Genomic DNA, 104,680 nt, shown 5'->3' with positions numbered 1-104,680 from the left:
AAAATATATTACAAACTTAAAAAAAAGTTGGAGGGAACGCCGTGTTTTTCTTACCAATTCGATAGTTGTTATTTTCAGAGTAAAAAAACCCTAAAATTCAATACATCTATTTAATTCATTTTTATTTCCGAAGGCACTCATAGAAAGCTTATGGAGTAATCTTTCATTTTGATACCAATACTTGATTGGACTTTTATAGAAATAAAAAAAAGTTAGAATGGACGCCGTGTTTTCCTTCACTTTATTTGAGAAATAGGAGAGAGGCGACGGGTATTATACCTGTCCGTACATTTCCGTGATAGAAGATCGTAAATACTCAGAGAGAGGCGGGGCGTCATGCATGACTTAGAATCGTTTAAACTTTGTGAATCTACTTTTGTCATTTTAAACATGTAGACTGTGTAAACGTACTGTTGTAGTTTCTACGACTGGAACATGTTTTATTAAATTATATTTTCTGCATTCGAGTTTTACATTTCATTTGTGTTTTCAGGTACAGATATATATCTACAAGTGTGGTAAAACATGCTTATGTATTATTAAAATGCCAATGGTAAATACGAACTTGTAAAAGTTGTTGTGTTCCCCATGTTAGGTCGGTTGTTAAGATTTACATGTAAAACTTGTTATTTAAAAGCTGGTGCCTTCAATTAATAATATGGATTAAGAGGCATATCATTTGCCTGTGCACGAATGTAATAAAAAATGCTAGACATACAATGTTCGCATTTTCAAAAGTAGTTTTTTCAAAAAGGAACACATTACATGTCTGAATTTTGGCAAACGATCGCCCTCCATACAAATATGGTCAATTATGTATGAACTTTTTTTCATTAGTAAAATATTTATTTTATGCTCTTTATGAATATTTTTTTAGTTTAAACAATATCTTATTAATAATCCACACATTTACATAATAAATTACATAAAATAAAATTTACGGATTGAGTAGGAAGCTTGTAAAGCTTTTTTGAAAACTCTCTCCGTGAATATTTTTTTAAATCAACTTTACAGAAAAAAAAATTATGCGTTTAATATGTAAGGCATCAAAAATACTTTACTCATAAAATGACATTGTCGCAATATTAAACTTGCACTTCGCCAAAACCCGGTAACCTTGGCATTGTTTCAATATTGTAAACTATTTTGCACAAAGATAATTTATAATATTACATTACAAAATGTACAAGTAAATAAATGAAGGGAGATAATTCAATGTCGTATAGTTACCTCCTGTAAACAATGTAAAATTAAGACCGTATTAACATTTAGGTAAACGTGTTTTTGAGTGTCTTGGGGTAGTCTTGGCGTATCTTGGGGTAGTCTAGGGTAGTCTAGGCGTGTCTTGAGGTAAAAAGACCAACCGCTTAGTTATTGCAAAAAAATCCCAACAACAACAACAAAAAACGAACAAACACGACAAATTAGGTGTTCGTCTTCTATATGCTATGGTGGCTAATTTGTGCCATACGTATTTCCACCCGCGACCCCGCCAAGCGAAAAGTCGAGAATTAACAAATTAAAATGGCGGGGTCACAGAACGAAAACACGCGCGGGACGAAGTTTAATAAATAAAACTTCGCCCACGGGGTGGCGGGGTCAGATTTAAGAAATAAAATGGCGGGAGCGCGGAGCGAAAACACGAATGGCACAAATAAGCCACCATAATATGCCGTGTTTTATTGTGAGAACTTTCGCAAGCTCTGAAGCTCAACCAACGCCATAGTCACCTTTTGCCATTTTATCAGTCTTTAAGGGCACATTATGTAAAAAAATGAGTACTTTTTCATTCTACAGACAGAAAAAACCCGTATAATGTATGTAGAACATGCGAGCTGCTTATAGTTGAAGATGACATATATACACTGCGGTATACCGTACCCCGGATATTGCTCGATATTATGAGGACTTTCATCCCATTTCGCGACTTCGAACGAGGAAAGAAGGTATGTTTAGTGACGATATTTAGTCATTTTGAATTGGTTTGATATAAATTTTGTAGAAAAACAAATGCTTCGATAATTTCTCTAGTTACTGAACCCCAAAAATGTTGAGAAATAGCTTTGAAATGTAATTAGGAGAGGTAAAATTCGTCTCTTTGGCTCACGTGATAAATGAGCTCGGATCAGTCAAATTTGATGTTTTTGTGCATATACTTCCTTAAAAGAAAAAAACTTGAATCGAGTGAAATGTGATAATGATGATAATGTTTATGTTGTAAATGTTCAATCAACAATAGAACCGTCAGATGACAGTGCATTTTGAGAATAAATACACATTTCAGTGTACCGAGTATTGCTTTGGAGTTGCCCGCCGGTGTCACGAGTATTGCTTTTTAGTGTAACGAGTATTGGTTATCAATAAAGAGTAAAACACAAAGTATTTACCACATTTAATTTTAAATATTTCTTACTGTGTATACTTATTTACACTACTAGTATATGTTGCAGAATATGCAGAATTCGGAGTTACTTTACTGGAAACATCTGCGAAATAATCCAGATTTTCATTCCTGCTCGTGAAAAAATCTCAGTTTTCTGTGTTAAAATGTTCTCGTTGATATCGGAAGGATCAACCTTATCCAGAATTTGTTAATAATTAAATTGCATATCTTACTTTAAATAAGTAAAAAAATAATGCACCCAAAGTGCATTAATACTGCCTCAAGATTGTCAATATTAGAACGGTATTGAAGCAAGTGTACCCAAAATCTCATATCAACCGACTTCCCTACTATGCCAAAAAATTATCCATATATAAAGGTAACTTTTCGGACATTTTGCAACTGCACTCTAGATAGCAACGGCAGACCGTCTGCACGTGAAATTTTGTTACGCCTTAGCAATGAGTTACCGTATGACTGCCGAAGCGGGTACAGCTAAAAAACCGAAAATAATGGATTTTGATAAGAATTATGATAAAGGGCAGCAGCAGATGCAATAAAAAAATTTATAAAAAGGTTATGTTCCTTATAACCTTTTTACCTCATAAATGCCTGTTTTGAAGGCTTTACAACCCCACCCCTTTTGAGGGCCTCAAATTAGTGTAAAACATGGGCGCTATTTAGGCCCAAACACTGGTTTTTTTTCGTTTGAGAAATGTTGTTCAAAAAGAGTAATTACTTTGTATTTTATGAAGTGCGGCCTATATGCGTGTTCGATATGTTTCTTTAAGGCAAACTTGCCCTGTAAAAACCTATTAAATTAATGTCCATCTAAATATGTTTTTTTAAATTCTTGTCCTTTCAGAGAAAGGTCTCCTTGACAAAGTTTCTTTAAAGGGTTTTTTATCGTCGGCAATTTTGATGGTTGTACCCTGCTTCCGACCCTGCACACACTTTAATTTCATATCCATAGGTGATTTTCAATCAAATGGGAAATTAAATCTCTGTATTTTGACGGTAAAGGAAAAAACAGTAATAAACTGAAAATGCATTGTTGAATCTGAATATTTGAATAAATATCCATAATAAACAGTACAATTATCCAGAAAAAAATGAAATGAATCGATAAACAGACGTGAAAAAAATTAGAAAAAAAATATCGATTTTCCATACTAATGTGCTCATTCTGTTTTGCAATACTCCTGTACACTAAAGTTGGGCTATTTTGCAAATACTCTGTACAACTTAAAATCAATACTCGGTACACTTTCTTGTATCTTTTTTGGCCTGTATCTTTTTGTACTTTCACACTTTTTGCCTAAAATTTGGACAAGGCATACTTGGATTGTGAATAAAAAAAATTGCTCGATTCAATTTTTTTTTCAATATTGGTAATATAATAATTTCTAACGATTCTAACATATCGCGGTCAGTATTTTCTAGTGAGCAGCGGATCGTTTAGGGGTAGTTTAAATCAATTTTACAAATACCTGTAATACTTTTACGTCTTTTAGAGCTACAAAAATACCTCTAGATATATAAAACCCGTTGAGATAAATGAAATAGCCATTAGTTTGGAAAATATCGTCGCTGAACTTACCTTCGTTCCCCGTTCAAAGTCGCGAAATGGGATGAAAGTCCTCATAATATCATGCAATATCCGGGGTGCGGTATACCGCAGTGATATAGGAAACGAAATGGAAGTACAGTGGTATGTTTGACTGTCACGTAAAATCACTATTACTACACCAATTGCAAAACGCAAAAGAAGAAAAAGATGACTATGATGTAAAAAAACAATAAAAAAGAATTTGAGAAATAAAAATTATTGATTTTTTAGACTTAAAGGGCACTAAAACATTTTCTTTTTGGAATATAAAAAACTTTATACATATGTGTAAATTGTACTAACCACAGGCGATTGCCCCTTCTTGATTATGTAGAGGGAAACTTTTTCTACAAACCCTTTCTTGTGAAATTTTTTTCTGGGAAACCCCAGTTGAGGAAAATTTTTAATACCCAATTTATGAAACAATTAGGACTTGAAATGAAAGAAAAACAAAGGGGGGAAGCTAGCCGCTGGCGTCCTTTTTTTGTCTGCGTTCACAGTGTAGCGTCGTGAAATCACAAGAAATATATACATGTATATCTTTCGAATTGATGGCGTTTTTACAACAACCACACAGCGACCAAAGGCTTCACTACAGAGCTTGCATGATGTTCCATTGTGGCGACTACATAGATTTTGTTTGCAACTGTTTCTGCATAGAGCACTGCATTCTTTGCTCACACCGCGGCTTGTTCAGACCCGTAAACCAATATTTATATTACAGATGTTGGCTATTTTTAAAAGGGTTTGCACTTTGTGAGTAAAATCCAGCAATCAGTTGTTTCAGGGTATTTCAAAAAGAATTACACCGAGTTCTACAAAAGTGAAAAGTCGTGAAATAGTCCGGAAAATAACAAGTCGTTCGTTTAATCATGTGCCGTAAACATTCGTTTGACCTCGGCCATCTTCGGGCCTTTAGTTATCACAACGCTTATGACAAATACATGTATAACTATATATAATTTTATTGATAAATCGCGATTCTAAGCATATTTATAAATCACTGATTTAAAATGCACTTTCACAATGATCATGTTTGGTACAAACAAATATGACGGAATAACTCGGAACACTTCGCCGCTAGGTTGAGCACCATCAAATTATTTATATTGGTAAAAACTTTACTAAATATACTGAGAGAAAAAAGTTTAGCAAGTTCGGAAATATTTCACTGGTTTATTTAAACTATACCAATTTGAATTAAACCAAGTACATAATTGAATAAAGCATTTAGTTTTCAATTAGTTTGTAACAATAAATTGTTAAAACCCTGTTGCCTTAGCTCACTGTACAGCCTGAAAGACGTTAGGGGTAAGGCGTCAAAATTCACAAGGAGTTCAGTATCTAGTGTGCCTTGCCGCGCGAAGCCTATTTCTCACAGTTCTGAGGCACACCCTTGTCCCAGTAGTATTCATGAGATCTCGGGCTATCTTCCCACTGGACATAAACCGGTTACGTCGAGAAAGCGTCGTGATGTGACGGTCTTCGCGTGGCGTTGTTTTCCGTGGTCTGCCTGATCTGGGTCTGTCGTTGACTCGTCCTGTTTGTCTCAGACGGTTTCTAAGGCAACTAATTGTAGACTCATGGCGATTGAAATGCCGAGCGACAGCTCTTGCCGTCATACCAGCGTGGAGCATACCTACAGCTCTTTGACGTTCTTCTAACGTCATTCCTTGGCGACTCCCCATTGGAATTTCTTCGATTTTTAAACTGGTTATTTTGTTTGTGGTAACAGCTCAAAACAATAAGGTACATTACTCGACTCTACACGCTACCGAAATTGCCGTGCTTACGTTGCACGTGATTTTCGAGTTTCTTACGCTTCGCTGATAAAATACACGGTTTTCGAACAAACACAATAGATGTGTAAAGAGCATCGATAAGTACATCATTTACATATAAAAACGTATTCATTCGAAAGCTCAAAAAGAAAAAATAATAGGTGTGAAAAGCTTGCTAAACTTTTTTCTTTCAGTATACATGTACGTAGTGCATAAATTCATTTATGTTTATTTAACTAACTTAGTCCAAGAAAGTTCTGTTTCATATATATTGTAGATTTTGTGCTTTTAATTAAACCAGATTAGATGTTCGTGTCATAGATAACACCTAAGGTCATGTAAGAGAATATACATAAGGTGCTGTTGTGATACTGTAAGAATTGACATAAATCCTTACGCAATGAACTAGATCGCTACAAACAAACAGAAAATGAAATATGAAGCTGTTGTGTTTTCTTCTTTAGAATACATGTACAATTCTGTATAATGCATAATGGAAAATTTAAACAAAATCGGATGAACTATTCTTTGTCATTATTCCATATGAATAAACAACGATCATGTGTTTTGGAAAGAGTATAAAATGACAATTTAGAAAAAATATCGTCATGAATGGATGCTAAAATAATATATTTCGTAAAAATTAGTAACAATATTCAGACAATTTATTGAGTTAAAGGCTGCAAAAGTAGGTCACTTCTAGGTAGTAGTTGACTTCTAGTTCAAATTTCAATTTCACAATCATGTTGCTTAAAATTGTATACACAAATTTAAAGCCACAGATATACCCGTTACAAAGAACATGCTGATATTGAAAATGGCTGAAACTGCTGCGCATTGTTATGCAAGAGCATGACAAATATGCATTATAAATAGACATATACATGATGTGTCTCGCACATTTTAAACTGAATGCACGTCCTTGACTTAGATAATAAAGAGTTGAAATTATTTTTATGAGGTTTTCATCAATGGAAATGGTTTTCATTGTGTCAAAATATCACACTAAGAATGTTAACGCTATTTGGTATTTTGTAGCTCCTTCTTCTAGAATATTTTGTATAAAAGGACTGCCGCAAACATTAAAATTGAAGATAGTTTGATCACCGTGGATGCATTTACTTCCTCAAGAATAGGGCCATTACAGAAGTTGTTATTACATTTGGTTAAGCAGACGAGATGCAGGTTATCCCAGACGCACGCGGTCTCGTTGTCTGGCTTAAGATCATTAAAACGCTCATATGGGCTGGTTTTGTTTTGATGAAGATTTGCGAAGAAGGAGTAGTGTATATCGTCACTGCAGCCTCTTATGTGGGAAACGGTGGCCCCTGAAAACATATAGATTGTACAACAAGTTTCTACACAGTGGTCTCCCTTTACTTCTCTACATATGAACGTAGCCCATAATAATGATACATTTACATGAGGTTTTGACGCTGATAACCATTATAAATTTGTTTCAATCGTTTTTATTTGTTTGGGTCGTCAGACCAAACAAATAATTGTAGCGAAATTTCAGACTCTCATTGGCTTATCTGCAAATACCGAAAGTAGTCCAAACTCCTCGAAGCGGTTACTTCCCTTTATATGTACACTAACGCCGAAAAAATAAAGGGAGATCAGTGCGTAAAGTTTTTCAAATGACAGGCGCATTTATTTTCGTAAAGAAAAAATAGTTCCCGATTGGCTGAAGATTACTAATATTGTGTTATTCTTATACATGTATATATACATGTTTATATTAAGCTCCATGATTATTTACATCAGTGTTAAACAACAGGTTTACCAAGAACAAAATATATCGACATTAATAAGGGGTTATAAACCCTAAATGAGAATAATATGGGTTTCTTCAGACTGCTATTATAATTTCCCCGTAGTCGAGGGGTTTACACGCTCCCTTTGAAAGCGAGAGGTCTAGAATTCAAATCCCAGTTAATGCAACTCATCTCAATGCCATGTTTTTGTTTTGTTTTTTTTTAATTATTTAAGCCAAATAAACATTGAATTAAATATCAGTGTTGCAGTTAGTCTTATAGCCAATTTACTATAGTTATAACACTGGAAACAGCATTGGTGATACTATACATGTACAAACAAATTGGTTTAAAATCTTACAACCTTCACCTTTCTGACATTCTGAGACCCAAACAAATTCAGCGCTTTCTGTGCTTTGATTATTGTTTTTACTGAATTGGTTTAGTTCTAATGTGTAGGAAGCTACGCAAAATGTTTATAAGCTCGAATGCGTCCCTGGAACCAACCAGTAGGGCTAACCCTAACCCTAAACTTGTTCATCCAGGGTGAGTACTGAGAGCGTTGTCTCAAGCAACAACGGGTTGGCAGCCCCTGCTGGGTTTGAGGTTGTTGATAAAAAAGTGTATTACATAGACGGTAATAAGGGCCACGCAGTGATCTACCCTTACTGGATTATAACAAGTTTTATCGCATGGTTTGGAACTTTTCTTTTGTTGTTTCTAACCCATTATACTCAGTACACTTCAATGAGCATTTAAAAACTGTATTGATATATAGCAGTACAGTGTTTTCATTGATTCATCTAGGAAAAAACTCGACTGCTATATAGCGGTTGAGGTTTTTTCGCACCCTATATATATCAATGTAGTTTTTTTACAGAGGCTCCAATGGGGCAGTGGTAACGAAAAATCCCACTTGCAAAAAAATATTATAAATAAAATAAAATAAATACAAAGAAAAATATAAACAAAGATGATTAATGAAATGAAATTTACTCTCATTAAATCAAAAGGTACATCTGCTGAATGAATTATTTCCACTGAAAAAAAAACCCTTAAATCTTGAAGCAATGTTTGTAACAGTTTACAATACGCCTGTAACATTGAACATCATTTGTATATCTTTTTTTCGAGAGAAATATGTCCGAACAACGCCCTATACATATGTTAATCTAGTTACTTTATTGCATTTACATGGTTCCCTTTATTAAAGTACAACGTATAATTTCTAACTACCAGAATGAAGTTTTATGCTCAAGTCTTGTAAAATCTTACCATGAATCTCGTATGTTTCTATAAAACATGCAACGCTGTATTTTTCGCTACAATTTTTCTTTATTCTTTCGTTGCCTTTGCCTTCCATCGCTTTTTTGTATGTGTTGTAATCTTCACATTCGTTGTTTCCGCCTGTTGATGCGCATGCGTAACACCGGAGTCCGGTCTTATTTTTACTATGATGTTTGTGTGTCTTATTCGTACCATTGTGTACCGTTGTACCATTTTGTTTTGGTGTCATATTCGTACCATTGTGTACCGTTGTACCATTTTGTTTTGGTGTCATATTCGTACCATTGTGTACCGTTGTACCGTTTTGTTTTGGTGTCATATTCATACCATTGTGTACCGTTGTACCATTTGGTTTTGGTGTCATATTCGTACCATTGTGTACCGTTGTACCATTTGGTTGGCCTATTTGAGGCGTATTATTTTCAGCGGCTGAAATTGAAATACATACTTTAGATATATTTAATGGCACGGATCCAGAAGTTTTTGACTAGGATTGGGTTGTGAGGGGTGGGGGTGTAGTTTGAAATAACCAAACTAACTTTTCGTACAGGACAAACATTTTGAAATTCACACTTTAAATGATGGCTTCTTGTGCAATTTAGATGCACATTTTAAAGTGTCTTTATATTTTCAGATTTAAAAACATGCAAGCTGGGATTTTAAATTCAAGTCATTCTTTGCAAACAAAAAATATATGAAAATACAATGACATAGAGGTGTCTGATGCATTTTCATGTACACAATTTAAAGTCCTCGATGCTGCAATTAACCATGAATTTTCAGATTTTAACACATAGTTGTAAGCGTTAAATGCTATAGAGCTAGTCTTTGAATATTAGATGAGTTTGATATTTTTTCGGACGCAAATTTTATAATACCAATGTCCAAGTAAATTTCGCCCATGCAATCATGTTTTATACTAACCTTCTTACGGAACATTCACTTCAAAAGGTCCATTTCCTTACAGGTTTGTCACAGCGACACTTAGCATAAAATTTTTGTCTACACAATAACTTGAGAAGGAATAGGACTTGGTTTGTGAAACTTCTTAGGACTATTGTCTTTGGTCATTAAATGACTGTCAGTTGTCTTGGGATCAATGATGTAAAGGGTCAAGGTCGTAGTGACACTTAATGGGAGACCCTTGTCCAGAAGAAATTAATCTATATTTCCTGTGCATGTAACTTTTAAATCCTATTGCTTTCGATGCCACTAGTGCAAAGGTCAAGGTCACATTGACACAGTAGTGTACAATTCCCGCGTTATTAACCCATTACTTCATATACACGCCTTTTAACGCCTTTTTCACCCCCCCCCCCATTTTGTTGTCTCAAATGATGAAAAAATGCCTTATTTAGGCCCCCAACACTTGTTTTTGTTTGAGAAATGTTGTTAAAAAAAGTGACCTCTTTTTCGGCGCGGCCCCCAACCAAAAGAGATACATCAGGGGGTTGCCAGAAGGGGGATGTGCCCCCTTCTGTTTGGGGGGTTTGAAGGGGGGCGGAGTCCCCCTCATCGCCAAGAAAAATTTTGGACTTGTGAGAGGCTGTAAATGACCCCAGATTGATCATAAGGTAACGTGTAACCAACGCTGAAAAGCTTTTGACTCTATCTCAATCCATTGAGAAAGTGCAGCACTTCGAAATCAATTTTGATGGAAAAAATCAACGCAAAATAGTGATTTTTGGCAATTTTGAGATGTCCCCTCGTTGCCATGGTAACAGAAAATTTAAGCCTGAGCATGTTGTTGCAAGTGCAATGGTCCAGTCAACATTTGTGCCAAGTTTGATTAGTGTTGAAGCAGTTTTTATAGTATTATAGCAATTTGAACTTGTAACGGGAGACTTTTCAATGAAAACAGCCATTTTTCACAAAATGCTCATGAAGTAATGGGTTAAGACAGTAGTATAGATGTCCTTGTTTTAAGGTCTTGGTTAACAATATGGTGGAACACATGCATGAGGCCTATCATTATTCATAATGTTATCTTCATTTTGTGTACTTTGAAAATAAGTATCGCTTTGAAATATCAAATATTCTTCCTACTTTTTCTTTGTTAGATATATTATTAGTTTAAAAGATTTCAGAATGGCTTTAAAGGCGCGATTTTGCGTCCCTCCTATCCCCCAATATACTGTTTTCTGATAAGATTGTCTAAGTGGCGGCTAATCAACGTTTTTCAGTATAGTCCAAAATTTCTCACATTCATGTGAGCTATGGAAGAATACTTATTATGTTAATGTGCATTATTCAGTATGTCATACAAACTACCTTTTTCCAGTATGTCTGACAAATATCCATTATTCAGTATGCCCTAAATAAAACCATAATTCAGTATGTCTGATACAGACCCGTTATCTAGTATGTCTGACAAAAAAAACCAACAAAAAAACAACATTTATTTAGTATGTCCAACATAGAACCATTATTTAGTATGTCCGAAAAAGAATCATTATTCAGTATGTCCGACAAAGAATCATTATTCAGTATGTCCGAAAAAGAACCATTATTCAGCATGTCCGAAAAAGAACCATTATTCAGTATGTCCGAAAAAGAACCATTATTCAGTATTCTGGAGAAGAATCATTATTCAATATGTCTGACAAAGAATCATTATTCAGTATGTTTGATATAGAACCATTTTTCAGTATGTCTGACAAAGACCCATTATTCAGTATGTCCGACATAGAACCATTATTCAGTATGTCTGACAAAGACCCATTATTCAGTATGTTTGACATAGAACCATTATTCAGTATGCCCTACATAGAACCATTATTCAGTATGCCCGACATAGAACCATTATTCAGTATGCCCGACAAAGAACCATTATTCAATATGCCCGACAAAGAACCATTATTCAATATGCCCGACAAAGAACCATTATTCAGTATGCCCGACATAGAACCATTATTCAGTATGCCCGACAAAGAACCATTATTCAGTATGCCCGACAAAGAACCATTATTCAATATGCCCGACAAAGAACCATTATTCAGTATGCCCGACATAGAACCATTATTCAATATGCCCGACAAAGAACCATTATTCAGTATGCCAGACATAGAACCATTATTCAGTATGCCCGACATAGAACCATTATTCAATATGCCCGACATAGAACCATTTTTCAGTATGTCTGACAATGACCCATTATTCAGTATGCCCGACATAGAACCATTATTCAGTATGCCCGACAAAGAACCATTATTCAATATGCCCGACAAAGACCCATTATTCAATATGCCCGACAAAGACCCATTATTCAGTATGTCCGAGATAGACCCATTATTCAGTGTGTCCGACAAAGACCCATTATTCAGTATGTCCGACATTGAACCATTATTTAATATGTCTGGGATAGAACCATTATTTAGGATGATTGACAAAGAACCATTATTCAGTATGTCTGACAAGGAAGCATTATTTATCAAAGTTACCGTATTCAATGCAAACAGCCATGGTCAACAATGTTCTAGTATTCAGTATTTATGAACAGCCAGTATTATTTTCAGTATGACCAACCTAGTACTTCTTATTTTGACTCAGTTGATGTCAACACAGACACATAATTTGACAAGAAAAATTTACAAAAAGAAACATTTAAAACTTGATCAAATTTGGACTGATACAGTGCTAAAATATGTATAAACAACCAATTCTTTGACAAAAAAGAGACTATTTTCTTTCGGAAATAACCTTATTTCACTCAAAGAATCGAAAAACTGATTGAACAATAAAAATGAATTCATTAGTCTTAAATTAAAAAGATCTCCATCTTTTATTTTAAAAATTATGAAACACTTACATATCATACAGACAAAATATCCGCAAATGATCAAAATTAAAATCTCGATTCTCATTTTCACTTGTTTCTTTTGTGCTTACACAAATCTAATAAAAACACTTATCAATTTCCTCTTATCTTAATCAATATCAACAGATTAAGTTATCTTCGTTACATTACAAGCATTTTAACGTTCACATTTAATTCAGACACGCAAAGAAAACGACATGGGGACATACCTTTACTTGATATTTCATTTCTCTCAATTTTCAAAATATTTTTTTTTTTCAAAACAAAATAGAACAACAAAAACAGACTAAGAGCATCGTCCCCTATGAATAAAATGATTCAACTTTAATATGTAAAAGCAACATGCTACTTTTCTGGTGTAGCGGTCAATTTAAAACTAGAACTGCCACTGTCATGGCGTGAATAGAATACCCCGCCTACCACTTTGTCAGAATCAACAGTGGCCATTTAGAGCTCAAGGATAACCTCCCTTCCAAATTTGAGGTAACTAAGCCAGTGCATTGCTAATTTATGTATTCTACATGCTTCAAATGTGAAAATGTCAAAATCAATTCACGGCGGACAGGCATTCTAAAGCATTTGAGCAGACAAGCTTATTATAGTAAAAATCCCTGTGACCTTGACATTTGACACAGTCACCTAAAAATCAATAGGGGACATCCATTAGTCATAAACTACCTCAATAGTCAATACCAAATATGAAGACTGTTGACCAAAGCATTCTTAAGCAATTGAGCGGAAAAACCTTTTTAGTGACCTTGACCTTTGACCAAGTGACCTCAAAAACAATAAGGGTCACCTAATGGTCATGATCAACCTCAGTGCTAAATATCAAGACTGTGGGTCAAAGGTTTCTTAAGTTATTAGGCGGACACATTTTTTGAAGTCAAAGTCCCTGTGACCTTGACCTTTGACCTGGTGACCTTAAAATCAATAGGGGTCTTTTACTAATCATGACTAACCTCCATGAAAAATATGAAGACTGTGGGTCAAAGGAATCTTAAGTTAATGGGCGGAGAAGCTTTTTTAGTCAAAGCCCCTGTGACCTTGACCTTTTTTTACCTGGTGACCTTAAAATCAATAGGGGTCATCTACTAATCATGACTAACCTCCATGCAAAATATGAAGACTGTGGGTCAAAGGAATCTTAAGTTATTGGGCGGACAAGTTTTTTTTTAGTCAAAGTCCCTGTGACCTTGACCTTTGACCTGGTGACCTTAAAATCAATAGGGGTCATCTACTAATGATGACTTACCTCCATGCCAAATATGAACACTATGGTTCAAAGGAATCTTAACTTATTGGGAGGACAAGCTTTTTTAGTCAAAGTCCCTGTGACCTTGACCTTTAACCCAGTGACCTCAAAATCAATAGGGATCATCTTCTAATCATGACTAATATCCATGCCAAATATGAAGACTGTGGGTTAAAGGAATCTTAAGTTATTGGACGGACAAGCTTTTTATTAGTCAAGGCCCCTGTGACCTTGACCTTTGACCTGGTAATCTCAAAATCTATAGGGATCATTTACTAATCATGAACAATCTAGATATTAAATATGAAGACTGTGGGTTAAAGGAATCTTAAGTTATTGGGCGGACAAGCTTTTTTAGTCAAAGCCCCTGTGACTTTGACCTTTGACCCAGTGACCTCAAAATCAATAGTCAAATATATGAAAACTGAAGACTGTGGGTCAAAGGAATCTTAAGTTATTGCGCGGACAAGGAAAACCGACGGACGGCCGGCTGGGGGGGAGACGTCCTGACGGCCAGACAGACGGACAAGCTGATTCCAGTATATCCCCTTACAACTTTGTTGTGCGGGGGTATAAAAAGACTCTCTTAATCTTAATAAATTTTAGCCATGGGTCCAAAAGCATATGGAATATCGGTAATTTACCAGAACACTTGATGATTGAATGCCTGAAATTCATTTAAAATATAGGATAAGAATGATAAACAAATATAAAAATGAATATTAACATAGCTCGCTACTAAAGAAACAGAACAAATGTGCATACATTCGCAAAAATGTTGAATGACTAACAGCTTATATCAAAGTAATTTTTTTTTAATTTTAATTTTTCATCGTATAATAATCAAATGCTAACAGTTATTTTATATATGTTAAAATAAAGCTAGGTTAGTTTATTCATTATCATAAATTTTGACTGTAATTTAACTGTCTGGTTTAATATACCATATATCAGTACACTTACACTATATATACATGATATATTGATATAAGTACACATGTATGTAGCGCATATTGGTGAACGTATACCATATATTAATGTACCGGTATATGAACATGTATATGTATGTACACTGCTTAATGATATATGTACATCGGTAAAGAAGTAGCGATGTAACATTTATATCAGTGCAAATATGCCGGATGTTAGTCAACGTATACCATACATAGAGGATATTGAAAGAGTGTAAGTTCAATACTGAATTTATTGCACGAGTTGAATAAAATTATATTATGCGAGCCTCTGGCGAGCATTATATTATTTTATTCAACGAGTGCAATAAATTCTGTAATGAACTTACACGAATTTAATATTCTATTTATCACATACAAAAAATAAAGACCGTTTAAAATGAAATAAGAGTCATTTTACATTGACGCGCCTATAGTATAACGCTAACATTTAGCGCGTCTTTACATTATGTTTGTATAACGCTAAATCGGTACGAGTATGTGATAATTTTTTTTTTAATAATTATGTTTGCACACTGATAAAAGAAATATGTACAGATCTATAAATATGACCTAACACGCTAGCATATTAGGTTACACGTACACCTCATATCATTGTACACATATGTCACATATAAATAGTTATAAATATCATTTAGAGTGTACATTTACCAAATTTAAATGTGCATGTATTAATAATATATCATCGCACATATATCACATATCAACGTACATTACATACATTGCATATCGTACATATAATTATTCCACATAGGTGTACCTATAACCATATCTACTACATGTGGTTTAGACGAATCTGGGGTGCTTATTAGGGATAATAAAGTTTTACAAAATGGTATAAAATCATAACAATAATGAGAAAAACAAAGTATCTTGGTAATTATAATCAGTGAGTGTAATTTATAATGAGTTAAAGAAAATTTTACCCATGAAATATGATGCTATATCAGCCAAATATATATCATATTTGTGAAAAGCAAATATGAAAAATAAATATGAAAGTTGGCGAAATCATGACTCATATTTATTTTTGAGACTACTTTCTCAGATATTTCTTTTTTGCAATGAGTAGCTTCACGTTTTCATTTAATCAAGTTAGTAAGTTAGTTAGTTAGTTAGTTAGTTAATTAGTTAGTTAGTTAGTTAGTTAGTTAGTTAGTTAGTTAGTTAGTTAGTTAGTTAGTTAGTTAGTTAGTTAGTTAGTTAGTTAGTTAGTTAGTTAGTTAGTTAGTTAGTTAGTTCAGTTTCATTTATTGATCATTACAGTTTAGCTACCTGTTTGTTTTAGAGAGAAAAATGAATATACAATTGACAAAGTCAATCGAAACATCTCGGTTATTATAAATAATATTCGGAGACTGACGGAAACGGTCGAAAAGTTGGGATTGATTAGAAATATGTTTGAAGCATCTACAAAGACTTTGGTCAGTTTTAAAGATAATATTAAAAAAGAAATAATAAAAAAAAATAATAATAAAATGATTGGAGAAAAAAAAAACAAAAAAAAAAACCGTTTTTGCATGTTCATAAACATGGTGTCATCAAAGATAACTTATCGAATTATCATTATCAAAACTCATTGAAAAGAGCAATAACCAATAAAATGTAATAATAAAACGAACAAGGAAGTTACCAATGACGTATATATTTTTATCTATAACCTATTTCAATCGGACCCGTTAGATAACCAATCAAATTTAACTGAAATCGAATATTTACTTAAACCTGTTCTCTTATCTCTATTGATCGTGTTTTTTGTATGGTTTGCTGATAACATGTGCACATATATAGCAATCTAACAAAAATAACATAAGTGCTACATGTATAAAGAAATCGAAGTATATGCAGTCATAGATCGAACATTTGGTATGACAAAATCTAATCTATTAACGTACTCAAAAAGAAATTTTGGTGAATGTGACTGTTCATGAAGAAAAGCAAATGCATTTAACGAACCGATTTTCGTACTTACTTACAAAGGTTTAAAGACTGGTTAGGTTTTAATCATAACAACATTTTAAAAGAATTTTTTCGGGCACCTCTCCAAGCTTTTTTTCCCTTTACATTACATTCCATAGGCTTTCTGGATAGTTACTTCACAGGAGAGAGTTCAAACTCCCTGATGGGATTCGAACATATACTATAGGATAGGAACATAAGGGACAAGAAATGTAAAATAAGCTGCTCTAGACACATGGTCAGAGATGTTGATAAATGATGACTTAAAGACATAATGTAAAAATGACCACTACCGTTTATAAAGAACTTAAGGTCAACACAGTCAAGTCATAAACAACGAGACAAACTGAGGCGTTTCATTCTGCCTGTGCATAAAAGCAGTAAGTAGAAGCAAAATGGGGACGAGTTATTTATTAATCTAAATAAATGAAATAAATTGTAGCAGTCTGGCAAAATAACTATAAAAATGATCAAAATGACCAAGCTGAAAATAACAACAATAACAATTAGTTCAATGGTGAACATACTACATGTATTTATTATAATACAATTGTCACAGAGCTCGAGTAGAATAGAAAAGGGAAGACAACAAAAAACAACAAACAAATACATAAACAAACAAACAATGATGCATTTTTATACCAAAGTGATTTTTGTAAAGGATTGAAAGAATCGTGGAGAAAAAACGAAACTTTTCTGTATTATGTTTGGGGCTTTAGAATAATAAATAGCAATAAAATTGACCAAAGTCAACAGAAAACGTTTTTATCTTTGAATATAGACATGCAATATTATTTTAGATAATAGTCAACACATATTGAAAATTCGAACCATTAATTTCTTCATTGTATCATATAAAAAGATGAAACACTTAGGTAAATAGAGATATAGAAAGAATGTCTTTTGGCTAAATATGAAATGGAAAATATAAGACATATAACAATGCTTAACATATCTTATTTATAAATAAGTACAGTATTTTTATGGTTGATGCTATTGTTATTAGATTTACGTTTTTAAGTACTTAACATAAACTCTTAAATGTTTAAATGAAGTTTTACATCCCTATTTTTAAAATGCATACACTCATTTTATCTTGAATTTTTTCTTTTACTTTATATGGAAATCACTGATTTTCTCCTTTTTTACTTTCGGTGAAATATGTTGCTTGCTAAAACTATAACAAACATTAAAATTGAAGACAGGTTGATCACAGTGGCACTATTTATTACTTCCTTAAGTTGAGGGCCGTTACAAAAATTTGTATCACATTTGGTTAAGCAGACGAGATGTTGACCGTCCCATACGCACGCGGTCTCGTTGTTTATCTTGAGATCCTCCAGACGCTGGTATGCGCTTCTGTTATATGAAAGACTTGAAAGGAAGGAGAAGTGTTCATTGTCGCTGCAACCTCTGATATGTGACACGGTGTTCCCTGAAAATATAATGGACTGCATTTGATTATGTATAAATTCTTTGCTTACCAGTTTGAGCAGGTTCTATATTTTTGGCTACAAATCTACATTTAAATTTTCATATTGAAATCATTCATATGAATTGCTCAAAAATCAAAGGACGTCAGTCTATAGTCTGGTTCCCTGCCTACATTTACTATGGAAAGTAGTGTAAGGGGAAGGAACTCTAGACTAGTCAGTCTGAAATCAGCCATTTCCGTCAGTCTTCGAACACAAAAATAAGAATACACGGAACGAATACGGTATTTCTGTGTAACCTAGGCTAAGAAACTAAACATGTAAAGAAATCGTGATATAATACTTGCAGTTGTTGATTATGTTCATTCCAATATATCTAGTAAATGGCCACCTAAATTAGGTGAATTTATAGATATATAAGTATACACTACATTACCTATATACTGATTATTATGGTTGCAGAAACTGAAAGTACAAAATGTCTACCGGATGGCATAACATTCACGTTGTTGCTCCTGGTCAAACAGGACTTGTGAAGATAGTGACGTAATAACACGTTTTATTGTACCTTGTCATACAGGAGCTTATCAAGTAGCGGCGTTATAACACGTATTATTGTACCTTGTCATACAGAAGCTTATCAAATAGCGGCGTTAAACACGTATCATTGTACCTTGTCATACAGAAGCTTATCAAATAGCGGTGTTAAAACACGTATCATTGTACCTTGTCATACAGGAGCTTATCAAATAGCGGTGTTAAAACACGTATCATTGTACCTTGTCATACAGGAGCTTATCAAATAGCGGTGTTAAAACACGTATCATTGTACCTTGTCATACAGAAGCTTATCAAATAGCGCCTTATCAAATAGCGGCGTTAAAACACGTATCATTGTACCTTGTCATACAGGAGCTTATCAAATAGCGGCGTTAAAACACGTATCATTGTACCTTGTCATACAGAAGCTTATCAAATGGCGGTGTTAAAACACGTATCATTGTACCTTGTCATACAGGAGCTTATGAAATGGGCAGTATTAAAATACGTATCATTGTACCTTGTCATACAGGAGCGTATGAAATGGCGGTGTTAAAACACGTATCATTGTACCTTGTCATACAGGAGCTTATCAAATGGCGGCGTTTAAACACGTATCATTGTACTTTGTCATACAGAAGCTTATCAAATAGCGGCGTTTAAAACACGTATCATTGTACCTTGTCATACAGAAGCTTATCAAATAGCGGTGTTAAAAACACGTATCATTGTACCTTGTCATACAGGAGCTTATCAAATAGCGGCGTTTAAACACGTATCATTGTACCTTGTCATACAGGAGCTTATCAAATGGCGGCGTTTAAACACGTATCATTGTACCTTGTCATACAGGAGCTTATCAAATAGCGGCGTTTAAACACGTATCATTGTACCTTGTCATACAGAAGCTTATCAAATAGCGGCGTTTTAAACACGTATCATTGTACCTTGTCATACAGGAGCTTATCAAATGGCGGCGTTTAAACACGTATCATTGTACCTTGTCATACAGGAGCTTATCAAATAGCGGCGTTTAAACACGTATCATTGTACCTTGTCATACAGAAGCTTATCAAATAGCGGCGTTAAAAACACGTATCATTGTACCTTGTCATACAGAAGCTTATCAAATAGCGGGTGTTAAAACACGTATCATTGTACCTTGTCATACAGGAGCTTATCAAATAGCGGCGTTTAAAACACGTATCATTGTACCTTGTCATACAGGAGCTTATCAAATAGCGGCGTTTAAACACGTATCATTGTACCTTGTCATACAGAGCTTATCAAATAGCGGTGTTAAACACGATCATTGTACCTTGTCATACAGGAGCTTATCAAATGGCGGCGTTTAAACACGTATCATTGTACCTTGTCATACAGGAGCTTATCAAATGGCGGCGTTTAAACACGTATCATTGTACCTTGTCATACAGAAGCTTATCAAATAGCGGCGTTTAAACACGTATCATTGTAACTTGTCATACAGGAGCTTATGAAAAAGCGGCGTTATGACACGTATTATTGTATGTTGTCATACAGGAGCTTATGAAAAAAGGGCATTATAACACGTATTATTGTACCTTGTCATACAGGAGCTTATCAAATAGCGGCGTTATAACACGTATTATTGTACCTTGTCATACATGAGCTTATGAAAAAGCGGCGTTATAACACGTATTATTGTACCTTGTCATATAGGAGCTTATCAAATAGCGGCGTTTAAACACGTATCATTGTACCTTGTCATAAGAAGCTTATCAAATAGCGGCGTTAAAACACGTATCATTGTACCTTGTCATACAGGAGCTTATCAAATAGCGACGTTAAAATACGTATCATTGTACCTTGTCATACAGGAGCTTATCAAATAGCGGTGTTAAAACACGTATCATTGTACCTTGTAATACAGGAGCTTATCAAATGGCGGCGTTTAAACACGTATCATTGTACCTTGTCATACAGGAGCTTATCAAATAGCGGCGTTTAAACACGTATCATTGTACCTTGTCATTCAGGAGCTCATCAATTAGCGACGTTAAAAAACGTATCATTGTACCTTGTCATACAGGAGCTTATCAAATAGAGGCGTTTAAAACACGTATCATTGTACCTTAACATACAGGAGCTTATCAAATGGCGGTATTAAAATATGTATCATTGTACCTTGTCATACAGAAGATTATCAAATAGCGACGTTTAAACACGTATCATTGTACCTTGTCATACAGGAGCTTATCAAATAGCGGCGTTATAACACGTATCATTGTACCTTGTTATACAGAAGATTATCAAATAGCGGCGTTTAAACACGTATCATTGTACCTTGTCATACAGAAGCTTATCAAATAGCGGCGTTTAAACACGTATCATTGTACCTTGTCATACAGAAGCTTATCAAATAGCGGCGTTTAAACACGTATCATTGTACCTTGTCATACAGAAGCTTATCAAATAGCGGCGTTTAAACACGTATCATTGTACCTTGTCATACAGGAGCTTATCAAATAGCGGCGTTTTAAAACACGTATCATTGTACCTTGTCATACAGGAGCTTATCAAATAGCGACGTTAAAATATGTATCATTGTACCTTGTCATACAGGAGCTTATCAAATAGCGGTGTTTAAAACACGTATCATTGTACCTTGTCATACAGGAGCTTATCAAATAGCGGCGTTTAAACACGTATCATTGTACCTTGTCATACAGGAGCTTATCAAATAGCGGCGTTTAAACACGTATCATTGTACCTTGTCATACAGGAGCTTATCAAATAGCGGCGTTAAAACACGTATCATTGTACCTTGTCATACAGGAGCTTATCAAATAGCGGCGTTTAAACACGTATCATTGTACCTTGTCATACAGGAGCTTATCAAATGGCGGCGTTTAAACACGTATCATTGTACCTTGTCATTCAGGAGCTTATCAAATGGCGGCGTTTAAACACGTATAATTGCACCTTGTCATACAGGAGCTTATCAAATAGAAGGCGTGTAAACACGTATCATTGTACCTTGTTATACAGGAGCTTATCAAATAGAAGGCGTTTAAACACGTATCATTGTACCTTGTCATACAGGAGCTTATCAAATAGCGGCGTTTAAACACGTATCATTGTACAATACAGGAGCTTATCAAATGGCGGCGTTAAAACACGTATCATTGTACCTTGTCATACTATATCGGGATAGCGGCGTTAAAACACATTTTGTTGGAGACTATCAAGACAGCTGCGTTTTAACAGGTTTCGTTGCTCCTGGTCAAACAGACGCTCACGTTTACATTTCAATCTCAGAAAGCGACGAAATATACCGACTTCTCACGAATGGTATATGTATTTGTTACGTGGAAGCAAAAAGCGTCCAGCTTTATGTTAAATAATAATATACTTAATTTACAGACCTTTCATTGTATCAACTGTTATAGAAATATATCAAAATAAAACATATTTATGTCAACTTTGTAAACATTTTAGAAAATGAAGTGATTGAAACATTTTGCTAAAGAACCTTAGAATAGGGGCATATATTCAACTTACCAAGTATTTCATAAGTTTCCATTATGCATGTTTTATTGTATGGAGGTGTGCACGTTTTCTTCACTCTTTCGTTGCCTTTACCTTCCATCGCTTTTTTGTACGTATCAAAGTCTTCGCATTTGTTGTTCCCACCCGTTGATGCGCAATAGTAACATCGGAGCCCCTCTGTCTCATTTGTCCCATTTTGTGCGACTGTAATGTTCAGAAAATCGTTTATATGGTGTAAAAATAAATGACATTCATCTCTACCTACGTGCCTGGTGTAATAACGGCCAAGCCAAATCCGTTCAAGTAAAATACATTGTACACTTCAAGATCAAATGCATTTTTTGCAGTTTAAGAGTTATAGATGTACGGTTTAATTAGTTGTGTCATAGTTTAGCACGATTATTTCGTGCTCACTGAACTTGAAGTGCATATGTAATTGACAGGTGTCGAGGACTTTGCCTTGTATTGTACAGGTCGAATTGATCACCCACCCACCCCTTTAACCGTTGTTAGTCTGAAGCCTCTTTCACATCAGCCCTACGGTAGGCGTACGAACGAATTTTGACAAAGATCGCTGTGTTTCGTGCGGGATCCGCTAGACATTCGTACGAATTCTTTAAGGTCGCAATGTTGCCGCAACGTCGCAGACTGATTTCTCAACATGCACATTATTTTTGCGATTTTTTTACCTATTTTGGGCGTCTCAAGACTGTCGTAAGACAATCGTACGGCGGAGTCACGATTTCTAGAGGTTCTCTAGTAAAATGTTTGCGTACTTTGTCTTGCGAGGACCACAGGTTTTTCGCAAAAGCATATTGTGGCTACCGCGGACCGACATCAAATGATGTCACACGACAGATATACAAATCTGTCTAGATAGACTGCAAAATTTCCTGCGATTTTTCTACGGCACAGGTTTCTCTACAAATCTACAAGCCAAATTACGTGCGGCTGATGTGTTAGAGGCTTTAGACAATTTTTTCTGACTTAAAATAGCCATTATTTTATTTACTTACATAAAGATAAGCCAAATATTAGAGTATAACTGTAGTCAGTGAATTAGGAAAAGCTTTTTTAAAACTTTATAGATATCGACATGTTATTAATCAAGATAATGGTTTATTTTACAGACTGTGAGCTTTCAAAATTATTAGTTTAGAGATTCAGCTTCGGAAGACATATAGAGTTATTTTGTATTGATGCGTATTAAATGATTCCGTTTAAATGATATTGAAACAATGCGGTTGCCTTCATCCTTTTTCATTGTTGTTGTTCATTCTGTCACATGCTTTAAAGGTTTTATAAATCTTATTAATTGAAAAATGATTTATTTTCGTTAAAGGGAAGCGAATAAGAGAAAAAAAGTCTTTTTATAACTAAACGGTACTATACGCGGTCTGAATTTTAAGTTCCATGACGTGATCAATCGAACGCGCGTACAAACACTGGTTGACACCATTTTAAGTATTATTTTTATATATTTTTGTTTTGTTTTGGATTGTTTTTATCCCTATCTATCTATTATTTTTTGTTGGGTTTAAAGTCACATCGGCACTTGTATTGTGCCTTATTTCTAGGAAGACTCCAGACGTTATTTCAGACATGAGTAGACACTTCAATAATTAACTGGCTGCGTAGCTAAAATTGTTCCTCAATTAATAGCTTTATCATATCCAGAAACAACTTTTTTGGGGCTTGTTTTGAATGAATGTAATGAACAAAAACTCGTACCATTTTCAGAAATACAATTCCAATGTTTAATTTGTTTTTATTTTTTCAAAAAAGTCGTTAAAGATATACTCTGCTCAAACGTGATATAAGAAAATATTGATAATTGCTACACAGTCTCTTTGTAAATATAAAATAAGCATGTTTTTACTTAACACAAAGTAGATATGTTATGCTCAAATTCTACACACTAAAGGTGGTCATAATATAAGTATATAGTGGCGTTAAAAAACTGACAGTTTTTTTAAAGAAAAAAAAACCCAATTTTACTTGACCTGTATTGGGGAACGCAGCTTCCCATACATACATTATTCATTCTTTATTAAAGTTAGACATATTCAGTAAGAATTTCATAGATTTTAATAAATTTCTTTGACTAAAATATTTATTCAAGGGTGAGCAAAGAATGTCTTTAAATAACATTTACTTTACCATTCCTCACGACGATATTTCCGTGATTTGTTGTGTATTTTAACAAATATATGAAACTTCTGATAAATCTAAACATGAAAAACTCACATGTAAAATAGGCAAAATATCCATATATGATATAAACTATTACAAACACCCTCATTTTCATCGAACGTTTCGTTTACTTGTAAATGCGCACTTGAAAATGCAAACCAATAAATATAAAATGTCGTCTCAATTTATGGCACTCTCGAACACCCGTCTTTCCTTATTACATGTCAAGGCTGAATGGTAAAATGCACTGGTTTCTGAACATGGAGGTCTAGGTTTGGGTTTGGGGGCTCTATCCAGCTAACTTACGGAACGACGGTGACTTTATTCCGCTCGTGTCTGAAATTATGCATGAAAACACACCTCGGATCTTCCTCTATCATTAAAGCTAGAAAGTCGCCATATGTCCTCTTCTGTGTTTGTGCGACGTATAACCCAATCGAAAAAAGTTTTCTGAATCTGATCTAAGATATAGGCTGCTTAATCAGGAATATGAAATGATTTTTATAATGCGCTTGTTGTATAGCGTGTTATCAAATTTTAACAGAAATCTACCATCTACTGGAAGAAAACTGAAAGCAACAAGAATAAAATTGCCTAAATGAGCGCTTCCCTCACTCCTCATTCCTTTTAAAACATTGAGGAAGATGTTTCAGTTTGAAATTTTGAAAATTTTAGATACGACACACACAAAAAACAGTGCACTTAGACAAAGACTTGGACGGAGACGCGATGTCAGACGTAAAAGAGGATATTTTAGGCACATAGAGGACGTGTCCAGAGAGGGTGAATACGATAACCCGAAGAGGAGCCTTTTGAGATCAATCATTGGAGTTGAATTGTAGATGAAGCTTTTTTTAAAGTAGCAGTCGCATTAAGCATCGGTCTTAAGGAGAAACAATCCGGCATCATGAATAAGAAACTAAAGAAAAGGTTTTCAGGAATATGAAAAACACCTACAAGAACGCAGCGATGAACAGCTTTTGGCAATAAAATTGTGGGGTTTGATGTAATAAAAAGGAATCCTATATAATTATGTAAATCTTAAAGGAGGAGTCATTCGGCAGCTGCTCTATAGAGATATGATAATGAGTGTACTTTCAAATATGGCATACTCAAACGGACGTTTCTATTTGTTTGTTTGTTTCTGTTTTTTTTTTACACCAAGATTAACTCATGTAATGTCTCAACGGTCGATCCATCCAACCAGCTTCCTGGATAACTACAAATGAACCAGTAATGATCTATTTCTTAGCCTCTGACCGTATACTAATCTCACGTCTGCTTTTGAATTAGCGTTGAGAGACAATTGACCATTAGACTCAATGTCTGTCGCCCAAGGATTAAAGCAAAGACCCCTGCATTACTTATCCGATGCTCTCACTTTTGAACTAATCGGGCGGGCGGAGCTTTTGTCTGACAAAATTCTTATTACTTGCCAAGTTCCATAGGTTGTAAGGAAAGATCCCATGGAACGAGAAGAATAATCGGAATGCTGGTTTAAAACTTTGTACCGATGGTTACGGTTGCTATAGAACAACTGCGGGTAATTTGGGGTATAACCTTTTGAATGCGATAAGATAAAGGATTGTGAGTGTTCGTCAATTTTTTTAACATAAATCGAGACAGACGGGCATAAGTTGTAAATGTAAACGATCTAGAGTTATAACATTTTAAAATACGTGTAAAGATATGAAACTTTTCTATAAAATAAAGCGTTGGAGAATTTAACATGGCAATTATGATACTTTGTCTTACTTTTGAAACGTTTATGCATAATTACGTGCAACAAACGTTCCGGAGTTCTAGTGCAGTTTGGGTTTAAACAAGATTTGACATCTAGGAGCTTCCGAAAACCTATTGCGTCGTTCTTCAATCATTGGAACCAAGATTCCTGAAAAGTCTGCAACTGTGTAAATAAAACAGTCACATACCTGTGAAATGGACTGATAAGGGTCACTAGATGATAACACTATTCTTCGTTTAATCTATTACATCGTTCTTTGACATTGGTTTTAACATCTAGAAGCAGTCCGAAGCCCATTGCACCGATCTGCAGCTATTTGTTTTTACGCTCGGAGACTTCCAATTATTTTGGTTCCAATTGAGATAAGAATAATGTTGACATCTGGGGACCCTTACGAGAACATTTCACTAATATGTGATTGTTTTCCTTGCACAGTTTCAGACTCTCAAGGAAACTTAGTTAGAACCGAGATAATGACAGCTTTGCAGACCCTCCCAAGTCAATTGCTATTACTCATTTCAACAAGGGAACATTTCGATTAAGCCAGAGTACAATTTCTTTGAAATAAAATAAAGTGCTGAACATATTTGTCTTTTTTTACCATCTATTAATTTACTTCAATAGTTCAGAACATTTAATTAAATTTGCCTACATTGTAAATAGCATTATTATAAACTGGTATTAATATCGATTCAAAATTAAATCAAAGCGAATATTTACTTAAACTTGTTCTCTTTAGAAAATGCATTATAATCTAACGAAATTTAGGTGTAAACATGTATATAATAAAGATATGTGCAATCATAGCTCATAAATAAGTCTAATATTTTGTATGACAAAAAGATCTGTGAACGTACTAAAGTTAACTCTTAATGAATGTGTCAGTTAATAAAGGAAACAACACAAATGAATTCAACGATTATATTTTCATAGTTATAATAAATATTCTTTTACTATCAAAGGTTTAAAGACTGGTAATGTTTAAATTAACATTGGCATTGTCAAGATCATACTTGTATCTTTGATGGTATTGGAAGACCTCAGGATCCTGTTCACGCGCTGTTTCCCTTGAGGGCCTTTGCATTCCGTAAGCTAGTCGGATTGCTTCCGCACTTGAAATAATCCAAAGTCCCGGGCAGGATTCATACATAAGGGCCTAGTGGTTTCAAAACAATTTAACAACTGTAAACACTCGGCTACAAATGCCCAAAGTAAAATCTTAAAGGCATATAAATGATCTTGTTAAAATGACCGCTGCTATATATAGACATACACTGGTCGCACAGAAATCAAGTCGTGAACAAGAGATAAGCTAAAGCTTTGCAGTCGGTCAGAATGCAAAGGCATGTAGAAAGAAGAAGACAAGAACAAGAAAAGAAGAAACCACATGACCATGATGGCCGTAGATCACTCATCCGAGATACAATACTAGGAAAGATCACCATTTTCTATGCAGGAAAAAAACCATGTAAATAAAGGTCACATTGGGTTTGTCATTTTGAGCCAAATTGCATAACCTATAAAATATTTGTAGATGTCTGCTTGGAATATCTGTATCCCAAATATCTAAGATCATCACAAACAAAGCTTAATTTGTGTTTTACTACATGAGTTTATAAAAACTAAGTGACCCCGGGGATGACTAATTTTAACCCCTGAGACATATTTTATATAAGTTATGGAGACAGGGTGACACTAATTTTCAAATATCTAACATATGATAAACAAGATCAACAAGGAAAGGCGGCGTTCAATAAGTTTAAGACATGCTTACTACACAAGTCTAAAATACATTAAGTAACCCCAGGGTAGGACCAACTTTAACCCAGGGGAACGTTTTAGTTTGTAAATTTTATAGATGTTCACTAGGCAATTATATCTGCCACATATCTAAGCTATGGACAAAATTAATTTATATCTCCTACTCTTATATTTTAAGTCCATATGAACTAAGTGACCCGGGGTCTATAGTTGACCGCAGGGATATTACTTTTATTATTTTCGTGGAAATTTTGCGTTTATCTACTAGCTTATTTAAAATAACATTTTGATATATTACACCCTGATTTTTAAGAAAACCATTTAAAAAAATATATTCGATTTATTCCATGTTTTAAAAAAACAAACATTTGTTATTTATTTTAATGAATCTATTGCCCAAACTTATGTGTTTTCTTATTTACTAAAATATCAAATTTTGTTCTTCTTTTTGTCAATTGCGTGTGTTTATCCATATGTGTATAAGCTATTGATATAATTCAGTCACATCTGAGACTTTTTAAGGTGTCTGTGTTACAATAAAGTATTAAAATATGGAAGGCATTTTGGAGTAATTTTCCAGTTTGCTTCTGACGCATCAGTTAAAGCTTTTACTTTGTTTTTACTAAAGTTTTAAAGAAGTTATATATGATTCTAACATGCCTATTCCTCTTTGTAATTTATTGCCTACTAAAGTTGCACGTTTTACTTTTTCCTGTTTATTGCCCAATAAAAAATTGAATAGCATCATCTTGTTTCATGATCTCATTTGGCACAACTAAAGAATGAAACAGATAAGTAAATGTAGGTATCAATAAAGATTTTCTAACTTGAACTTTTCCATAAATCGTTAATTTAACTTTCAACCATTTTTTTTATTAGACCGTGACATTCAGTTATTTAAGATTACCATTTAAGATAAATGTATGACAAAATAGACTCATAGTGCTAAAATTGTTTTATTTGGCCATGTTATATTTCCTACTTTATCAGTTCGTGATTTACTACATCCAATCCACATAACTTCAGTTCGCTTGATATTGATTTGTAACCCCGTGTATTTCCCGAAGTGCTCTACCAGATTTATTGCTTCAGATTTCAAAAAAAAATGTAGTGTCATCAGGAAGTTGTGTTTTTTTAATTGGTTTATTACAATTAATTTCTTATATATTATTCGAGTTCCGGATTAGCAATTATTTCAGCAGCTAAGACTAATAATAGAGCAGATAATGGACATCCTTGTTTGATCCCTCGGTTTAAATTAAATATCTCTGATTTATGTCCATTGTTGAAGATACATGATTTAATATCATTATAAAATATTTCGACCCAGATTATAAAATTCGATTTAAAACCAAATTGTTTAAGTACATAAATTAAGAAATTCTATTCTACACAAATACCTTGACAAATCTAGAAACCTTATTGAAGTTTTTTCTGAATGATCTATTATGCTTTGTATTTAACGTATGTTATATACGTGGGCCATTTTTTAACCAGCGGGTCATGATTTATATAAAAATGTTACAAAGATCCGCTAGGGAATGCTACATGTCAATTATAATGTATAAGCGCTGGGCATTTCTAAAGAAGATTTTATTGTGTTTTCCAATAGACGTCTATGAAAAGTAAGAGATCCCCAAGGACGGGTAAGTTTTAGTGAAAAGTTCAATACCGAGACACCGTTTTAGAGGACAATCACAAGGTGATGTTACATACCAAATAACTAAGCCTTTATCATTATAGTTTTGGAGAAGGGGTCTTAAAAGGCACGTTTACAATACAAGTCTATGCCAACTAGTGATCGTCAGGAGGGGGGCTTTATGTCCAGGAGGCAATGCTTAACGCCAACAAGTCATCATGATTCAAGATGACTGTTACGTGTAGAGTGTTAACAAAAGTTTTCTTTGGTTTTATCTGTCGACGAAGTTCTGGACCTTAGATTACTCCATCCGAGAAACCACTTATACAATCATTCTGACTCAGTTTAATGAAAATCCGATCAAAATTATGACCTCCGAAAAGTTAACTGTTGACGGTGGAGGACGGACGTCAAAGCAAAAGACCTATGTTAATAGTACACTTGAGGTAAGGCTCAGGTGAGCTTTAAAGGGACTCCATTGAGGTTTTTTGACATGACGAACCTGGAAATAATTTTTCGATTTTAATTGATGTAGGTCTAGATCAGTAACTTGTGTGCAAAATTTTAGATCATTTGCTATTGCGATTTATCCAGGATTATTATTCATATTGTGAAAAATGACCTAAAATTGAAAAGCGTTTAAACACTTTTCACTCAAATCATATCAAAAATAGCACAAAAGTATGCTTTTCAATTCATTTCTGAGTATATTTCTGAATTATTTTTTGCATGTCTTCCTGCTTTACGTGCCCCAGCTGAAATGAGTAAAAATTCAATTTTAAGTTTTTCGGCTTTTGAATCTAGGTGGAGTTCCTAAGAAGACGAATTATTTATAAATCAAGATATATAAAGTAATGGCTAACAAGCTAATAACATGACTAACAATGATCACAATAAATGAATAAAAGATTTACATAAAAGTATTTCATTTAATAACAAACATACTATTAAATACATTAAATACAAAAATGTCACAAGAATCAGGTACAAAAATAGTGATACATGTATATATAGAACTGTAAAGATTAGTTTAAAACAAATGATTCATTTTGAAAGAATTTCATAGCGGGTGAAGATTGTATTGAAAATCTATTTTCGTTGCATTATGCATGCGAAATAACAAACAAAAACAATACAATGTAATGACTTAAGTTAACAGAAAACGTTTTCAATTTTGAATAACAGACCAATAATCGACCATTTCTTTGTATTAAGTTGTTATATACAAAGGGGAAACAATTATATTACATGTATTTTTACAGTGATTTAATCTTTATCCAAATATACAACTGAAAATGTAGGACATGTAACACGTGATTATAAAATAATATCTTTATATATTCCGACACACTATCTTTAAAAATTTATTATGATTAATCGCAAAACATGTTAAGAGCGGTGTATTATTAACAGCAAACGTAAATGATTTTATGCACCGTTTAGTGACATCTTGCATGTATTTTGTAAATGAATTCTTAACACTTTAGCAATTCTGTTTCAATATAAATGTACCTTGCACATCGGTTATATCTTTTTTTTTAATTTGTTGTCATTGCTTATATTGTTTTCTTTGCTTTTCCGAATGATCCCTAACTTTTTTAGAATTATAGATTTATCACATTTCTTTATATGCATAAATAATGTCTAACATGGTTTATTTTAAGAATAAATAGAATTAAATTAACTTGTTGTATAGCGTTTTGATCATGGTTCTTTTTTTCTTCTTCTATCACTGCCGTTCTATCATTTTATTTGCTAGAACTATAACAAACATTAAAATTGAAGACAGTTTGATCACAGTGGCCCCATTTATAACTTCCTTAAGATGAGGGCCGTTACAAAAGTTTGTATTACATTTGGTTAAGCAGACGAGATGTTGACCGTCCCAGACGCACGCGGTCTCGTTGTTCGGTTGGAGATCCTCCAAACGCTTGTATGCGCTTCTGTTTGATTGAAGACTTGAAGAGAAAGAAAAGTGTTCATTGTCACTGCAACCTCTGATATGTGACACGGTGTTCCCTGAAAATATGCCACGTGTAATATAATGTAACGAGAATCTACATGTATTTCAGTACTTATCGTCTATGTTTTCGAGTGTGAATTATACATGTATTTAAACTTATTAATCTTTTAATACGAAACTTAGCTTAGCCAGGCCTATTTGGCTAGTGGCTAGTTAATTGTACTATTTAATTATGGAAATCTCAATCAATGAAGCGTCCTTAAAAATGTTTCTTTTCCATGTCGAAACAGTATACATGTTTATATACAGAACAAAAAAAACAACACTTTTTTCAGCAAAAGTAAATATTTGCTATAAATTTCCACTGTGTACAGCAATTTTAGGGAACGGACAATAGCCCACTAGTCCTAGTGGGTTTTTCTCCAGTAAGAGATTGACCTAGCGGTCTATTGTTAGTGTGGGATTTGTCCATTGGGGGTATTGTCCTAGTGAGTTTGGTCCTAGTGGACTACTGTTCTACGCTTAGCAATACCAGTAAAAAAGAGAAATTTCCACCCATATAGCCAAAAATGCACCATATTTCATTCAGAAATGTACAAAAATTATGGATATGGAAAACATGCACGTTTGTTAATTTTGTTTGAAAAATAATAATTAATAAATAAATAAAACCTCTATCGGTATCGTTTTGACATATCTAAGGTTTTGAACAAGGTCTGCACTGCAGGAAACAAGGTTTTTTTAAAGACCATTTTTGTGACAATTTTAAAGGAAGGGAAAGGATTGGTAACAACTTTCAACATATCTAAATCGATATGCCGAAAGGCGCATACCATGCAATCTGTTTCAATAAATCACTGAGTAAACATGCGACTTATCTGATATCTACTGATAATACTTGAAAAAATTAGATTTTAACCATATGATATGTGACATGTCGGACTGATAATTTCCTATCTACAATGTATGACTGTCATGATTGTTATTTTATTTCAAAAAGCTCATTGAAGTAAACAACTTTGAGAACTCGGACAACTTCGTTGCTTTCCGTAACTACTTCTATCTATATCAAGAAAGCAGCGCTTTAACATGACTTTTTGTATTTATTAATCCCCAGTCACATTAGAGTTTACGACAAGTAAAGACCAGTTCACGATCACCATTGACCACTGGTCGCGGATAATCTTTAAAACGTTTTACGACGGTCATCGGTGATCTTCGATAGTCGCAGGTTATCTTATTTACGTCCTACGACCAAATTCAGTCGTAGAGAGGTTTTTGAGCTTGCACAAAAACCTCCCTGCGATCAAACAGGTTGCTAGTGATCTTATAAGGTCTTAGTCTGTCGCACGATCGTCGCTCGAAAGTGCGACAATCTTACGACAGTCTTTACAAATTGCCACTAGTCACTGATAATCCTGAGTAGTCTTTAGTAATCGTGTGATGGTCGTACGACAAGTTGTAGGTGATCGCATGACAGGTCACGGGTAGTCGTAAGTAATCCCAGGCAATCTTAAGACCATCGTACGTTTGCTGATGACCTGTCGTGCGATTGTCAATGATGATTGGTCGTACTATGATCGCAGAAGTACATTTACTTGATCAAAGAGGGCTTGGTCGCAAACAATCGCCGATGATCGTCGGTTTTACACGTCGCCGGTAGTCGCAAGTAATCGTAAGCTCTAGTGTGACTGGGGTTTAACGCATTACAGTGTTGGAGCAGTACCACTAGACGCTTGCAGGAAATCATGGTCACAAGATAGAAAAATATCATTTTTTCGCCGATTTTTTTCCATTCATTTCGTATATTAGTCTGACTCAATTTTGTTTTGTTACTTCTGGCTACATCCATGGGAGCTTATCAAGAAAGCTGCGTTATAAAACATATTGTTACACCTTCAGCGACACCCTACAGAGCTATCAAAGTTATTTCCCTTTGTTAGAAGCTATGTTATCTCGAAAATAGGTGATGATTATTTGAACATGTAAAGATAGTCAATTTTTATGTTGTATAAAATATCCCAAAAACGTGTGTTTTATTATCAAACAGATTAAAATTGTATGCATCCGTCTTCCGATACATTTTAATCGTGAAATCAATCGTTACAGTGGCCCATACTGGGCACAAAAGATTGAATTTGAAATCCGAATGTCTACGTCCCCGCGAGGGATCGCCTTTATAAAGAGATAGATAGAATCTGAACCCTCAAAATATCATTGGAGAATATGCAGTTGTAGTTTTCTTGTGAGCTTAAGAATAGCTACATTAAAGTATTCGTATTACCAAAATGCTAGGAATCGCCGTTCAGCCGGGGGTATTCGAAAATCTATTTTGTGTAATAAACTCTTCCCTGAACAATACAGCTTATGTTTCTTTTAAAGATATACTATGCTTATATTTTATATTAGAAAATATGGATAATTGCTACACAGTCTCTTTGTAAATATAAAACGAACATGTTTTAACTTCACACAAAGTAGATATGTTATGTTTAAAATTCTACCCATCATAGGTGGTCACAATATGAATATATTGTGTCAATAAAAAAACTGACAGACCAACTTTTCTTGACCTGTAATAGCTAACACGGCTTCCCATAAATAGTTTTTTTACTCTATTATTCAAATTAGACATATTCAGTAAGAATTTCATAGATTTCAATAAATTACTATGAAAAAGTGCTTTACTCAAGAATGGGCATAGTATATATTCAAGAGAAATATTCCGAATATTGTGTACCCCTTGGAATACCATGCACAGGTTTCGAGATTCGTACATGAAGATAGTATTTCAAATGTATATTCAAGTAACCCGACAAATGATGTTGGGCGGCGTGTCTCGCAGGCGCCAACTTTTCATATATTTTGTCGTCCATTTGTTGTCATGAGGTATTAAATTCTCCTCTCTGATTGGCTCAGGGCAGGCGACAATTAAACTTACCAAGTATTTCGTAAGTTTCCATTATGCATGTTTTATTGTATGGAGGTGTGCACGTTTTCTTCACTTTTTCGTTGCCTTTACCGTCCATTGCTATTTTATACGTATTAAAATCTTCGCATTTGTTGTTCCCACCTGTTGATGCGCATGCGTAACATCGGAGCCCCTCGGTTTCATTGGCATCATTTTGTGCGGCTGTAATAGAAAATTCGTCATGACTGAATAATGCAATGATATTTTTCCTTTTCTTTCGAATACCCACTATTAGAAATTTCATATATATTCAAAGCATAGTGACGTAGCCTAGCACAGAACGTTATATAATAAAACGGGTCATTGTTAATTTATCTTGATCTGGTATTTTTCTGTTTAATCTAAACGAATCGCACTTTTTAGAAAGTCTTGATAAGATAATATGCATGGTCTTATCTGGAAAACGACACATTAATAACTTAAAAGTGGTTAAGGTTACCAATATTCGAAGCAACTTGTAATTTATATATTATTTAAATAAATAAATGATCTTGTTAACACTTAACATCCATTATACAATTTCAATTTATGTTTCAATTTTATTTTACAACAAACTTACATGTGAAATAAGCAAAATATCCGGAAATGATATAAACTAAAGTAAAAGCCCTCATTTTTACTTAGTTTTTCTTCTACTTATGAATTAACTCTTGAAAATCAAAAACAATAAAGTTTAGAATAAATGTCATCATATTTTATGGTACTCATGTACACCCACCTATCTCTGTTGCAAGTTAAGGCTGAACGAATTCAATCGCTAGTTTCTAAACAAGGTTTCAAATAAAGGACCCTTAATCAGGATTAATAAGAAATAATGAAAAAAGTCAGTTCCGTTTCGGGACTCCCAACCTACCCCCTTTTTCAATTGTCGATATCAGAAAGTTTTCGCATTTCGATTTTATTTTGAAACAATTTTTTAACAAATATGTTTTTATTTTTGTATATAATATATATAATTCGATCTATAAAAAAGTGTGGTCTTTGTTAAAAAAGACGATACTTAATTGCCATTTAATTTTTAAAGATGCATGCCTCCAGATGAGTCAAACTGTTTCAATAAAATATAAAAAAATATGGGGTTAAAATGTTCTAAGATTTTAAGATCCGAGATTCAAGAAATTATTTACATGTTATGAGCGAGTGATGACTGATTGTGCAGTTTTTATCACTTATATCTAGATCTACTGTGTGACTAACGCAGTAAGGGCTATTTTGCATGTTTTGGCCTTTTTGGGGTAATTTACTTGATCTGTAAGTGCCATTTGCAATGTGTAAAAATACTCTCTTTGTTCAGTTCAAAACTTATCTAACTTTTAAATACATTGTCAAACTTTTCATGAATATAAGCATGAATCTGGAGGCATGCTGCTTTAATAAAATTGCCATGAAATGTTAATTGAAGCAAATATTTAGAGTACCTTGGCCTTAAAATGATGTTCATTACATTTTATCAGAGTAACCAACAAAGGGTGTGTACATAGGGTATGATTTAAGAGCACTTGACAATTTAAATAATTTGATACATCCAAGCTTTATTATCCAGTTTGGTATCGAACGCTAAGCTCTATCTTACTGCACGTGCCATATATCAACCGGTATACCTCGGTTATTATTAAAAATAATGTCCTTATAGGTAAGGACCGAGAAGATGCGATTAGCAATATATATTACAGTTGTCCATGACCACGCCTAAATAGCTTAGATGAAAAGAACAATAAGTTTGCGAATTATTTTTTGGATTATTAGTTCTAGTCCCGGAAATTATTTTTTTAAAATAAAACATCAATATTTTGCATCTGGACGCTTCCGTAAGAGACACACTTTTATGTGTCTCTTAATACTGTTTTTTGAAGACAAAAAAATATTTGTTCTCAGTCGCTTAATCTTAGAATTGAAACCTGTTAAAAGGCTACAATATAATATTTTAAATCCAAGATAACGTCTGGTTCATGGGGAGATGTTCTAATCGTGGTTGACATAAGTTCAAACACTGATATCCACCTTTCCATATTTTATTATTTCTTATCTAATAGTGTTTTTTATTCCGTTGCTTTTTTGTCTGCATTTGATATAAATTAACTTTATTTTTCCATTGTTTGAACAATACACTCTCGTTTCGGAACACCACACTATTATGAACAATTCTCTCTCGTTTCGGAACACCACACTCTTATGAACAATTCTCTCTCATTTCGGAAGATCACACTGTTACTAAACATTTCCTTCTCGTTCCAGAAAAACACACTGTTATGAACAGTTCCCTCTCGTTTTCTATGCACCACACTGTAATGAAGAATGCTTTTTAGTTTCAGTGCACCACTCAGTTATAAAGAATTCCCTCTCGTTTTTTGAACACCACGCCGTTTCGTACAATTCCTTTTCTTTTCGGCACACCACGCTATTATAGACAGTTCCCTCTCGTTTTCTAAACACCACACTGTTATGACTAGTTATGAACAATTCCCTTTCGTTTCCGTACGCCACGCAATTATGATGGTTATACCACAACGTTTCGAACAAATTCCTTTCGTTTCGTTACACCACACTGTTATGAACAATTCGCTCTCATTTCTAAACATCACTCTGTTATGACTTGTTATTAACAATTCCCTTTCGTTTCCGTACACCACGCTATTATTGTGGTTACCTTTCGTTTTATGAATACCACAGCGTTTCGAACAATTTCCTTTCGTTTCGTTACCCCACACTGTTATGAACAAATCCCTCTCGTTTTCTAACACCACTCTGTTATGACTAGTTATGAACAATTCCCTCTCGTTTTCTAAACACCACTTTGTTATGACTAGTTATGAACAAATCCCTCTCGTTTTCTAAACACCACTCTGTTATGACTAGTTATGAACAATTCCCTCTCGTTTTCTAACACCACTCTGTTATGACTAATTATGAACAAATCCCTCTCGTTTTCTAACACCACTCTGTTATGACTAGTTATGAACAAATCCCTCTCCCCTCTCGTTTTCTAACACCACTCTGTTATGACTAGTTATGAACAATTCCCTCTCGTTTTCTAAACACCACTTTGTTATGACTAGTTATGAACAATTCTCTTTCGTTTGATAACAATTCTTTGACACTTTAATTAATAGAAATTGTTTCTGATGTGTTACTGAATGAAACAAAGACCCACTAAAAATAAATATCGCCTGTTACTATTCATATAACAGACTCGCGTTTGATATAACATTGCCAGAATTAAATGGGTTACCTGCAAATGTAATAAATCCAAAACACAGCAGAACTGTTCGCAGCAAATCCATTTCTGACAACTAACTCCTACTATCCGGTTGCTATCAGAACATTCCAAATATGACATTTGATTAGCCGTTATCGCAATCAGAAAAAAAGTATGGAGTGCCGTCTGGACCAACATTTCTATAGATAGACCTGTTTTCAATTTTAAATTTACTACGATTTTCAAATAATAAAATAAAAAAAATTTACGATACGATATTTCCATAGAAACGGAAGTATCATTTCGCGCATGTAATTATTAAAGCACTGAACTCGTGAATGCGGATTATATGGTTAATAGTCTTTTCCTATTCTAATACTTTTATAGGCTTTTACGAACGTGATTTCAAGTTAAGTAACCCGGAAAACAATAATTTTGGCATGACTTAAAGTGGTTATTACGTTAAAGGTAATTTGATATTTGTAATTGATATCAGAAAATAGGCAGGACTAACGTATTCAATAATTCAATGATCCAAAAAGCGCACATAAAAGTCCTCTGTTTAAAGTATCATTAACCGATATTTTTACGCGAACAAGTTGATCATCTATGTACCACAATAGAAATTATCTTGAGAGTAATATCTTCGTAGCCGTATGCGGCTTTTCTTTTTTTCAGTCCGGTTAAATAAAAACTATAATGGCAAGTTTACTTACCGCGTTGGAAATCCTGTCCAGTATCCGCATTTTATTGCACAATTATGCGTTACTTGTTGCACGAATCGTGCGTTATTTTCACATTCCGGCGTTACTGGAATCAGAATCGTGCTGTATCCATTGCCAATCCAGCTAGTTCTAACAGAACACTCACATCATTTACTTCCGCCTTCCTCAAAGATGTATTAATAAAACATTTGTCAATATTTGTTCGAATGCATTTTCAAGTACGTTCTTATTTTCTATTGCTCCACTATGGACAACATGCAGAAAAAAAATCTTTAAAGTTCAAATTCTTACAAAGATCATATGAGCCGCGTCACGACAAAACCAACGTAATGTGTTCGACTCTATATAATGATAACATCGACATCCAGGTCACAATTACCTTATTATTAATGGATTGATTCCGATCATTCGGTCCATATTTTGACAAAACAATATTTTAGTATCTAGAGTTAAGTATTCTAAACTGTATTTACCACCACTCATCGACGCTGATGTTGTAAGATGATAGCTTCAAGTAAAATTATTAAACTTATGGTAATGTTGTTTCATTAACTATGTAAATTGTAAGCATTGTTGAATAAAGTAAGTTTTAACCAAATAATAAAATAGTGAATGACAGAGCTACATGTATATTCTGTATTAAAAGTCCCTACAATAGCAGCGATTTCCCCTGATCAGTAAATATGCCAAGGGAGGTAATCACTGTAAGGAGTTTGAAGACTGGTGTCACCTACCCCACGTCCAAATTTTATACTGGACAAAATATGGTAATTGATTAATATCCTCAAGATAAATCTACTATAACCTCTTGTCTGCAGGAATATATAAGCTTACAGACCTTTTGGGGCCTTTTTAAGTACATAATGAAGAATGAATTTATTAAGTACTTGTAGCTCAAAAAAAAGAAAGTCGGTATGATCTTTCCTGATAACATTGCAAATGGCGTAGGTTTCAAAGGGAGGTTTCTGTTGCGCTCATTATCGAGTCGGTTAGAGTTACCTCCCCTGAAAACATTACTAATGGGTAATGTCACCTCTCCTGATAACATTGCAAATGGTGTATGGGTTTAAAAGGGAGGTTAATTTTGCGCTCAAGTCCGAGTGAGTTAGAACGACTTCCCCTGATAAAATTGCAAATGGTGTAAGGGTTCAAAGGGACATAACTGTTGCGCTTAAAATAGAGTCGGTTAGAGTGACTTCCCCTAATAACACTGCAAACGACGTAAGGGTTCAAAAAAGGTTAGTGTTGCGCTCAAAAATGACTTCTAATAATGATTGCATCGGAGTATCAAAAGGTAATTCGTTCATACGCTCGTAACCGCCCATGGGCGGTAATCGCAAGCCTTGTTCGCCATGGCGGTCACCTCGGGGATATTCCGGTCCGAACCGCAACATATGACAGATATTATTATGCTGCGCTCAGAATCGAGTAGTCGGTAGGAGAGACCTCCCCTGATACATTGCAAATGGCGTACTGGTTGAAAGTGGGTTACTGTGTCGCTCAAAATAGAACCGGTTAGAGTGACCTCCCCTGATACATTGCAAATGGGGTATGGGTTCAAAAGGAGGTTACTGTTACGCTCAGAATCGACTCGGTTAGAGTGATCTTTCCTTATAGCTTTGCAAATGGCGTAAGGGTTCAAGACATCTTACTGTATCGCTAAAAATAGAGTCGGTTAGAGTGAAATCCCCTTATAACATTGCAAATTGAGCAAGAGTTCAAGGGAAGCTTTATGTTGCGCTCTAAATCGAGTAGATTAGAGTGACTTCCCCTGATATAAATTGCAAATGGAGTAATGGTTCAAAGGGAGATTAGTTTTCGAGACTGTTCGATACCAAAACACCTTATATTAGAAATGTTCGACCATGCGACCACATTCATGCATCGAGGACATATTTTATGGAAAGTGACCGTGCGACCACATACACGCATCATAGGATTCCCCTTCTCTTACGAGAAAGGGACAAAGAGTTGTCCGCCCTTTTATTGAAGGGCAGACTTAAAAAAATATGCCATTACCTTATTGATAAGGCGGCTAATTTTCACAGACATATCTTGAATTGGTTTATATACAACAATATTTATGCAAACCGAGCGGTTTATCAGTTAACGTCTTTTTAAGTCTGCTATGAAATTTTAAATGGATCATATATAACTTCTTGGAAAATTTTGACTTCAAAGTTTTTTTCTACTTTTCATTTTATGTATATAACAGAATTATATTAAATTTGCAAAACATGAACGTTTCAAAAACGTTTTATATGCGTTACATATTGGAGATATATATTTCACACTTTGTTTCAAATATTAACCTGGGGGCATTTTTGCCAGCGTACTGTCCCAGGACGATAACTTGAGCCTTTGTTCGCATAAAGCGAAGAATAGGTAAGGCAGACTGAAGCCTAAAGTAAAACATCATATTTTCATGTGCCTTGATAGCGCAGTACACAGTCCTGGTCAGTGTTGTTTCATGCCTTAAAAGGCTCGTAACATGTAAAGTACCATTGCATTTGAGTGTTTTATGTATCTTTTTCTTAATTTACCAGTTTTGTTTCAAATAGTTACAAATGCATGAGATAGAATGTTTTTGTACACAGTTTGATATGCAAGTGTGTTTAGTTTGGGGAAAACGTCAAACATCAGAAAAAAACATTATCAGAAATGTAAAAAAAAAAAAAAAAAATGAAATGAAGTGAGTTATATATTGATTTATACATTCAATTTTTAATATTTCGAAATCGTTGTGGGTTTGATTGTTAAAATGTTTTAAAATTAAAAAAAAATACACGACATGAAAAAAAAAATAGAAATAGAAATTTAGAAGAACAAAATATATTCAAATGATCATACAAAAGACGGACAAAGTAAAAATACTTTTCACTCTAAAAAATACATGGTGTATTTGGTGTATTTGAGTGTGAATGTCTTAAAAATCTGAGTAACGTCATCAACCGTTCGCCTCTATTTAATGATTACATCGACATCCACTCATCAGCAGGATTGAATAACGCTGAAAACCGTTCAACTGCTTTTTGTGCTATAGTATCTAGGAAAGAGTAAAACGTCTTTGTTCATTTAGAATATATATTAATTAATGGTACTTTCTTATGGACCTCACGCTTACGAAATCCATCGTAAAAGCATGCAAAGACTGTGTATGTCGTTGTTTAATATGCATTTCCGCTCTTCACGGTATAAACGGAAAAAAATAATTATTTTCATATGAATGTTTTAAAGATTCTATGTTTCAGATCACTCTCAGTGCTTACACGAGAAAAGCCTTGGTAACTGAATTTACATAAGTTTTTAATGGTTAACAATATATATCTAGAAATATCAATAAAAAGAAAAAAAAAGTCACTTTGATTTACTAAAACCTATACAATTTTGCAGCGCGATCTGATTGTAATACTTATTTAATTGTTAATTAGTGTCTATTTGATTTTCTAAGTGATAGAATAAACATCGAAACACAGTTATCTGATTTGCATATTTCCCGCGTATAAAAATCAAATAGTGGTTTGATGTCCGTTCTCTCTTCTACCATCATAGTCTGTATACCCCATAAAATGTAACAACTCTTCGGAAATGAAAACATGGCTCCGAATTATTTATTCATACACTTTCATATCTCGGGTAACAGAGTAATTCACTGCATTGGACATTATATGCTATTAATTATAATTAAACTGAATGGATGCCTTTATTTATAAGACTGAATATTAGTATTTAACGTTAAATCTTGCCTTACCCTTCACTGAATTTAAAAGAATTAATTAAGCATTTCAGAGAAATTATTTATAAATCCTTTTTATATTGAAAGACAGTGCGGTAAATGGAAAAAAGGTCTCTCAGCTAACATACAACAAATAATAGCCCGCTAACAGGACAGAAAAGGGTGCCATTAAATAATGTATACTTTGAATGCACAAATTTTGTCGACATTGATTTACTCGAACACAGTTGGGATATGTTAAAACTCGTCCGTCAATTGTGTGTGTTTTTACAGCGACAATCATGTATGTAGATACCAGTACGGCTGTCGACGGTTAAACTGTTGTCTGCACATTTGACTGTACGGTGTGAGTTACTGAATGGATGTGAATAGATGTTATTCAGGACCCGGCAAATGTGTATTTTTCCCCAAGCTTATCCCACCGTGTATATCCAGTAACGCAGTATTGTGCAAATAACACAAGAATTGTGCCAAATAGTTGCTAAAACGAGCACCGCGATAAGTAAATGGATTGTACCCCAAATTGGAAGAAATGAATTAGCGTATACGGTTGCTAAGACATTATACCTAAAACCTCATCAGAAATATTTCCATAAAAATGTTTATTTTTCAAGATCATTCTTGAAAATGACAACCTGACTAGCGTATTGATTGCGATTTTAGTTTCGTTGATATCTCCCATCAGAATAAAGTAAAAACTGTAACCAGGTTGCCTTTCTCACGAATGATCTAACAAAGTAAACATATTGCTGAAAATAATTGTAATGCTGGTTAAAGTATAATGTCGTAGCAGCCGTGTGCGCTAATTCATTTCTTTAAATTTTATTTAGAATAAAATATTTTGGTTCATTTACTTACTGTGTTACTGGTTTTGGCAAAAGCGTTGCACATATTCGGCGTTACTTTTACGCTACTTGCACATTCATGCGTTACTGGATATGCACGGTGAATCCCCTGTACAAACAAACTTTTACCGTACATTATAATGCTGTGTTCTTACCGCCGATCAGATCAACTCGATCAAGCACGATCAAGCGATCGGGTACCGGTCTAGCTCGGTCTGCATGCGTGATCGGGGGTGGTCGGAGCGGTCTACCTTGGTCGGCATGGCTCGGGCTTCCTACCCGATTTTTTTTAAATCCTAAAAAAGTTCGAGTAGCGATCGAGTAGATAAGCGGTTGAAAAGCGATCGTATAGTGATCCAGTAGAAGATCTAGTTGATCGAGAATAAATCGTGTAACGATCAAGTTTGGTCGGGTATACATCTCTTACCCGATCTGTACACGATCATCTCGACTTCTACTCGAGCATTATTCACGACTCGATTACGATCATTACGATCTGGTCGGGTGGAAATCTGGCAACGATCGAGCAGAGGTCCAGTTAGTCTAGTTGATATCGTGTATGGGTCTGGGTGATCGAGAAGAAGTCGGGATGTTGGTCGGGTTGTCGTCGAGAAGAAGTCGTTAAACATCGACCATAACTAGACTTACTGACTTCAGGTCGTGTAGGAGTCGTGAATGTGCATTTAATGCAGCTTGGTCGGGCTTCATCGGGGAATTAATGTGATCGGGACGATCGAGTTGATCTGATCGGCGGTGAGAACATAGCATTACCGGTCACAATAGATTAATTTATTTGTAAAAGTTTGTTAGTACCCGCGTATTAGCTGGGAAAACCCCAAAATATTCTTATTTCCGAAGTAAGTCTTTTGCCCAGTAAGTACACCATAAATTGCTTGTATAGTCGTTGTGTTTTCAGATTAGATAGAACACAATAAATGATAACTTTATCTCAAGAACGACGCATGGTACAAAGATAGTTCGTATGACAGGGTCCCGTCGTGCATGTTCACAAACTGCTTATTTGCATTGCAAAAATGATAAGATTCAACAACGCGTTGGTTATTTAGGAACTTCAAATAACTTTGTTAAATTTATTCATAAAAAAACTTTTCCTACCACAAGTTGAACTAAATTAAATGACAAATTATTTTCACAGGAATTTCAAAAGTCATTTAACAATTATGAATATAATGATGCAAAATTACATTTCATTCGTCGTTTAGTTCAAGAGTGCCAGAATCTTTAATGTTGTAGATTTAGATGTTTTGTCTAATAATGCACTCATGTACTTTGTTCCATTAAATGAAACGATAAAGGGTGACAACTCTGATTTCATTTCATGATTGAAAATAGGATGATACGAGTTATCTCCCTTAAACTATGAGGAAAGTTCTATGATAAATCATAACAAGGTTAGCTTTTAAAAAAGCTAGTAGCGACTCGCTTCGTAATTTCTTTCCAGGGGCGTGTTTAAAAGTAAAAATGACAGTTCTGTTAGCTGAAAAGACTTCAGCGAACATCAAAATAAAAGTGACATATAAAGTTAAGGAAGCCAGTTCTCTCAGTTTAACAAAGAGGAATATGAGTATATATGAAGATGTAAACAGATAGAATGAAGTCCCTGTGTCTATGCACATTTACTATATGGCCTGTTGACCTTGACCAGAAAAAAATAGATAAGTAGAATTCATAAAAATGTCTCTTTATACGAAGTTAAGTTGTAATATGTTATTTAGTATTGGAATAAGTGACAGATACAAGTCCTAAAGTAAACACAAGTTGTCTATCAATTCAGCCAGAAAAGCCGGGATCCTATTAAAAAAATAGGATCCCGGAAATTGACCAGTTCAAGAATATAGTTTTCAGAAAAGCCGGGATCATATTAAAAAATTAAGAGATCCAAGGAATTGGACAGTTCAAGAATATTGTTTTCAGAAAAGCTGGGATCGTATATAGGGATCCCGGGATTTGACCAATTCAAGAATATAGTCTTTGATTTTTCCAATTAATTAGGCATATAATTATAAGTATTGTGATTTTGTTAATAAATAGCTCTAAATATATCTATATCCTAAGTTAAATCAATTTAACTTTCATTACATACAATAAAAAAACTTAACGTTTAATGTCCTTTCATTACGACAATAATCAACACAAATATAGTTTATTAGTTTTTTCCCTTATTATCTTATACGATCCCGGATCCCGGCCAGTAAATACATACACTAAATATCGGAAAGGATAAAATGACCGGAAAAAATGAAAAAAAAAAGTGCACAGAACCAGATGTCGTTTATGTTAATTAACCAAACGAAAACTTACTACAGAGTAAACAGGACTGGTGAAATCGCTAAATCAAAAGTCAGTGTAAATATGATTTACTGAAAAGAATCCATGAAAACAAACATTTTAATCATCAATATATCTTTGCGCCCAAAACAATACTTGCTGCTTTTTAAAAATGGCGTGAAAATTGAAGGTTTTTTGACGCTATATAAGATCAAATTTGATTGGCTAAATGATTTTGGATCCTAGCCCTGATAGATAAATTTTGTAGAAAGCTGGAAGCTAAGCTTCGATTAAATTTTTGGATTGATTCGGGGTTTTAGGTTGTTTCTCAGTAAAATCCTATCGTAATACCGGCTCGCCGTGGCGAGCCGGCATCACGGGTTAAATAAAACATAACAAAACAAAATTGTCATAAACAAGATTTTCGAAAATACTGCCGTACTGGTACTTCCGTACTGCGGGCCGTTACAAAAGTCTGTCATATTTTCACTGTGCCCACATTTGCTGAGACAGACGGTGTTCTGGCCGTCGTACACACATGCGGTCTCGTTGTTGTCACGCAGACCAATTAGACGGGCATAGCTTGATTTATTGTTCGAAATCTCGTTAAAATCAAATGTTTTATCATCACTGCAATCTCGAATGTGTGCTACCTCGCCTGAAAATAGGAAGCAAAAAAGAACCATTGAATGTGCTTCAATCGGATCTTTTTGAACAGTCGTTTACGCGGACTTAAGCCTTTCTAACGATTAAATATGTTATTTGAAGATAAATCGTTTCATATAACGTTTCATATAATTGCGACTCGAGAGAATTACGGTTTTAAATGAAATTAGTCGCCGATAAAATACATAAACAATAAGAACGAGGCCTTATATTGATGGAAATATCTCCCTCCTCTTGCACAGAAAAGTAGTACATGTATATGTTTTTAATTATAAACAAAAATATTGAATTGACATTGGCCAGCTTTTTGATAACCTAAAACGTATTTCTTTTAATCAATACTCCCATCAACATAATGACTTTTTAAAACAACTGTTGTACATCTAAAATAAAAGTGTTTTTCAACTGAACAATTGCACAATTGCAGAATAAATGAAGCATGCAAAGACTGTGTACGTTATATAGATCAGCTGGGGCACTTGAAATAAAGATGAAAAATATCGTATGTTTCTGCTATTCTTATTCCGATATGAGTGGAAAGCGTTGTGTCATTTTTCACAATAAGATAAATTATTCCGGAAAAATGGAGTGAGCGAATAATCTGAAATTTTGCACACAAGTTATTGGTTTAGACTTACGTCAAATGGAACATTAATCTCGAAAAATTATTTCAATGTCCGTCATGTAAAAAAACCAACTCAGTGGAGTCCCTTATTCATTTGTTCCTAGAATTCTATTCTAGTGGGAAATCAGATAACATTATTATTGTTACACTAACCAATGTTGTTTATAAAGGTTTCAATCATGCATGAAACGTCAAACGGTGGCGAGCACGTCTTCAATGTGACCGGTCCGTCATGTTGACGGCCATCGTCGGCAGCCTCCCTGGCGTCAATGTACGGCTGGTAAAGCTCGCACTCATTTGTCGGACCCATTGCATGACAAAAATAACATCTTAATGGTTCTTCTTCATCAATCAGCAAATCTGCGCATGAAAAAGAGAAGTTCGAAAGGTAAAAAATACATATGCTAATGGTAACACCGACAACTCCATCCACAGGGAGATTTTGGGGCTTTTGACTCGAACATATGTTTTTTTTTACTTTTCTGATGCTAAAAAACAAAATCATTAAATGCATTGGCCCGACAGTATGAGGGGCAACGAGAATGTTAAAACTCGAATGATCTCCCACTAGCTCCCGCAATTGGAACGTCTCGGCTATTATTCATAATCCGAACATTAATTGACGGAAAAGGTCGAGAAGATGCAATTGGATTTGTATCACTAAAACACTTTCAATTTGACCGAATGCAGAACAGTTGAAACAGCGGAAGTTGTACGAAATGATGAACGTTTAAAATGAAATTATGATACACGCTGATCTATAATAACAGATTATAGATAATCTATCTGTACATGTATAGTGTATATCAAACTATATTGTATACCATTTATGATACCATTATTCTGTGGCCTGTTATTTAAGTCACATTTTACTATACCCAAATGAATATATTAAATCATTATCTTTCGCGGTAAAATTATTAAGCGCTTCAGAACATAAAAAATTATCAGGTAAGTTGACCAAATAAATATGAAAATTTCAATATTTTTTTTATCAGGTATAGTAAGGGATATTATGTTGATAACTAATACTGACCACTTTCCTCTTCAAACTCCTCAATTAATCCTCCGCATACGCGTACACTAAATAGTCCAAATAGAACCAACAAAAATCTTAAACCATGAGACATTTTGTGCGTTTTTTTATGTCACTTTTCTACTGTTTTTTTTAAAGTCATATTGATTTGATTATTTTCGAATAACACGTATATTAATACAAAACAATTATAATATTTTATCATTGATTATTGTTACTGTACCCTACAAAAGTTAGGTGTCTCGTTAAACCAACAGCCTGCTTGAACCGAGAGTGTATGTGTGTACGTACGCATGTATTCTACGCTTTATGAGGATCCATCCGCCCTTTCAGGCACTGAGAGTACGGACCCCGGACATGTTACCATTCATGTCCTTAAATGTTATTATCATGGTGACCTATTAATTTTGAATTCAGTAATTTACTGAATGATACTCGTACTTTAGATATATGTATGCAAGTCGATTTTTGTGATGATACTATTTTGATGCAAGGAAGGCCAATGAGACCATTTTATGCATGATGGAGAAAAATAAGGTGTTGCTGCCAAAATTGCTGTCATGTCTTTCGACTGATAAGATTATGCAACTCAGACTGATACCTGAACCGTTTGCCACTTATAATACAGAGTCATGCTGGACTGCACATCTCTCATAGCTCAATCGTTTAGAGCGCGAGACTTGTAATCTCGACATTGTGGGTTCGATTCCCAAATTACTAATCAGTCTTTCGGATGAGACTTTAAATGGAGGTCCCGTCTATGAGTCTTTGAACACTTGATTTTGGCTTGTTTGTTGTTGTTGAGAATGAATACCGTATGTAACGGACTAGGGCCTCATATGGGAAATTGAAGTCATTTATTTTGGCACAGATACTGACAAAATTCAAATTGAATTTGTAAGTGTACGTCATAAACAAAATCATCGGTAAAAGAAATACACTTCTCAATTGACCTTTAACTTGCTGAAATTCTGAAATGGAGTTGTCCAGCTTCCATTTTGGAATCGTCCATTTAAATTTTTGCAGATATCAAGACGAACATTTAAAATGTGGTCAGCCAACAATATACAGCCTGATCAGACTACACGCATGCGCAGACCGGCCTAAAATAAACAGGTAGCAAAGGGTTCCAGCGGGTAAGGGAGGGTCCATCATCGGTAATCAAGGCTTTTTACCGTATACCACTTATATATATTTATACGGTGGAAAAACAGTATATTTGTACGCCATTTAATTGCAGTTTGGTAAAACTGGATATTTACAGCTAAACTGTGAAATAAAACGAACTGGTTTAAAACCCTTTCGAAACCTCCAAACTGAAACCAAAACCAGTTTGTTGCCAATAAATTCGGCCTTAAATGTAGCATGTACGGAATGTGTACCGTGGGTTCCGACGATTGTAAGGGCCCTACATATAGGTCCTACATATTCAAATTGCCTGTGCTTGCCAAAGAGACATCCCGGGTCGTTAAGGTAGATGATATAACTATAAGATATTTGTACAAATCCTGCCATAACTAGTTTAACTGCCAAAACGCCAAATTAAACTTTGGTTAGATAGTTATTTATAAATCACGATCCCCTCTTTTAATATGTGAAGTATACAATAAGATATGCTGATTGTTAACAAGGTCAAATATGTGACTATTGTTTAGATAACCTCTGATATAAATCGTTATAGATATCATTTCATTTAATTTTAGTGCTATTTTGGTAGGATATCAGATGATACATTTCATTTATGATACACTTCCTACCTTTCACTTCCTGATACTTTTTACGCAATTTCATAACTATGCCCGGTGCCGAAAATAAGATTTTTGTGTCCTCCCCTATCGTCGTCGATAGCTTTAATTTAGACTAGATAGTGGGCGAAAAGTACTTAAACAAAATGAAAAAGCATTGCCATCCGTAGACAATAAAAATAACAAAATACATGAAAAGAGCAGGCTCGGTTGAATGGGACTTCTTGAAAACGATGAAAAGTGAAACGTCCCTCACACCCACTGGTATCGGCATAAGCAGCAGTATATGGGCTGGAATCAATGGTACCAAAAGACCGGAAAAAACTAGACTAAGATGAAGTATGGGGAAAGTTTTTAAGTGTATTCTGACTTAAGCCAAGCGCTTATGTCGCAACTTTTGCCGGTTTTAAAAACGTCGAATATGTTTCAAGGCAAAGCTGCCGGGAGAGTGTTTCTGAAATCGGGGACCAAATTTTTCATGCAAAATCATGAACGATATTTTAAGTAGATAATATACGTGTTAGGTTCAAGTTCGTGTTACGTCACCAGTACTTGTGATCTGGTAAGGCGACTTTCAAGCTTATTAATTAAATGATAATTAATTTTAATTAATCTTAGTTTGATAATATTTTATTACATATGTGTGATATTACATTAACACAATTTAACATCATTTTCTTCATTTTCTTAAGGATAAGTATAATGCACTTACAAAACAGGTTGGGCCAAACATTATGCCATCATTACCTAGGGTCCTTCCCTTAACGTATCTTGTTGTTTAAAAGGTAGTTCATAATACGTAAGTGTGGATTTTAGAAATTCTAAGATATTTATAAAATCGGCGATATGAGTTTCATATATTTTTATAAAAATTAAAAAAAATTCCTAACAATAACAATAAAAACAAAGAAAAGTACAAGAACATCAGTTATAAAAGATAAATAAGGTATTGTCTACTTGCCATTATTAATTGCCACCATAGAAGGACAATACCTGTAATCTTAAATATCAATTTAATAACTTAATTAATCTTCAAATAGAAACCACATTGATTTTAAATCACTTTTGTGAATTAAAAAAAATATTGGATAAATCCTTATTAACCCTTTCAATGAACCAATCTACAATAGATAAGGTATTTTAATAAAATCCTGGGGAGAAAACCAAGAAGAAAAAACGTTCACGTTCCATGACGGATACATAACGGTGAACAGACTTTATCCATGTTTGTTTAGAGTACTCTTCAAGCCAATAAAAATGGAGGTAATCAGATAATTGAGTCTGGATTGATGCTTTGTTTAATTTCATTTAATCGACGCATAATTGTGTCGCTTTAGGTATGTGTTTGCTTCGTTTCCAACGAATATTGTGAATAAATATGAATTGCAAAACCTTTACATGATAATAGACACATTTTATTAATCTTTTAGTGAAATATTGAGAAAAAATATTTTGCGTTTTTTGACCGACTTTTTTTTATAAAGATGGCGGCTGTGAGTAAAATTATTCAGTGATATTTGATGCTTTATCAATATCTCATTTGATTATAAATTGATAATTTTACAGATTGTTTAAAGGAATTCAAAAAGGAACTAGGTTACATGTGATGTGATATATTATACATGTATCAGACATGCACATGTTTATGAATTATGTGGTTATCATTGAACAAAGAAATTAAAATTATACAGTAGACTATTTATAACATTCATTTGCAATTTCCAAAAATAAGTATTATTTTATTGAAAAGCTTAGTATTTCATCACATAGACACATTTCTGGCATGATTCACGGACATTTAATAAAATTTTAACAGCATTATTAAATTTCTTGATGTGTCAGTCTGTGAATTTTTAGTAGTTCACAATTTATGCTGTCTGTCATCTACCTGTAATATGACATTAGGTAGGGATAACGATTCGAGATAACCCTTATGATGTTATAACAAATATAAACAATATATATCTTTTTTGGACTTTGTAAGGCCAAATAAAAAAATATGTCTGGTTCAGGAAACATTGGCCCAAAAATTAGGAGGGTAGGGATTTTCATTTTTTTTAATTTTTTTTTTTTTGAAACGTCTTATTTTCCATTTTCAGATGTGTTGCTTGCATAACATACTTAAACAGAGATTGTAGTCAATCAATGCAAACACCATTTTGTAACTTCCAGCATACTGCATAGTGTGTTTCACTGCAGTCTCAATATAAATGGTATTGGTAAAGAATAGGCCGGTAAAGAATTATATTAAAATGGTCACTGTTAACAAGTTAACAATGACACTAGCAAACAGTTTAGCATCTTTTCGCTTGAAGCAGCTTGTAAATGAATCACTTTTATTAAAAGAAACAAAATAATGCCCTAAAAAATGTAACTTCACCTTCCAAAATGTTGCCCCTTGGATGGCTGTTGACATCTCACACTTGACGTCGTATAATAATTATATGATAAGTTTTTTGAGATTGGCCAAACATTAAGTTGACTAAAATAATGCATGTGGTTCAAAGACGTGTGGTTTCTTTGAATTCTTCCTTTTTATCCAGTAAAATAATGCATGTACATAAAAGTATATTAAGTATCTCATATCAAATATTTGAAACAATGAACAGCAAAATTTATAGTTTTTTCACATTCAAAAATGTTGAAGCTTATTAAACTTTTTGAACCCCAAAAATTTTGTAGCGAAAATCAAAAAAAAAGTTTAGGGTTGGGGGTAAAAAATAGGGTAGGTCGGGTTTCCTGAACCAGACATATTTTTTTTTTTTGCCTAAATATTAATGAGTAAAATTTAAAATGCAGTTATGTCACTGTATTTTGTAGCGTTATTAGAGTCAAATGAATTGGTGGTGTTATACCGATCATCGAAGTGTTCCAAGTGCTTTGTCTGCCATTTTTGTTAGTCAGTAATCTGAAGTCTGCCATGCTCAGACTTTCCAAATATTAAGATTTTAACTGACATTTTGTAGTTGGTGTGAGGCATAGTATTAGAGTATGTCACCTACTTTGACTACGTTACTTTCTTCCTTGTAAAAAAATGTTAATCAATAGTATGGTACAATTCATTCAAGAAAGCTTAGGTAGCCTACAAGTAGTCTTATAGCTATGTAATATTAAAGAAGTTTTACTAGGTTTAAAATTGATGATTAAGAAAACAGGTTTGAAAAATCATTAAAATGTCTTTTTATCATTTATGTTGCAGGTCTGGTGGTTTGAAAATAAGTGCCACCAATGACTAAACTTCTAGTTTCAACACCAAGCATATATGTTTTGTTATAAGATTTACACCTGAGGATTATTAAGGATCACACATAGGCTGTAACCATGGCTACTGAACTTGATGTGTTGAAGGAGATTCCAGGATACAAGGCAATCCTGAAGTCAGTCCTCAAATCGCAAATACAGATGTTGGTAGGTTGAAATGTCATGCTGTCACATTGGTGTTTAAATATTCTTTCAAATTTTTAATCAAAATGAAATTCAGTCAGTACTTTCTAAATATAATTACCCTTTAGTTTAAATTACTGGTAGATATTTATGTAATGGATTTGAATTTACAACAGTCCATTCAAAGTTTATGAGATTTCAATACCTAAATACAAAAATTGAGCTACTAGCATGCATAGTTTTCAGTGCTTGCTGACTTTGCTCTCTCTATACTGATGACAAACACTAATCATTTTAGTCTCCCACTGGTTAAAGACTTTTTCTTAACATTATCAGCTTGATTTTTTTACATGGACAAAAAGTATTGAATGAATTTGAAAAAAAAGTTTACACAATGCATTAAAGGTAGTGCAATCTCAAAAGAACCATAATTCTACCTTATTTTAATTTTTGAATCATTGTTTAAAAATGTATTTGAAAAAGGAAGATTGACGTTATGTTTTTGACATAACTTTTTCAGATGGAACAATTGTCAAACCAGACTGGTGAAGAGTCCATCATTCTGACAGCAAGTGTACATGATGGTTCCCTGTCTCATTTGGGATCCAACACTGGCAAGGGGTTCCTGGAGGGGAGAGACGAAATAAAGGCACAATTCCTGGGATATTGCCTAAAAAGTATGATAAAAGTGTCCATAGAAGATTTGTGATGTTTAGGGGTCTTGTTTGCTTGAAACTATTAAGAGCCCAGTTAGGGCAAAGTGGTTTAGGTTCAAATACTGCCACAGACTTTTGATTCTTCATTGCAATGTAAAACCCAATTTTGTTTAAAAAAAAGACCTTGCGTTACTCAGTATCATTTCATGAAAAAAACACTTGTTATATGTAGAGAAGAGAAAATGATGGGTTATTGGCTTTCAGAAATGATAAAATTAATAAACCAGTCATAAAATCAGCTGGCAGTTATATTTAACATGTGAGAAATTGCTGCTGGTGCATAGAAACGTAATTGATCGCTAACAAACCGATGTATTCTGTAATAGATTTCAAAGCTATGTACATTTTGCAATTTACTCTGCCTAGAGGGTTAATTTTCAGAATTACAGCAAATATACATGATAGACCCTTTGATGAGTCATTGACCCTTGAGTTTCGGAGTATATTAAACACCCTGGAATTTGTAGAGTGATGTTTCCATTTAAATACTTTTCCAATTTCAGGTCAGCATACCAAAGAGTCACAAGAGGCAGAGTGTCCGCAGTATAATCGCAGTCGAACATTAATGCCCCCTGCCCGGCGTCAGCGACCTCGAATACGCCCAGCACCTTATTCCATCGGTTCGCCTGGAGCCAACAGCATCGTTACCTCTTCACCATCATTCCAAATGTCTTCACAACATGATATAAGTGAAATGAAAACCAGCAATAATTCAAGCGTAAAAACCGAAACTGCCGACGCTGCTGATAACTTTCTAGACTCGGTCACGTCAGACGGGGATGTCGAATTTCCAGCGGTGGACGATTCTAATTTGTCGAACCAGGCAACTAATCAAAATGAATCCTTTGATTCTAGTCAGTCTTCAAGCCAGGACAATATAGGCAACTCTGTTCAAACTGTGAAAACGGAGCCCCAGTCAGCCGACAATGACCTTGAGGTCACTGGCATCGAAATGGGAGACAACTCTTTGTCATCATCAGAAAATTGGGGTCAGGGTTACGGTTCCTCTGGACAAAATGACGGTGGTCAACCTGATCAGAATTCATACAGTAAGTAAATGCTTTAATCAAGGTGGAAGAGTAGAATAGATTTAGGTCTATAGCATAAACAATTGATTGTTTCCCATTTACAGAGTTACAAGCATGCCCAGTAGACAAGTGCCTGTTAACTTTCCATTTAATCCTCAGAAATGCTTTCAATTTCATTTCTCAAAAACTTCTTATTTTTGGTTCCTTGTTACAGTTTCCAAAAATATACTCATTTGCTATATACATGAACTATCTTTGCACTTTAAGCTGTTGGCAATTGGTATACATTTTGTAATTATAGTGAATTAATGTTTTGTACGGAAGTCAAAATACTAAGTACTTTGTTTACATTTTGCTACCTTTATGACACAATACTGTTCTTTGAACGCTACTTTCTTCAGTATTTAAACATGTAACATCCCCTAATTTCATTATGGAAACATTATTCAACACATGTTTGACATTTCACAAGAATTAAAAGATATGGATTTCTGATACATAATGTGCTTTTAAGAACAAAAAAAGTTATGTCAGAATCTGATGAAAAATAAAAATATATTTATCATGAAAACAGAAAAAAACTTTAAACATAGTTACAATACATATTGCAGTTACAACATTGTTTAAATATGGACTTAATATCACGGTTTTTAATATTACATACTTCAAAAAAAAAGGTTTAAAAAAAGTTTTATGAAAATATCTAAATACCTAATTTTATTTTTTTCAAAGCTATTATTAGAAACAAGTAATCCTATTGGCTTAATACAGCCATTTTAAATTCATGAAAATGCAACAAAAAAAGTCATTTTAATAGATACATTTAAAAATGTGATTTTTTTTCTTCTTCACAACTGGCAAAGAGAAAACATACTGTTAAATATGTCTTCTTTTTGAATAGGTCACCTTTATAAATGTAGAAAAGGCCCCTGCTTAAATTAAGTCAATTCATTGTATAAATACATTGTTCTTACACGAGTTTAGGAAAGGGTTTATAATATATATTGGATGCATCACTGAGGATTCGATTGAAGGTGTATGTGTAAATAATCATAAATTTGATTGGAATTGCACCCGAGTGCATACTGTGGATGTACACATAAGGCCTAATACAAAATAATGTTTGTTTCCCCTCCCTCTGCCTACCCACAAAAATCCCTGCTAAATGTACCAAAATTTTTATATTTCCAAAAACAAGTTCGGCTAAAATGACCAAATAAGACTTCTGTAATTGAACATTTCTGGACTTTCCCCAAATATTTCTACTCTAACCTTACTCTAACCATACTCAATCTTGTGAAAGTTCATGATGACATGGCAATTGTTGGTTGCTATAAACCTTTTTAATACTAATTTCGGATTAGAACCCAGAGGAGTAAGGCCTGTTGACATTGTTTCCTATACAATCATAACTATGGTCTGTATAAAAATAATGTGTGAAGAGTGACAGTTTTTTTGCTTTAACAAGAATTCTCTAATAAATTCATGCCGAGTTTATGCATCCTATAATTCACTACATTGTTGGTAAAATGGATCATCTTTCCTGGCAGTTTAAGGACAGTTTAAAATATCAAAATATCTCCGGGCATGCATTACAGTCAATAGTTGATTCCAGGGAGAAGAAACTCAAAGGAGGACCCTATCTACTTTCAGATGCACTGTGGTTGCAAAGCAGTCAAAATTGGCCTCAATCTGCAGTTGAATCCCTGTCCAGCAATTCCCATCCTGGAGGTAACTTCATGAGGCAGTTTCCTGTTAATAGAGGATTTCTTAGCCGACACATTCTGGATAATGTCACAGGGAGAACTATGGAAAGCCATAGAGAGATAAATGACGATACAACAGCAGTGTCACCAGCGGAGTCTAGTTCAAATCCAGTCCAGCCGGGAACAAACATGTACATAAACTGTTCGTACAGTTGCGCGTCCTGTAATCTTAAATTTGCCACGAAAGGTCAACATATGAATCATTTATACGATATACACAAAGTCCCACACTACGACTGCGATTTTTGTGGGCGGCGATTCCGTATGCGACAGCAAATGGAAACTCACAGGCGGATGCACACCGGGGAGAAACCGTACAAGTGTACAAGCTGTGACGCTGCTTATGCAAATGCTGCGTCGCTGCGTTATCACAAAATGAAAGTTCATACTGGACAACAGTGATCGGTCGTGTCAGCTCAAAAACTTTTTCAAAGCCATTTTTGATAAGAAATTTAATATTCTCAGGATAATGAGCTGAAGATTTCGAACTGAACCCAGCAAATTGTCTTCCATCTTGAAAAGTACAAAAGTTCGAAAAAATGTAATCTTTTATGTGATGATGTTTATCAAAAGTTTGAAAATGTGACGGTTTAAGTTTTGATGTTAGGAACATTCCTTTGAGACTTTTAATGTAAAATGTACAATTTATTGAAGTGGTCAGTGATTGATTTAGCATGACCACTGTGTACATAAACCAAAGACATTACTAAAAAGTATTTTACATTAGTCTGGACAAAGGAAAAACTTTGTGACAGTTTATTATAGGGCATTATGAATATAATACTCATAATTAATTTTGTGCAATAAACAGTTTTCCATTGCTAGTGTATTATAGAATGTCGTATGTGTTTTAAAAGCTGTACAAGACAGCTTAGTGAAAGTGTTGGTATTTTAATTTTAGCATTCATATTTAGTTGAAGAAACATTCGAAAAACAAGAAATATGAAAAGAACGTTAATTATGATAAATTTTATTAATAATAATTATCATTATAACATGAAATAAACTTGTTTTAAAAGTGGATAATACATACATATACAGGCTGATTTTTAAACACTTTTAACTAGGGATGGCAACGAATACCAAAATCAATACTCGAGTACTCGGTAAATTTTCCGATCGAGTACTCGGTTACTCGGATGATTGCCAGTGATCTTCAAAGTTTATCACTCAATATCAACACCGTCCGCATGCTACTTTCGTTTTCTATTTAAATTCATAGAATTCTGTAGATAGTAAATAGGACTGCAAGGGATACAAATTAATTATAATTAAATCAACAACATAATATTTTACAACGTTTTAATTAATGCAATATCAAGTTTTAAACATGTACAACAGTTCATAGATCTTTTTTCTTCTTTAAATAATTTAGACTGATCAGCGGCAACAAAAGTTTAACCTGGTCTAAATACTAGTTACCTTTATTCTAACATTCATGATAGCAATCGGCCATTTGTTGTTTTCAAAACAGTTACTTCGGCTACACAATTAAAGGTAATTAAATATCATAAGAGGCTGGATGACATAAGCGACACAGGTGCGCGTGTCAAACTGTTGATCGCCTCGTTAAATTTATGATATCATTTTCGCACCTCTGCAAGGATGTTTTGATTGCATTTAACGGGTATTTATGAAGATACATGCACTTCTCCGAATTTCTGAACTACTTGGATACACCAATCTTTCTTAATCGCAAAAAAAAAGAAAATATATATTTTTGCGAGTAATCAAATATCAATTTTGTTAACCGATATTCGGACGTTCGATCGAGTACTCGGTTAACCGGTTACTCGTTGCCATCCCTACTTTTAACTTAAAATCTGCTTGCTGTAACCGATTTTACTAATCGACAATCCATTTTTGATTGAAATACTGTTAACAACCATGTTTTAAACCAATCCAAATAAACCAACAAACTTTAAACTTTCTGGTAAATTTATAATATCAACTGTAGCCTAATAAACCTTGGTCAGGCTGGTAGCTCAGGTATCATTAGGTTCTATCAGTGCTGCTAGTGCAGACCAAGATCAGCCAGCACTTCCTGTACTGATTTGTATTTAGTCAATACTTAAATGTATCTTGAAATGTTCACTAAAATTGCTGAATGGTTTTGTCTAGATTTAAAGTTGGACAAGTCCATTTATGATTATTAGGGTAGTAAGGGTACTAATAGCAGTTGTGTGATGCTCTATCACATAAAGTTTGGTGTTGGGTATCATGATCATCAATCTCTTTAGCAAAAAACTGGGCAGATATAAGTTAGAATTTAGCATTGTAGCATTTTATATGCATGTGTCTACGTTTTTCTTTGTTAATGGACCTCAAAGAAAACTTCTGTTAATATATTGCTTCTGTTGAAAATTTATTCCCTGAACTTTTAGTTTAAACAATATTTTATTGATAATCCACACATTTACATAATAAATTACATAAAATAAAATTTACGGATTGAGTAGGAAGCTTGACAAGCTTTTTTGAAAACTCTCTCCCTGAACTTTTTGGACCCTTTAAAGTTTTGGATAATGGAATAATTAAGTACCTTATGTGTTCATGATGAAACTTGTACACTCTTATTTTTGTCTGAAAATATTTTGTGACCAAAAAATTCTTTGAACTATATTATATTGTAGCAAGACTTTCACAGTTGTTGATTGTCTTTAAATATCCTTTCTGCTTCAAGGGTCAGAGGTCAAGGTCATACTGGCTTTTCTTGTCTCATTCCTCCTATTTCTTGATTGGCTCCTCAGTTGGTTGTGGGGTTTATTGAGGTTCAAGTCTGTGCGGAACCGGAATAACAACCCTGACATCATTAAAGACCTGATTTGATAAAAACAATACTTTGGCAGGTCCAGGTCTGTGCATGAAGGACAGGATGTTATTGGCATTTGTAGGAAACTGCTAGAGGCCTTCTGGTGACAGTGCTAGAGTAGCCAGCCTCAAAATCAACTTGGTACACACCTTGAACAATATATGCCAAACAAGGAACTCCATGCCAGATCAAACTTCAAAAAATGGGTGCACACAGGGACATTGTTTGGAAAAAATGAACACATTTTAGTAATAAAGTGCCCAAACTTGATACCAGAAGGATTTTTTAAACTGGCTTACACCATGGCATTGTCTGGAAAATTGGAACAAATTTTAATAAATAAAGTGCAGAAACTCTGTACCAGATCAAGCTTCTAAACCATTTGTTGTATAAAAATCAACTGTGTACACACCAGTCTAGCACCATGAATGCCAAACCAGGAACTCTGAACCAGATCAAGCATAAAAACATTGGGCAATGTCTTGAACAGTTGAAGAAATTTTGGATCAGGGTATTGTTAATTAGGAGCTATTTTTAATCAGAATGTACACAAGTGAGGCATTCTATAGCAAAATACTCCATTCAGGACCTTGCAATAGTGAATTGTAACCAGAGTCTTGTCACTCCTAGGGAATAGCAGTGATTTTAAATTTTGGATCTTCAAACCCCTATTAAAGGCTATACCTTGGGGAGACTCCCAATGGTAAAACCCTGTCTAAAAGTACAGTTTGCGGTTTTGACACATCCCAGACCAAGACTAACCGGCTTTAATTGCCAGGCTCACATTAGCAGAAGCCAATGAGCAAATTGGTTCAAAAATAATAAAATTCACAATCGGCTAAAACTTACGAAAAGCATGACTTTCAGAATCTTCAGTCTAAATGAAGCATTTGCTATTTTAAGAATGGGACAGGACACATGTGGTTTTCTATCTTCAACTTCTGCTTTGCCTCAAAACACACTTGTAATACAGTCTACTTTTTGTGGTTCATTGACTGGTTTATACTTGTGACTTCCCTCTCTAATGAAAAATCTATATGTACAGTAACACAGTCTAATAAATTGAGCTACATGTTTATCAGCACTAATTGTAAATACACTGTCAAGATTTAATTTTTAAAAAAACAACAACAAATAAACAAATTTAAAAGATTAGAGGTGTCACATTAAAAAATAAAATGATTCAATTCAGTAAGATTGGTTAAATTTTAATTTTTAATAAAATAATGTGATGGCCTTTGTAAAGTATTTAAATGAGGATTAGTTCTAATAAACAGAAATTCTTAGCATGAAACTTTAAGCATCTTATTCCTCAGATATAGTATACAGTTAATATTTTATTCCACTTTATTTTGAATGGGTAATATATTTTAATATTTGAAAAGTTTTATGATATTTGCTATCTGTATAATTATATCTTGACCTATATTCATGATTGTCCTATATTAACTTTAATCTTTATTGGACCTATATTCAGTATTGACCTATATTCAGTATTGACTTGTTAGCTAAAGCTAAAAATTGAAATACCTTTAAAAGTCTGCTTCTACAGAACTAATTGATGGATGATCACCAAACTTTGTCCTTAGCATTCTTAGGTAGTCTTTTATCTTTTACTGAAAAGCAGTTGTATATGATGAGCGACTCTGGGCCATGATGGCCGTCTTGTATTCAGTATTGACCTATATTCAGTATTGACATATGTTTTCTTATGAAATATATTTTATGTGATGCTTTATTTTATCTTTCTGTGTCTTTTCAGATGGCTCTGAGCAGACACAGAAAGTGGGAGCGTCACATAACTTCAATTTTGGCGGTATTGCGTTTCCCGGTCTTGATAACGCGCATCATGACTTTTCATCAAGGACGTTACCGGAAATGTCGCCGGATGATCTGAAACAAGCACTGTATCCACAAGGTAACAATATTAATAATTCTTCGCTTGATATAGATCCGTTCTCGCCACCACAGAAGAGGGGAGCGTTGTACTGGTGTGTCGTTTGTAATAAATCGTTACAAAACAAAAACTTGTACGAGTATCACGTGAACGCACATGCGGGTGTTCGACCGTTTGAGTGTGAAATTTGTAATCGGAAATTTGGCAGCAAGCAGGTTTTACAGACTCATCAGAGATTGCACAGTGGCGAAAGACCGTTTAAGTGTACCAAAGAGGGTTGTGATCGGTCGTTTACGGCCAGAAGTGGACTGGTTTATCATATGAACAAACATCACAGTGAGTGAGCAGATTCTTGTAAAGATTTTATGGTGATAGGAAAAGACTTGTTGTAAGGGCTCGTGAAAATATTTGTTAGATTATATCTCATAAATGGATTCGAAAGTTGGAGGAAGTCGGAACCATGAAGTGTTGAAGCAGACCAAATGCAGTGTTGTGTCAAGATAGAACCAGTGTTCGAGCAGAGTAAGTTTAGAACAAGGACTGTTTACAGATGAATAACTGTATAATGGACATGTTTAACTTGTGCTAGCAATTTTAGGAAATGGTAGTTTAAATAGCTAGATAATTTTAATATAGTGGAGAGTGATAGAAAATAATTTCCTTGAGGGAAGAAGTCATTATAGTATGTGTTATATTGTAGGTTGACCATACAAGGAAATTTTCAAACAACAGGACTACCCTGCTCCTTTTCTTTGTTGCTGATGTTACAAACTTACGGTTTATCTTGTTAAAGTTTTTAAATGCAACATTGTATCCCATTTTACACAGATGTTGTTCTCATGAAAACTTCCCATATATATTCTGAGTCATGATTAAAAGTTACAGTCCAAGGCATGCAACGCTAGTATTGCCCTAGGTCATGAATGAATTATACCCTTTTGTGGACTTCAAAGGTTTTCTATGCAAGTTATATCTCCATAACCACAGACATATTCACAAATTCATTTAAAACTTTATAATTATGAATCCCTGATCAAGAATAGTAACTCTAGCCAGCATTTTCATTGAAGTATCCCACTTTGTCATGCATAATCCAGGCTCTTCTTCAACTATGAAGCACTGACTGTTGTCCAAAACGGAAGAAAAGGTTCAAAGATATGATATAGCAGTATGCATGACTTTTAAATAAAAAAAACCTGTTGGGTAATTCAGTTTGAGTGTCCTGAATTTTTTAAGTTATAACACACGTCTCCCAGAAGGTTTTATAATTCAATCATTTTCCTATTCATAAAAGGGTTGAATAAAAAAGTTATGTGACATATAGTGCAAAGTAAAGTAATCTTGATAAATGAAAATTGGATTCATTTTATGCACCATTAAATAAGCTTAGTCCCCTTAGTACATGCTGAACTTCTGATTTTCAAATCCTTTGGTTAAAGGTCTGCTCTGCAGGAACAGTAGCTGCAAATTTGACAGTATCCTGGCAATTTGGCACCAAATCAAAAACCAAGAAAATACAGAAGATTGCAAATTAGCTAATTCCCCCCTGGCCCCTCTGAAAGAGTTGTGAGAAGATGACTGGTAAACATGTATAACATAATGTTATAAAATAGGTCAGACTAATGAAAAATTGAGCTTTTGATTGATTGTGTACCTATACAAATGTGGATGCAATGTTGTGTATTATGTGAATTTTTTTTTACCCCATAGTCAATATATAATTAATGACTATTTTTGCCTTTTGGCTGTGTACATGTAGGCCCAATTGAGCATTTGTGCATTCCTGGCCAGTAGTGTTTTGTTTTGAAAACTAGTATGTACTTTATTTATTTGAAATGTTGTTCTAAGCTCAACTATTTGAAGAATTGGGAGAGCTATTAACTCACTGAGGCATCAACATCACACTTTTGCTAAATTTTTACGTCCGAGTTGATATCTCAAATACTAATGAAGTGAATGGGTTGAAACTTGAACCCCCTATATAATTGTTTCTTTTTAACCATTTTGATGCATTTATAAAATATACAGTTTGGCTATTGTCTTTATTTTGAATTGCATTTAATTTAACAAAATTTAATTTCTTATAGATACATTATTGTAATTTATTTTAATTTTTGAGAAAATTCAGTTGAACAGATCCGGGACTGAATTATTATATACATTATATATGCTACCATATTGATGATGTGTCTATGTCTGCATAACACTTCCATTAAATTATGAAATTCAACTTCTTGCACAACATCATTATCATTACCCATTCACCATTAGAGATACAGTGTAACTTCCGAATTCCGGAACTTCTGAAATCCGGAAACTTCTAAAAACCGAACAATTTTTTCGGTCCCGATTTTTTTCCTTCTATTTTCTATTAATATAATACTTCTGAATTCCGGAACTTCTAAATTCTGAATTCCGGAAGATATTTTCGTAAAATTAGAGTCAAATCAATGCAATTTTACCTCCAAAAACCGGAAATATCCAAAGGTGTGAAATACATTGTAAATCGAGAATGTTTACCCTGCAGGAAGATTTAATCTCCCTATCGATTGTTTACTAATTAGCGGTGATCGTCTAATTTGACACACGTTAATAAATCACAAACTGTGAGATGGTATGTTTGAAGTGATGGGGTTAATCAAAGTAATTTCAGACTTCCCGAAAGTTAAAAAAAACTGTCAGACATTCGGTCTGACAAACCATGAAAACCTGTCGGACCGAAACGAAATCTGTCAGACCAAATAAAATTGATCAAAATCAAAGAAAAGCTTGTGTTTGTATTTCTAAGACACTTTTTGTTTTTAATTTTTTCACCGTAAAAATCGGCACATTCCGTACAGTGCATTTTGGATTTTTCATCTCCTCCCTGTTATACACCAACGATTCATGGTCCTGCTTCCATTTTTCATTAAATTTTGTCTCAGGCCTATTCTTTTCATCCTTTTATTGCTGTTCTGCGCGCTCCTCTGACGTAGATTTTCGTTTTTCCCAGGTTTGGCAGCTTTAGCGACGCCATTTCCTATACATATGGCTTGGATAAAAGCCGGACATTCGGACCGATCCAGATCAAAAATTATCGGACATGTCCGTCGGACCGACGTATTTCGGGAAGTCTGTAATTTACGGCGGTCAGTTAATTTGAAGTGTTTATTAGCGGATTAAATGACAATTAATTGGACAATGTATGCATCAAACGTCTTTAGGGATTTTATTGCATTTGATCTGATAATTAATTAACTAGCATCGGACGATATGTAAGTTTATGCAATTAACAATAATTCTACCAACTGATAGAAATTCAAAAGCATTTGCAGGTAAGATAAAAATGTATTCTTTTCATTCACATCTTTATCTTGATTAAAAGACTATTATATATGATATTACAGTAATGGCCACATCTTCCTTGACATTTAGTGATATTAAGTGGCTTAGTCTTGTCCACATTATCATAAACCTCTGAATTCCGGAAACCTCTGAAATCCGAACTTTTTGACAAGTCCCATGGGTGTTCGGTTTTCGGAAGTTACACTGTATTTGCGTAACTTTTAAACTTCATGCACTCTTCAAAATAAGAGGCCACCGTCTGAGACCCATAACTCTTACATGGATTTTGGCTTAAAAAAGAGTCTTGGTTAAACCTTGAGCCTTCTGGTGGCAAAAGATACTACCCATGCAACCAGTGCAGACCATGATCAGCCAGCACATTATTGTTTGCATAGCACGCTATTTAGTCAGTACACATTTCTAAATTTCCCCTTAAATTGATGAAAGATTTTGTCCTAATTGAACAAAATCAAAAGTGGTCAAGTCCACCTAAGGTATTAAATGTGGTAAGCCTAATAAGCGTTAAATAATGTGTTGTGTTAACCATTAATTGATTATTTTGTATTTCCTCATAGATTTTCAAAGTAAGCTATATTTATAGTAAGATGTTGCTTGTATTTGATGTATTTACTCATAATCTTATAATACATTTGTTTAACCTAGAACTTCAGGATATTATTAACCATAATGTTATGTACAGATATTGTCAAAAGGTGACATTTTTAAAATTGCATGTCATTATACAATGGTTGTGCAGTTATTTTTGCTTCTTTTTTCAATATTTTTTTTTTATCATTCTTAAATTCATTTGTTTTAAAAATATCTTATTTTCATTGTCATTACAAATAAATTTTGAAAGTTTTTATTTGAAGAAGTTAACCAGTTAGCATAAGGAAGGTTGGCATTTACACAACTTATGGTTTACCTGAAATTACCACTTAACAGGTTACATAGAATGACAACTTACTATTTACATGAAATGATAACTTACTATTTACATGAAGTGACAACTGACCGTTTACATGAAGTGACAACTTACATGTTGACATGAAGAGACAACTTACAGTTTACATAAAGTGACAACTTACTGTTTACATGAAATTACAACTTACTATTAACATGAAGTGACAACTGACCGTTTACATGAAGTGACAACTGACCGTTTACATGAAGTGACAACTTACATGTTTACATGAAATGACAGCTTACAGGTTACATGAAATAATAACATAAAGTTTACATGAAATGACAACTTACTTTTTACATGAAGTGACAACTAACTGTTTACATGGAGTGACAACTTACAGTTTACATGAAATGACAACTGAACAGTTTACATGAAATGACAACTGAACAGTTTACATGAAATGACAACTAACATGTTGCATGAAATGACAAGTTACAGTTTACATAAAAGTAAACTTACATGTATGGTTTACACGAAGTCACAACTTCAAGTTAACATGTTTGCAAGATCATGTTATTATATTGATTTTGTCATTTTACATTAAAAACAATTTTTGTTTAAATTTATGTTCATAATTATTTATTTATTTCAAAGGGGCATACAATGTATTTATTATAGTCTCACATTGAGGCAGCAGCAATTGGTGTAGTGTTTACTTGGCAAGTTTATTATATGTCCATGATGTTTTTTGTTGTTGTTTGTATCAAAATCATGGTAGGAAATAAATACGCACTGTAAATAAAATGTATATAGTATTTGTTAGTAATGTACATGTAAATGAAAAAAAGTTGTTATTTAAAAATGAAATACATTTTCATGTTGGATATTTAACTTAAATTATTGATACATTTTGTTTCGTATTAGCTTTATTGCTTTAAAGATACATGTAATTAAAGCAGCTAGATAACTGCAACATCATTGATTGAAAAATAAGGGGTATTTTTCTTCTGCCTGTTCATCTGTCTGTCTGGACAACTCAGAACTTTAACTGCTCGGTCATGAAATTTTAATTTTGTTAGTTATAGCCTGCATACTTGGACGTAACAGCTCTAAACTCTGGAGAGAGTTTCATTTTGATATATTAAAATACGTCCTTGACCCATGAATGATATTTGACCTTCAAGGTCAAATTGTCAATTTATTCAAATTTTTGGAATGTTCACCTATACTGAGTGAGTATTATGAACAGATTTTTGTATTACAAAGATAGATTGTTTTATTATAAAGTAAATATATACAGCATAAAATTCAATTCATGTTCACAATAAAATTATGTCCATGCAAGAATCGGGCGACTGCAATAACTGAAAAGTATGAAGTCATTTAAGCCAATCCCGCAATTTCAGAACTATGTTGGTTCATACTTTAACCTGTTAGCTGCTCAAATTTGTCATAATTATGTAAATATCAAAAATTCTAATTTTGATATCCCATTAACTACTCAATAGACAGCTCCAAATCAAAAGTTGGTCAAGCTCATTATACTTATTTAGTAGGGTAAGTGGTGAAAATAGAACATCCTTCATCTTGGTAGAAAAAAAACACCCCAAAAAACACAAGTATGAGTTTCATAGAGGCCTTCAATTGTCAAGTGGTTTCAAATCACTTGATAATGACTTATTTAGCAGCTGAGGGTTCAAATCCTGTCGATGACATTGGACTCTTAAAGTGAGGGGCCTTGATATGGTCAAGTGGTTTCAAATTCCTTTCCCATGACTGCTGAGGGTTCAACTCTAGTCAGGGACTTTGGAATCTTCTTATTGAGGAAGTTATCTTAGAGGTCAGAGATTTTACTCAGGTACCCGCTTGTTCTTGATATAATGCATATTTTGCATCATGTTATTTACATTTTATCTTTTGGAAAAATGAACAGTTCACAAATTTAGGTACCCACGTAAATGTTCTTTGTGAAAAAACCATGAAATTTCATTTCCAAAAAATTTAGTGAATTCACATGTGTTCAGTGTATGTGTGACTAAATGTCCAAGAAAACAAACTAGTTATAAGTTTCATAACATATAATGATAATCTTTCAAAGCTTTTATGGTTTTAGAAACTGGTAATTTCTACACAGTTGTGTCATTATAGCATTTACACTGGTATTAAGAATTTCATGCATGTTTTTTGTATGCTAATTATAACTTTTACCCTGTAGAATTTGTGAAATTGATGTGTATTGCTTTAATTGAATCTGAAACAAATCATTATTTGTTATGAATTTTAAATATCATTCAAAATGCTGAATATAAGCAGTTGACATAATAGAGCTTAACCAGATTGCATGGATGTGCACCCTAGTTCTGGCGTGACTTTATGTTGTTGAAAAAATTTAGAGAATTAAGTTAGTGACCTTTTTTGCTGATTTAGCGATTTTTTATAGGCTTTTGTTCATGTATATACATTACCTTTTCAACCAGTATATATAATGTATGATAATAATAATACCATGCTTGTATGTAAAGTTATTTATTACATTGTTTTATTACCATGTAAATGGCCGGCAATAAATGTTCTGTCATGTATAAAAGTTTCTTTGTTGTATTTGTAATTATTGTTAAATCAGGTATACGAGGCTGGATGGGGAAAAGGTTAATGTATGGACAGATAAAAGTAATGTTTTTATTACTTAATAAGATATATGTGTATACAAGCTATTAGCAACACTGTTGTAATTTAATAGCCCTCGGTTTTTAATTCAGTCCTTTGACAGCTTTGTTCAACAAATTATTTTTTTGTGACTTACTATGAATATCATTATGGAAGATGTTATACCATTTGATAATGCTGTCAATTCTATAATTTATTTTCAATACATTAGTTAGATTAATTTGAAATAAAGTATAAAAAAAAATTAAGTTACAGCACCTTATATTAGATAAAAGTTTTTTCATTTTTCATGAAATTTAAGTCCTAAGATATTTAAATTTTCAATTTCAGTTGATTTTCTAAGTCATTTTAGTACATACTTTTCAACTAATGAAAAACCATATAGGAAAAAAATAAGGCTTATAAAGCTTGGTTAATAAACCCATCTCAGAATTGATCCTCCATGAGGCAAAATTTCTCTGTTACAATCAATCACAGACATTCAGTTTGGAGGCAAAATTTCTCTGTTACAATCAATCACAGACATTCAGTTTGGAGGCAAAATTTCTCTCACAGACATTGGGTCTAATGGTCATTTATCTCTAATGGCTGAGTCATAAATCATGTAGGATTTGTAGCCAAGTGGTTAAGGTCATTGATTTCAAACCACTTGCCCTTCACTGCTGTGGGTTCAAGCTGTGCCAGCATCTTCAAATTCTTTTATGTGAGAAAAGCTATCCAACAAGCATATGGAATGTTGGTGGTTCTACTCATTTGTCTGTGCCTGAAATAAAGCATAGAGTGGCACCTGATGTCTTCCTCCACTAGTAAAGCTGGAAGTCGCCATATGACCTATACTGTGTTGGTGTGACGTAAATAAGAAAAAAAACAATTTCTACTGCAGAGCCATTGCTGGACAGTTATCCAGAAAAGCTGGTTAGGTAGACTGACCATTGAGTTATGATCAAAATGTGCTAAAATTGGCATAAAAAACAGAACAAAAAATGTTGTCTTTTAATAGGCTTGTTCAGAAACAGAAATGAAAATGTTGTCTTTTAATAGGCTTGTTCAGAAAGAGAAATTTTAGAGAGGATGTGATGGCCTAGTGGTTCACTGGTCAGCCTCTAAAGCCAGGGAACATGAGTTCAAGCCATGTAATAGTCATGGACGTGTTTCCTCAACTGACACCAGTAGCAGTTCCAGGAAGCGGACTTAATGAAATAACAAGAAATTGTTTAAATGAGAATTAATAAATATGATTAAAATTAATTTCTACCCATATCTCTCTCACAGTGAAAATCTACCTTCTTAAAGTAGCAAAATGATTGCTGAATATTGGAAATGACTGTATTAGAATGACTATATTAGCAGTGTATAGACAGGTAAGAAAATTGATGTTGTCCGGAACTCTCAAATGTTTGGTTTTCCAAGCTATTCTCCCTGTATAAACAAACTTTTACCATTACAGCTTCATGGTGCGCTAACTGGTCACAATTAATAGATTTAAGTCAATATTATGTTGCGCTTACTTTCGGATCTGTAGAAGTTTGTACCCCTGGATAAGCTTGGGAAACCCCAAAATATTCTTAATTCCAGAGTAAATCTTTTTCAAATAAGATAGTAACAATAACTACATGTAACAGTGTTACTCAAATAATGTGAATATAAACTGAACTTTGATACTGAACAGTCTTGGCCAAATAGGACAATATATACAGTATTACTGTCATTTATATTACCCAGCACTATTTTTGCAATGTTAATTTCCCATAGGCCAATGGGAGTTATTCTTACTGTTAATTAAATTGTACCTAAAAATGATGAATTGATTTTGATGGACAAGACCGTTTAGATATTTAAGGGGGAAGGTTAAGTATTAAAAACTAGTTAATGGTAACCAGGGGAGATAATTCATTCCATTTGAGTTGCATCTACGACTTTAGAGGACAATAGATAATATTATAGTCTTGGGTTTGGACGGTGCCAGGTGCAGAACAGTTCGAGGATAGGTAAATGCACAGATCTGTCGGTGCCTTGCAGGACAGTTTCGGAATATGTAGGTAAACGCACAAATATTTCGATGCCTTGCAATAGGTAAATGCACAGATCGTCGGTGCCCTGCAGAATGGTTCGAGGATAGGTAAATGCACAAAATCGCAGAACGTTAACGAATTTAACAACCAGTACAACACTCTTTCTCTGTCACGGTTTACTGATTTATTTGTATTAAAGTGGATTGGTCTAAATGGGTATTTCAAAGACTGGTACAAAACAATGCAAATGTATCATTTTCTTATAAAATTCTTATAAAATATTTTGGAAAACAAACTGTGATAAAGTTTGAAAGTGATATGATGACTGATAATATTTTGTTCTAGAACACTTTAATATCCTATATACGTTCTATTGGATCATGTATCTTACACTTGCCAACACCATCCATGTATAATTCTTTATTGATTTGTTGTTATATCTGATGCTAAAACTATCAACATAAATATTTGTTGTATTAAAGATCTTCCATTATAGACCAATTCACTTTAAAACCATTGCTATATGTATGCAAGTATAAATTGTATGTTTATTTTAGTATGTAACATATAAGTCAATTTGTTATTTTCATTCAAGAAGATTGGCTTTTCATTTTTGTGTCGCCTCTACGGAGTAGTGGCGACAAATAGGGATCACTTCTCCGTCGTCTGTCCGTCTGTCTGTCCGTCACAAAACTTGTCCGGACTACTCCTCATAAACTACTGGTGCAATTTCATCCAAACTTTACAGGAATGATCAGTACCAAGTCTAGTTGTGCATATTGTCAGCATTTTCCGGTTCAATGATTTTTGGCAGAGTAATGGCCCTTGAATAATTTTTATGCCCCCATTTTGAAAAAAAGGGGGTATATTGCTTTGCACTTGTCGGTCCGTCGGTCCGTCGGTCCGTCGGTCCGTAGACCAAATGGTTTCCGAGTGATAACTAAAGAACCCTTAGGCCTAGGAACTTCAAACTTGGTATGGTGATTGGTCATGACCAGTAGATGACCCCTATTGATTTTGGGGTCAAGGGGTCAAAGGTCAAGGTCACATTGACCTTGAAAGCAAAAACGGTTTCCGATCAATAACTAAAGAACCTTAAGGCCTAGGAACTTCAAACTTGGTATGGTGATTGGTCATGACCAGTAGATGACCCCTATTGATTTTGGGGGTCAAAGGGGTCAAAGGTCAAGGTCACATTGACCTTGAAAGCAAAAACGGTTTCCGATCAATAACTAAAGAACCTTAAGGCCTAGGAACTTCAAACTTGGTATGGTGATTGGTCATGACCAGTAGATGACCCCTATTGATTTTGGGGTCAAGGGGTCAAAGGTCAAGGTCACATTGACCTTGAAAGCAAAAACGGTTTCCGATCAATAACTAAAGAACCTTAAGGCCTAGGAACTTCAAACTTGGTATGGTGATTGGACATGACCAGTAGATGACCCCTATTGATTTTGGGGTCAAGGGGTCAAAGGTCAAGGTCACATTGACCTTGAAAGCAAAAACGGTTTCCGATCAATAACTAAAGAACCTTAAGGCCTAGGAACTTCAAACTTGGTATGGTGATTGGTCATGACCAGTAGATGACCCCTATTGATTTTGGGGTCAAGGGGTCAAAGGTCAAGGTCACATTGACCTTGAAAGCAAAAACGGTTTCCGATCAATAACTAAAGAACCTTAAGGCCTAGGAACTTCAAACTTGGTATGGTGATTGGTCATGACCAGTAGATGACCCCTATTGATTTTGGGGTCAAGGGGTCAAAGGTCAAGGTCACATTGACCTTGAAAGCAAAAACGGTTTCCGATCAATAACTAAAGAACCTTAAGGCCTAGGAACTTCAAACTTGGTATGGTGATTGGTCATGACCAGTAGATGACCCCTATTGATTTTGGGGTCAAGGGGTCAAAGGTCAAGGTCACATTGACCTTGAAAGCAAAAACGGTTTCCGATCAATAACTAAAGAACCTTAAGGCCTAGGAACTTCAAACTTGGTATGGTGATTGGTCATGACCAGTAGATGACCCCTATTGATTTTGGAGTCAAGGGGTCAAAGGTCAAGGTCACATTGACCTTGAAAGCAAAAACGGTTTCCGATCAATAACTAAAGAACCTTAAGGCCTAGGAACTTCAAACTTGGTATGGTGATTAGTCATGACCAGTAGATGACCCCTATTGATTTTGGGGTCAAGGGGTCAAAGGTCAAGGTCACATTGACCTTAAAAGCAAAAACGGTTTCCGATCAATAACTAAAGAACCTTAAGGCCTAGGAACTTCAAACTTGGTATGGTGATTGGTCATGATCAGTAGATGACCCCTATTGATTTTGGGGTCAAGGGGTCAAAGGTCAAGGTCACATTGACCTTGTAGGTAAAAACGGTTTCCGATCAATACCTAAAGAACCTTAAGGCTTAGGAACATTAAACTTGGTATGGTGATTGGTCATGATCAGTAAATGACCCCTATTGATTTTGGGGTCAAAGGTCAAGGTCACATTGACCTTGTACATAAAAACGGTTTCCGATCAATAACTAAAGAACCTTAAGGCCTAGGAACTTCAAACTTGGTATGGTGATTGGTCATGATCAGTAGATGACCCGTATAGATTTTGGGGTCAAGGGGTCAAAGGTCAAGGTCACATTGACCTTTTAATTAAAAACGGTTTCTGATCAATAACAAAAGAACCCTTAGGCCTAGGAACTTCAAACTTGGTATGGTGATTGGTATGACCAATCAGATGACCCCTATTGATTTTGGCGTTAAGGGGTCAAAGGTCAAGGTCACATTGACCTTGTAGGTAAAAACGGTTTCCGATCAATAATGAAAGAACCCTTAGGCCTAGGGACTTCAAACTTGAGATGGTGATTGGTCATGATCAGTAGATGACGCCTATTGATTTTGGGGTCTAGGGGTCAAAGGTCAAGGTCACATTGACCTTGTAGGTAAAAATGCTTTCGGATCAATAACTTAAGAACCCTTATGCCTAGGAACTTCAAACTTGGTATGGTGATTGGTCATGACCAGCAGATGACCTATTGATTTTGGGGTCAAGGGGTCAAAGGTCAAGGTCACATTGACCTTGTAGGTAAAAACGGTTTCTGATCAATTAACTAAAAACGCTTAGGCCTAGGAACTTCAAACTTTGTGTGATGATTGGTCATGACCAGCAGATGACCCCTATTGAGTTTTAGGTGAAGGGGTCAAAGGTCAAGGTCACATTGACCTTTTAAGTAAAAACGGTTTCTGATCAATAACTCAAGAACGCTTAGGCCTAGGAACTTCAAACTTGGTATGGTGATTTGTCATGACCAGCAGATTACTCCTATTGATTTTGGGATCAAGGGGTCAAAGGTCAAGGTCACAATGACCTTGTAAGTAAAAACGGTTTCTGATCAATAACTCAAGAACGCTTAGGCCTAGGAACTTCAAACTTGGTATGGTGATTTGTCATGACCAGCAGATTACTCCTATTGATTTTGGGATCAAGGGGTCAAAGGTCAAGGTCACAATGACCTTGTAAGTAAAAACGGTTTCTGATCAATAACTAAAGAACGCTTCGGCCTAGAAACTTCAAACTTGGCATGGTGATTGGTCATGACCAGCAGATGACCCCTATTGATTTTGGGGTCAAAGGTCAAGGTCACATTGACCTTGTATGTTAAAACGGTTTCCGATCAATAATAAGAGAACCCTTAGGCCTAGGAACTTCAAACTTGGTATGGTGATTGGTCATGACCTATTGATTTTGGGTCAAGGGGTCAAAGGTCAAGGTCACATTGACCTTGTAGGTAAAAACGGTTTCTGATCAATTTACTAAAAACGCCTAGGCCTAGGAACTTCAAACTTTGTATGATGATTGGTCGTGACCAGCAGATGACCCCTATTGAGTTTTGGGTCAAGGGGTCAAAGGTCAAGGTCATGACCAGTAGATACTTTATAACCCTTATTAATTGTTTGATCACTGGGTCAGACGTCATGCATAATAACCTTATCACATGACTAATTGGCTGCTGATAGGGGGCATACATGTTTTACAAACATATCTTGTTAATTTTAAAGTTTGTCCGGACTACTTCTCTTATACCACTAAAGCAATTTCAATGAAACTTTACAGGATTGATCTGTAGCTCAAGTCCTTGCGCATATTGCAAGGGTTTTCCGGTTGAATGATTTTTGGCCGAGTTATGGCCCTTTGATAAAAAGGTGTTTTTTTTCTGTGTGTTGCCAGATACACAAAAGCTTGTCCGGACTACTCCTCATAAACTACTGGTGCAATTTTATCCAAACTTTACAGGAATGATCAGTACCAAGTCTAGTTGTGCACTGTCCGTCTGTCTGTCCGTCTGTCACAAACTTTGTCCCAACATGAAATTGGCCATCATGAGGCGACACATGTGATTACTGATCACTCTTGTTAAAACTTAAAATTACATTGAGAATAGAAACTTATTATTCAAATTGTCGCCCATATGGCAATGTATAATTCCGCTGGCAAGGTTAACACACTCAAGGCTTCTTTGAAAAACCTTACCATTTATATAACTTCAAAATCAAAGATAATAATGAAGTACATGTACATAATTATACATTGTTATTTAATTCAACTTGAACTACTTTTCAGGTTTGTTCAAGAATTCTGTCAACTCCAGTAGCCAAGAAGAAGATATACAGAGTAATCATAGCAACGTACAAGGCCAGTTTGATCCTTCGCCACGGAAACGTGGACGTCCACGCAAAGTTCCGTCACTACCACCGGTGAATTCTGCTTCCAGACAAATGGCAGAATCTAGCCCACCTAGTCAAAACAACCAAGAAAACGACATGCCAAACGATGGCTTGATTCGACGAAGGGGCCGTCCGAGGAAAGATCTTGATGAAACCCTCCCACCAGGTGTTGTTCGTCCAATGGGTATAAGTATCGGAAACGGGTATGTCAAATGTAACATTTGTGGTAAGATTCTTAAAGCCACGTCCATGTTCTCGCACAAACAGTCGCACCTTGGCATTCGGAATTACGGTTGCGAGTATTGCGGGAAAAGCTTCACGCAGAAGGGTCCCCTGATTACGCACAAGCGGGTTCACACTGGGGAGAAGCCATACTCGTGCCAGCGTTGCGGGAAAGCGTTTGCTGCCCATAGTGGGCTGTATCAACACAGTAGAAGGTGTGCCAGAAATGCTGCCATAGAGCATTTCAACCTTACTATGTAAACTGAAGAAAAAAAATTAATGAAGGAAAGATGGTTAAAAAATGATAAAATAAAAATTAGTTGGTTAGGTTTATTTCTCATGAAGATTGGCAATGCATTTTTTTTACAATGAAACTATGTTGTGAGTGTTCCTCCTTTACATATAACACTTTTTTTTGGTTTCTTTTTTTGCCAAAGAAATTAATAATGTTTTATTCAGGTAAAAATGTGACTTAATTACTTTATTTTTGAAAATTTTTATGTTGGTGTATTAACTGTTTGAAGTGTAACTTTTATGTACAATTTTTGTATAGAATTGTTTCGGATACTGACTGTGAAAGTGTTAAGAAATAAGAAATAATGTTGTTAATTTGGTTGCCCAGATAGCGTTAACTTAAAAAAAAAGGTTTTGCATGAACTCCAATCGTAAAAAAAGAATCACAATATTTTACAGTACATCAATACCATTCAATTTGCTTCTTACAAGTGATTTTTTGAAACCATTACTATATTTTATAGTGTTTACTTGCGTCATATTCATACAGCATGTTTCTAAATATAGAATAGCAAATTAATTGTCCATGCTAATTTCCCAGGTTGACCCACAGCCTTTACAGACAAGTGATTTTTTTTTTCAAGAATCTACTTTTAATTATAAATTCATTATGGACAGGTAAAATAATGATTAAGATAAAACAGAAAAATAAATCAAATTCAGATTTTGCTGGGCGTGTTAACGTGATTAGACTTTGCCAGTGGTACAAAGCAAGGTCAGTCAAGTGCGTTCCGGTGCAGTTGGACTAGGCTCGGCTCTTTACTGTTGACAGCTCAGATTTTATATATTTATATCCCTTTAAATTTGAATGAACTGTTCGATATTCAAAGCTGGGTTGATCCATTGCAAAGTTTTCAAGGGGTCAAGGGTTAATTAATTTTTCTATGGATGAGTCATAGCTTTATAACACAAATCAAACATTTTACTGTCATATATTTTATTATCCCCCGCCGAAAAGGCGGCAGGGGATATAGAAATAGTCTCCGTCCGTCCGTCCTTTCGTCCGTCAGAATTGAGTAATCAACTTGAAACTTCATAGGTGGATAGACCTCATTGAGGAGGAGTGCAGTGCACAAGAATGATAACTCTACCCTGCATAATTTTTGAGTTATTGCCCTTTGTTATTTTTCAAAATTGATTTTTATCCAGAGCATAACTCCAAAAGCCTATGAGATATCAACATGAAACTTCATAGGTGCATAGATCTCACTCAGGAGGTGTGCAGTGCACAAGAATGATAACTCTACCTTTCATAATTTTTGAGTTATTGCCCTTTGTTATTTTTCATACTTAATTTTTCACCTGAGTGGAGCATGACTCAAAAAGTGTTTGACATATCAACATGAAATGTCATAGGTGGATAGATCTTATTGAGGAGGAATGTTGTGCACAAGAATGATAACTCTTCCCTGTACAATATTTGAGTTATTGCCCTTTGTTCTTTTTCATGCTATTTTGTCCAGAGCTTATCTCAAAAAGTATTTGAGGTATCAACTTGAAACTTCATAGGTGGATGGATCTCATTGAGGAGGAGTGCATTGCACAAGAATGATAACTCTACCCTGCATAATTTTTGAGTTATTGCCCTTTGTTATTTTTCAAAATTAATTTTTGTCCAGAGCCTAACTCAAAAAGCCTTTGAGATATCAAAATGAAACTTCATAGGTGCATAGATCTCACTCAGGAGGTGTGCAGTGCACAAGAATGATAACTCTATTTTTCATAATTCTAGAGTTATTGCCCTTTGTTATTTTTCATACCTAATTTTTCACCCGAGTGGAGCATGACTCAAAAGTGTTGGAGATGTCAACATGAAATGTCATAGATTGATAGATTTTATTGAGGAGGAATGTTGTGCACAAGAATGATAACTCTTCCCGATACAATTTTTGAGTATTTGCCCTTTGTTCTTTTTCATACTATTTTGTCCGGAGCTTATCTCAAAAAGTATTTAAGGTATCAACTAGAAACTTCATAGGTGGATGGATCTCATTGAGGAAGAGTGCAGTGCACAAGAATGATAACTCTACCCTGCATAATTGTTTAGTTATTGCCTTTTTTTTATTTTTCAAAATTAATTTTTGTCCAGAGCATAACTCAAAAGGCCTTTGAGATATCATTATGAAACTTCATAGGTGCATAGATCTCACTCAGGAGGTGTGCAGTGCACAAGAATGTTAACTCTACCTTTTATAATTTTTGAGTTATTGCCCTTTGTTATTTTTCATACTTAATTTTTCAATTCAATTTTTTTCTCAAAAAAGTATTTGAGGTATCAACTTGAAACTTCATAGGTGAATAGATTTTACTGAGGAGGGATGCAGCACACAAGAATGATAACCTACCCTGCATTATTTTTAGCTCACCTGTCACAAAGTGACAGGGTGAGCTTTTGTGATCGCTTTTCGTCCGGCGTCGGTCCGGCGTCCGTCCGTAAACTTTAACTTTAAATGACATCTCCTCATAAACCACTATGCCAATTTCATCCAAACTTCACAGGAATGTTCCTTTGGTGGTCACCTTTAAAAATTGTTCAAAGAATTTAATTCCATGCAGAACTCTGGTTGCCATGGCAACCGAAAGAAAAAATCTTTAAATATCTTCTTTTAAACAACCCTAAGAGCTAGAGCTTAGATATTTGGCATGAAACATCTTCTAATGAGTGTCTACCAAGTTTGTTCAAATAAAAGCCCTGGGGTCAAAATTGGCCCCGCCCCGGGGGGTCATTGATTTTCCCTATATACATATAGTAAAAACTTAAAAAATCTTCTTTTAAAGAACTGTAAGAGCTAGAGCTAAGATATTTGGCATGGAACATCTTCTAGTGAGTGTCTACCAAGTTTGTTCAAATAAAAGCCCTGGGGTCAAAATTGGCCCCGCCCCGGGGGTCATTGATTTTCCCTATATGCATATAGTAAAAAACTTAAAAAAATCTTCTTTTAAAGAACTGTAAGAGCTAGAGCTTAGATATTTGGCATGAAACATCTTCTAGTGAATGTCTACCAAGTTTGTTCAAATAAAAGCCCTGGGGTCAAAATTGGCCCCGCCCCAGGGGGTCATTGATTTTCCCTATATGCATATAGTAAAAACTTAAAAAATCTTCTTTTAAAGAACCCAAAGAGCTAGAGCTAAGATATTTGGCATGAAACATCTTCTAGTGAGTGTCTACCAAGTTTGTTCAAATAAAAGCCCTGGGGTCAAAATTGGCCCCGCCCCGGGGGGTCATTGATTTTCCCTATATGCATATAGTAAAAACTTAAAAAATCTTCTTTTAAAGAACTGTAAGAGCTAGAGCTTAGATATTTGGCATGAAACATCTTCTAGTGAATGTCTACCAAGTTTGTTCAAATAAAAGCCCTGGGGTCAAAATTGGCCCCGCCCCAGGGGGTCATTGATTTTCCCTATATGCATATAGTAAAAACTTAAAAAATCTTCTTTTAAAGAACCCAAAGAGCTAGAGCTAAGATATTTGGCATGAAACATCTTCTAGTGAATGTCTACCAAGTTTGTTCAAATAAAAGCCCTGGGGTCAAAATTGGCCCCGCCCCAGGGGGTCATTGATTTTCCCTATATGCATATAGTAAAAACTTAAAAAATCTTCTTTTAAAGAACTGTAAGAGCTAGAGCTTAGATATTTGGCATGAAACATCTTCTAGTGAATGTCTACCAAGTTTGTTCAAATAAAAGCCCTGGGGTCAAAATTGGCCCCGCCCCAGGGGGTCATTGATTTTCCCTATATGCATAAAGTAAAAACTTAAAAAATCTTCTTTTAAAGAACCCAAAGAGCTAGAGCTAAGATATTTGGCATGAAACATCTTCTAGTGAGTGTCTACCAAGTTTGTTCAAATAAAAGCCCTGGGGTCAAAATTGGCCCCGCCCCGGGGGGTCATTGATTTTCCCTATATGCATATAGTAAAAACTTAAAAATTCTTCTTTAAAAGAACCGTAAGAGCTAGAGCTTAGATATTTGGCATGAAACATCTTCTAGTGAATGTCTACCAAGTTTGTTCAAATAAAAGCCCTGGGGTCAAAATTGGCCCCGCCCCAGGGGGTCATTGATTTTCCTTATATGCATATAGTAAAAACTTAAAAATTTTTCTTTTAAAGAACCCAAAGAGCTAGAGCTAAGATATTTAGCATGAGACATGTTTTAATGGGTGTCTACCAAGTATGTTCAAATAAAAGCCCTGGGGTCAAAACTGGCCCCGCCCCGGGGGTCATTGATTTTCTTTATATACGTAGCAAAAACTTGAAAATCTTCTTTGAAAAAAACCAAATAACTAGAGTTTAGATATTAAGCATGAAACATCTTTAAGTAAATATCTACAAAGTTTGTTCAAATAAAAGCCCAGGGGTCAAAACTGGCCCTGCCCGAGGGGTGTCATTGTTTTTAACTATATGTGTATAGTAAAAAATTAAAAAATCTTCTTTTAAAAAACCCAATGAGCTAGAACTTAGATGTTTTGCATGAAACATCTTCTTATGGGTGTCTACCAAGTCTGTTCAAATAAAAGCCCTTGGGTAAAAATTTGGCCGGGGGGGGGGGGCTATATACAGGTGAGCGACCTCAGGGCCATCATGGCCCTCTTGTTTAGTTATTGCCCTTTGTTATTTTCAGCCATCAGTATTCACATAGGTTTCAAATCTGTAATCACTATAGCCATCAGTTTTCATTACCAAAAGACCTCTTAAAATGGAATTATTCTGCTGTACTACATATACATTCTTCCAATGAGCAAACACATTCGGCGGGGGATGGCCATGCTGACATGGCTCTTGTATACAATAAAGTTACAGATCTCAATTAAACCTCTTTTTATGTCCCTAAACTACAAAATAATGTAACTCATATTTTTTGTATCATAATAGCATTGATTTTACAACATTATTTTTTACAAAACATGACAATTATGAGGGAATTTAAGTGTTCAGGGGAAGCTACTCTTACAAGCAAGTCTCAACATGAGTTGTCTCATCACAGTTATTGTTCCTTTACTGTAGAATCATCATGGTAATTTTACACTCATTACTTAGATTGTATATGTAAACATGTATATATAAATAGGTTTAGAATTAAAGTTATTAGTACTTATTTGATAGTAATGCAATAAATAAAGTGCCACACTTTACTAAAGTGGTACCTAATGCCTAGAAAAGCCTGCAAGAGTATGATGTACATGGTCAGTAAAGCTCAGGAAAGTAATTTTGCATGACAATACTGACCAAACTCAACCAAATAGAATGAGTTAAATTAAATTCATTTAAATGTATCTAAAGGGATTTTGTAAATTAATGAAAAATTTTTTTCTCAGATTGAAGAAAGATGATTATTATAATATATATATTTTAAATAATGTATCACCATTGACCGATTTATTTGTCAGTTCTTTTAATGAAAGAAGAATTCTGTGTTAAGATATTTGAAGATGATTTTTTTGTGTGTTTAATTGATATTACATTAATCATACTGCATTACAAAAAGAGGCATTAAATAAGGCCAAAAAATATAGAGTTCTGTTTTTGGTCTCCAGCTTCTGAAAATGGGTTAGGTAGGGTGGGAAATCTTTTTTGATATAATTATATTTTTTTATGTAACTTTATATATAATTTGTGAAAATATGATTTTGAAAGAGCAGTAATTCAAACAAAAATCTATAGTCGGTATTTTAAGTTTATAAAGGTATGTACATGTATCTGCTGCCTAGAGTTAGTACATAATTAGTTTGAATTTTGAAAAATACCTGTATGTAAGATATATATTTGTATGTTATTTTGTGCGCAATGGCACATGCACGAAAGAAAAACAGTGCTAAATGGAGGCATTCTAAGTTACATCTCTTTTGAGAATTGACAATTAGTTCATTGAAACAATACAATTTTACTGTTAACTTTATAAATTTATGAAAACAGTTTTCCTAAGGCTTAAACTTTCAACCTATTACAGAAAGATAGTCAGGGAGACAAGAAACAGAACTCTGGTTTTTTTTGGCCTTAAAAATTAATGGTATTATTTTCTTTATTGAGATCTGAATTGCAAATTTATCACAATAAACATATCATTTCTCCTCATGCGGCATTAATATGCTCTTTTATATAAGGTTACATATTAAGAACAATGATATTTAAATATATACTTGTATAATTTGAGCCGCGTCACAACAAAACCAACATAATGGGTTTGCGACCAACATGGATCCAGACCAGCCTGCGCATCCGCGCTGTCTGATCAGGATCCATGCTGTTCGCTATCAGTTTCTCTACTTGTTATAGAGTTTGTAAGCGAACAGCATGGATCCTGATCAGACTGTGCGGATGCGCAGGCTGGTCTGGATCCATGCTGGTTGCAAACCCATTACGTTGGTTTTGTCGTGACGCGGCTCATTTTAATATATACTTGTATAATTTATATTCTCCAAGTTTAATGTCTTATTTATTGTTATAAAATCTCAATACAATTTGACTGAGACATGAAAATCTTAATTTTAATACTAGCAATTATCACCATGGGGAAGCAACTTTGGTCACATTACCACAATTTGGCAGGGGAGGAAAGCCGTTCTTTATGCATTCAAACATTCTCTTATACATTTCAAAACGCGAAATTTTACTTAGCACTGACATGTGTATTGTTTATTAGCTCACCTGTCACAAAGTGACAGGGTGAGCTTTTGTGATCGCTTTTCGTCCGTCGTCCGTCTGTCGTCCGTCCGTCCGTAAACTTTTACTTTAAATGACATCTCCTCATAAACCACTAAGCCAAATTCATCCAAACTTCACAGGAATGTTCCTTTGGTGGTCACCTTTAAAAATTGTTCAAAGAATTTAATTCCATGCAGAACTCTGGTTGCCATGGCAACCGAAAGAAAAAACTTTAAATATCTTCTTTTAAAAAATCCTAAGAGCTAGAGCTTAGATATTTGGCATGAAACATCTTCTAGTGAGTGTCTACCAAGTTTGTTCAAATTAAATCCCTGGGGTCAAAATTGGCCCCGCCCCGGGGGGTCATTGTTTTTCCCTATATGCATATAGTAAAAACTGAAAAAATCTTCTTTTAAAGAACCCAAAGAGCTTGAGCTAAGATATTTAGCATGAAACATGTTCTAATGAGTGTCTACCAAGTTTGTTCAAATTAAAGCCCTGGGGTAAAAATTAGCCCCGCCCCGGGGGTCATTGATTTTCCTTATATGTGTATAGCAAAACTTAAAAAAAGCTTCTTTGAAAAAACCCAAATAGCTAGAGTTTAGATATGAGGCATGAAACATCTTCGAGTGAGTGTCTACAAAGTTTGTTCAAATAAAAGCCCTGGGGTCAAATTGGCCCTGCCCTGGGGGGGGGTCATTGATTTTCCCTATTTGCATATAGTAAAAATTTAAAAAATCTTCTTTGAAAAAACCCAAATAGCTAGAGTTTAGATATTAAGCATGAAACATCTTCTAGTAAGTGTCTACAAAGTTTGTTCGAATAAAAGCCCTGGGGTCAAAACTGGCCCCGCCCCAGGGGTGTCATTGTTTTTAACTATATGTGTATAGTAAAAACTTAAAAATCTTCTTTTAAAAAACCCAATGAGCTAGAGCTTAGATGATTAGCATGAAATATCTTCTTATGGATGTCTACCAAGTTTGTTCAAATAAAAGCCCTCGGGTGAAAATTGGCCCTGCCAGGGGAGGGGGGAGGAGAGATCATTGTTTTTCATTATATGTGTGTAGTAAAAACTTAACATTGTGAAATAAAAACTTAACATTGTGAAACATCTTCTAATGAGTGTCTTCCAAGTTTGTTCAAATAAAAGCCCTGGGGTTTAAACTGGCCCCGCTCCGGGGCCCTATATACAGGTGAGCGACCTCAGGGCCATCATGGCCCTCTTGTTAAGTTATTATCAACACTTTTATACAATAGTGTGTACATTGTCATCGACAAGTTTGTAAATATTGTTTGAATGATCTCATAAAATACAAAACATTAGACTACACCAAATGCATTTTTAGAAAGCATCGGAACTGCCGCAGTAGGCTATGCAGCATGATATAAATGATAGATAAATAGTCGCAAAAAATACTTACCTCAGCCAAGCTATTTTGTCTCATTTTGGCCAAGTAGGTTGACTTTTCTGGTGACATTGTGACATGACCAAAGTTGCTTCCCCACGGTGAATTATTTCAAGCTGTTGGCCTTGAACAAAGCTGGTAATATTTTCATTGCTTTGCTACCTAAATATTGAATAAAACTGTATGTGAATGAGGCATATACATTCAACTTTTTGGATTTTGCTTAGATACATCACAGTCATGGCTACCATGATTACTATACTCAGTTTTTAGCTCGACTATTCGAAGAATATGAGAGCTATTGTAGTCGCCCCGGCGTCGGCGTCGGCGTCAGCGTCTGCGTCGGCGTCTGCGTTGGTTAAAGTTTTTTGTAAAGTCAAATATCTCAATTATTACTTGAGATATTCAATTGAAACTTACAATACTTATTTATAGTAACAAGGTACATCAGATTGACAAGTTGGATAACTCTGCCTACAATATTGACAGAATTATGCCCCTTTTTAACTTAGAAATTTTGGTTAAAGTTTTTTGTAAAGTCAAATATCTCAATTACTGCTTGAGATTATCAATTGAAATTTAAAATACTCATTTATAGTAACAATGTACATCAGTTTGCAAAATTGCATAACTCTGTCTGCAATATTTGCAGAATTTTTTGCCCCTTTGAAACTTAGAAATTTTGGTTAAAGGTTAACGGTCTTCAAAGATATTTACTTGAAACTTTACACATGCACTTAGGGTCATAATTGGAGGGTCATAATTGTATGTCACTGACCAAGTTCCATGACTCTATCTTGCATTAAGGCTGATTCATATCCCCTTTTCTACTTAGTCTCTTGGTTAATGTTTACATGCAAGTTTTACATATCTCAATAACTATTAAAGATATTTATGTAAAACTTCACATATGCATTTAGGGTCATAATTGTAGGTCACTGACAAAGATCCATAATTCTATCTTGCATTTAGGCTGATTTGTCTCCCCTTTTTCAACTTAGAAATTCATGGTAAAGTTTTGCTTGTAAGCTGTTATCTCAATAACTACTGAAGGGTTTGTGCCTTTTTTGGGACAATTTTATGCATTCATAATAATAAAGTAGTGATTTACTTGATAAAACATCTTAATAACAAGCCTTTGTACCTTTTCTGTCAAATTTATGTATTCATAGGTAATTAGTATTATTATACTCAATAAAAATTTACTTGATAAAACATCTTAATAACAAGCCTTTATGTACCTTTTCTGTCAAATTTATGTATTCATAGGTAATTAGTATTATTATACTCAATAAAAAACCTTGTGACATTACCTTCCGAATAGTCAAGCCAATTCTGTATAATTAGACTCTCTCTAAGGCCTATAACATGAATTTATAAAAAAAAATTAGCCCTTTTGTGAACTTAAAAAATTAAACAATATAAAGGCTCTTTTACTATCAAGCACTTAGAATAGTCGAGCATGCTGTCCTACAGACAGCTCTTGTTTATGCACATTGTAATAAGAAAGAAAACTAACTGGTACTTTTGCTGTCACAATTTTCTGTGACAATTTAAACAAATGATAAATGCCAATATTGACATCTTGGTCAATCTGCAAATTTTGTACATTTTTCTCAAGTTTGATTTGGCTCTTCTGGAGGCATGTAACTTTAAGTCTTTAACTTAATAGATCTAGTATATTTGTGTATTGTGTGTATACATTTTTTAAAAGGCAGCATAACAAGAAAAATAACATATCTCTTTGTAAATGTTTCAGAAATATTTGCCATTTTTGTACTAAAAGTCTTAAGTGCTAGATTTAATACATATATACTTTCCTATGATGATTAGATATTAGATACAAATTTATATTGAAGTACATGTATGTAGTTTTAAACCATTTGTATAAGTATTGTTATGGACATATATTTTGATGTATGGTCAATACCTTTTTGTCGTTGATCAGTGATCAAAACACATTTGAAAAAAAAAATCAATAATTTTGACTTAATTAATTAGCTGTCTAGAAATTATGAAAATTCACCTTAAACATATACAGAAGCAGGTGTCCATATTTTACAAGTTTTATAGTTTATTAAGATTTTTCTACGTTTACTAGTGCCTAATTCAATTATTTTCGTAATTTTTTAATGAATCATATCCTTTAAACAAAAAGGCAGCCAAACTGAAAAAAATGCATAAATATACTGTCCACTTTCCCTTTGTGTATATTTTTTAATGAAATATGTGTTAGACTATGTATTAAAGTGTTGTTTTTGTGAATTATTTATAATGTACCAAAGATGTTGTGAAGACTGTATTTTGTTTTACAAGTATTCATTATAGTATAGAATACTGTACAATATATAAAAACATACTTTAACCCTGGACCTGCTGGAACTGAAGTGAATTTAGCTCTTGCCACTTTGCCACTGGATTTGGGTTTGTGTCTGGCCTGTGAGTCTGCATTTTTAATTTCCATGCATCCCGATCAGCCTATTTACTGGCTGTGTTGCTGGCTTTTGTGTTTTGATACTGAACTCGGACCCTTAGATCAGGCTCTTTACGAGCTGTTTGTAGCTTTTATGTTTTGATACTGAACTCCCTTAAACTCAGAATGGACAGTTCCAGTTTCAAAGCTAGACAAATTCATGTCACAGATTTGGTAGGTAAAGGGTTAAAAACTTAATTGTCCTGGTGAATATTTTGTATTAAATGTTGTTATTTTAATTGTCTTTAGAGCGAGAACCTAATATTTTCTTTAAAACAAGACAGAGATAAGGTAGTCTTGCTCTTACAGGAATGTTGTTCTTGATGTATTGAATTGTTTTAGATTTCTTTTTCTAGTCGCTATTGTTTGACCTACTTTTGATAAAACAGCAGATTCTATCAGTGTGATATAATTCATATCAATAACTGTATATCATTCATTGTGATAAATTATTATTGCATGTTTTTTTTTACCAATAATTTTTAAACATTAAGGCAAAGGAATGAAGAGTTATGTTTATTTTAAAGTTCTTAATTCTTCAAACTTTGATAAAAACAATTATTTTAGATACAAAATTAAAGATGATGAGTTCAGATGGCGTTTTAGTGGTTAGGAACCCAAGTCTTAAAGTTGACATTTAATTAAATTTAAATTTAGATCAATTTATGCAAAATGGTTGTTCATGTGATAAAGCATGTTTCATGTCAAGGTCAGATGAAAGGTCAAAGGTCAGGTCAGTCAATTTTTGTTGTTTATAATTATAGTTAGTAGATTATTTTTATTTCAATCAGCATTTTACAATTGAATTTTCAATATTTTTTTTTTTTCATATATACAAAATGTACACACAAAAACAATTGTCTCTTTCCCACCTTATTGTACTTTGATGTTTTTTTGTCCCTTGTATACTGACTGCAGTATAAGTATTGTAAGTATGTTAGATAGTTTTGTATCATACAATGTTGTATATTTTGTCTAGTGATTGGACAATTTTGTATCTTTTTTTCTGGACCAGGAAAGTGGTCATTAGTTAATGTGTATAAAATCTTTGATATCATCTTTCAATGATTACTATTATGTATAAACTATAATTATCATTTGTAAATGATAATTAGTCCCCTATCGGTTTAACTGGAGGGGACTTTAGGTTTACCCTCTGTCCGTCTGTCCGTCCGTCTGTCTGTCAGTCCGTCCACAAATCTGGATCCAGCGATAACGCAATATGTACTGAAAATATTTTTATGAAACTTGATATATGGATAGATGGCAGTATGGAGATTATGCACGTCTTTTTTTTTTCTTCCTATGTTGAAAATTCTGGTTGCTATGGCAACAAATAGTCTGAAAATATGGCAAATTTAACACATAAACTGGATCCAGTGATAACTCAAAAAGTACTGAAAATATTTTTATGAAACTTCAAATATGGGAAGATGGCAGTTTGGTGATTATGCACATCTTTTTCTTTTCTTCCTATGTTGAAAATTCTGGTTGCTATGACAACAAATAGGCTGAAAATATGGCAAATTTAACACATAAACTGGATCCAGTGATAACTCAAAAAGTACTGAAAATATTTTTATGAAACTGGAAATATGGGTAGATGGCAGTCTGGAGATTATGCACATCTTTTTCTTTTCTTCCTATGTTGAAAAATCTGGTTGCTATGGCAACAAATAGCCTGAATTTCAAGATTTCTGATTTAAATTTTTCTGCTTTTTCACTATAAGTTCTTTATTTCTTAAGGTGTTTACTTCAAACTTTAAATATAACTTTCTGGTCATCAACCACAACATATGTGACAAGGTTTACAACTCTAGCACAAAAATTAACAGTATTACCTCCCTTGAACTTAGAATTTTTATGAAAAAAAATGTTGTCTTTTTTAAATAACTTCTTTATTTCCTAATGTATCTACTTCAAACTTCATATATATGTTTCTTATTATCACTCAACATTTTTGAGAAGGTTAAATACTCTAGCAAGACTATTTCCAGAATTATGTCCCCCTTGAACTTAGATTTTTTCGAGAAATTGGTATTTTTCACTCCAACTTCTTCATTCCTTATAGGATTTACTTTAAAATCCCACATCGTAATAATATGACAATATGAAAATATCACTGGTAAAATTGAATGGCCAATGGCCCATCAGAATGTTGCTGGGGTTCTAACCGGTAGGGGACTTATGGATTGCTTGCAATACTATGATAATTGCTTGTTTTTTTTATGAAATTATAATAATTACTTTGCATAAACTAAAAATGATTATGTCAATGATAATTTTGCATAAATGATAATTATCATTGTATAAATGATAATTATTGTATACTAATGATAATTATCATGTATAAATGATAATAAGCATGTATAAATGATAATTATTGTGTACAAATGATAATTATCATGTATAAATGAAAGTTGTTGTGCACAAATGATAATTATAATGTAAAAAGATACCATATGTATAAATAATGAATATAATGTGTGAATGATAATTACTATCATGTATAAATGATGATATTTAATTATACAATATTATGTCACAATGTTTTTGAGATGGAAAATATTAAGAAAACTGAGAAAAAAGAAACTACATGTAAATGTGCAGAGCTTGATTTTATTCTTTTTGAAGAATTACACATTTAAAAGTGTTAACTGATTCTTGAATATAAGTAATGTGTTAATTTATGAATATAAAAACTGCCATTCGATTTTAAACAAAAATTTTAATGGTTAAGAATTTGTACATGTCTTAGATAATTTGTTCATTTTATGTAATACAATGTACTAAATGTCATATACACAAATTTCTACACATTCAGGCATATTACATAAATGTGTAAACATAATGTTATATGTAAACACATATATTTTGATTATTAAAACTGCTGTATTTTTATGCATATATGGTTGCAAATTTAAATGTTTATCATTTGAATTGATAAAACATATTTATTTAAAAAATGCAGTCAAAAACACCGTCCGAATTATGCAATAAAAAACTGTTACTTTTAAAAGATTTTTGTAAAGGGCTGATATTGTAATTTTTTTCCAACTTTGCAAACTTTTATATAGAAAATTTATATTCTATGTAGGTGATGATATTGTTTTATTTCTTATTAATTACTAGTTAGAAAATGTTGTGAGATAAAAAATGTTAATTGTGGGACATGTTAAGATCATTGTAAAAATTATTTAGGTCACAACTTGCATGTGACATGATTGGTTTGAGCATGTGGCATCATTATATTAGATGTGACATCATTGTATGAGGTATGACATCATTCTTATGGATGTGACATTGCTTATGTGGCATAACAGTATTACCTAAGATGCAACATTGTAAACATGGATATGACATTGTATATTGAGATGCTATGATGGTCTTAGATGTGACATTATGAAATGAGTTGTGACATGATGGTCTTAGATGTGACATTATGAAATGAGATGTGACATGATGGTCTGAGATGTGACATTATGAAATGAGATGTGACATGATGGTCTTAGATGTGACATTATGAAATGAGATGTGACATGATGGTAGATGTAACATTTTGTAATTAGATGTTACATGATGGCATTAGATATGACATGAAGGTTCTTATTTATACAATAACAATGTCTGACAAAGTGATATGACTTAAAGATGTTACATAATTGGTTGTGACATAACGATTTTTAAAATGTGACACAAAACTTTGAGATGTGACATCACTTTTTTAGATGTGACTAAGTGTTTGAGGGATGTTATTTCATTCTTGTGATGAAACAGAACTTTTGAAATGTTGCATAATGGAGTAAAAGCATTCAAAATTTGCAATGTGACATGATATTTTGGGGTGTGACATTATTATCTAAGAATGATGTAACATCTTTGTTTGAAATACTTTAAAAGTGTTTAGGGATACATTTTTTTAAGTTGAATTAAGTTGTTTTATAATTATTTAAGCCAGTGTTAGTGAAATAAAAATTAAAAAAACGTGATAACTGTTAGTAAACGTTACGTTCAGTATTTTCTTGGATGGCGTTAGCCGTTATACTTAAGTCATTTTTATTTAGAATTCATTATATACATGTATGATACACAAAATAAAACTTTACATTTCATTATTCCTATTCCATATTGTGGACCAATTATACTTTTTTTGCATATGTCTATGTATATTAAAATATGAATATGTTTATCATATCAAAATAACACTATGGATCAATTTGATTTTAATTTTGTTATAAAGCAATAATAATATATTTTATATTAAGGTTTGATTAATACAGCAATAATTAATGTTGTAAAATAAATGTGCTATATAAAGTTAGATTAATTATGTGTTTATATTTTTAGGTAAATAGTCGCTTATATTTTTATAAATTTTGTGATATGTTTGAAAATGTTGTTTTGCTTTTAGATATTGATTACAAATGGGGAGTTTAGAGCAAAGGGAAGTAATTATGTTGTTCACACATAACAAATAAATTAAAAAGGGAAGTAATGAAAACAGTAAAAACAAAGGGAGGTAATGAAAACTGTAAAATAAAGGGAGGTAATGAAAACTGTAAAATAAAGGAAGGTAATGAAAACAGTAAAACAAAGGGAGGTAATGAAAACTGAAGCAGAAGGAATTAATGTAAACTGTAAAACAAAAGGAGGTAATGAAAACTGTAATACAAAGGGAGGTAAAGAAGATTGTAAAACAAAGGGAGGTTTCTGAATTATTGAGATTTTTTTGTGCATAAACCAAATCATGTTTCTTTTTTCAGTCATTTATCATGCATAAGACAGACTCTGTCTCGGAAAATTTTGATTCTAGTGAAATATTGTCTTATTGTCTTACCCTTTCCCTCATGAGCATATTGTGAAAAATGGCTGTTTTCATTGAAAAGTCTACTGTTACAAGTTCAAACTGCTATGAAACTATGAAAAATGGTTCAATACTAATCAAACTTGGCACAAATGTTGCCTGGACCATTGCCTTTGTAACAACATGCTCAGTCTTAAATTTCTTGTTACCATGGCAACAAGGGGACATCTCAAAATTGCCAAAAATCACTATTTTGCCTTGTTTTTTTTTCCATCAAAATTTATTTCAAAGTGCTGCAACTTCTCAAGGGATTGAGATAGAGTCAAAGGCTTTTCAGCGTTGGTTACACGTTACCCTAAGATCTACCTGGGGTCATTTTTAGCCTCTCACAAGTCCAAAATTTTCTTCAAACCCCCCAAACAGAACAGGGCACATCCCGTTCTGGCAACCCCCTAATGTATCTTTTGGATGGGGGGCCGCCCCGAAAAAGTGCTCACATTTTTTAGCAACATTTCTCAAACGAAAACATGTCTTTAGGGCCCAAATAGGACATTTCACTATTTGAGGCCTAAAAGAGGAGGGGGGGGGATCGAAAGTGCGTTGTTTCGCGTATATATGAGGTAAAGGGTTAATAGGATGTTTAAGAAAAAGGTACCTTTCTAAATTGGTATAAAAAGTTGCAATAAAATTGTGTTTGTTTTTGTCATTTTGATGTTGGTGTTGAGAACTATACCCGTGTCAGTGCAGGCTTTATTTTGCCTTATCTCCACAAGTCAGCAACAACTTCTCCACAAAGATTATAAACCATGCTTATTTAAGCTAGAAAATAGTTATAGCTGATCAAATAATAGAATTTTTCTGAAAGATTAAAAAATTTAAAAACATTTTTTTGCCGATTTTCTATAAAAGAAATTGTCGTATATCTTCCAACCAACATTTTTCTAAGCATGGCCTAATATGGTTAGTGATTTTGTCTGTAAATAAGTATTTGTTATTGTTATATCTACAGTAAATTTGTGATGTTTAGCGGTGCCATTATTATTGTTTAATTATATGCTAGTATTATTTTATATTGTCCAAATCTGACATTTTGCCTGATTTAATGATTATGTCACCATTTATATGAATATGCCCAGTCTTTGACACAAAGTGAGGACATTTATAAAAGTGGGGACGTGGGGACTTTATGAACTGATTATGTCCCCACAGTGAAGATTTTAAAAACAATCAAAGTCCTGACTGTTTCCTAGGGATGGGGGGAGGGGGTAGGGGCATCATGGTTAAAATTGATACATGCATAATGTTTACACAGCATAAACTTTATCTGATACTCTGAATTACTTAAGGGTTTTTATTTGCAGAAAATCCAATCGATTTTTATCATTGATTTAATACATGGGTACACTTTTTCAGACAGTTTTACAAAAACAATATAAATCACTCTAAATTCAGGATTTTCAGCTTTTGTGACATTTTGAACTTGCACCCATACTATTGTTTATTTATATCAACCTCCACACACCCAGTCAGAGAAAAAACAAATAGAAAAAAATAGATAAAGGTAATAAAGCAAACAAATTAACCCAAAGAAATTTAATAAAAACGTCTCATCTTGCCATAATGTCAGATTTTGACCAGTTGATTTATTATATTATACATGTATCAAAAATTATTTGAGTTTTTTTTTAATTGATTAATATTATGATCTGGACCAAAGTAGTTGTATTTTTACATTTTTTATCATTCATGTATATACATTCTTTTTTATCATCTTTTCTCATGTTTTTAGTGTTAATCATTTAAATATCATAGGTTGCCATAGTTACAACATTGTAGCATTATTTTTTTTTGTTTTTTCGGTTTATTATTTAGTAATCTCAGTCATGTATTTCAGCTAGAAAACCAAAATAAATAATAAAAATCAGCTTTAGATGGAAAAAGTGTTTTATATTGATTTACCCCCCCCCCCCCACTGTGAGCCTCATAGTCTATGACTGTCATAGTCCTTCTACCTGTCCCCCTGTGAGCCCCATAATCTTTGACTGCCATACATTAATTTAGTCCGCAAACCTGTCCCCCACCCCCCTCCTTCCATGCATAAATATAGAAAAAAAACCATAAAGTTTTGCCTATAGTACTTTTAGAATGTGTATTTACAAGTAGTAGAAAAGATACTTAGCTGTGTTATATGACCCAATATCAATGGTAGTTTATATAACCTGTGTGGCATTTTGAGGGTTATAAATTTAGTAGAAAACATCCTATTTGATAAAAGGCCAATCATATATCAAAACTCTTTATTTCAAATTTACACTACAGTTCTTTGTGTAATTCGAAGATTTATAGTGACCTGAACATAGTTAAATATACACATCACAATGAAAATTGATTATTATCCAATGAAAATTGTTCTTACAAAGGTGCAGTATTTCTATGGTTGATGTCTATGCAATGCATAGTTGTGTTAGATGGTGATTAGTGTCAACATGAAAACAGTGACATTGTTGTGCTCGCCTTCAATGTAATTTATCGTTACACTACGCTCTTGTATAAAGGGAGAGAAAAGCTAACATTCTAACAGCGTTATTGACGCAGTATTACTCGCCCTTTAAATCTTAAATCCGAGAAATTGCTGTTTGTTAAAAAAAAATTAAAAAATGACATTTGCTCAAGACCTGAGTTACTGCACCACTTTGTCAGCTTGTATTGTGTGGTTTGTCATGTTTTACTACCATGGTCTCATTTTCTTTCAAAAATATTTATAGTTTACACCCCGACTCCATAATCTATTTAGACAAAACTATACTGAAACTTTGAACTTTTCTTTGTGTCCAAATGCTGACTCTTCAGGACATATCTATGCTCCAAAATTTTTTGAATTTTTAAGCGTTCCTCAAAACAATCTAACTTCCATCAATAAAATGTCAGTATTGAATAAGATATTGTATACCCTGACCCTGATTTTTTTTTAAGTCGGCACTTTTTTTTCATCCCCGACTCTGACATATACATGCAGTGAATGGATTCACTAATTGAAACTAGAAGAAAAGCGGAGAATTTGACATTTGGATATCAAACCCACGGAGAAAGCTTCACATTTCGGGTGCGTTTAGATGGTAAAATAACCCCAACGCTGTGCCCAACCAAAATTGTTGACGCCTAATCAAAACCACCGTAAAAAGATGATAGTACGAGAACAGATGGGAGGTTACAACTTAAGTCTATTTGCCCCGCTATTTCTGTCCCGCCCCGGGTATGGATAAGACAGCGTCGCTGTTTAACAGAGACGGATTAGGTTAATACTAGTGGGTCACGATGAACAGGGCAATGAAAACTGTGATATTCAACATCGTGTACTTAAATTACACTGAATTATTTTAAAACAATAAATCGCGTGTTTTATTTGGATGCAAGTGTGAAGCAATAACTGGCACACTTTTCACGGCAGAAAATTATCCCTCACCCAGTGTCACTCACTTTGTACCCCAGGTCTGTTGTACCAGTTGCCTTCACACACAACGGGTGTTTTAAAATCTAGAGTTGACTGGCATGACATACGCATAGTCTGAGACAATCATATCTCAACTTTTTTAAGCTCTTGGTGTACCTTTAATCGCGAAACTCATACGACAACGCACATAAATGATCAGGATGCTGTTACATTTTAATGAAGGGTTTTACAATCAATTCAGTCTTCACGACGATCATGATGTGAACATTGTTTCGTAAACGACTTTGTTTGTACCCATGCATGCGTACTCCCATTTTACTCTTTTTTTTTTAGAAATTTGACGGAAATTTGCACTTTAATTTTTAGTTTTAATTTGGATATTATAGCTTGATTTTAATTTTTAGAAAAATGTTCTTAGTTGAGAAAATATAAAGTTTATTAATATATTGTTGTTCCCAAGTTCCCATCTAATCGCAATTTGTCGGCCATTTCCGTCAGACATCGGATGAGGATCGAGGTGTTCCAATTGTTTCCAATCTGAATTTCGCCACCTCAATAACATTATCCTTATCCGAAGACTGACGGAAAGGGCCGAAAAGTTGCAATTGCGTATAAGTATCAATTCAACGAAATTAAGGTTTTATCAGAGGTATTCATAACGTAAAACAAGTATGTTAAAAATATTCGAGTTTTTATTTCAATAAAGGTGGCACAAAATTGACATCACAATTATATAGACGTTACGTCAGAATCACACGTTGATGAATTTCTTTGTATTAATTCTGTATTTGTACTGGAAGCTCATCATACAATTGTTTTATTTATGCAATAATAGCTCACTTGGTGATGAATATCATTATTTATTATATACTAATAAATGAAATATTGAGAAATATTGATAAAATAAAATGCGTATTTTCATTTTCCGTATTTTCACTGTAAAAATTTATTTTTCACTGCAGTGAAACATATTTTCCGTATTTTCACTGGTGTCTTGTCGGACTACTTTCTTTTAAATTCTGCCAGTACACAAAATTTAAGGGAAAGTCTTTCCAATTTTATCGCAAAAAAAGAGAAAAATGTATATAATAAACAGAAAATTCAAGTTTTTTCTATAAATACATGATTTATTTTCATCTTGTGGCATGAAAATTACCATATTTTACTCGTGGCGACTGCCACTCATGAAATATTTATTTTCATACCACTCGATGAAAATAAATCATGTATTTATAGAAAAAACTTGAATATCCTCTATTTATTATGCCCCCGCCATGTAATGGCCGGGGCATATAGTGTTACCCTGTTCCGTCATTCCGTCCTTCCATCCTTCCGTCCTTCCGTCATTCTGTCATTCCGTCATCATCAGTTTCCGTTCATTATCTTAAGAACGGTTGCACACATTCAACTCAAATTTGACATATGGATATGTCATGAGAAAATACAGGTCAAGTTCGAATTTGGTCATGGTTCGATGATTTTTGGCAGAGTTATGCCCCTTTTACTTTGAAAATAATATGAAATTTTCAGTTTCCATTCATTATCTCCCCAACGGTACAACACATTCAACTCAAACTTGACATATGGATATGTCATGAGAAAATACAGGTCAAGTTCGAATTTGGTCATGGTTCGATGATTTTTGGCAGAGTTATGCCCCTTTTACTTTGAAAATAATATGAAATTTTCAGTTTCCGTTTATTATCTCCCCAATGGTACAACACATTCAACTCAAATTTGACATATGGATATGTTTTTGGAATGCCCAGGCCAAGTTCGAATTTGGTCATGGTTCAATGATTTTTGGCAGAGTAATGCCCCTTTCACTTTGAAAATAATATGAAATTTACAGTTTCTGTTCATTATCTACCCAACAGTGTTACATATTCAACTTAAATTTGACATATGGATATGTCAAAGGAATAGGCAGGTCAAGTTGGAATTTGGTCATGGTTTGATGATTTTTTGGCAGAGTTATGTCCCTTTCACTTTGAAAATAATATAGATACATCTTAGGAATAAGCAGTTTAAGTTTGAATTTGGTCGTGGTTCAATGATTTTAGACAAACTTATCTTTCCTGAATGTTGGAAAAATTTTAAACTTTCAGTTTCAGCACTCATACTTTTAGCCATTATTTTGGCTACAAATATGCAATATGCTATTTTTAAAAGGTTAAGACTGAATAATTTCAGTGCCTTGAACATTGTATGAAAATAGTTTGTGTTAACATTGAAAAGTTTTAAGGGCTTTGAACTTAAAATGAAAAAATAATTAATGCACCATCTGAAATTTTGGCTGCATGCGGGGGCATCCGTGACATGATGACACATTTCTAGTTTAATTGTCAATTCTTTAATACTGATAGAAAAAAATATATTACTAGAGAGTGTAGTACTAATGTTAATTCAATCAAGTTTTCTATGTTAATGAATAGCACAGATAGGAGTATATTGTTAAAACTTGCAGTATTCTGTAAAAAAATTATTTCAGCATTTAAGTAACTGATAACTAAGCTTATTTTCATAATATAACACTTTCATTTTTGATTTATATTTGCCATGTAATACTAGTACATCAGCATATTTCGTCGATATCTCTTTATATGTCATACTATATGTATATTATATGAATTCACTTATTTTAGGTGGACTTTTACTACATATATTGGAAATAAACTTGTCAACAACTCCCAGCATTAAATGTTTAGTTTCTTAGCGTAGGTTTGACCGAAATACCGCATCTGTTCTGTGAATTCATAGGTCCTTATCCGAAGACTGACGGAAAGGGCCGGGTAGTTGCGATTGACATTAAATCTAGCTCACGAGTTTGTGCATGGCTCGGACCATATTTATCATCTGTGGTTCGTGGGCATTTCGCGTTGCATTTGAAGTCTTCATTAAGGCTAAAATATTATGCACCTAAATGTCCTTTGACAGAACCGTGCGTGATTTATACACTCGTCATTTCCATTATCCCTGTCAGGTGACTATTATACCAGTCAATTTGCATAAAGGTCGAGTTCTAAGTGTTCCTGTGGGTAGGAGGGGTGAAATCTTTATTTAAATACAAGTCATATTTATTCGCATTAGTTCTATGATGCCGTGTCAAATTACATTTTATGGTTTAGCTAGCGAATTTTAAACAGTCTTCGGTTGCACGCATTTGCATGGATCAATTACGATAAGTGTCATCGTGATCATTCGATACCGTGCACTGATAAAATCTGCTAAAGATGCAGTTATAATTTATAAAGTTAAATAAAAAATACGATACAAGAGCGGGCGTGTGCCTACCAATAAAATGTTCGGATGTGCAATATTCTTTTATTTCAATTGAAAATAAAAATAGCTTTTTAGGATGAGAGTTTAAAACAATTTCCTGTTTATTATATGTACATTGTTCCGTTATAACTTTAAAGGCACATTGTGTCATACAAAAAAAAAAACAAACATTGTCCTTTCTTTAAAAAATGCAAACATGAGTTTGATCATATTTAGATAATGTTTTTGGAGCGTGTTTTATGATTGTCATCTGTAGGAAGTTACGTTGAATATGAAATTTACTGTTATATAAAGTAGCGAAATGTAAAGAAATTAATATTCTGACTTCCATGCAAAATATCAAATCACTATTACAGTACTATTTGCCAAAAAGCAACAGAAGCAAAAGATGGTTCAGGTAATTTGATAATATGTAACTTTGGAAACAAAAATAACAGCCTTTTTTTAGCATAATGGGCCTTTAATGTTCAAATTCCTATATGTCTAGACACACAGGCAGTTGAATTAGATAAAATTTAAATAATGTGACTTTTAAATGGAACAGTTTGCACATTTTTTTACTACCGGAAGTATAACCATCTACATATTTTTTCTTTATAATTTCCGGGAGGGTCACATGTCGTATATGTCAATTGGAACATCTCGGCTTTTATCAATAGTCCTTATCCGAAGACTGACGGAAAGGGCCGAGTAGTTGCGATTGTGATGGAAAGTGTCGAAAGGTTGCGATTGATCAATTGCAACTTTTCGGCCCTTTCCGTCAGTCTACAGATAAGGACTATTAATAATGGCCGAGATGTTCCGATTGGTGTACGGTTTAATTGTCACGCGGAGTCAGTTTTGTCAATCTTGTCACTTTTATATTTTCAGACAGGAACGCTTGGCAGCAACCTCAACAGCAGACGACATCAACCGGAAACGAACAGACTGGTCCATCTGACATGTATATGATCCCGAGATTCACGTGCACTATCTGTGGCAGAGACTTCCTGTTTCAAAGTTACCTTAACAGACATATGGTGATTCATGCGAAGGTCAAACCGTACAAGTGTGATTATTGCGACAGTAGATTTACACAAGTGGGCAGTAGAAATAATCACATGAAGAAAACACACAATATTGTGACATTAGATTAGCAATTTAGTCGCATGAAACTAGTTACCTCCCTTGCCGTTCAAAAATTATGAAAAAGAAATTTTAGATTTGTTATCTGCCCTTATTTGAGGCATGCTATAAAAGTAACCATACTCAAATCGGCCAAAGTATAGCACAAAACATATGAATATCAATTTATTTCTTAATACATTTCTTTGTTGTCTTTTACATAGCCATTTAAGTGGCACAGTTCAAATTTAATAATTTTAGACTTTTTGGACCCCTAGACCTAAGTGAAGATCCGTTTAAGCAAGGGTCGTTAGGCAAAGTTTCATGTCAAAAAGGCGCTTATTCAATGAATATTAGAGGCAGACAAATGTCGAAGTGATCCGATTTTTTTTTACGATTTATGGATAGATGTTACATTTTTAGCTCGACTATTCGATAAGAATAAGTAGAGCCATTGTAGTCACCCGAGCGTCGGCGTCCGCGTCGGCGTAACCACTTATGTTAAAGTTTTTGTAATACCTCAAATATTTTCAAAGTCCATTCACATATGGCTTTAAAACTTTGCACACTTGTTCAACATCATGACCCCAACCTGTAGACAGGAGAAGGTAATTCTATCAAGCATTTTGACAGAATTATGCCTCTTTTTCGACTTAGAATTTACGTTACAGTTTTTGTAATACATCAAATATTTTCAAAGTCCATTGACATATAGCTTTGAAACTTTGCACACTTGTTCACCATCATGACCCCAACCTGTAGACAGGAGGAGGTAACTCTATCTAGCATTGTGACAGAATTATGCCCCTTTTTCGACTTAGAATTTACGTTACAGTTTTTGTAATACCTCAAATATTTTCAAAGTCCATTGACATATGGCCTTAAAACTTTGCATGTACTTGTTGACCAGCATGACCCTAACCTGTAAACAGGAGGAGGTAAATCTATCAAGCATTTTGACAGAATTATGCCCCTTTTTCGACTTTGAATTTACGTTAAAGTTTTTGTAATACATCAAATATTTTCAAAGTTCATTGACATAAGGCTTTGAAACAAGTTGAAATTTTATACTATTCTTTGAGAGCATAATAGGACTCTCTGCAAGGCCTATAACTGTAATATGGATTTAAAGAAAAATTTGCCTTTTTCTTTACTGAGAAAATTTTACCTTTTAATCAAGGGGTTTTTTTTTACTATCAAGCACTAAGAATAGTCGAGCGTTGCTGTCCTACTGACAGCTCTTGTTTTAAAGAATGAAGCTAGCGAGCCAAAGGAAATGACTCTAAACCTAATAAATCTATTTTTGTCATATATCGTTTCCATAAATGTGTTTAAATGTAACACTATACATCTCTTTCAGTAATCTGATGTAAATTGTGTTTGTTCACACGAAATGTTTGAATTAAAAACATATTATTTACTTTTACCTGTGAATGTAAAACATACCTTTCTTGACAAAGAATTATGGTGCATATTAATAACATGCTGTGCTGTAGGTTTATTTATGAAACCAATCCGGAGCAATGTTAATATCCGGAAATTCGTCATAGATATGTATACGTTATAAAACATTTGTTGTTAAGGGCACATTATGCCATTTAAATTTCTTAATTTTTTTTTTCATTTTATATGTTCAGTTATAGTTTCAAAAAAAATACTCTTCGGTCATATACTAGTATATAGAGCTGAAACATTTTAAAACTTGGACATTTAAGGCCCATTATGCCCCAAAAAGTTACATACTGGCCAATTACCTGAACCATCTTATGTTTCCCCTGTGGCTTTTGAGTTATTGGAAACGTTATAATAGTGATTTAGTATTTTGTAGGCGAGTCAAAATACTACGGTGCTAACATTTTGCTACTTTAATGACATTTTTTTCACATAATAAGCACCTTACACGCTCTAAATCAAATAATAAAAGCTACTAAAACACATACTAACCCTTTCTTAAGAAGAAGAAATTATTATTTTCTGAGGCTTAATGTGCCTTTAAAGAAGTTGTACAATTTAATATTTGGCAAAACAGATTTATCTGAAGCATGGAGTAAGTTTAGCCTGTTTCTCCCGTTAACGGTTTGTTTTACAAGAACCATTCATTGCTCAAGACCTGTACTGACAAAAACTGAAGAAAAACAAAGCCTGGACTAGACTTCTTGTAGTCCAGTCACCAAATAAAGGATGCATCTGAAAATCTGTTTTCTGTTTTCTCACTTGTGTATCTTTTATATTATAAACACATAATGTGATTAAGTTAAAGTTAATTAAATGCATTTGGTGTTGGTGTAGGTAGATTTTACTCCGAATATCAGCTGTCAGCAACATTAAATTTACCAGAGCACAGTTCAGTCACTGTGTAAGCTGTCAAACAGTTAACCAGTACTAGTTGCCTTCACTTTTGCAAGGAACTTATAACTTCTGCAGAGGTACAGTGCGAATGACCGTATAAAGGAGTTTATGATCAATCACAACGAAAGTGAACTGCACGGCGTTCTTCCGGGAATCGAATCCGGATCGCCCGATTCACTGTCCAACGATCTACCTATTGAGCTAATCGGACGCTGCTGAAATGCGTTTAACAGTTATTCGAGTTTTTTTTATTGAATTTGATAAGCAAATCAGATCATCGAATTTTAAGACCGAGAATGCATTCTGAAATTTAAAGGTATTTACATGAACGGTCCTAAGTACGATATATTTAGTTTTTCTATACATGTATATACCTATATACCTGTATCTAGTATCAAAATAGCTGACTTTACGATTTTCGATGATTTATTAATTTTATTACTTTGCACTTTTATTTTATACATCTATTCAACAAAAACGAGCCAGGTGCGTATGCCATGAACGCGAACGTCCGTTTTACCCACGAGATGTTAACAATAAATAGATGTCGAATTGTTACGGAAAAGCAAAAAAATACAAGTGCGTAAGAATTTTAAATAGTTATCAAGTTAATGTTAATGTACGTACTTTGGGAGTCTTTGTTTACGTGTATTTGCTCCCAGCAACTTGAAGTCTTTATTCTGTATAGTTGATATTAATCAAACGGCCGGATTTTATGAGCTTGTAATGTAACTTTAACAACGTTGTAAAATTCACACGATGGTGTAATTCTGATAGTGACCATGATTTGGTACAGGCCAGGTGTGAGATGAAAGTATGTGCCCAGGTGGGGGCCCCCGCAATAATTAATTTTTTCTTCATCATATAGGTGTATCCACGAACGAAATATGAAAATGCGAACTTAATATGTCTTTTAATATAACATGTTGCTGGTAAAATGGTGTTGTTTTGTTTTTGTTTTTGCCGAGATGTAGCAATCTTGCAGCGGACACTGTTGTCATCAACATTTGTTTAACATGACACTTCGAGTCCCCTTTCTGTGTATGGCAGTGCCGCGGTACCGGTGCCGGTGCCGTTTGAGGCAAGATGAATGTGACTGCTGAAGGTTTCGAACTGTTACAATCCCGTGGTGTTTAAAGAAGATACTTTACAACAAGGTCACCGCACTTTCATCTTTACATCCGTTTAGTCACATGATACTAAATTTTGATACATCTTTAACATTAAAGAAGATCTTTTATTGACAGGCCGTGTTGATATGATAAGTTTGATAAGTTAAATTTATTTTCAATATTCCATAAGGCTATATAGTCCATGAGGATATACAAATGCATTATATATGACAAGACAGTATATAGCATAAATGTACAAAACAATTTTAACAGCGGAGAAGGTTTACAAATAATTAAATGTCTTCCTATTTTGTATATGACATCAGATATTCTTACCGAATTCCACTTGGGTATAAATTTAATTTTACAATGAGAATTTTTTTTCAGATATTTTAGAACAAGATTAGATATCTACGGTTCTTTCAATCGAAATTATATCATGTTGTACCGCATATAATGTTAATTTCGAGGAAAATGTGTAATAGTCGTATGGTTACTTTCCGACTTTCTTGGTTGGCAAAGGCTTCGGGTCTTCTTCCTTATATTACTTTAGGCTTGAGCGGGCACTGTGAGTATATTCACGTGCCGACCTTCCATATTCTACAAGAATTATATGCTCCTGTCGGGTTTTAAACCATAAGCGGTGTTGTACAATGTTTCTGAGCCCGCCACTGAGCCATAGAGGTCCGAAATTATTTTGAAGGACACAACTAAGAGGGATAATGAAACAAAACACGAGTTTAGTTGTTCTTTGCCATTGAAAATGTTCAATTCAGTTTAACTTGTTACGTTTTTTTAATTATCTACTTAAAATGGAAAATGGCATTTCGAGAAATGTTTTATTATCTATCACCAGTCCCATGAAAATGCCCATAAATCTGCCATTTTCCCATCACCATGCATTTTTCTTTTTTCGTTTTTCGCTAAACGTTAGAAATGAATAAATCTGCACGTTTTTTCTGCACAATGAAATGTTGTTTGATGTATAAAACCCATACTTAATGGCCTGACCATCTGGAATAGTGTTAATACAAAGATGCATTCAGAGGATATTTTTACAGGTATACATTGTACGTACAATAATCAATCACACCGTAAAACTATCTATTAAATTCTTTTAATTCATTCACGGTCCTTTTTAAGCGGCCAATTAAAACCGTTCACCGTGTGTGGCTCGAGAGACCGTCTTTTGTAAAAGCCGCACACACAAAAAGAACACGTCCATCTTGTATATTTATGTTGGGCCGGTTAATGAACGGAGTACATAAAAATCGACACTTGTTTTTTCATTTCAATCAAGCGAGGTATGCTGTTCACATTCAATTTGGTCACGATCTGTTCCCATATGTCCAGATGACACCTGGTTTAAACGAAGGACACTCATCCTATTACAAGATGTTTAACATTGTTTACGCCTTTACCCTTTTCTTTAAAGCAATCTTGTATGCCCGCTGCGAGTCCGCTCCAATACAATTAAAAACAGTAAAATTCCTTATTGACAAAGTATTAAAACATTTTCTATAATCGAAAATTCTTTCATATACTTTTTTATGTAGGGATATATTGAAATTTTGTTATTTTTGTATGGAACGCACAACACGCCGTACGCCGTGTTCTTTAGACTGTTTTAACCACAGTTTCATATTTACTTTTGCAAATTATCATGTTGAGGACGATAAATACATACTACATGTATATCTTTTCGTGATATTAAAAGATCACACAAAGTTGTTACAAACAACATAAGCTCGTAAAACTTCGTCCAAGTTCGTAACTCCGTGCCTTTTAAAGATAATTATCGAAATATTCTGAGGTAAAGAAAATTCGCCTCAACTAGACAATTATAAATTTAATTTAAATTATCCAAGGACTTAAAATGCCAGTTATCTTTTATGTACAATGTCGATCCGCTGACGTCATCCTACTCTGGTTTCCAGTCCTATTATTGCTTACCATCCAAGATGCACTTTTTTAGAAGTACGCAGGGGACCAGTCTAACGTCATCCTGAATATTATGAAAAATAAAGACCCACAGATACATTGGGAAAGAAGAAACACATCTATGCAATGTATTGTACAAGACCTTGCTTACAAGTTTACAGATAGAAACAAGACGGAATAAACATGTTTACGGAAATATAATCTTTTTTCAATAGTATAATAAAATAGCACAATTAAATATATTCTAAATACAAATGTATATATAAATATAATTCAAATCACAAACATTCGGCTTTTTGTTCAATGTAAATAAAATTATAATGTTACAAGGTTAAAAATCACAGACAGTTTGTTTCAATCGTGGTGGGCATGCCACGTTAGTCTCTAGCTAAAGTAAGCGTGGCTATCGAGATTGGCATGCTACGTCAGTATCTCGCTAAAGTAGGCGTGGCTCTTAAGATGGTGTACATTTAACTTAGCTCAAACTGGCTTATAAGTACTATGAACATAGTTCTAAATGCTTACTTAGAATGTTAACACATGTCAAATAAATTTTAAACCAAAATGGAAGTGAAGTTTTGCATATTTTGTGAGATTAATGGTACTTCTGCACAATTCTTTATGATTTAGAGTGCAAGCCAACTTGACGTACCAAAATAATGGACGTGTTTCCATAGCTGTTATTGCTTAATGCCTAAACTTCCTTTTCTCTAAGGGGTTATTGCCACTTTCATACTATAGATGTAACTGGAAACACAGACATGAATAAATATAATTGTAAATCTGTGACTTGGAAATATCAGACAATATCGTTTCTTACTGGTTGGGTTTTACATCACACTAACACAGTATAGATCACATGGCGACTGTCCAATTTTACTGGTGCAGGAAGATCTCCGGTGTCCCTGCA

General features: G+C 34.0%; 5 protein-coding genes and 1 long non-coding RNA gene across 9 annotated transcripts; 2 read left to right on the top strand and 4 right to left on the bottom strand.

The window, feature by feature from the left end:
• Positions 1 to 6,805: 6,805 nt before the first annotated feature.
• On the bottom strand, positions 6,806 to 13,281 carry LOC132745662 (uncharacterized). The gene is made up of 3 exons (XM_060734612.1): positions 12,626 to 13,281; positions 8,806 to 9,246; positions 6,806 to 7,101 (listed from the first exon to the last, which is right to left on the bottom strand). Exons 1-3 carry the CDS (start codon positions 12,678 to 12,680, stop codon positions 6,821 to 6,823), a joined length of 777 nt encoding a protein of 258 aa, XP_060590595.1. The 5' UTR covers positions 12,681 to 13,281; the 3' UTR covers positions 6,806 to 6,820.
• A 4,048-nt stretch (positions 13,282 to 17,329) lies between these two features.
• LOC132745661 (uncharacterized) lies at positions 17,330 to 24,714 on the bottom strand. Its single transcript, XM_060734611.1, has 3 exons — positions 24,571 to 24,714; positions 22,336 to 22,527; positions 17,330 to 18,254 (listed from the first exon to the last, which is right to left on the bottom strand). The coding sequence occupies exons 1-3, from the start codon at positions 24,629 to 24,631 to the stop codon at positions 17,965 to 17,967; spliced, it is 543 nt and encodes a 180-aa protein (XP_060590594.1). The 5' UTR covers positions 24,632 to 24,714; the 3' UTR covers positions 17,330 to 17,964.
• Positions 24,715 to 30,575: 5,861 nt separating this feature from the next.
• On the bottom strand, positions 30,576 to 37,982 carry LOC132745660 (uncharacterized). Of its 2 annotated transcripts, none has more exons than XM_060734610.1 (3): positions 37,824 to 37,982; positions 34,565 to 34,756; positions 30,576 to 31,679 (listed from the first exon to the last, which is right to left on the bottom strand). In XM_060734610.1, exons 1-3 carry the CDS (start codon positions 37,873 to 37,875, stop codon positions 31,390 to 31,392), a joined length of 534 nt encoding a protein of 177 aa, XP_060590593.1. In that variant the 5' UTR covers positions 37,876 to 37,982; the 3' UTR covers positions 30,576 to 31,389. The 2 variants fall into 2 exon arrangements, with proteins under 2 accessions (XP_060590593.1, XP_060590592.1); XM_060734609.1 differs by lacking the exon at positions 37,824 to 37,982 and adding an exon at positions 35,154 to 35,307.
• Positions 37,983 to 45,759: 7,777 nt separating this feature from the next.
• LOC132745651 (uncharacterized) lies at positions 45,760 to 47,862 on the bottom strand. The gene is made up of 3 exons (XM_060734599.1): positions 47,713 to 47,862; positions 46,830 to 47,036; positions 45,760 to 46,043 (listed from the first exon to the last, which is right to left on the bottom strand). Exons 1-3 carry the CDS (start codon positions 47,804 to 47,806, stop codon positions 45,760 to 45,762), a joined length of 585 nt encoding a protein of 194 aa, XP_060590582.1. The 5' UTR covers positions 47,807 to 47,862.
• A 2,812-nt stretch (positions 47,863 to 50,674) lies between these two features.
• On the top strand, positions 50,675 to 75,208 carry LOC132745659 (zinc finger and SCAN domain-containing protein 21-like). Of its 3 annotated transcripts, none has more exons than XM_060734606.1 (6): positions 50,675 to 50,720; positions 52,657 to 52,865; positions 53,362 to 53,518; positions 54,061 to 54,606; positions 60,926 to 61,081; positions 74,590 to 75,208. In XM_060734606.1, exons 2-6 carry the CDS (start codon positions 52,779 to 52,781, stop codon positions 75,174 to 75,176), a joined length of 1,533 nt encoding a protein of 510 aa, XP_060590589.1. In that variant the 5' UTR covers positions 50,675 to 50,720; positions 52,657 to 52,778; the 3' UTR covers positions 75,177 to 75,208. The 3 variants fall into 3 exon arrangements, with proteins under 3 accessions (XP_060590589.1, XP_060590588.1, XP_060590591.1); XM_060734605.1 differs by having other exon boundaries at positions 50,687 to 50,794; XM_060734608.1 differs by lacking the exons at positions 60,926 to 61,081; positions 74,590 to 75,208 and adding an exon at positions 56,239 to 57,363 and having other exon boundaries at positions 50,687 to 50,794.
• An 8,310-nt stretch (positions 75,209 to 83,518) lies between these two features.
• LOC132745658 (uncharacterized) lies at positions 83,519 to 84,623 on the top strand. The gene is made up of 2 exons (XR_009627883.1): positions 83,519 to 84,426; positions 84,524 to 84,623. It is a non-coding gene; the product is annotated as an uncharacterized LOC132745658 (long non-coding RNA).
• Positions 84,624 to 104,680: the final 20,057 nt, after the last annotated feature.

This window comes from Ruditapes philippinarum, unplaced genomic scaffold (assembly GCF_026571515.1).
Source record: "Ruditapes philippinarum isolate M1 unplaced genomic scaffold, ASM2657151v2 ctg102_1_1_1_1, whole genome shotgun sequence".
Taxonomy (NCBI): domain Eukaryota; kingdom Metazoa; phylum Mollusca; class Bivalvia; order Venerida; family Veneridae; genus Ruditapes; species Ruditapes philippinarum.
This window is presented reverse-complemented; position numbering and strand designations above follow the sequence as displayed.

Coding starts and splice junctions, on each gene's coding strand:
- LOC132745651 (XM_060734599.1), bottom strand. CDS start 47,806: ATGTCTCATGGTTTAAGATTTTTGTTGGTTCTATTTGGACTATTTAGT. Junction 47,037..47,712: donor GGAGTTTGAAGAGGAAAGTG/GTCAGTATTAGT, acceptor TTTCATGCGCAG/ATTTGCTGATTGATGAAGAA. Junction 46,044..46,829: donor AACCTTTATAAACAACATTG/GTTAGTGTAACA, acceptor TCCTATTTTCAG/GCGAGGTAGCACACATTCGA.
- LOC132745659 (XM_060734606.1), top strand. CDS start 52,779: ATGGCTACTGAACTTGATGTGTTGAAGGAGATTCCAGGATACAAGGCA. Junction 52,866..53,361: donor AATCGCAAATACAGATGTTG/GTAGGTTGAAAT, acceptor TAACTTTTTCAG/ATGGAACAATTGTCAAACCA. Junction 53,519..54,060: donor CCTGGGATATTGCCTAAAAA/GTATGATAAAAG, acceptor TTCCAATTTCAG/GTCAGCATACCAAAGAGTCA.
- LOC132745660 (XM_060734609.1), bottom strand. CDS start 35,208: ATGAGGGCTTTTACTTTAGTTTATATCATTTCCGGATATTTTGCTTAT. Junction 34,757..35,153: donor ATATTTTGCTTATTTCACAT/GTAAGTTTGTTG, acceptor TTTCTATTACAG/CCGCACAAAATGATGCCAAT. Junction 31,680..34,564: donor GGAAACTTACGAAATACTTG/GTAAGTTTAATT, acceptor GCATATTTTCAG/GGAACACCGTGTCACATATC.
- LOC132745662 (XM_060734612.1), bottom strand. CDS start 12,680: ATGAGAATCGAGATTTTAATTTTGATCATTTGCGGATATTTTGTCTGT. Junction 9,247..12,625: donor ATATTTTGTCTGTATGATAT/GTAAGTGTTTCA, acceptor TTTCAATTTCAG/CCGCTGAAAATAATACGCCT. Junction 7,102..8,805: donor AGAAACATACGAGATTCATG/GTAAGATTTTAC, acceptor ATATGTTTTCAG/GGGCCACCGTTTCCCACATA.
- LOC132745661 (XM_060734611.1), bottom strand. CDS start 24,631: ATGAAAATGAGGGTGTTTGTAATAGTTTATATCATATATGGATATTTT. Junction 22,528..24,570: donor ATATTTTGCCTATTTTACAT/GTGAGTTTTTCA, acceptor TGAACATTACAG/TCGCACAAAATGGGACAAAT. Junction 18,255..22,335: donor GGAAACTTATGAAATACTTG/GTAAGTTGAATA, acceptor TTATATTTTCAG/GGAACACCGTGTCACATATC.